This window comes from Dipteris shenzhenensis, chromosome 13 (assembly GCF_047967505.1).
Source record: "Dipteris shenzhenensis isolate YYH24624 ecotype China chromosome 13, Dip_SZ_1.0, whole genome shotgun sequence".
In the NCBI taxonomy this organism is placed as follows: Eukaryota; Viridiplantae; Streptophyta; class Polypodiopsida; order Gleicheniales; family Dipteridaceae; genus Dipteris; species Dipteris shenzhenensis.
This window is the reverse complement of record NC_141608.1, coordinates 20,604,432-20,748,610: the sequence shown is the minus strand read 5'-3', so window position 1 is coordinate 20,748,610 and position 144,179 is coordinate 20,604,432. Positions and strand designations below refer to the sequence as shown.

The 144,179-nt window shown below is 42.0% G+C and overlaps 2 protein-coding genes and 1 pseudogene across 2 annotated transcripts; 2 read left to right on the top strand and 1 right to left on the bottom strand.

Annotated features, from left to right (window-relative positions):
• The first annotated feature begins 22,967 nt into the window (after positions 1–22,967).
• LOC147895150 (cysteine synthase-like) lies at positions 22,968–26,747 on the top strand. The gene is made up of 10 exons (XM_087383719.1): positions 22,968–23,154; positions 23,421–23,530; positions 23,665–23,722; positions 23,825–24,088; positions 24,169–24,306; positions 24,478–24,529; positions 24,644–24,723; positions 25,926–25,985; positions 26,155–26,235; positions 26,390–26,747. Exons 1-10 carry the CDS (start codon positions 23,002–23,004, stop codon positions 26,480–26,482), a joined length of 1,089 nt encoding a protein of 362 aa, XP_087239845.1. The 5' UTR covers positions 22,968–23,001; the 3' UTR covers positions 26,483–26,747.
• Positions 26,748–41,786: 15,039 nt separating this feature from the next.
• On the top strand, positions 41,787–42,380 carry LOC147895149 (uncharacterized; annotated as a pseudogene).
• Positions 42,381–93,058: 50,678 nt separating this feature from the next.
• Positions 93,059–140,018, bottom strand: EMB140 (EMBRYO DEFECTIVE 140). Its single transcript, XM_087383941.1, has 16 exons — positions 139,707–140,018; positions 130,948–131,081; positions 126,729–126,786; positions 126,424–126,639; positions 126,037–126,312; positions 125,457–125,591; positions 125,134–125,259; positions 113,218–113,268; positions 113,006–113,116; positions 112,752–112,897; positions 106,809–106,932; positions 106,579–106,653; positions 105,841–106,272; positions 105,657–105,749; positions 105,390–105,546; positions 93,059–93,683 (listed from the first exon to the last, which is right to left on the bottom strand). Exons 1-16 carry the CDS (start codon positions 139,893–139,895, stop codon positions 93,403–93,405), a joined length of 2,604 nt encoding a protein of 867 aa, XP_087240067.1. The 5' UTR covers positions 139,896–140,018; the 3' UTR covers positions 93,059–93,402.
• Between the last annotated feature and the right edge of the window lie 4,161 nt (positions 140,019–144,179).

Here is a 144,179-nt window from a genome sequence, read left to right as displayed (position 1 = left end):
TCCACTCGCGATATGCCAGGGTGACTGTTGTGTATTTATGTCACCGACTTGTTAGTTGGAGATGCGGTTGGTACACCGACCACGAATAATAGCTCGATGATAGCTATCCTTATCTACTCTAGCTTGTGGCTCAGTTAGTATGCCACCTTAGTTAGTTGAGTTTGGTTTGAGACCCACATATAGGGTTCTTCTATTTTCTTTGTATTAGAGTTCTTTTGGCTTTCACAACTAAGAAGAGGAAAACTGTTTTCAGCCTCCACCTTTGTGTGTGTTCCCCCATTGTGATTGTGAGAAAGCCTCAAGTGAGACTCCTTCCCTCTCTCCCACTATCTTCACATGGTATCAGAGCCTTGTTCATGGTAAGGAGCTCAAGAAAGCAAACCAAATTCGCAGTGTCCTGGTAAGAGGATGAGTGTTGCTTTCCTTTTTCGAGTTTGGGAGCAAATCTCTGCAGGTAGCACAGCCGGAAGTGCAAGAGTGCACTGTCTCAGATTGAGACGCCCTTCACGGTGTGGCGAGAGGGCATTATATGCTGCGGGTGAGGACAAAGCCCATAGTGACTTTATTTTTCTGATTCGAGGTCATTTCGGGGCCCGTTTTGGAGGCGGAAGTTCTCCGTAGGCACTCAGAAAAAGGCCCTGTTTTTGCTGTGCGACCACTGTTCTGCAGGTCGGTGAAAAGTTGCCACAGAAATTGCATCGTATGCCTATGCGCAGAGACATTGGGAGTTGCAGATTCATGCTTGTTGACTGTTGATGCAAAATTGTCACTAGGAAGTGACTGTGTGGTGAAATACCACTTTCGTAAGTTTTGCAGATCTGCCCGTGTGAGGCAAAATCTGTGTTTTTTTGCAGTGACAGAATATTTTGCAGTGTTCTGTAACGGCATCTGATTCTCTTTCACAGTTTGTCACTGAAAAGCTTGACAAGAACAAATTCCAGGCATGGAAGTTTAGAATGACGAATTTCTTGATGGGAAAAGGCTATTGGGATTCATTATAGGAAATGAAGAAGAACCTGTTCTTCCTAATGTTCCCAATCAACAGGAAATGCAGGCATTCAAAGGATGGCATGAGAGAGCCAGGAAAGTTATGTACTGGCTGTCTATCAGTATTTCAGACTCCATGATTGTGCATATTCAGGATTCAAGTACGCCAAAGGTGGCATGGGATACGTTGGCTAAAATGTACAGCACAAATATGCAGGCCAGGAAAATGCAGCTCAAGCTGGAGCTACACAATGTGCAGAGAGAAAGTATGAGCATCAATGACTACACATGAAGGTGAAAAAAATTGCGGATGCACTTGCTTCCATTGGGTCGCCAGTGGATGATGACGATTTAGTTTCTATGACCTTGAATGGTCTAGGAAAGGATTATGCACAGTTCCGGACATCCATTGCCGTCCGTGAAAAATTTCCTGATTTTGAGGAGTTGATTGCTCTTCTAATTTCTGAAGAGCAGAGAAATGGTGGTGCATCTTCTTCAGCAGGAACTTCAAAAGAAGCTGTCTTCTACTCAAATGCTGGCAGAGGTAGAGGCAGAGGTAGAGGAGGCCGATCTGCATAGATGATGCTGCAATTCGAGTTGGTTCAGTTTTTGTATCCATTCTTTGCTTTAAGACTTCAACGCCAAGCCAAATTTCATAGACGACGCTACAAAACTTCAAGGAATAGCAGAATGCCAAGGTAAGTCGTTCTGCGAGGAACTTGAAGTGCTCCGCTACAAATTCGAGCTTGACATCCAAAGCTCGATGACTCAATTGCCAAGTTTTTAGAGTGGTTGAAGGCAGAACACCATGGCATAGACATGGGATCGACAATCATGGCAATGAGGTGATAATAATATATGATAATGGTTTGGATCTAAATCTTAAGATGTGGAGGTAATGTTCTCCATCATTTTGTCAAAGGGTTGCCTACCACCATGGAACAGGAATGGGTAGAAATCAGAATATGTAGCAAATGCAAGAAAACCAGTCCTATGCAGGAGGACATGGTAACTCTAGAGGCAGGGGGAGCCAAAGAGGTCGTGGTGGATGGCAGAGAGGCCAAAATGCAAACAGCAATGTTGAATGCTACTACTGTGGCAAAATGGGGCATATGGCTAAAGACTGCTACAAAAAGCTGAATGGAAAATTGCAGCAAGGCAATTATGCATCCTCTAGTAGACAGGGTGATGACAGAAATGAGCATTTGTTTATGGTGCAGCATATGACAAATTCTATGACAAGTGCAGAAGAAAGCAATGATGTGTGGTATGTTGACTCAGGTGCATCAAACCACGTGACAGGTCATGCTGAATGGATGCAGGATGAAAGGAAAATGGAAAAACCAGGATTTGTGGAGACTGGTGATGATACTGCACATCCTATTGTGCAGATTGGCAAAATTCCTTTGTCTATGCAGGATGGGAAAAAGAAATACTTGTCTCATGTATTTCATGTTCCGAACATCACCAAGAACCTGGTTTCTGTTGGTCAGATGGTTGAGCAGGGCTTGCAGGTCAGATTTAATCCTCATGGATGCTTTGTTGAGGATATGAAAAATAATGGTCGCTTGATAGCAAAAGGAAAGAAGAAGGGCAGGATGTTTACGTTGGATGCGGACATGCCTGAATTGAGTGCAGCAATGTTTGCACATGGGACCGGTGTAGTTGCAGATATTGATATCTGGCACAAACGCATTGGTCATGTTAATATACAGTGACTTAAATCAATGCAAGCCCAAAATATTGTTGCAGGATTGCCTAAATTCAAGGTTGCAGAAATGCACAAGGTCTGTGAAGCCTGTCAATTTGGGAAACAGGCAAGGAAACCTTTTCCTAGGCATGTTCAAGAGAGTAAAAAGCCATTGGAATTAATCCACTCTGATGTGTGGACTACTAAAGCTGCATCTATTGGTGGTTGTCACTATTTTGTCACATTTATTGATGACTTCAGCAGAAAACTTTGGGTGTATTTTATGAAAAAGAAAAGTGAAGTGTTTGGGCACTTCAAAGCTTTCAAAGCTATGGTTGAAAAAGAAACAGGCCTGCAAATAAAATGCCTAAGGTCAGATGGAGGGGGAGAGTACCTCTCAAATGAGTTTGCAAGGTTCTTGCAGGAGCATGGTATAAAGCACCAATATTCATGCAGTCATACCCCACAGCAAAATGGAATTGCAGAAAGGAAAAACAGGCATATTGGAGAGGTATCTCGGGCTATGCTAAATGAAAAAGATCTACCAGATTATTATTGGGCTGAAGCAGTTGCTACAGCAGTTTATATAATGAACAAGACTCCCACTGCAGCAATACATGGCATGACGCCAGAGGAGATGTATACTGGTAGGAAACCAGATATTTCTCATTTGAAAATTTTTGGCTGCATTGCCTATGTCCATGTGCCAGATGAGTTGAGGTCCAAGTTGGATCCAAAAGCTGAGAAGTGCATCTTTATTGGTTATTCTCTGCAGCAGAAAGGGTATAGATGCTATAACCCTTCTACACGTAAGTTCACAGTGAGCAGAGATGTTGTTTTTGATGAGATGAGTAGCTGGTATAAACCAGTGAATGTGATGATTGATGTAGATGCACAAAATGGTAATGCTGCACAGAATTCACAGCAGCAATCACAAAACATCAGTGGACCTGGAGTGTCCTCTAGCAGTGGTTCACATACTTCGCCATGGACAGGCAGATTGAGATCAGGAGAATCTCCTCAAAGCAATGCAGAGAGTGGTATGCAGGTATCACGAAAAGGAAAAGAGAAGGTAGATCAGCCCATGTTTGATGTGAATGCAGGTCACTCTTATGTGGATGGTGAATCCAGTGGCTCAGAGCAGAGCATTGATGATGAGTTGGGTATTCCTTTTGTTGTTACACCTGGAGTAAGGAAGACCAGGGATGTTTTGAGAGCACCTGGAAGTGAGCCTATTTTGCGCAGGTCTACCAGGGTTAGGTATCCTGTGGATAGGCTGAAATATGATGGATTTACAGCCATTCACTATGCCTATATGGTCAAAGTGATACAGGAACCAGAACCCACTTCTTTTGAGCAAGCCCTTCTTTTGAGCAAGCCATGGGAAATGAAAAATGGGAGAAAGCCATGGATGAAGAAATGGATGCCTTGGATGCTAATGCTACATGGGAATTGGTGCCTTTGCCTAAAGGCAAGAATGCAATTGGCTGTAAGTGGGTTTATAAGATCAAGCACAATGCAGATGGTTCTGTGAATAGATACAAGGCAAGATTAGTTGTCAAGGGGTATGCACAAACATATGGCATTGATTATGAAGAAACTTTCAGCTCGGTTGCAAGGATGGCAACCGTAAGAGCAGTCATTGCTATGGCTGCATCAAAGGGATGGTCTTTACATCAAATGGATGTAAAGAATGCCTTCTTGCATGGTGATTTGCAAGAAGAGGTCTTTATGGAGCAGCCAGCAGGTTATGTTCATGCTATTCATCCTGAGTTTGTTTGCAGGTTGAAGAAAGCCTTGTATGGCTTGAAGCAAGCACCTAGAGCATGGTCTGACAAGATAGGACAGTATCTTGTCACTATTGGCTTTCAGATTTCCAAGGCATATTTCTCACTCTATGTGAGAAAAACAGAGAAAGGGATTATGCTGCTTGTCATTTATGTTGATGATCTGATCATCACAGGTGATAGTGATGAAGATATCCTTCATGTGAAAATGCTATTGAAGCAGAAGTTTGAGATGAAGGATTTGGGAGAGCTGCGTTATTTCTTGGGCATTGAGGTGATTAGATCACCAAATGGGATACAGCTCTTGCAGAGGCAGTATGGATTGGACATGCTGTCCAAATATGGGATGACAGGCTGTAAGCCTATTTCAGTTCCTTTGGAGCATAATGTGAAGCTGAGCGCAGATGCAGGTGAGCTTCTGGAAGACCCTACTATGTACAAATGCATAGTAGGAAGTTTGATTTACATGACTATTACCAGGCCAGATTTGAGCTATGCTATTGGGTTGGTAAGTCAGTTTATGCAGGCTCCAAGGAAACCGCATTTGGATGCGGCTAGACGCATACTCAGGTATGTGAAGTCCACATTGCAGTATGGACTATTTTATGAGGCTGGGGTTCAGATACAGTTGCATGGATACACTGATGGTGATTGGGCTGGTAGTATTTCTGATAGACGATCTACCAGTGGATATGTGTTCTCTTTTGGGAGTGCTGCAGTCACTTGGAGTAGCAAGAAATAGCCTACAGTTGCCTTGTCGAGCACAGAGGCTGAGTACAGGGGTGCAGCAATGGCTACATGTGAGGTAGCTTGGTTGCATAAGCTACTCTATGATATGCATCAGTCTAGAGATGGACCAGTTGTGACAACATGAGCAGCATACACTTGGCAAAGAACCCAGTCTTTCATGCTAGAACAAAGCACATTGAGGTGCATTATCACTATGTGCGGGAGAAGGTTTTACTAGGTCTTATTGATCTAGTTTATGTCAGCACAGAGGATCAGGTAGCTGACATATTCATGAAAGCATTGGGCACAGAGAAGCTGCGCAAGTTCAAAGACCTGCTTGGTGTACAGGAATTGGGATTGAGCTCGAGGGGGAGTGTTGAGATATCGAGCTCCACTCGCGATATGCCAGGGTGACTATTGTGTATTTATGTCACCAACTTGTTAGCTGGAGATGCGGTTGGTACACCGCCCACGAATAATAGCTGGATGACAGCTATCCTTATCTATTCTAGCTTGTGGCTCAGTTAGTATGCCACCTTAGTTAGTTGAGTTTGGTTTGAGACCCACATATAGGGTTCTTCTATTTTCTTTGTATTAGAGTTCTTTTGGCTTTCACAACTAAGAAGAGGAAAACTGTTTTCAGCCTCCACCTTTGTGTGTATTCCCCCATTATGACTGTGAGAAAGCCTCAAGTGAGACTCCTTCCCTCTCTCCCACTATCTTCACAAGTTTTTGGTGTGGCTCCCAGTCAGTCATCATCAATTTGAAGTCCCCATATAAATTCTCATTCAACCCATTACACTGAGGGTAGTATGGGGTGATGTACTTATGATTTATATTCAGCTTGCTACATAAGTAATCTGTCACTTCCCCTCTGAATCCATGACCACTATCTGAAAGTAGCTCCAAGGGAATCCCAAATCTGCAGCATATGTGTTCATATATAAAATCAGCAACCCCTTTGCTATCCACTCTCTTCACTGCCTTCACCTCTGCCCATTTTGATAAATACTCCACTGCATACCAACTCATGGCCCTCTTGTATCCAAGGTATTGATCCAAGCCTCTATGGTTGAGACCATCTCCCATTCGAAAGCTCCTGACAGCCATTGCTATAGCCCCCCCTCTCAAGCATCATTCGAGATGGCCTTTCTCTCTCCCTCCTCGTATCCTCGCCTCTTAGCTCGCCATAGCATCCCTCTTCCAGAATCCCCTCCGCCACCTCCTCTTTCCTTCTTCGGTCCTCCCGATTCTCCCTCAAGCTCAGGATCACCTCCCCCTCAATCCTCCAGAAGCCTCTAGCTCCTTTCTTACGTAGACACCTCATGCATGCTTTTTTATTAGAGCCACATCATCACGTGAAATTCACCACTCTCCATTAAAAAATGCATATAGCCTCCAAGGCACATTTTGGACCTCTTGGTCACTCAATTCTCACACATATCAGCATGCACCTTAAGACTTGTATGCACCCATGTACACGCTCATGAAGAGCCCCTTGGCATGGACATTAGAACATATCAAATTCTTGTAACATGCAAGAGCATGTTGACTCAGGAAAATGTAAATTTAAAAAGAAACCTTCATGACTTGGCTTCATAAGACCCCGAAAACATTTCACTTGACCACACACTGGATGCCCTTGCTCTAGAAGTCTGGTACAATCACATTGCTTTCCATCGTCTCCCAGAACCTGTAGAAGTTTCTACCATCTGTACATCAGTGTAGAGTCCTTTTGGGAGTGTCCAGAACTCAATGCCACCACCAACTAACTATATACATAGCTATGCACCTACCCATCAACATGCAACAAGTAAAAAACATATTTACATTTTTGTCCACACACCAGGAATGCAAAAGACATATGTGCTTCTGAAAAGACAATTCTTTTGGACTGGAATAGGTAAGGACGTCCAAGAATATGTATTGAAGTGCCAAAAATGCCAGGTCAATAAGGTTGAATGCCTTAGGATAGGAGGTCTCCTACACCCATTGGAGATTCCATCTGGTGAATGGAAAAGCATCTCCATGGATTTCACTGTGGGGTTACCTCAGACACAGAGGGGGCACAACTCTGTGTGGGTAATTGTGGATCGGTTGACTAAGATGGCTCATTTTATTCCTATCAGTGAAGATGTTAAAACTCTAGAATTAGCTAGGCTATTTGTGGAGCATATCTATAGACTGTATGGGCTACTAGCCGGTATTGTTAGTGATCGGGATAGCAAATTTAACAGCCATTTTTGGAGGGCTGTGTTTAAGAGGTTGGAAACTTCATTGAATGTGAGCATCGTGGATCATCCACAGAGTGATGGTCAAACTGAAAGGGTCAAATTGATCATTGAGGATATGCTTCAAGCATATGTAAGTAAACGGCAAACTAATTGGGAACAGTATTTGCCCATATTAGAGTTTGCATATAACAGTGCCAAACATTTAGCTACAGGTTTTAGTCCATTCATGATGATGTATGGATTTCAACCAAGAGCCCCAATGACAGTGGGACTCGAAAAAGAGAAGGTTCAAGCAGCCAAACACTTTCTTGAGGATATGAATCAAATGCTTAAGTTAGCTAACGACGGTATAAGAAGAGCTCAAGATAGAGCATAAAGTTATGCAAACCCCCACCGTAGAAAGTTGGAGTTTGAACCTGAAAATCTCTGAAGCATTTTTTGCTGTGCGACCACTGCGCGGCTAGTCGGTGGAAAGGTGCCGCAGAAATTGCATCGTATGCCTGTGTGCAGAGATATTGGGAGTTGCAGATTCATGCCTATTGCCTATTGATGCAAAATCGTCACTAGGAAGTGACTGTGTGGTGAAATACCACTTTCGTCAGTTTTGCAGATCTGCCCGTGTGAGGCAAAAGCTGTGTTTTTTGCAGTGACAGAATATTTTGCAGTGTTCTGTAATGGCATCTGATTCTCTTTCACAGATTGTCACTGAAAAGCTTGACAAGAATAACTTCCAGGCATGGAAGTTTAGAATGACGAATTCCTTGATGGGAAAAGGCTATTGGGAATTCATTACAGGAAATGAAGAAAAACCTGTTCTTCCTAATGTTCCCAGTCAACAGGAAATGCAGGCATTCAAAGGATGGCATGAGAGAGCCAGGAAAGTTATGTACTGGCTGTCTATCAGTATTTCAGACTCCATGATTGTGCATATTCAGGATGCAAATACACCAAAGGAGGCATGGGATACTCTGGCAAAAATGTATAGCACAAATACGCAAGCCAGGAAAATGCAACTCAAACAGGAGTTGCACAATGTGCAGAGAGAAAATTTGAGCATAAATGACTACCACATGAAAGTGAAGAAAATTGCAGATGCACTTGCTTCCATTGGGTCGCCAGTGGATGATGATGATTTGGTTTCTGTGACCTTGAATGTGGTCTAGGAAAGGATTATGCACAGTTCCGGACATCCATTGCCGTCCGTGAAAACTTTCCTGATTTTGAGGAGTTGATTGCTCTTCTAATTTCTGAAGAGCAGAGAAATGGGGGTGCATCTTCTTCAGTAGGAACTTCAAAAGAAACTGTCTTCTACTCAAATGCTAGCAGAGGTAGAGGCAGAGGTAGAGGAGGCCGATCTGCAGGCCGTGGTAGAAATCAGAATATGCAGCAAACGCAAGAAAACCAGTCCTATGCAGGAGGACGTGGTAACTCTAGAGGCAGGGGGAGCCAAAGAGGCCGTGGTGGATGGCAGAGAAGCCAAAATGCAAACAGCAATGTTGAATCCTACTATTGTGGCAAAATGGGTCATATGGCTAAAGACTGCTACAAAAAGCAGAATGACATTATGAGTGGAAAATTGCAGCAAGGCAATTATGCATCCTCTAGTAGACAGGGTGATGACAGAAATGAGCATTTGTTTATGGTGCAGCATATGACAAATTCTGTAACAAGTGCAGAAGAAAGCAATGATGTGTGGTATGTTGACTCGGGTGCGTCAAACCACATGACAGGTCACGCTGAATGGATGCAGGATGCAAGAAAAATGGAAAAACCAGGATTTGTGGAGACTGGTGATGATACTGCACATCCTATTGTGCAGATTGGCAAAATTCCTTTGTCTATGCAGGATGGGAAAAAGAAATACTTGTCTGATGTATTTCATGTCCCGAACATCACCAAGAACCTGGTTTCTGTTGGTCAGATGGTTGAGCAGGGCTTGCAGGTCAGATTTAATCCTCATGGATGCTTTGTTGAGGATATGAAAAATAATGGTCGCTTGATAGCAAAAGGAAAGAAGAAGGGCAGGATGTTTACGTTGGATGCAGACATGCCTGAATTGAGTGCAGCAATGTTTGCACATGGGACCGGTGTAGTTGCAGATATTGATATCTGGCACAAATGCATTGGTCATGTTAATATACAGTGACTTAAATCAATGCAAGCCCAAAATATTGTTGCAGGATTGCCAAAATTCAAGGTTGCAGAAATGCACAAGATTTGTGAAGCCTGTCAATTTGGGAAACAGGCAAGGAAACCTTTTCCTAGGCATGTTCAAGAGAGTAAAAAACCATTGGAATTAATCCACTCTGATGTGTGGACTACAAAAGCTGCATCTATTGGAGGCGGTCACTATTTTGTCACATTTATTGATGACTTCAGCAGAAAACTGTGGGTGTATTTTATGAAAAAGAAAAGTGAAGTGTTTGGGCATTTCAAAGCTTTCAAAGCTATGGTTGAAAAAGAAACAAGCCTGCAAATAAAATGCCTAAGGTCAGATGGAGGGGGAGAGTACCTCTCAAATGAGTTTGCAAGGTTCTTGCAGGAGCATGGTATAAAGCACCAATATTCATGCAGTCATACCCCACAGCAAAATGGAATTGCAGAAAGAAAAAACAGGCATATTGGAGAGGTGTCTCGGGCTATGCTAAATGAAAAAGATCTACCAGATTATTATTGGGATGAAGCAGTTGCTACAGCAGTCTATATAATGAACAGGACTCCCACTGCAGCAATACATGGCATGACCACAGAGGAGATGTATACTGGTAGGAAACCAGATATTTCTCATTTGAAGATTTTTGGTTGCATTGCTTATGTCCATGTGCCAGATGAGTTGAGGTCCAAGTTGGATCCAAAAGCTGAGAAGTGCGTCTTCATTGGTTATTCTCTGCAGCAGAAAGGGTATAGATGCTATAACCCTTCTACACGAAAGTTCACAGTGAGCAGAGATGTTGTTTTTGATGAGATGAGCAACTGGTATAAACCAGTAAATGTGATGATTGATGTAGATGCACAAAATGGTAATGCTGCACAGAATGCACAGCAGCAATCACAAAATATCAGTGGACCTGGAGTGTCCTCTACCAGTGGTTCACATACTTCGCCATGGATAGGCAGATTGAGATCAGGAGAATCCCCTCAAAGCAATGCAGATAGTGGTACGCAGGTATCACGAAAAGGAAAAGAGAAGGTAGATCAGCCCATGTTTGATGTGAATGCAGGTCACTCTTATGTGGATGGTGAATCCAGTGGCTCAGAACAGAGCATTGATGATGAGTTTGATATTCCTTCTGTTGTTACACCTGGAGTAAGGAAGACCAGGGATGTTTTGAGAGCACCTGGAAGTGAGCCTATTTTGCACAGGTCTACCAGGGTTAGGTATCCTGTGGATAGGCTGAAATATGATGGATTTACAGCCATTCACTATGCCTATATGGTCAAAGTGATACAGGAACCAGAACCCACTTCTTTTGAGCAAGCCATGGGAAATGAAAAATGGGAGAAAGCCATGGATGAAGAAATGGATGCCTTGGATGCTAATGCTACATGGGAATTGGTGCCTTTGCCTAAAGGCAAGAATGCAATTGGCTGTAAGTGGGTTTATAAGATCAAGCACAATGCAGATGGTTCTGTGAATAGATACAAGGCAAGATTAGTTGTCAAGGGGTATGCACAGACATATGGCATTGATTATGAAGAAACTTTCAGCCCGGTTGCAAGGATGGCAACCGTAAGAGCAGCCATTGCTATGGCTGCATCAAAGGGATGGTCTTTACATCAGATGGATGTAAAGAATGCCTTCTTGCATGGTGATTTGCAAGAAGAGGTCTTTATGGAGTAGCCAGCAGGTTATGTTCATGCTATTCATCCTGAGTTTGTTTGCAGGTTGAAGAAAGCCTTGTATGGCTTGAAGCAAAAGCACCTAGAGCATGGTCTGACAAGATAGGACAGTATCTTGTCACTATTGGCTTTCAGATTTCCAAGGCAGATTTCTCACTCTATGTGAGAAAAACAGAGAAAGGGATTATGCTGCTGGTCATTTATGTTGATGATTTGATCATCACAGGTGATAGTGATGAAGATATCCTTCATGTGAAAATGCTATTGAGGCAGAAGTTTGAGATGAAGGATTTGGGAGAGCTGCGTTATTTCTTGGGCATTGAGGTGATTAGATCACCAAATGGGATACAGCTCTTGCAGAGGCAGTATGGATTGGACATGCTGTCCAAATATGGGATGACAGGCTGTAAGCCTATTTCAGTTCCTTTGGAGCAGAATGTGAAGCTGAGCACAGATGCAGGTGAGCTTCTGGAAGACCCTACTATGTACAGACGCATAGTAGGAAGTTTGATTTACATGACTATTACCAGGCCAGATTTGAGCTACGCTGTTGGGTTGGTAAGTCAGTTTATGCAGGCTCCAAGGAAACCGCATTTGGATGCAGCTAGACGCATACTCAGGTATGTGAAGTCCACATTGCAGTATGGACTATTTTATGAGGCTGGGGTTCAGATACAGTTGCATGGATACACTGATGCTGATTGGGCTGGTAGCATTTCTGATAGACGATCTACCAGTGGATATGTGTTCTCTTTTGGGAGTGCTGCAGTCACTTGGAGCAGCAAGAAACAGCCTACAGTTGCCTTGTCGAGCACAGAGGCTGAGTACAGGGGTGCAGCAATGGCTGCATGTGAGGTAGCTTGGTTGCATAAGCTACTCTATGATATGCATCAGTCTACAGATGGGCCGGTTGTCATTTATTGTGACAACATGAGCAGCATACACTTGGCAAAGAACCCAGTCTTTCATGCTAGAACAAAGCACATTGAGGTGCATTATCACTATGTGCGGGAGAAGGTTTTACTAGGTCTTATTGATCTAGTTTATGTCAGCACAGAGGATCAGGTAGCTGACATATTCACGAAAGCATTGGGCGCAGAGAAGCTGCGCAAGTTCAGAGACCTGCTTGGTGTGCAGGATTTGGGATTGAGCTCGAGGGGGAGTGTTGAGATATCGAGCTCCACTCGAGATATGCCAGGGTGACCGTTGTGTACTTATGTCACCGACTTGTTAGCTGGAGATGCGGTTGGTACACCGCCCACGAATAATAGCTGGATGACAGCTATCCTTATCTACTATAGTTTGTGGCTCAGTTAGTATGCCACCTTACTTAGTTGAGTTTGGTTTGAGACCCACATATAGGGTTCTTCTATTTCTTTGTACTAGACTTCTTTTGGCTTTCACAACTAAGAAGAGGAAAACTGTTTTCAGCCTCCACCTTTGTGTGTATTCCCCCATTGTGATTGTGAGAAAGCCTCAAGTGAGACTCCTTCCCTCTCTCCCACAATCTTCACAATGGTCACGAGCACAATGGGTGCATGATGAGGATGTAGGAAATGTTGATAATTGTGGCTTGTTGAAATGAAATCCAACATTTGGTTCTGAATCGTTCCCTCCATGTTTAACAAAGTATGTCTGAATGGTCCAACACAAAAGTAGATGAGCAAGAAGGTCATGACAGAAATCATAAAATAATGTATTTGCAAGCTACTAGAGCAAGGGAGTTACACACAATAAAGAAACAAAAAACAAGGTGAATGATATTCATATGATTCAAAAGGCCTGCCCAAAATGGAGAAAATCAAAACGAATTCATGCAAAAATATATATATTTTTTAAAGAATTAAGTCCTGTGGAGATGTGGAAACAAATATGGAAGGGAAAAATTTTGAAGGCCAACAATCAATGAAGGCATCTACTTGTTGAGACATCTCAACATTTCCATAATCTGACATCGCTAATAGAGTGCTAGAAAGATGACATCCACCAATGTGCCATAGAGACCAAGAGAAATGGAGTTGCACAGTTCCGTGGATCTAAGAGGGGCTACTTCTTGAGGTATTAGAGTCTTTGGAATCACCTTGCTCCATTTCGTGAACATAAACAAAACATTAGAGGAGCTCTGGATGGAAAACACACAACAATCACTTCCTAGCAGCAACAAAACATGTGGCTATATAATTGATAGAGGCTCGACAAGACTGTATTCATCAGAAGTTAAGAGAGAGAGAGAGAGAGAGAGAGAGAGAGAGAGAGAGAGCACCTGAGAGAGAAATAGCACCTTGCAGCATTCGTGAGAGAGTAGCGGAAATCGAGTCAAACATAGGGAGGGGCAAGAGAGAGAGAGACAAAGAGACAGAGGAGGTAGGAAGAGAGAGACAAAGAGATCCACGTCGTGGAGGTAGTTACATGGCTTTCAAATTTATGTTACTTTCTAAGAAATTTAAATGTTCAAAGATTCTTTACCCTGCTTGTAATAGCATCTACTTAGACATGTGCCAGACAACACTTTTTGTACCACCTTAACATGCTACCACCCCTTGATCTAGGAAGAATGTGAGGATGCTCCAAAAGGAAAAATGCTCAATTTTTTGTGCTCTACAAACTCGTCACATCATGAACACATTTAAGTGCAAGTATTACACACATACTATCCTTGGCAACAAATCCACTTCTTGAACATACATCGACACATTTGAATAAGCACCTAAAACGAACACAAAAAAGGAATTATTTGCTATGTTTTCATCACTTAACAGTCGATCTAGATCTAGATAAGAGAAGTGTAGTTCATCCTTAAAGGAGAGAACTCCAAAGCAGCCAATCGAAGCCATGCCCAAAAATACCCAATTAGTCCCTACGCTCACATGTGGTTTCACATCATTACATTTTCTGAAATTTTACCACCATCAGTTCAATGAGCAGACTTCAAAGTTTTTAGAGGCATTGGCCAATTGATCAACATGAAGATTACACATTTGTTCATTTTTCATATGCATGCCACCATTGTAAAGCCTATTGGCTATTTTTATAGCATTGTGCACTTTATTCAAGCCTCTTGGCTATTCTCGGCATCATTTTCCACAAGCCTTGTAATGGATTGGATTATATATTGCAGTTCTTCTTCACCGACAGTTCAGATTGGCACACAGTGATTTTCACAGACACTCTGAGTACATTTTCTTTCACCATGTCTACCACTAGCAACCTCAATTTGGAGGCATCTACTAAGCTAGACAATTCCAACTATGGCACATGGAAATACCAAATGGAGATCATTCTTGTACTTCAAGACACATGGGAGTATGTCTATACCTAGACCATTGGACGCCACTCCCACCATTGCCCCACCACAGCACAAGCAGCAAGATCTATGCCTATAGCACCAATTCTTGCACTTGCAGTAGATCCTACCGTTGCCTGAGCACAGGCAGAATGAGGCAAGAAAGACAAATGTGCACATCATTTGATCAAGCAAAATGTGCAAGATGTCATGCTTGGACAACTCAACACAGTGAAGACATCAAAAGAAGCATGGGATATGTTTGCAACTCTTTATGAGTCTAAGAACACATCCAGGATTCTCACACTACAAAACCAAATCAACCAAAATGTTAGAGAGAGAGAGAGAGAGAGAGAGAGAGCACCTTGACGGGCTATGCGAGCTTGTGTGTGTGAGATATTTGCCTGAGCATGAATATGCAAGAGAGAAGACAAAAGAGAGAGGAGAGAGAGAGAGAGGAGAGAGAGAGAGAGAGAGAGAGAGAGAGAGTTTGTGGCCGGAAAGGAACGATTCAAAATGGGGTGCACTATCTTTTCCCTCCACTCCTTCCACCTCCCCTCTAGCCTCTCCTCCTTTGCGCGACACATGGTGCTTCTACCAACTCTTTGCACACCATGTGGCACTCTTTTCCATGCAACACATGGCACCCTTTTCCTCCCTCTCTCCTTAATATATAGTAAGAAGAGGCTTCCAAAGCAAATCACTCAATCAAATGGCTACCCAAATAGAATGTCAACATGGAGCCATCAACATAAAATGCGCTAGTCCTTTAGCAACAATGAGTATTCCTACAATAAGATGAATCCAAACAAACAAGGATAAACTCTATTTGGAGACAAAAGAAAAATGTGAACTACTTTGTACCCAATAGATATCAACACTTGGATAGAAGATTATAGTGGGTGTGGATCACAAAAAGATGCATCAAGAAAGTTGAGAATCCCTCGACCCCAACAACACTTGAACTGTTGATAGACCATGCAATCCAAGTGTACCTTCATGACGGTGTGCAGAGCCTACAAACAATGATCCCGTGTCCTTCAAAATGGAACACACATCAAACATCAAATTCAATTACAAATGTTCCTCAACAAAAAGAGCTCCATACCATCTTGGTCAAGATTGGAATACTTATAGCACAAGAAAAGAATGAAGCCTAGGACCAAACCATGAAAAATATATGGTTTCCCAACTATGGCACCAATGAATATAATTTTTTAATAGGATTCTCGCGAATTTTGCAACTTTTAATTTTGGAGCTAAACACATAGGTTATGTCCAACAAGCACATGCAAAAGGTTTTTTTTTTCACTTTAGACACAGTAGATGCACAAACTAAACCCCATTGAAAAAGAGGGGCACCAACATGTCAATCACTTTCAAAAAATCAAGGCACAGTTCTTAGAAGTCCTCAGGTGAATAGGTGTTCATATGAATATCTACTTTAGGCAGCACAAGACACACAATAAGCTCCAAGCACACACTTTCAGAGTCCTTAGGTGACAATAGGAAGTTGATATGAGCACTTGATGCAAATTAGTGCAAAAATAGGTACACTCTTACTGGCATGATCAATACCCAAAATTCACCCATGGGCTCTAAACCTATACGTGCAAGTCCTAAGCCTCATCATCGGCAACCTCATCCTTTTCTCTCTTACAAGCATTCTTGTTGAAAAACAATGAATCGAATTCCAAGGTCCAAGGATACATACATTCTATTTAAATTGAATACAAAAAATAAAAGAGTATGCTTTTGTGAGCCAAATTTGATACCAAACAATCACAAGGCCTCTCATGTGCATCTACATGCCACGTACAAGACAAAGAAGAGAAATGCTAAGCAATATCAAACAGAAAAATTAGGTACACATGGGTATTCAATACCCTCAACATCAAGTACCAAGATTGTATCACATCACTGACCTAAAAATTATTTTTGTGCACTCTACAAGAATAGAGGAACTTTGGAAACACTCAACAACAAAGCAAGAATTACTTTGATGACATCATATCAAAAGAAGATACATCATACCAACCCGGACAACAAAAAAACTCCATGGAAGGAACACAGTTCAAAAATTTCCCACTCAAAGCATCGGATATCCGAGGGCGGGTAATCAAATTGGTCTAGGGGAATGTTCACTCTGTGGCAACAAGAGCCAGAAGTGCAGTCTAGAGCAATGGAGATGAGATCATTGTGTTTAAAGAATAGCGGCAAAGCTCCACTTGTAATATCTTGATCCTAAAAGGTGGTATGATGAATCTTAAAGGATGAGGAAAGCCAAAATCCTCTCTAGAAAAGATCCAATCATACTTGCAGAATTAGGATCTAGAGAGAGAAATACTAAACTAGAGAGAGAAAGACTAAAAGCCTAGGGGGCCCCCCACTTTGTGGAGGGACTCAAAAGGTCCCCCCACTTTGTGGACATACCCATGAGGTTCCCCCACTTTGTGTAGGGACTCATGAGGTTCCCCCACTTTGTGTATAGACCCAAGAGCCCCCCCAAAAAAGTGGAGGGACTCTTGTCCAAGAGGTCCCCTATAAAAGAGGTCTCACCCTAGATGTATCTACGAATTGTGTAGAGACCATGTATAAATATCTCTCAATGTGAAGCTCCAACTATTTGGGGCTTAATGTTCATTGCACTTTGGTGTTCATGTGCTTATTCTCCTTGGGTCCACGCTCCCTCAACACTATGGTATGATAGCATGCTCTAACCTTGCAATCTCCCATCCTGCCCCCTTCTTCTCCTCTTTCTCCATCCCCCTCCTCCTCCTCCTCCTCTCTCTCCTCCTCCACCCTCGATCTTCTCCTTCCTCCCTTGATCCTCCTTCTCAAACCTTTACCCCTTGAAGTCATGAAGGAGACTACCTCTCCACTCCTCAACCCTGGACTCCTCCTAAATCCGGCAACCCTCTCTGAACCCTGGAATCCCTAGTTATCTCTCTCAAACTTATCCCCCTTCTGAACCATGCAACCCCTTTCTAAACCCTTGAACTTTCATGGAGACCATCATTGTGAACAAGCCCTCTTTCTCACCTAAGCACACATGAGAGCTGCTTTCCATGCTTTAGCCTACACCTCTCTCCAAAATACGATCGAGTACCTATGCTACAAGGAGCAATGACATGTCTGGGCATCCTTTGATTTTGCCCTCAGAGTCTCTAGCTCATAAGCCATGGCCTCGTAGGCATATGCAACTGATGCGAAAGCATCGTATGGTCGCTTTGCTATAGTGAAGAGTCTGCCCTTCAAGGTATTCCACATCTCTTGGGATGTCTCGACTAGCTGAATCTTAAACTCCGAAAATTTATATTTGCTAAGGAATATGTCGTGTAGGTGATCAACACCCTCGGTACCTAGACTTGGGGGAGACACTAACAACATCCATAAAGGGTCTTTGTGAGAAAACTAATTCATGGTGTAGGGAATCGGGATGTATTGAACAAAATCTTCAAATGACAAGGAAAATTAAAATTAAATGCAAGATCTTGCCAATATTATTCAAGATTTAAGATATGGTTGCTATGGTTTTTGTATCCAGACACTGGGTACACATGTATCATTCATGAACTAAAATATGAATGGGTTTCGTAATTGTTGGAAATATCAACCATAAGTGTAAAATTATTTGATCAAAGGATTAGAGGGACTGTCAACTCTGTCCACCGCACCATTATCATCCTCCTACATAAAATCAATGCACCCTCCTTACCCACATCCTTGTTTCTTATCCCTATTTGAGGAAGTCATATGAGCTAGAAAAGAAAACAATTTCATGTACATATTGACCATCATACTAATATGGTGTCAGAAGAACAAATGTGTCAGTTGTGTCATCCTAGAATGTGATTAAGTCACTTATAAAAACCCATTGGCATATTCCTTAGAGTTTCTTAAGCACATTAACACAACTCTTTGAACCATACTACAACAAATATATACACTTTGAATTCTTTGAAATGCACTTGCAGTTATTGTATGGTTCCTAGGGATTTCCACCGCATGATTATGTATTGACAATGGTTCTTTTGGGGACTTACCATTTTCTAAGCTGAAAACCCCAATTTTATCTAAAGGCTTTTTAGCACTACTTTCATAATATTTTTCAATGAAATAGGCAAAAACATAAAAGGTTTTAGCCCCTTGAACCAAAACACACCACCTCAAAAACACCCTCGTCCATTCTCGATATTGTAGGAAATGAAACAAACTATCAAACATAACCTCAAAATAACTATAAAAATTTCACATCGTTATTTTATAGTTATAAAAATAACTAAAATCGATGATTTGTAGAATTAAAAATGTTAAATTTCTCATGCTCTATATTGAAAAGTGAAATTTGATCATCCTTTAACCTTAATGATGAATTCCTAAATTTTTCTGGTGGAATAGTAATGGGATTTTCGGCACACAAGACATCATGTTTCGGACTTCTTTAGAGGGACCTTCCCTCTCCCATTGCCTCCAAGAGATCACACCCCCTTGGTTGGAACATATACTATTGGTTGGAATTGGCATTTTTTTGGGAAATTTGCAAGTGGAGAGGTTCTTATAAATGTCATCTTAGAGAACTTATCTTGAGTGTTTTAGCTTGGTAATTAGGCATCATTGTCAACCAGCAATTGTTGCTAAGATTGCCTACCTATTGGTATCTAATGTTCATCGTCAATAAAATAACATATACTATTGTGTAAAATTAAATGCCATAAACCATTAGTATACATATATTATTGGTAAATATTGTTCAGTGGAGGTATAATTTTGAAAAATAAAAAATAAATCCTAAAAAATTAAAATAAAATTTATCGATGGTATATGGCCCTTTATTATCAATACACTTTTAGAACCAATATAACGCCTTTTATTTGTGATATTATTTCTTAAATTGGAGGTATAAGTCCATTTATTAATGGTATAAAGTGGTCATTCAACATCTCTTCCACACAATGCAGGGAATGCAATCCTCGATTTAAGGATTAACTCTCTATTAATCATTACTTTTTCCATGCTTGGGTCAGCACCCATTTGTCTATATTGATCGAGAGAAACAAATTAGTTGTATGATCATTTACTATTGTTTATAAAATTCAAAATTTTTTTACTATCCCCTCTCGAGAGATGTACCACTAAGAAACCATGTGTATCACGTGTGTTCAAGAAGTATTTAAAAAACTCCTTAGCTAAAATTTCACCCCTAAAAAAACAAAGACTCTTTACTTATGAACTAACATGATTTTTTCTAAAATTGAAGTTAAAAATCCCTCCTATTATTGTAACCTTGTTAAAATGTTCCCAAAAGGTGAATTAAAATACCCCTCCTTTTGAATGCACATGGTACACTAAATTTTTTAAGGTGAACCCCCCGAGTATCCCCTACAAGACCAACTCCCATGTTTTTACAAGCTGCTACACTCTCCTGGAATGATATGTTGGCAATTGTCAAGATCAAGTGATGTGTCATGGACAACTTTCTACCTCATCACCTAACTTAATGTACTAAAAGAACACAACTCTCTTGGCATAACTTTCACAAAAAATAATCTTGCAAGCAGTCAAGAATAGTATTAGGGATGCAATAAGTCATCAGGTCACATTACAATACTATAACCAAAGTTCTTGAAGATCCTTCCAATCTAAGAATAGTACCATAAGTCAGCAAGTCATAGTACAATATTGTAACCAAAGTCCTTGAAGATCCTTCAAATGTAAGAATAATAACATAAGTCAACAAGGCATGAACTAATGGTACAATATCTCAACCAAAGTCCTTGAAAATCCATGCCATTCTAAGGAACACTATTTGGTTGAATGTTAGAATAATTGAAAATTTTCATTTTCACTAACACACACACACTCGCACATGCATGCACACACACATGTGCGCGCGTGCGCGCACACACACATACACATTATATGTGTCTCTTCATCTTTCTCCTTGTTTTCGTGTGTGTGCACGCGCATGTGTGTGTGTGTGTGTGTGTGTGTGACACAAACATAGGCACGCACACACACAAAAAGGGGGAGAGAGAGAGAGAGAGAGAGAGAGAGAGAGAGAGAGATTTCGACTAAATTATGCCATCAATATAGATAAGAAGGGAGAAACGTTTAGCAAGATACTTTCAAAGAAAGGTTTACTACACAAAGAATTTTTTGAAAACAACTAGTGTTCATGGCACTAGATGATGATTTATTGCTAATTTAGTATAGAGGATGTAGAGACAAGCAAGAAGGGAGGGGGTGAGAGAGACTCCAACAAAAGCTAAAAATAAGCCACAGCTAAAGATAATTATAGCAAAAGATTCCAAAAGTGTAAAATAAGGAGGAAAGATAGTAAAAAGAAACAGAAAAATTGATGTAGAGACAAGCAAGAAGGGAGGGGGTAAGAGACTCCAACAAAAGCTAAACATAAACTAGCTAAAGATAGTTATAGCAAAAGATTCCAACAGTGTTAAATAAGGAGGAAAGATAGTAAAAAGAAAAAGGAAAATTGAGAGACAGATTGCAATTTTGGAAATCTTTTTTGACCTATTTACGTAAAAGCATCAAAACTCACCATGGCCAATCAATGAACATGAAGATTATTGTAGGAGCTATAAATAAGTTGCCTCGTCATAGCATCGTTGAAAGGGAAGTAGAAAAAAGTCAGTGCTTGGAAAAGTGTGGCCACCATGATATGACATACCCATGGAGATTATGAAGAAACATTCTCATACTTACAAAACAATTAGAAATTGTGGCATTGCATTGAAAAATAACATACTAGAATTTGGAAGCTTGGAGAAGCAATTATAGGAAAGAGGAATGCTTATGACGATTGACATTTAATATATTTTTTACTAGCTATTATTGTAAAAGAGTGGTTCAAATATTTGCTTAGCCTTTCTTTTAAGAATTATATTTTAGGCATTTTAGTCTACAAACTAGTGTTTGTAGAGAAGTTTTACGTTTGTAGATATGGAACCTTCAACTTTCCATCTTGTAGCTTTTTCCTAGAAAGGTAAACCTTCAACTTTCCACCTCATAAGTTTTCAGGTTATAACGCCAAAATACAACTAAAAATGAAAAAAGTTATGGATTTTTAAAATTGGAAAGTCATTAAACTTATTGTACATAGTTTGCTGTTTTTTTGTGAATACTACAAAACTGACAAGATATTTTGACTATAACAACCGATCATGTGCAAGAGAGCAGTCATGCCACGTCCATGGTTTGAAGTCTTTGTGGGGTATCATGATCATGTATCCAAGGTTATCTTGGGAGAACTAGTAAATCTAATTGGAGGAGGGAGCTCACAGCTGTTTGCATTTTTATTCTCTAGCATTGTAGAATGAAATATATTGGTAAAAGAGGTGAATGAAGTTGCTTCAAGCTGACGCCCCTCCTTTTGAGGAGAGGCAATAATTTGGTATGGACAATAAAATAGTTTTTGAAGCAATTTTTGAGATGGGGCATGGTTGACCACTCTCTCACCCTACGCACATGAGCACATAAACACCCTTTGATAGTCTTCTGGCCAAAAACATGCGGCCCACCAAAAATGCTAACGGAAGTCCATTGGATGGGTGATCGGGTGCTTGACCTGTGCTATTGGACTACACACTCAGGCAATGGCAGGATATTGCAAGCAGTGTATCATCTACTGCCACATCCTTGAGTTTCTCACAAAGCAATGTCGTTGCTCGCTTGCAGACGGACGGTACATATGCTGCTACCTTTGAGTTAGGCAACAACACGCATATGCCCTTGATTCAGGTTTCTTTCGATAAGGGACACTGTAGTTGATCCTAACTGAACGCACACATCGTAGTCCTCCCCAATCTCAAGCCCCTCCCCCCTTTATGTATTTCAAGCTCTCCCCTTCCCACGTGAGAGAATAATTAATGCCCCTCCCCCTCCCCCCTTTATTTAATTCAAGCTCTCCCCCTCCCTCTTTATCCCTAACATTTTGCCATAAACCATCTTGCACAACACATATTAATGAATTAATAAATGTTTTTTATCGAATGGGGGCCTATTAAGCTTGATTGGACGAGTTTTGAAAGGTTTTTCTTTCGAACTGTACTGAAATTGAAAGTGCGAACAGCGCCCCCATAGGGGGTGACAAAGATAGATCCGAGAGCTACTCCTAGGGCTTGAACTAGGGACCGGCACATACACACCCACACGTGTGTTTTTTTTTTGACTCACCCACCCAACTCACACACACGATTTGAGGCTGAGGGTCGCCGCCTTGGTAGGTTGGCAGCCCTACGAGTGGGCTGCCCACTTGGTCTAAACAAGATAGAATGCAATAAGGACGGGCAGATATACAAGCACACGGTTTAGGGGCTTGATTTGATGAGGTTTAAAAGGTTGGTGCGGCTGGCCTGATATAGTCAAGGCAAAGGTACAATACAGTCTTCTTGGTGAAATCAAAGGTACACCATGAGGTGATATCAGGCCATGACCAGTGTTCATCGTCGTCTTCAGAATTTGAGTGAAATTCTGCATCCGCCATTGCCCTCCTCCCTTGCAAACCCTATTTCCTCCTCGCCTTGCTCCGCTAACATGGCTCTCCCAGACCTCAACATCAAGATCGCCCGCGATGTCACCCAGGTCCGTCTGCCACCTCTCTGCATTTTTGTTTTATCGCATACCTTCGGAAACCGCAGCGCCATCGGCCCAAAATCGGTATTCGATTGCATCTTCGCAAGTTTGCATGTGGCTGTGATCGAGATAGACCGGTGAAATCGGTCCCTGCTCCCTCACTGCGACAAGAGTCTTGCATGAGTATCAGCTATCCTTTGCATTCATCTGGAATTTTCCCGCGGACATGGATCGTCTTTCGATTCTGTGATCGCAATGGTATCGATGTTGTGCAGCTCATAGGCAAGACTCCCATGGTTTTCCTCAATAAAGTGACGGACGGTTGTCACGCGGAAATCGCAGCCAAGCTCGAAACTATGGAGCCTTGTTGTAGCGTAAAAGACAGGTGCATATCTTCCTTTTCTTCCAAGCAGCTCACACACTAGCATTTCTTAAACGAATCAATTATCCTTGCGAGAGTTTTAGCCTTGGTCAAATTTTAAAATATGATGATGTATGTTCTGTATTAATCGCTTGCAGAATTGGCTTGAGTATGATAGAAGATGCTGAAGCGAAGGGAGCCATCACGCCTGGAAAAGTAAGTTGATAGGCATACACGGCGTTAGGAACGTTTGATTTTATGTCCGGTGAACTTGAAAGCGATTCTGATCAGGAATAAACCCGGGTTTATATCTGGCAGAGTATTCTTGTTGAGCCTACCAGTGGGAACACTGGTATAGGTTTGGCTTTTATTGCTGCATCCAAAGGTTACAAGTTGATTCTTACCATGCCAGCATCTATGAGTCTAGAGCGCCGGGTGTTATTGAGAGCTTTTGGAGCAGAGCTTGTTTTAACAGATCCAGCCAGAGGCATGAAAGGGGCTGTCCAAAAAGCAGAAGAGATATTGGAGAAAACTCCGAACGCTTACATTCTTCAACAGTTTGAAAACCCTGCAAATCCAAAGGTGAACGTGACGTTTTTAGAGTCATGGTCGCATATAGATGGTGTAAATGCAGTTGACTTACAATTGAATGTCCTTTACAGGTACATTTTTTAACTACCGGACCAGAAATCTGGGAAGATACAGCTGGAAAAGTTGACATTCTGGTCTCTGGAATTGGCACAGGTGGAACAGTAACAGGCGTTGGCCGGTTTTTGAGGGGCAAGAATCCCGACGTCAAGGTAAACTTTCTTGCTGTGCTATGGATGAAGTAAAACCTCTTAAATTTCAGTGCATACGCCAGTTTTTTTCTGGACAGATTATCATCGAGAGGCCTCTCTATATGTGCATTATGCGGGTTGGTTGGAAGGATGTGTGTTTTGAATACTTATAACGTTCTTATCTTTGTACAGATTTATGGTGTAGAGCCTACGGAAAGTAATGTCCTGTCTGGAGGGAAGCCAGGTGGAGATCTTGCCGTTAAATATTGAGCTTTGGCAGTAATTGGCGTTGATAGTAATTGACCCAAATACTTTTGAGTCTCACTGAAGACGAACTTCTTGACTGTTTTTTTCAAAGGTCCTCACAAGATTCAAGGCATTGGTGCTGGCTTTATTCCTGGAATTCTGGATGTGAATGTCTTGGATGAGGTCATACAGGTTAGTGCGTATAGTGCAGCTACAACGACTGTTCAAACTTCATTGAAAGACTGTTTTTAAAAATTTCAAACAAAATTTACCTCTTATGTTGGGGATGACAAGGATTGTGGAGTGATTTAGTCTATGATAACCTATTGTGCAAAAGATTCATGTGGTTCTCTCTTCTCATAAGAAAAGTTTGGTTTTGGACCTGAGTAATTTATCTTTAAGTTGTCTATAACTTCTGTCTAGGTGTTTAGCCCTTGATGTCTTTTCAGCAATTGGGGCTAAGGATAGTATGTAAGCATTTGCACACCTGTGTAAACTCTAAATAGATTTCTGAGCTATTTTCTTATCCGTCTGTCTTTTTTTTGGTGCATCTTTTGTGAGTACCCTTTTAGAGATGGTGCACAGACAACTTTTGTTTGTAGATAATCGTACAGAGACCTCACCTGAAGGCTGAATATATAAACCTTAAGCCTTGTTAAAAGAACCATGAACAAGTTGAAAAGGAGGTTTTCATGAGAGGGAGGTTTGGGTGTGAGGTGGAATGGTGACCAGTCATCCATGATTTGGGAGCCTGCTTCTGCAAAACATGGCGACCCTAAGGAACAGTAGAGACTTTCATTAAGGGCAGCAGTCTACTGCTCTGAGCCATCGCGAGCTTTGCAAAATTTATAAGCTTCATCAACAGCCACAACTTGCTGTATGAACCTTCATGAGATGCTGTGGTCTACTGCACGGGCCTGTATGGCCTTCACAAGTTGCTATGTCCTGCTTCTAAAAGTATTTATGACAATCATAAACAAACGATCTCGTTCTCCAAACCGTCATGAGCTTTACAAATCAGTGCAATGTGCTGCTATGGACACATCTTCTCAACTTTCAGGGCCTTCATGACCTTCAGTGTGACCTGCTGCTCTTTGTGAAGGATGATTTCTTCATCAATTTTATCCATGATTCTAAAGACAGCCCATCCAACATAGACATAAAGATACTCTGGTACTCAAAGGTGCATTTAAATTTTATGACGGGATTGAATAGTGAGATTACACACTGTGTCAGATCATTTCGTTCTGTAGCTCCCCCATGAAGGACCATTTATTTTCCAGGTTGTCCAATTTATTGCCACTTCTAGGTGCTTTTGACCTTGTGGAACAGATGTACTGTAGTTATCTGAACTGGGAAACTTCATATTCAGGACTTCAAATATGTGGTTGCAGGTTTCAAGCAATGAAGCAACTGAAATGGCAAAAGAGCTTGCTCTTCGTGAGGGGTTGCTGGTACGTTTTTTTTGGGGTACCTGATGGTTTCCTTGATGTTATTCATGTTTCCCCTTGCAACAACATTGCTTTACATAATTCCATTTATCTTTTTGGCTCTCTTTCCATGATTTTCTTCTCATGTTTTAGTTTGATTGCTAATTTCAAGAAAATGTTTCCTTTGTCACAGGTTGGCATCTCATCGGGAGCAGCTGCAGTTGCTGCTATTCAGGTTGCAAAGAGGCCAGAGAATGCGGGAAAGCTTATTGTGGTAAAAGTTCATGTACCGATCCATCAAGAGATCACCTGAACATTGTGTGTGCATGCACGTGCATGTGTGTTGTGTAGCGCGCGTGCGTGGGTGTGTGTATGCATGTGTGTGTGTTTCGAAATCCAGAATACCTAACACACTGGTTTATTGACAGGTGGTGTTTCCTAGCTTCGGTGAGCGGTATCTTTCGACGGTTCTTTTCCAATCCATACGTGAGGAAGCTGAGAAAATGCAACCAGAAGCTTGAGCACACTTGTCCAAGCGGCCAGCATTTTTATGCATACCTGGCTCCATCATATCATCAAACTGTCTGAAGCTCCATGTATTAAAGCCTATTACAGTATCATTTAGAGGCAATGTTACAGTTACAGTCAGCTCATATGCTAATAATATAGACATGGCTATGGATTTGTAAAGGTGACATATTTTTTGAGAGGTGTTCACTAAATTCCAGAACCCTTGTTTTATTAAATAACTAAGGATGACTTTTAAGATGATTTTAAGTTATCCTTCGGCTTTCTTTGTTCTGGTTGTGTTTTGTTACACAAAGTAGCTGGTCAAACAGTGATGCAAGCAAGTCAAAGATGCAAGGCAGAGTAGCATAAACCAACAACATGTGGAGGTGATCATGGAAAGAAAAACAAAAAGGATACATGAGTGGATTTGATCCTGTTAAATCGTTTTAAGTTTTGGGGAGGATGAATACAGCTTTAAATTTGATAACCTATCCCTCTGACATTTTGGTAGTGCATTTACTACTCTTACTTGGGTGAAAATAAGAAACCAAACCTTTTTTTTGTTTTGAATTGCTTCCTCTTAATAATCTCTGTTTTTGCCCTCCCTTAACGTGCACTGAGCTATCTCTTCAGCTTGTCTTCTTTCAAATTGCCATTGCTCGATATAGTTTGCAACCCTTTTATATTTCTACACCAATCCAATCCATTACTAACTCTTGTGCTCACTTGCATGGCCACCTCATCTAACAGTTTTGATTCCGAGCCCTGATGGGTGGAAGGAATCTCACACAAGCTCTTCTTAAATCTGGGAGTGGCGCTTTTGAAGTTTGGGGCTTGCAAGTGTTAAAAAATATGCATCGTGGGCTTCTACCATATGTGTATTGTCTAGTGGGTTGGTCATACTTAAAAGTTCGGATGTTGGAGAGGATAGTGTACATAAATTCTAGAGAGTTTGGATAGGAGGTTAGGATTAGAAATCTCTCACACAGAGTAGGTTATGCTCTCACAAAGACATCTACCTGTTTGTAATTTCATGATGGGATTTGTTCACAACACAATGGAATTCTCCACATTGCACCTGTTTTTTGAGGAATTGATCATGTAGGCATGAGCTGCCCAAGGCTGGAAAGCTCAAACGTAATGCCTTCACATGCTTAATCGCCTATCCGGAGCACAAACTAGATGACATGCTAATGCACAATTTCTCCCATGCACACACATGCTTCTCCGTAGAGGCGAGCAGATCATGAATGCTAGACTTCAAGAGAGTACAAGTCTATAGAGTGTGGGAGAGAAATTTACTGCCAACATTTGGTGACCACTTTGAGAGACCCAAAAGAGAGGTGAGAGAGTGCATAATAGGTTTTACATGCTCTCCAAGAATAAGGTGTACTTATTGATTGAATTCATGTCCTACTTTCGATGATTTGTACTATTTCTAGTCCAAGAATTAGGTTCTCACAAACTATGCAGTCACTAGCACTTGGACAAAAGAGTGTGAGATCGTAGTTAGAAGAGGATTGCGATATAGGAAAATATTTGAAGAGAGAGCTGAAAGGCTCAACTGGTATACGGTTTTGCCTCAGAGAGATCTTAAATCATGGCCAACATCTTAAATCATGGCCAAGTAGGTATGGAGGACCAAGCGTAGAAAGATAAATTGTCCAAAAACCTTGTGTAGGAGAGCTTCAAAACCAACCAAGTAGATTTTATGACACATACCTCAGCGGACTCTGAGGCACAAGGAGATCCGAGACAACTCGGGTAAGTAGTGGAACATCAGGCTACCCAGTGGAATTAGGAGTGAACCAATCCCAACTGTCTCAAGCCCAAGGAAGCTCAAGATAAGAAGGAAGAGGCAAAATGATCTCCCAAATCCAATAAAGTTTTGAGATATTTATCCTTAGTGGACTAGATAGTCCTAGATTGGATAGGGTTTTTAGGGTTGTAGTTTCTTGTTTTATAGGTGGAACCTTAGGTGTAAGGTGCGGAGCATCCAAAGACCTTTATCCTTACAAGGCTATCAGCTAATATGAGTTGTTGTGTGTTGGCTCTTATCCTTGTTTTACTTTCTCTCCATCTTATCCTTATAGGGAAATGGTTGCAATGTTTAATAGGTGGAACCTTAGGTGTAAGGTGTGGAGCATCCACCTAGCCTTCTCCTTACAAGGCTGTTGGCTATATGAGTTCCTATGTGTTGCCTCTTGCCCATGTGTTACTTTCTTCCTTACAAAGCTCTTCTCTCACGGTCCTATTTCATAATATGGTATGAGAGCCATGCTAGAGCTTGCAATCCTTCCTTCCTATAGTTGTGTGCCTCTTCTTGCTAAATATTCGTGCTTTATGATATACATGCCACTTGTTTCTCAAGGATACTACTACCACTACTATCGTTCATTTTATGTTACCACTACTCCAGGCCAACCCATCCAATGGACTTCCGTTAGCATTTTTGGTGGGCCGCATGTTTTTGGCCAGAAGACTATCAAAGGGTGTTCATGTGCTCATGTGCATAGGGTGAGAGAGTGGTCAACCATACGCCATCTCAAAAATTGCTTAAAAAACTATTTTATTGTCCATACCAAAGTATTGCCTCTCCTCAAAAGGAGGGGCGTCGGCTTGAAGCAACTTCATTCACCTCTTTTACCAATATATTTCATTTTGCAATGCTAGAGAATAAAAATGCAAACAGCTGTGAGCTCCCTCCTCCAATTAGATTTACTAGTTCTCCCAAGATAACCTTGGATACATGATCATGATACCCCACAAAGACTTCAAACCATGGATGTGGCATGACTGCTCTCTTACACATGATCGGTTGTTATAGTCAAAATATCTTGTCAGTTTTGTAGTATTCACAAAAAAACAGCATACTATGTACAATAAGTTTAATGACTTTCCAATTTTAAAAATCCATAACTTTTTTCATTTTTAGTTGTATTTTGGCGTTATAACCTGAAAACTTATGAGGTGGAAAGTTGAAGGTTTACCTTTCTAGGAAAAAGCTACAAGATGGAAAGTTGAAGGTTCCATATCTACAAACGTAAAACTTCTCTACAAACACTAGTTTGTAGACTAAAATGCCTAAAATATAATTCTTAAAAGAAAGGCTAAGCAAATATTTGAACCACTCTTTTACAATAATAGCTAGTAAAAAATATATTAAATGTCAATCGTCATAAGCATTCCTCTTTCCTATAATTGCTTCTCCAAGCTTCCAAATTCTAGTATGTTATTTTTCAATGCAATGCCACAATTTCTAATTGTTTTGTAAGTATGAGAATGTTTCTTCATAATCTCCATGGGTATGTCATATCATGGTGGCCACACTTTTCCAAGCACTAACTTTTTTCTACTTCCCTTTCAACGCTGCTATGATGAGGCAACTTATTTATAGCTCCTACAATAATCTTCATGTTCATTGATTGGCCATGGTGAGTTTTGATGCTTTTACGTAAATAGGTCAAAAAAGATTTCCAAAATTGCAATCTGTCTCTCAATTTTCCTTTTTCTTTTTACTATCTTTCCTCCTTATTTAACACTTTTGGAATCTTTTGCTATAACTATCTTTAGCTAGTTTATTTTTAGCTTTTGTTGGAGTCTCTTACCCTCCCCTTCTTGCTTGTCTCTACATCAATTTTTCTGTTTCTTTTTACTATCTTTCCTCCTTATTTTACACTTTTGGAATCTTTTGCTATAATTATCTTTAGCTGTGGTTTATTTTTAGCTTTTGTTGGAGTCTCTCTCACCCCCTCCCTTCTTGCTTGTCTCTACATCCTCTATACCAAATTAGCAATAAATCATCATCTAGTGCCATGAACACTAGTTGCTTTCAAAAAATTCTTTGTGTAGTAAACCTTTCTTTGAAAGTATCTTGCTAAACCTTTCTCCCTTCTTATCTATATTGATGGCATAATTTAGTCGAAATCTCTCTCTCTCTCTCTCTCTCTCTCTCTCTCTCTCTCTCTCTCTCTCTCTCTCTCTCTCTCCCTCTCTCCCTCCCTCCCTCCCTCCCTCCCTCTCTCTCTCTCTCTCTCTCTCTCTCTCTCTCTCTCTCTCTCTCTCTCTCTCTCTCTCTCTCTCTCTCTCTCTTTTTGTGTGTGTGTGTGCCTATGTTTGTGTCACACACACACACACACACACACATGCACATGCACACACACAGAAACAAGGAGAAAGATGAAGAGACACATATAATGTGTGTGTTTGCATGTGTGTGTGTGTGCGTGCATGCATGCACATGTGTGTGTGCATGCATGTGCGAGTGTGTGTGTGTTAGTGAAAATGAAAATTTTCAATTCTTCTAACATTCAACCAAATAGTGTTCCTTAGAATGGCATGGATTTTCAAGGACTTTGCTTGAGATATTGTACCATTAATTCATGCCTTGTTGACTTATGTTATTATTCTTACATTTGAAGGATCTTCAAGGACTTTGGTTACAATATTGTACTATGACTTGCTGACTTATGGTACTATTCTTAGATTGGAAGGATCTTTAAGGACTTTGGTTATTGTATTGTAATGTGACCTGATGACTTATTGCATCCCTAATACTATTCTTGACTGCTTGCAAGATTATTTTTTGTGAAAGTTATGCCAAGAGAGTTGTGTTCTTTTAGTACATTAAGTTAGGTGATGAGGTAGAAAGTTGTCCATGACACATCACTTGATCTTGACAATTGCCAACATATCATTCCAGGAGAGTGTAGCAGCTTGTAAAAACATGGGAGTTGGTCTTGTAGGGGATACTCGGGGGGTTCACCTTAAAAAATTTAGTGTACCATGTGCATTCAAAAGGAGGGGTATTTTAATTCACCTTTTGGGAACATTTTAACAAGGTTACAATAATAGGAAGGATTTTTAATTTCAATTTTAGAAAAAATCATGTTAGTTCATAAGTAAAGAGTGTTTGTTTTATTAGGGGTGAAATTTTAGCTGAGGGGTTTTTTAAATACTTCTTGAACACACGTGATACACATGGTTTCTTAGTGGTACACCTCTCGAGAGGGGATAGAAAAAATTTTGAATTTTATAAACAATAGTAAATGATCATACAACTAAATTTGTTTCTCTCGATCAATATAGACAAATGGGTGCTGACACAAGCATGGAAAAAGTAATGATTAATAGAGAGTTAATCCTTAAATTGAGGATTGCATTCCCTGCGTTGTGTGGAAGAGATGTTGAATGACCAATTGTTTGGTGCCCAATGTGGATTTATAATTGAATACATATTCAAGTTGGCATATGCAGTAAAAGAGAAGATGTGGTCTTGTGAAAAACGATCCAAATTGTGTTGGAACCATTAGGTTTTTCATACTCACATAATTATGCACTTTTTTGGGGTAATAGTGACAGTAATCATGCAAATACATTGCTAGTCCTAATCATAGCATAAATGGTGAACCAAGATATACATTGCTAGTCCTAATCATAGCATGAATGGTGAGCAAAGATATGCATTGGTGATATACACCAACATACTAATGGTATATTTATACCATTAATAAATTGACTTATACATCTAATTTAAGAAATAATATCACAAATAAAAGGCGTTATATTGGTTCTAAAAGTGTATTGATAATAAAGGGCCATATACCATCGATAAATTTTATTTTAATTTTTTGGGATTTATTTTTTATTTTTCAAAATTATACCTCCACTGAACAATATTTACCAATAATATATGTATACTAATGGTATATGGCATTTAATTTTACACAATAGTATATGTTATTTTATCGACGATGAACATTAGATACCAATAGGTAGGCAATCTTAGCAACAATTGCTAGTTGACAATGATGCCTAATTACCAAGCTAAAACACTCAAGATAAGCTCTCTAAGATGACATTTATAAGAACCTCTCCACTTGCAAATTTCCCAAAAAAATACCAATTCCAACCAATAGTATATGTTCCAACCAAGGGGGTGTGAGCTCTTGGAGGCAATGGGAGAGGGAAGGTCCCTCTAAAGAAGTCCGAAACATGATGTCTTGTGTGCCAAAAATCCCATCCCTATTTCACCAGAAAAATTTAGCAGTTCATCATTAAGGTTAAAGGATGATCAAATTTCACTTTTCAATATAGAGCATGAGAAATTTAACATTTTTAATTCTACAAATCATCGATTTTAGTTATTTTTATAACTAAAAAATAACGATGTGAAATTTTTATAGTTATTTTGAGGTTATGTTTGATAGTTTGTTTCATTTCCTGCAATGTCGAGAATGGACGAGGGTGTTTTTGAGGTGGTGTGTTTTGGTTCAAGGGGCTAAAACCTTTTATGTTTTTGCCTATTTCATTGAAAAATATTATGAAAGTAGTGCTAAAAAGCCTTTAGATAAAATTGGGGTTTTCAGCTTAGAAAATGGTAAATCTCCAACAGAACCATTGTCAATGCATAATCATGCGGTGGAAATCCCTAGGAACCATACAACAACTGCAAGTGCATTTCAAAGAATTCAAAGTGTATATATTTGTTGTAGTATGGTTCAAAGAGTTGTGTTAATGTGCTTAAGAAGCTCTAAGGAATATGCCGATGGGTTTTTATAAGTGACTTAATCACATTCTAGGATGACACAACTAACATGTTTGTTCTTCTGACACCATATTAGTATGATGGTCAATATGTACATGAAATTGTTTTCTTTTCTAGCTCATATGACTTCCTCAAATAGGGATTAGAAACAAGGATGTGGGTAAGGAGGGTGCATTGATTTTATGTAGGAGGATGATAATGGTGCGGTGGACAGAGTTGACAGTCCCTCTAATCCTTTGATCAAATAATTTTACACTTATGGTTGATATTTCCAACAATTATGAAACCCATTCATATTTTAGTTCATGAATGATACATGTGTACCCAGTGTTTGGATACAAAAACCATAGCAACCATATCTTAAATCTTGAATAATATTGGCAAGATCTTGCATTTAATTTTAATTTTCCTTGTCATTTGAAGATTTTGTTCAATACATCCCGATTCCCTACACCATGAATTAGTTTTCTCACAAAGACCCTTTATGGATGTTGTTAGTGTCTTTCCCAAGTCTAGGTACCGAGGGTGTTGATCACCTACACGGCATATTCCTTAGCAAATATGAATTTTCGGAGTTTAAGATTCTTTTCAGCTGGTCGAGACATCCCAGGAGATGTGGAATACCTTGAAGGGCAGACTCTTTACTATAGCAAAGCGACCATACGATGCTTTCGCATCATTTGCATATGCCTACGAGGCCATGGCTTATGAGCTAGAGGCTCTAAGGGCAAAATCAAAGGATGCCCAGACATGTCATTGCTCCTTGTAGCATAGGTACTCGGTCGTATTTTGGAGAGAGGTGTAGGCTGAAGCATGGAGAGTAGCTCTCATGTGTGCTTAGGTGAGAAAGAGGGCTTGTTCACAATGATGGTCTCCATGAAAGTTCAAGGGTTTAGAAAGGGGTTGCATGGTTCAGAAGGGGGATAAGGTTGAGAGAGATAACTAGGGATTCCAGGGTTCAGAGAGGGTTGTCAGATTGAGGAGGAGTCCAGGGTTGAGGAGTGGAGAGGTAGTCTCCTTCATGACTTCAAGGGGTAAAGGTTTGAGAAGGAGGATCAAGGGAGGAAGGAGGAGATCGAGGGTGGAGGAGGAGAGAGAGGAGGAGGAGAAGGGTGTAGGAGGAGGAGGAGGGGGATGGAGAAAGAGGAGAAGAAGGGGGCAGGATGGGAGATTGCAAGGTTAGAGCATGCTATCATACCATAGTGTTGAGGGAGCATGGACCCAAGGAGAATAAGCACATGAACACCAAAGTGCAATGAACACTAAGCCCCAAAGAGTTGGAGCTTCACATTGAGAGATATTTATACATGTTGGTCTCTACACAATACGTAGGTACATCTAGGGTGAGACCTCTTTTATAGGGGACCCCTTGGACAAGAGTCCCTCCACTTTTTTGGGGGGGCTCTTGGGTCTATACACAAAGTGGGGGAACCTCATGAGTCCCTACACAAAGTGGGGGAACCTCATGGGTATGTCCACAAAGTGGGGGGACCTTTTGAGTCCCTCCATAAAGTGGGGGGCCCCCTAGGCTTTTAGTCTTTCTCTCTCTAGTTTAGTATTTCTCTCTCTAGATCCTAATTCTGCAAGTATGATTGGATCTTTTCTAGAGAGGATTTTGGCTTTCCTCATCCTTTAAGATTCATCATACCGCCTTTTAGGATCAAGATATTACAAGTGGAGCTTTGCCGCTATTCTTTAAACACAATGATCTCATCTCCATTGCTCTAGACTGCACTTCTAGCTCTTGTTGCCACTGAGTGAACATTCCCCTAGACCAATTTGATTACCCGCCCTCGGATATCTGATGCTTTGAGTGGGAAATTTTTGAACTGTGTTCCTTCCATGGAGTTTTTTTGTTGTCCGAGTTGGTATGATGTATCTTCTTTTGATATGATGTCATCAAAGTAATTCTTGCCTTGTTGTTGAGTGTTTCCAAAGTTCCTCTATTCTTGTAGAGTGCACAAAAATAATTTGTATGTCAGTGATGTGATACAATCTTGGTACTCAATGTTGAGGGCATTGAATACCCATGTGTACCTAATTTTTCTGCTTGATATTGCTTAGCATTTCTCTTCTTTGTCTTGTACGTGGCATGTAGATGCACATGAGAGGCCTTGTGATTGTTTCATATCAAATTTGGCTAACAAAAGCATACTCTTTTATTTTTTGTATTCAATTTGAATAGAATGTATGTATCCTTGGACATTGGAATTCGATTCATTGTTTTTCAACAAGAATGCTTGTAAGAGAGAAAAGGATGAGGTTGCCGATGATGAGGCTTAGGACTTGTACGTATAGGTTTAGAGCCCATGGGTGAATTTTGGGTATTGATCATGCCAATAAGAGTGTACCTATTTTTGCACTAATTTGCATCAAGTGCTCATATCAACTTCCTATTGTCACCTAAGGACTTTGAAAGTGTGTGCTTGGAGCTTATTATGTGTCTTGTGCTGCCTAAAGCAGATATTCATATGAACACCTATTCACCTAAGGACTTCTAAGAACCGTGCCTTGATTTTTTGAGAGTGATTGACATGTTGGTGCCCCTCTTTTTCAATGGGGTTTAATTTGTGCATCTACTGTGTCTAAAGTGAAAAAAAAAACCTTTTGCGTGTGCTTGTTGGACATAACCTATGTGTTTAGCTCCAAAATTAAAAGTTGCAAAATTCGCGAGAATCCTATTAAAAAATTATATTCATTGGTGCCATGGTTGGGAAACCATATATTTTTCATGGTTTGGTCCTAGGCTTCATTCTTTTCTTGTGCTATAAGTATTCCAATCTTGACCAAGATGGTATGGAGCTCTTTTTGTTGAGGAACATTTGTAATTGAATTTGATGTTTGATGTGTGTTCCATTTTGAAGGACACGGAATCATTGTTTGTAGGCTCTGCACACCGTTATGAAGGTACACTTGGATTGCATGGTCTATCAATAGTTCAAGTGTTGTTGGGGTCGAGGGATTCTCAACTTTCTTGATGCATCTTTTTGTGATCCACACCCACTGTAATCTTCTATCCAAGTGTTGATATCTATTGGGTACAAAGTAGTGCACATTTTTCTTTTGTCTCCAAATAGAGTTTGTCCTTGTTTGTTTGGATTTCATCTGATTGTAGGAATACTCATTGTTGCTAAAGGACTAGTGCATTTTATGTTGATGACTCCATGTTGACATTCTATTTGGGTAGCCATTTGATTGAGTGATTTGCTTTGGAAGCCTCTTCTTACTATATATTAAGGAGAGAGGGAGGAAAAGGGTGCCACGTGTTGCATGGAAAAGAGTGCCACATGGTGTGCAAAGAGGTGGTAGAAGCACCATGTGTCGCACAAAGGAGGAGAGGCTAGAGGGGAGGTGGAAGGAGTGGAGGGAAAAGATAGTGCACCCCATTTCGAATCGTTCCTTTCCCGCCACAAACTCTCTCTCTCTCTCTCTCTCTCTCTCTCTCTCCCTCTCTCTCTCTCTCTCTCCTCTCTCTCTCTCCTCTCTCTTTTGTCTTCTCTCTTGCATATTCATGCTCAGGCAAATATCTCACACACACAAGCTCGCATAGCCCGTCAAGGTGCTCTCTCTCTCTCTCTAACATTTTGGTTGATTTGGTTTTGTAGTGTGAGAATCCTAGATGTGTTCTTAGACTTGTGAAGAGTTGTGAACATATCCCATGCTTCTTTTGATGTCTTCACTGTGTTGAGTTGTCCAAGCATGACATCTTGCACATTTTGCTTGATCAAATGATCTGCACATTTGTCTTTCTTGTCTCATTCTGCCTGTGCTCAGGCAATGGTAGGATCTACTGCAAGTGTAAGAATTGGTGCTACTGGCATAGATCTTGCTGCTTGTGCTGTGGTGGGGCAATGGTGGGAGTGGCATCCAATGGTCTAGGTATAGACATACTCCCATGTGTCTTGAAGTACAAGAATGATCTCCATGTGCCATAGTTGGAATTGTCTAGCTTAGTAGATGCCTCCAAATTGAGGTTGCTAGTGGTAGACATGGTGAAAGAAAATGTACTCAGAGTGTATGTGAAAATAACTGTGTGCCAATCTGAACTGTCAGTGAAGAAGAACTGCAATATATAATCCAATCTATTACAAGGCTTGTGGAAAATGATGCCGAGAATAGCCAAGAGGCTTGAATAAAGTGCACAATGCTATAAAAGTAGCGAATAGGCTTTACAATGGTGGCATGCATATGAAAAATGAACAAATGTGTAATCTTCATGTTGATCAATTGGCCAATGCCTCTAAAAACTTTGAAGTCTGCTCATTGAACTGATGGTGGTCGGGTTTCAGGAAATGTAATGATGTGAAACCACATGTGAGCATAGGGACTATCTGGGTATTTTTGGGCATGGCTTCGATTGGCTGCTTTGGAGTTCTCTCCTTTAAGGATGAACTACACTTCTCTTATATAGATCTAGATCAACTGTTAAGTGATGAAAACATAGCAAATAATTCCTTTTTTGTGTTCGTTTTAGGTGCTTGGTCAAATGTGTCGATGTATGTTCAAGAAGTGGATTTCTTGCCAAGAATAGTATGTGTGTAATACTTGCACTTAAATGTGCTCATGATGTGACGAGTTTGTAGAGCACAAAAAATTGAGCATTTGTCCTTCTGGAGCATCCTCACATTCTTCCTAGATCAAGGGGTGGTAGCATGTTAAGGTGGTACAAAAAGTGTTATCCGGCACATGTCCAAGTAGGTGCTATTACAAGCGGGGTAAAGCACCTTTGGACATTCAAATTTCTTAGAAAGTAACATAAATTTGAAAGCCATGTAACTACCTCCACGACATGGATCTCTTTGTCTCTCTCTTCCTACCTCCTCTGTCTCTCTGTCTCTCTCTCCCTTGCCCCTCCCTATGTTTGACTCTATCTCTGCTACTCTCTCACGGATGCTGCAAGGTGCTTTGAGGTGCTATTTCTCTCTCAGGTGCTCTCTCTCTCTCTCTCTCTCTCTCTCAACTTCTGATGAATATAGTCCTGTCAAGCCTCTATCAATTATATAGCCACATGTTTTGTTGCTGCTAGGAAGTGATTGTTGTGTGTTTTCCATCAAGAGTTCCTGTAATGTTTTGTTTATGTTCACGAAATGGAGTAGGGTGATTCCAAAGACTCTAATACCTCGAGAAGTAGCCCCTCTTAGATCCACGGAACTGTGCAACTCCATTTCTCTTGGTCTCTATGGCACACTGGATGTCATCTTTCTAGCACTCTATTAGCGATGTTAGATCATGGAAATGTTGAGATGTCTCAACAAGTAGATGCCTTCATTGATTGTTGGCCTTAAAAATTTTTCCCTTCCATATTTGTTTCCACATCTCCACAAGATCAATTGCTAGAAAAGTTGCTGCTTCACATCCTTCACTGTGTTCTTTACATTCAAATTGGGAATCTCTTAGTTCTTTAAAATATATATATATTTTTGCATGAATTCGTTTTGATTTTCTCCATTTTGGGCAGGCCTTTTGAATCATATGAATATCATTTACCTTGTTTTTTGTTTCTTTATTGTGTGTAACTCCCTTGCTCTAGTAGCTTACAAATACATTATTTTATGATTTCTGTCATGACCTTCTTGCTTACCTACTTTTGTGTTGGACCATTCAGACATACTTTGTTAAACATGGAGGGAACGATTCAGAACCAAATGTTGGATTTCATTTCAACAAGCCACAATTATCAACATTTCCTACATCCTCATCATGCACCCATTGTGCTCGTGACCTCGCACCATGATAAGGGAATATGAAGCAAAGAGAAAAAGGGAATAACACAAAAAAGCAAAGGTGTAGGAGTCCAGTGTTAGTAATGATGAAAGAAAGAGAAAGAAAGTCTATCATGTTGTGGCACACTTTTTAAATGAACAAACAACTGGAATGGACAGTGTAGCCAAAAAATACATATTAAATAGATTGCTAAATCATCCACCAGCCATGAAAGACACTCAACTCCAAGAAACAAAAGATGAAGCTAATATTCATGTAGCTCTCCTATGTGGTATTCACAATACCCTTGATATGTTGAAGCAACCAAAGTCTTCGGATGAGCTATTTTTTTGGAGGTCTAGTTTGATGATCACGGATGTTTTTATCGAAGCTATGCTTATATATTAATATAAAATCTTGGCAAAAGTTTTCAAGATAATCTTTTCAGTTTCACAATATTGGTAGAATGTAAACTTTTTTATATATTTTCATTTGAATTTTGGAGGAAAAATGTAAATATTGGCGATACTTTAAATTTTTTTGCATAATAGTTTCAAATCCTGGCGAATGTTTCAAACATTTATTTCTATTATGGCATACAAACGTCGATGCTGATATAAAAGTGTAGCTTCTTAACTAAACTAACTTGAAAAAATAATCCATGTTGATGATGTTAGTAAATGATGGGACAAATGGCTCATCTCCCAACCTAAACATTCCAGCAACCTCAAGAATTTTGAATGTTCATAGGAGGAATTTATATGAAGCCAAATCTAGACTGCTTCTAAACAATGATCAAAGTCTCCCCTTATCCACATGCCGACGGCAATCATGTACTAGCACCCCATTACAAAGGAGGTGAAAGAGATGGTGTTCTCCTCTTGGTCAATGCAAACTCATGTCTCACCAGGATGTATGCCACAAATGGATAGGGATAAAGTCACATGTAGTGCACCTTGTTCATCTTCTGGATGTTCCCCAAGTAAGTGTCTTATTAGGATCCTTATCAACATACTACTGACATACTACTTGTTAGTGGTAGTTAGTGTTACATATTCCTTCCCATCATGGCACAAGCTGCTTGAATTGCCACAGATTGCTACTTACTGACATACTACTTGTTAGTGCTAGTTATTGACATACTACTTGTTATTGCTACTTACTGACATACTACTTGTTAGTGTTACATATTCCTTCTCACCGTGGCACATGTTGCTTGAACAACCACATATTGCTTTGTTAGTGCTCGTTGATCCCATCATATTGTTTGATGGTGCCACATACTAGCTAGTGATGATACTAGTTCTTAATAGTACTTGTTAGTGTTGTATACTAGTTCTTGTTAGTGCTTAATAGTGCCACACATTGCTTGTTAAAGCTTGTCAGCACTATGACAACTATTTAGCTCCACACAATGCTTGTTAGTTACTAGATAGTGCTTGTTTATGCCCACATAGTAGTTCTTCTTATTGCTTGATAGTGCCACATATTGCTTGTTAGTGCTTGTCATTACTTTCGTGACATACTATTTAGTTCCACATAGTGCTTGTTAGTGGTGCTTAATAATGCTAGTTGTGCCACATATTGTTTGTTATTGGTACTAAGCTATAGTGCTTATTACTATAGCATGTACCACACAGTGCTTATTAGTGCCCACATAGTGCCTATTCACAGTGTCGCATATTGCTTGTTGTTAGTACTATTTACTTATAGACAGTGGTTTTTAAGGCTTGTTAGTGCCACATAGTAGTTATTGTTAGTTCTTGATAGTGCTATTGCTTCTTAAGGCTTGTTAGTGCCTCTTAGTGCTTGTTAGTGCCATGACACACTATTTAGTTCCTCATAGTTGTTAGTGCTTATTACTACCATGACACACTATTTAGTTCCACATACTACCTATTACTGCTTCTTAGTAAGAGTTAATATTGCTTGATATTTCTTGTTAGTACTAGGGTTAGTGCTTCTTAGTGCTTGTTGATACTGCTTATCATGGCTTATTATTCCTTGTTAATGCTACGTATGCTTGATATTTCTTGTTAGTGCATCTTAGTTCCACTTAGTGCTTAGTAGCACTATTGCTTGTTAGTGCTTTTGGTAGTGCTTCTTAGTGTTAGTTCTTCTTAGTGCCACTTGATATTGTTTGTTAGTGCATCTTACCGATTGTTTGTGCTAGTTAGTGCTTCTGAGTGCTACTTGATATTACTTGTTAGTGCTTGTCAGTGCTTGTTAGTGGTACTTAGTGCTACTTGATATTGCTTGTTGATAATGCTTGTTATTGCGTGTTAGTGCTTCTTAGTGCTACTTGATGTTTCTTCTTAGTGTTAGTGCTTCTTAGTGCCACTTGATATTGCTTGTTAGTGCTTCTTAGTACTATTTGGCATTGCTTGTTAGTGCTTGTCAGTGATTGTTAGTGGTAGTTAGTGGTAGTTATTACTACTTGATAATGCTTGATAGTGCTTGTTATTGCTTCTTAGTGCCTCTTAGTACTACTTGACATTGCGATATTACTTGTTAGTGCCACATTGCTTGTTAGTGTTTTCTAATGCTTGATCATAATCTGACCACATTTATAGTTAAACTTTCTGATGACATTTGATGGTGTAATGTGCAGGTTGAGTTATTTCTTGATTTCAAGAAAAATTATCCAGACATCGTAATCCAACAGTGCTCATTTGAGCATTTAAAACCTTTTTTTGTTCATAAATTAAAGGAAGGATATACATGTTGCTGCATTCAACATGTCCAAATGTCCTTCCTTAAAGAGTCAATCAATTACACGTGGCATCCTACCAATAGTTTGCATGGAGTAGATTGTAAATGCAGATGTAAACTATGTGCAAGTGACAATAATGGATTTGTTTACAATGCTTCTAACCATACATATAGGTTTGTTATATTGTGGTGGGAAAGTGTGTTGTGTTGCATGCCTTCAAGAAGCATGTTCCATCAATTTGAATCCCTCATGGGGAATTGTGCTAGTTGTGGACCACAAAAAATGAAAGCTTGTCCACAAGAGATTGTTGATTCTAAAGGTTTTTGAGGATGCGTCTGTAAATGTTGGTAAGATGGGGAAGACAAAGAGAAGAAAAGTACTTACAATCAAGAAAATGAGTTGCATTGTTTTGTTACAGATGTCTAAGAATCACCTGAAGAAGTTCATCAAGCACAACTTCATATACAAGTGGCAAAGTGATCAATTTAAAGAGTATGTGCAAAGGTTTCCTCAAGATGTAGTTGTGTCTGTGGTGGATTTTGCTGAAAACTACTCATTCAAGGAACAAAATGAGATACAATCCATGCACTGGCATTCAAACCAAGTTAATATACTTGTTCAAATAACATATGCTTGGACAAGAGGTGAGATTCAAAAAGGTATCCATTTCTACATATTTGATGATAAGGTGCATGACACTCTATTTGTTCATCATTGTTTTAATCTACATCATAGTTGGTTGGTGAGACGTGGTTTATCACTAAAAGAGCATTGAGTTTGGTTAGACGGTGCAGCTTCTCAATTTAAAGCGAAGAGGCCTTTTTTCTTTGTCGCAAGGTATCCTTCCATGACTAGCTTGAAGATGACATGTAATAATTTTGGTTCTGGGCATGGAAAGGGTGAGCATCATGGGGTAGGGGCTATTGTGAAGAGATTTGATGCATGAGCAATTGAAGGTAAATTCAGAGAAGCTAACTTGTGTTGTTGATTTAGTGACTTTTCTTCGGGAAAAACTCTTAAATGGAGCTCAAGCCTCCTACCCATCAAAAGAAAGGAATGTAAACAGAGTGTTCTGGCAAGTGAAAGTAGGAGAAGTTAACAGATCTAAAACATGGGATTGTGCTCTTGTTCCAATGGCACGATCGCTACACTCTATCTTTGGATTCTTTGAGCCTAAACCAACATAGCTTAGAACACAAAAGTTGTCATGCTACTGCACTGCTTGCATGCATGATTCCCGGAAAAGATGTTGCAACAAAGCATATGTGACATGTTGGAACTATGAAATTATTATTCCTGGAGAAGACATGGGGGTTGAAGAATACATTTGTGATGATCCTACATAATATGAAGTACATCATGATACACTTTCTGATGCTCTCTATATTGGGAAAATTTTTTATTCTAAATTTTAAAATTTAGATATAGTTCTGATTTTCTGATTTTAGATACTAATAGTGCTAGTATGTGTTAGAGTACTACTACTTGTTAGTGCTCTAATAGTGCTATTGATTGTTACTAGTGCTAGTAGTAAAGCTAGTGCATTTTAGTGCTAGTGCTAGGTAGTGTGTACTAATGCAAGGTAGTGCTATTTAGTGATGTACTTATGCTTGTTATTGTAACACTAATAGAGCTAGAGTTGTGCTAGTACTTGTTAGAATGCTACTGCTTGTTAGTGCTCTACTAGTGCAATTGCTTATTAGTGCTAGTAGTAAAGCTACTGTACGTTAGTGCTAGTGCTAGGCACTGTGTGCTAGTGCAAGGTAGTACTACTTAGAGCTACACTTATGATTGTTAGTGTAGGTCTGATAGTGCTGGTCAGAGCTATGCTAGTACTTGTTAGAGTACTACTACTTGTTAGTGCTCTAATAATGCTACTTCTTTATAGCTACCCTTGCCATGTCATCATTGGTGCTAGCATGGATGGCCTCTACTCTACCCTTTACCCCCTCCCTGATCACTTCACTCCCGTCCCTTTCACCTCACCTTTCTCTGTGATTATATCTTCTCCTCCTCCTTCAGTGGTGACCAAGTCAAACTCACTTCTACCTAGATCCATGGCATTAATACTAGACATATCTACCACATTACTGAGAGCATCACCACCTTGCTAGGCAATTGCCCCTAGCAGGACAGATTGGATTTTTGTGGAATGTTTTTGCCAAAGGAAAAGGTGGTTTTTTGGTTGGAGCCTTAGCTCATGGATCCCATGTTGGATGCCTTCAAGAAGGCGATATCAAAGGTGAAAAGCAGTGGAGCTCATGAAGTTCACGATCATGCAAGGAGTGTTTCACAAAAGGGAGCATAGGCTTGTTATTGAGGCAAGAGCTAAATGAATTCTTGTTATTGCATCAAGACAATGTATCAAACATTGAGAAGCAAAAGGTGTCTTCTAGGGACTAGGTCTCCTTCTTGAAGAAGGGCAAGATATTGACTTCCTTTTAGGAGGAAAGTTTGCTCCTCTTGGAACACCACCTCCTCCTCTTCTTCTCTTTGCTTCTAGCTTGGGGTCTCTTGACACCCTTCCTCCTCTCACATATCTTTCCTTGACTTGGCCTCCTATCACCTATCTAGCTCTATCTCTCCTCACCTCGGCATATCCCCCCTCACTCACCTCAACTTGTCCTTCAACAATATCTCAGTTCCCATCCCTCCCCACAGTTCGGTCTCCTCTTGACTATCACTTGCCTTGACCTTCATCAAATCACTTCCATGGAATCATTCTCTTTACGTTGCCCACTATGTACCTCTATCCAAGCTAAATTTGAGCTATAACAATCTCTCTAGCACCATCCTTATATCTCTCAAATTACTTTCCAATCCTAGCAACCTCTTGAATTTGAGCTACAACAAACCTCTATGGCACCATCCTCACCTCTATCTCATGGTCTTTCCAATCACAACATACACTCCATTTTCATTCCAATATGCTTTTGAGTCCCATCCTTAGAGATCTTAGCCAATTGCTGAAGCTCACAAAACTTAGTCTTTTTGGCATATCCTTCAATGGAACCATTCCTCAACAATTGAGCAGCCTCTTCAATCTCCAAAAACACTTTCTCAATCCAACCCTTTGGGAGCATCCTAGCTCTAGGCTTTCCCATATGATATAGCTTAAACAACTCTGTCTCGATAGAAACACTATGGAAGGCAATATTTCTCCCTAGTTAGCACACCTTCACAACTTGCAAAGCCTTGTGCTCTGTACTAACAATATTAGACTTGCAACATCCATATAGAATTGCATGGCCTAAATATTTTCCCAGATTAGCACACCTTTGCAACTTGTAGAGGCTTTCCCTCTATAGTAACAACTTTCAAAGGCAACATCCCTCTAGAATTTCATGGCCTCTCAAGCCTTGCCTATCAACGAACCTTCTTTCTACTACCATTCTTGAGGAGGTTGATCAAGGTGTAGGGTTTGGCCTTTTGTTCATGAAGGACAAACTTTTTTTCTTGGGTTTGAAAACAATGGGCTCTTGCCTTCACCATCATGCTTGGAGGTTGGCTTCTCCCCCACGTTTGGAATTCAAGATGTATCCAACTTGTGGGAGGCGAGGTAGAGAAGCAATGCCACATAATTCATTGAAGCTTCCTTTGCATGCCCTGTGGCAACCTCCCAGTTCCCCCTCGACTTCAACTCCTCCTACCATGTGGCACAATGCCTCCTTAAGAAATAGAATAAATGTGTGTATGTATAGATATGTATCCCTCTCTCTCTCTCTCTCTCTCTCTCTAAGTGTGTGTAGCATGCACTTGTGTGTGTACATAGGAACACATGGTCTATGTGTTAACAAAACACAAACATAGGCACTCAAACATATGCATCTTAACTCTCTTGCACCACCCCTAGTTGCTCTGTTTCTATGATTAGGGACGTTGGAACCCCCCATGGCTAGCTCTATCTATGTGCACTATTCAGATTGATAATCTAAAAGTAACTCGACCACCTGCCAAACCAATCATTCAATCTATGTCCCATCTAATGTGAAAAATATGCATGCTTCATGTGCTATTTGATTGGATATGCTACTGCAATCTGCTCATGTTCTTGGCTCTCCCCACATGGCAACCATCATGATCCCTTTGATCTAATGGCCATTTAAGCATCGTGTGGCACTTGAGAGGCTTTTGACCATTGGATCCTGTTCATCATGTGGCTCAAAACTAAAGCTCCCTTTTGTTGTCTTTGTGCCAACATTGACTTAGGTAGTACAGAATGTGTGTGTAGAGTAGTAGCAAAGCTCCGCTTGTACTTGCATAAGGCTAGGAATAATCTCTCTTAGGAATCCTCAACATGCAAGTTCTACTTGTAACTCCTACATGTGATTCCTACATGCATGTTCTACATACGAGTTCTACACACAACTCTTACATGCAACATGCAACATGCGAGTTCTACATGCAACTCCTACATGCAACTTCTATATGCAACTTCTACATGTAGAGAGAGAATGTCCTTCAATTCCTATATGTAGAGACAGAAGCTCTCCAATAATCTCTTGTTTCGTCTCAACCTTCCCGGTTATTTCAGACACAGTCTCCAAATGGACTCTTTGGGGCATTGTGTTGAGTTCTACTTTGGTATTCCAATAAACTGTCTTAAGTGTCCATGCTTCCTTGCACTCCACGTCCAAAAGCATGTCCTAACCTTGCAACTCCTCCTCCCCTCTCCTCCAACCTTGCAACCCATCCTCTCCCTCTCCTCCTCCCCCTTCCTCCTCCTTCTGCCTCCTCCCTCCTCCTCCCTCCTCCTCCTCCTCCCTCCTCCTCCCTTCTCCTCCTCCCTCCTCGTCCTCCTCCTTCCTCTCTCTCCTCTCCCCCCATGCTCTTACACCTTCTTCCTCTCCCACTCCTATGCTCCCCCTAAACCCTTAATTCCTCAACCCTTAACCTCCATGATCTACGAGGGAGATGAGTTATCCACCATATACTCTACTCTAAACCTTGGAACCTCCTTCTAACTCTGAACCTCTTCTAAACTCTGGAACCTCTCTCTGAACCTTTGAACCTCCTTCTAAACCCTGAACCTCCCTCTAACCCTTAAACTCCTCCCAAACCATTCAACCCCCAATGAAGGTGAAAGCCTTCATTACCCCAACCATGATGATGCACGTTCTTTTCACACATGCATGCACTAGTTTGCTTACCACACTTAAGCCTATGTCTCTCACCAGAATATGACTCAAGGTCTTAAGCTACACTTATACTACAAATGACAACACCGATATATCTATAGGTGACAAAAAGCCTCGAAACCCTGCATACCGAGAATACCTTGCTCTTCTTATGGAAGCCATGGGAAAGAGCTAACATTTGGCACTGCTACTGGGGAGACTAGCATCTCAAGTGACGAGTAAACATACACAGGTATGTGTGAAAAACAAACTACTACGAACTTTCATGAACATAAGACTCAAGAGCAAGGAGAGTAAAATTTTTTTTCCAACTCTAGGCAAACATAACAACGCCAAGCATCAAGCTTGGGTTACTACCTTAAGAAATTTTCTTTATTTCCTCAAAAGAAGTAGCTTGATAAACAAATCAGGCTAGGTAATGGACACGAATACGTAGAGCTTACAATTTTGATCATTTCGCCTTTTTATTGAAGAGTAATCTGAGCTAACCATGAAAAGTTATGGCTTGGGAAGGGTTTTCTAAACTCTGGAACCTCTCTCTGAACCTTGGTTCCTCCTTCTAAACCCTAAACCTCCCTCTAACCCTTAAACTCCTCCTAAACCATTAAACCCCCAATGAAGGTGAAAACCTTCATTACCCCAACCATGATGATGCACGTTCTTTTTACACATGCATGCACTAGTTTGCTTACCACACTTAAGCCTATGTCTCTCACCGGAATACGACTCAAGGTCTTAAGCTACACTTATACTACAAATGACAACACTGATATATCTGTAGGTGACAAAAAGCCTCAGAATCCTGCATACCGAGAATACCCTACTCTTCTTGTGGAAGCCATGGGAAAGAGCTAACATTTGGTGCTGCTACCAGGGAGACTAGCATCTCAAGTGATGAGTAAACATATGCAGGTATGTGTAAAAAACAAACTACTACGAACTTTCATGAACATAAGACTCAAGAGCAAGGAGAGTAAAAAAAATTTTCCCAACTCTAGCCAAACATAACAACCCCAAGCATCAAGCTTGGGTTACTACCTTAAGAAATTTTCTTTATTTCCTAAAAAGAAGTAGCTTGATAAACAAATCAGGCTAGGTAATGGGCACGAATACGTGGAGCTTACAATTTTGATCATTTCACCTTTTTATTGAAGGGCGATCCAAGCTAACCATGAAAAGTTATGGCTCGGGAAGAGTTTTGGGTTTGTGACCCTAACCCTACCTACACCCATTCCTATAAAAACCCAATCCACCCCCTCATTCTTCTTCTTCACATCTAGCCTCCATCCTCTTCCCCATTCTGAGCCCTACGCAAGACACTCCTTCCTCTTCATTGACCACCACCCTACTCCCATCCTCACACGGTGAGTTATTTCGAGCCCTTCTCATAGCGAGAACCTAGCCATCCACCCACCGTCCATTCACCATCAACAATCCAGTTACATTGAGAAAGACTTGGAGAGTGTTAAGTTGACCATCTCTTCCTCCCTTTGAATTTCCATCAAAGTCTTCCATCTGTCAAGTTTCCTCCACCCCCTTCCCCTTCCACCCCCACCCCCCCACCCCCTCCATCCCCACCCCACCCCCTCCACCCCCCCCCCCCACCTTCACCCCCTCCATTTTACCCCCCTTCACCCCCACCCCCTCCCCCCCCCACACCCTTCAACCCCCCTCCACCACCCCCTCTGCCCCCCCCTCCCCCCTTTATCCCCCCCCCCCCGGGCTCCACCCCCCCCCCCCCTTTTCCCCCCTCTCTGTTTTTCCTCCCCCCCCCCCTTCCCCCCTGCACCACCCTCCTCTCCCTACCGCCCTACTAGCCACTCCTCTCCCTAAGGCCTAATCAAAGGGCCTAAGACCCTTGTTGCAAAAGAAGCCCGACGGCTTGCATAGCACCCGCCAGCAGTAGCACGCCCATTTGGGCGACACAACTTGCCCTTCGCTCGCAACCAGGTGATGATGTTCGCCCCGCCATGCCACTCCCTCCTCATGCCCCGCCTCCAACTTGCCCTCTCGCCACTCCAACCTCCATCTCCTCCCTCCCGTCCTACTCTAGCTGGAACCACCCTAGTCTAGTTCTCTCAATTAGACTTAAAGCATATTCACACCACACTTTAGACCAAGGGACACCCCCACCAAAAAGACCCCGTTTGACCCCTACTTCAACACTTCGTATCTTGCCCAGTTGGGACCCAAACTGGACCTCGATTGAACCACGATTTTACACACGGAAACGCCATGCTATGGGGATTTTTTCCAGCCCATTGTACATCATTTTGGCATCCCTAGAACTTGTTAATTTGTGCCCCCATGTGGGCCTCGTTTCGTACTAATTCGCTCATATCTTTACGCTGTGACCTCCGATTGATGATCTATCTGCATCGACACATTTCCCTACCCACGTGGGACAACCCTAGGCACATTATTAACATGGTGGTCCCTACAACACTAAGAGATCTCTAACCCTCCTAACACAACTACATCAACACCTGCACTTGTGGCAGAGACACCTGTTGCACCTGCATGTAGTTGCACTCTGGCCAATGCCTCTGACACCAACACTTGCCAAATACACATACAACTCTGTTGCAATCATCGTCTCTGATAATCCTCTACCCTAATTCCCCCCTTGAAATTCAAGAAGTCCCTTTGACTCCTCCACGACACAACATGGCCGGGCCCATCGTGATGATGGGAATCTTGACCTCGATGCAGAGGGGAACGATTTCTTTAATCGCAACAATTTTGGCAACAATAATAACAATCAAGCCAAGCATCCCCTGGGCAAACTCAAACTTTCCAAATATAATGGTAGGGGCGATCCAGTCCGATTCCTCCAACATTTTGATGCCGCATGCCGAGCGGGTGGCAATCAATCTAATGAAACCAAGGTCGCCTTGTTCCCCATGGCCTTAACCGATGAAGTGTCAAAATGGTACCTAGACCTCCTAGTGGAAGAAAGAGCCACATGAGACCTACTGCAAACTGAATTCAAGAGGCACTTTCAAATGGAGACTACAAGATGATCCCACTCTCCAACTAAGCAAGCTCAAACAAGGTCACCAAGAAGATGTACACACATAAACCGGCACCCATGCCAGTGTACAGGCAATCGGCACTTGCCCCCAGCTCCAAGGCTGAATCCTATTCCCATTCGGACACGTCCCACAATTACTCAGAAATCCAAATCCATGACCATATCCAAGAGTGTCGAATCCAGCTCCTTAGGTAGTTCCGATACAACAACTGCAAGCCGAGGAAGTAGACACATCATTTGAGTATGAAATTGAGTACCCAGTGTACTATGTAGAAGGTGCAGAAGGTTTAATACCAATTTATGAAAGTCAAGTTCAGCCTAATACATTGAAAAAGTGTGGATTGTACTAGCCTAATCTATCACTTAATGAGCATAAAGATCATGGAGGATCAAACCAAATATGAAAAGCCATGGGGAGAGAGACAAGAAGTATGAAACACTCAATCTATTCCAAATGTGCTATGTTCAACCATACATGATAGGCCTCTTATATAGAGAGTGCCCTTTGAATAGTCAACACTTGTGTGATCCTCTCATCCACATCTCTTCTTGTCGATATCCTCAATCCACATCTCCACATCATGTAGTCCACATCCTAGGGTGGCTACTTTGATTCTTTTCTTAGCACATACCTTAGCCTCTAATTCATGTGCTCATGGCACCACAACTCTCAACACCTCCCCTTGGTGCCATGATCCTTTGGCTACTGCAAGGTGGTTAGATGTGAGTTACAAGATCAAATCCTTCCCTGGATGCTTACATGGCTATTCTCAGGTGGTTAGGTTTGATTTACAAACATGTGGGCTAAAGGTGGATGTGCCTTGATTTTTTATGTGTGGATGCCATGCTTTGTGCTATGGTCATCTCATGCACTTGTGCTTTTGGCATGCTTTTTGCATTCATGCATCACTTTTCCATTTCTTGCAAAGTTCTTACCAATTTATTTCTTTCAATATTAGTAGTGTCTAATTGCATACAATGATTTTGATCTAACAAGCGCGTAGAGCTCGAAAAGGCGATCACTTTTTCTTTTTGGAGCGTGTCCAAATTTTTCTGTATTGAGAGTTACGCCTTGCCGAAGGTTTTGTGAAGAAGAGGAGCCTTGATGATGTGGCACAAGGATTCACATGTAGAAAGAAGCACACCACGTATCTCTGTTTGAACAAATGGTGGATACAAGCTACCTCAAAACTGAGCAAAAATTGTATGGTTCCAAGGATTTACAGCAGGATCAAATGGCTCGACACAAGTTCCATAGCCACCACTAGATTTCATGCATGGCATCCCAGCTACGTGATCATAATAAGCCATAACCCAAGGATGGGTAATAAAATGGATCAGGGAGTATGTTGTCTCTGTGCCAACATGGACTTAGGTAGTACAGAATGTGTGTGTAGAGTAGCGGCAAAGCTCCACTTGTACTTTCATAAGGCTAGGAATAATCTCTCTTAGGAATCCTCAGCATGCAAGTTCTACTTGCAACTTCTACTTGCAACTCCTACATGCAAGTCCTACATGTGATTCCTACATGCATGTTCTACATGCGAGTTCTACATGCAACTCCTATATGCAACATGCAACATGCAAGTTCTACATATAACATGCAACATGCAACTCCTACATGCAACTTGCAACTCCTATATGCAACTTGTATATGCAAGTTCTACATGTAGAGAGAGAATGTCCTACAATTCCTATATGCACAGAGAGAAGCTCTCCAACTTGTATAAATATCCCATAATGGAATTAAGCCTGAACTCTTTGGGACATTGTGTTGAGTTCTATTTTGGTATTCCAAGCAATTGTCTCAAGTGTCCATGCTTCCTTGCAATCCATGTCCAAAAGCATGTCCTAACCTTGCAACTCCTCCTCCCCTCTCCTCTGACCGTGCAACCCATCCTCTCCCTCTCCTTTTCCTCCTTTCACATCTCCTAGCTCCTCCATTCGAGTGCCTCCTACCACATGGCAACTCATAATTAAGAAATAAGACCTAATATTAGATCGAAGAATAGAAGAAAAAAATAGTCTTAAATCTATCCACACCATTCAAACTAAGAGTTTTTAATTGACCCGCCCACACTTCAAATTAATCAGATAATCAATTGTGCATGTAATGGCCCAAAATGGACGTGCTTTGTGCACTATCTAATTGGATACACTGCACAGTCTACCCCCCCTACATGCCACCATAGTTTGCATCTTGCCACATGCAAACCATCATGATCCCTTTGTAAAAAGAGTGGGAGAGAAGGAAGGAGTCTCACTTGCAGCTTTCTCACGGGGAATATACACAAAGATGGAGGCTGAAAATGGTTTTCCTCTTCTTAGTTGTGTAAGCCAAAAGAACTCTAAGTACAAAAGAATAGGTGAACCCTATATGTGGGTCTCAAACCAAACTCAGCTAACTAAGGTGGCATACTAATTGAGCCACTAACTAGAGTACATAAAGATAGATGTCATCCATTTATTATTCATGGGCGTGTACCAACCACATCTGTAGCTAACAACTCAGTGACATAAATGCACAATGGTCACCCAGGCATATCACGATTGGAGCTCGATATCTCAACACTCCCTCTCGAGCTCAATCCCAATTCCTGCACACCAAGTAGGTCTTTAAACTTGTGCAGCTTCTCTGCGCCCAATGCCTTTGTGAATATGTCAGCTACCTGATCCTCTGTGCTAACATAAACTAGATCAATAAAACCTACTAGAACCTTCTCCCACACATAGTGATAATGCACGTCAATGTCCTTCATTCTAGCATGATAGACTGGGTTATTTGCCAAGTGTATACTGCTCATGTTGTCACAATAAATGACAACTGGCCCATCTGTAGACTATGCATATCATAAAGTAGCTTATGCAACCAAGCTACCTCACATGCAGCCATTGCTACACCCTTGTACTCAGCCTCTGTGCTTGACAAGGCAACTGTAGGTTGTTTCTTGCTACTCCAAGATTGCAGCACTCCCAAAAGAGAACACATATCCACTGGTAGATCATCTATCAAAAATACTACCAGCCCAATCAGCATCATTGTATCCATGCAACTGTATCTGAACCCCAATCTCATAAAATAGTCCATACTGCAATGTGGACTTCACATACCTCAGTATGCATCTAGCCACATCCAAATGCGGTTTCGTTGGAGCCTGCATAAACTGACTTACCAAACCAACAACAAAGCTCAAATCTGGCCTGGTAATAGTCATATAAATCAAACTTCCTACTATGCATCTATACATAGTAGGGTCTTCCAGAAGCTCACCTACATCTATGCTCAGCTTCACATTCTGCTCCAAAGGAACTGAAATAGGCTTACAACCTATCATCCCATATTTGGATAGCATGTCCAATCCATACTGCCTCTGCAAGAGCCATATCCCACTTGTGGATCTAATCAACTCAATGCCCAAGAAGTAACACAGCTCTCCCAAATCCTTCATCTCAAACTTTTGCTTCAATAGCATTTTCACATGAAGGATATCTTCATCACTATCACCTGTGATGATCAAATCATCAACATAAATGACAAACAGCATAATACCTTTCTCTGTTTTTCTCACATAAAGTGAGTAATTTGCCTTGGAAATCTGAAAGCCAATAGTGACAAGGTACTGTCCTATCTTGTTAGACCATGCTCTGGGTGCTTACTTCAAGCCATACAAGGCTTTCTTCAACCTACAAACAAACTCAGGATGAACACCATGAACATAACCTGGTGTCTGCTCCACATAGACCTCTTCTTGCAAATCACCATGCAAGAAGGCATTCTTTACATCCATCTAATTTAAAGACCATCCCTTTGATGCAGCCATAGCAATGATTGCTCTTATGGTTGCCATCCTTGCAACCAGACTGAATGTTTCTTCATAATCAATGCCATATGTCTGTGCATACCCATTGATAACTAATCTTGCCTTGTATCTATTCATAGAACCATCTGCATTGTGCTTCACCTTATAAACCACTTGCAGCCAATTGCATTCTTGTCTTTAGGCAAAGGCACCAATTCCCATGTAGCATTTGCTTCCAAGGCATCCATTTCTTCATCCATGGCTTTCTCCCATTTTTCTTTTCCCATGGCTTGCTCAAAAGAAGTGGGTTTTGGTTCATGTATCACTTTGACCATATAGGCATAGTGAATGGTTGTAAATCCATCATATTTCAGCCTATCCATAGGATACCTAGCTCTGGTAGACCTACACAAAATAGGCTCACTACTAGATGCTCTCAAAACATCCCTTGTCTTCCTTACTCCAGGTGTAACAATAGAAGCAATACCCACCTCATCATCAAGGCTCTGTTAAGAGCCACTGGATTTGCCATCCACATAAGAGTGACCTACATTCATATCAACAATGGGCTGATCTACTTTCTCTTTTCCTTTTCGTGATACTTGCATACCACTATCTGCATTGCTTTGAGAAGATCCTCATGATCTCAATTTACCTATGCATGGTGAAGTATGTGAACTGCTAGAGGACACTACATGTCCACTAATATTTTGTGATTGCTGCTGTGAATTCTGCGCATCATTACCATTTTGTGCATCTACATCATCCATCACATTATTGGTTTATACCAGTTTCTCATCTCATCAAAAACAACATCTCTACTCACTATAAACTTACGAGTAGAAGGGTTCTAGCATCTATACCCTTTCTGCTGCATAGAATAACCAATAAAGATGCACTGCTCAGCTTTTGGATCCAACTTGGATCTCAACTCATCTGGCACATGAACATAGGCAATGCAATCAAAAACTTTCAAATGAGAAATATCTGGTTTCCTACCAGTATACCTCTCCTCTGGCGTCATGCCATGTATTGTTGTAGTGGGAGTCCTGTTCATTATGTAGACTACTGTAGCAACTGCTTCAGCCCAATAATAATTTGGCATGTCTTTTTCATTGAGGATGGCACGAGATACCTCTCGAATATGCCTATTTTTCCTTTCTGCAAGTCCATTTTGTTGTGGGGTATGACTGCATGAATATTGCTGCTTTATGCCATGCTCCTGCAAGAAACTTGCAAACTCATTTGAGAGGTACTCTGCCCCTCCATTTGACCTTAGGCATTTTATTTGTAGTCCTGTTTCTTTTTCAACCATAGCTTTAGAAGCTTTGAAATGCCCAAACACTTCATTTTTCTTTTTCATAAATTACACCCAAACTTTTCTACTGTAGTCATCAATAAAAGTGACAAAATAATGACAGCCTCCAAAGGATGTAGCTTTAGTAGTCCACACATCAGAGTGGATTAATTCCAATGGCCTCTTACTCTCTTGAACATGTCTAGGAAATGGTTTCCTTGCTTATTTTTCAAATTGATATGCTTTACATTTCTGCAACCTTGAACTTAGGCAATCCTACAACAATATTTTGGGCCTGCATTAACTTAAGTCTCTGTACAATAACATGACTAATGCGTTTATGCCAGATATCAATATCTGCACCTACACCGGTCCCATGTGCAAACATTGCTATAGTCAATTCAAGCATGTCTACATCCAACGTAAACATCCTGCCCTTCTTCCCTTTTGCTATCAAGTGACTTTTATTTTTCATATCCTCAACAAAGCATCCATGAGGATTAAATCTAACCTGCAAGCCTTGCTCAACCATTTAACCAATAGAAACCAAGTTCTTGTGATATTCGGGACATGAAATACATCAGACAGGTATTCCTTTTTTCCATCCTGCAATCCTTCATCTCAAACTTCTGCTTCAATAGCATTTTCACATGAAGGATATCTTCATTAGTATCACCTGTGATGATCAAATCATCAACATAAATGACAAGCAGCATAATACCTTTCTCTGTTTTTCTCACATAAAGTGAGAAATCTACCTTGGAAATCTGAAAGCCAATAGTGACAAGATACTGTCCTATCTTGTCAGGCCATGCTCTAGGTGCTTGCTTCAATCCATACAAGGCTTTCTTCAACCTGCAAACAAACTCACAATGAATAGCATGAACATATCCTGGTGGCTGCTCCATATAGCCCTCTTCTTGCAAATCACCATGCAAGAAAGCATTCTTTACATCCATCTAATGTAAAGACCATCCCTTTGATGCAACCATAGCAATGACTGCTCTTACAGTTGCCATCCTTGCAACTAGACTGAATGTTTCTTCATAATCAATGCCATATGTCTGTGCATATCCCTTGATAACTAATCTTGCCTTGTATCTGTTGACAGGACCATCTGCATTGTGATTCACCTTATAAACCCACTTGCAGCCAATTGCATTCTTGTCTTTAGGCAAAGGCATCAATTCCCATGTAGCATTTGCTTCCAAGGCATCCATTTCTTCATCCATGGCTTTCTCCCATTTTTCTTTTCCCATGGCTTGCTCAAAAGAAGTGGGTTCTGGTTTTTGTATCGCTTTGACCATATAGGCATAGTGAATGGCTGTAAATCCATCATATTTCAGCCTATCCATAGGATACTTAACTCTGGTAGACCTATGCAAAATACGCTCACTACCAAGTGCTCTCAAAACATCCCTTGTCTTCCTTACTCCAGGTGTAACAATAGAAGGAATACCCAACTCATCATCAAGGCTCTGTTCTGAGCCACTAGATTCACCATCCACATAAGAGTGAGCTGCATTCACATCAACCATGGGCTGATCTACTTTCTCTTTTCCTTTTTGTGATACTTGCATACCACTATCTGCATTGCTTTGAGGAGATCCTCTTGATCTCAATCTGCCTGTCCATGGTGAATTATGTGAACCACTGCTAGAGGACACTACAGGTCCACTAATATTTTGTGATTGCTGCTGTGAATTCTGTGCAGCATTACCATTTTATGCGTCTACATCATCAATCACATTTACTGGTCTATGCCAGTTGCTCATCTCATCAAAAACAACATCTCTACTCACTGTAAACTTACGAGTAGAAGGGTTATAGCATCTACACCCTTTCTGCTGCAGAGAATAGCCAATAAAGATGCACTTCTCAGCTTTTGGATCCAACTTGGATCTCAACTCATTTGGCACATGAACATAGGCAATGCAACCAAAAACTTTCAACTGAGAAATATCTGGTTTCTTACCAGTATACCTCTCCTCTGGCATCATGCCATGTATTGCTATAGTGGGAGTCCTATTCATTATGTAGACTACTGTAGCAATTGCTTCAGCCCAATAATAATCTGGCAGGTCTTTTTCGTTGAGCATGGCACGAGATACCTCTCCAATATGCATGTTTTTCCTTTCTGCAAGTCCATTTTGTTGTGGGGTATGACTGCATGAGTATTGTTGCTTTATGCCATGCTCTGGCAAGAACCTTGCAAACTCATCTGAGAGGTACTCTCCCCCTCCATCTGACCTTAGGCATTTTACTTGCAAGCCTGTTTCTTTTTCAACCATAGCTTTAAAAGCTTTGAAATGCCCAAATACTTCACTTTTCTTTTTCATAAAATACACCCAAACTTTTTTGCTGTAGTCATCAATAAAAGTGACAAAATAATGACAGTCTCCAATAGATGCAGCTTTAGTAGTCCACACATCAGAGTGGATTAATTCCAATGGCCTCTTACTCTCTTGAACATGTCTAGGAAATGGTTTCCTTGCCTGTTTTCCAAATTGACAGGCTTCACATACCTTATGCATTTTTGCAACCTTGAACTTAGGCAATCCTGCAACAATATTTTGGGCCTGCATTAATTTAAGTTGATGTACATTAACATGACCAATGCGTTTATGCCAGATATCAATATCTGCAACTACACTGCCCATGTGCAAACATTGTTGCACTCAATTCAAGCATGTCTGCATCCAATGTAAACATCCTGCCCTTCTTCTTCCCTTTTGCTATTAAGCGACCTTTATTTTTCATATCCTCAACAAAGCATCCATGAGGATTAAATCTGACCTGCAAGCCCTGCTCAACCATTTGACCAATAGAAACTAGGTTCTTGGTGATATTCGGGACATGAAATACATCAAACAAGTATTTCTTTTTTCCATCTTGCATAGACAAAGGAATTTTACCAATCTGCACAATAGGATGTGCAGTATTATCACCAGTCTCCATAAATCATGGTCTTCCCATTTTCCTTGCATCTTGCATCCATTCTGCATGCATGTGGTTTGACACACCTGAGTCAACATACCACACATCATTGCTTTCTTCTGCACTTGTCACAGAATTGGTCATGTGCTGCACCATAAACAAATGCTCATTTCTTTCATCACCCTATCTACTAGAGGATGCATAATTGCCTTGCTACAATCATCTACTTTGGTTTTGTATGGATTGTTCATTTACATATTAGGCCTTTGACATACTATAGTGGTGTGATTTGGCCAATGACATATTTTAGTGTGGTTTGACAGTAATTCAGCGAAGGTAACTTTTTCTTGGGACGCTCATCAATTATGGCCAGTCTATAATATATGTGCCTATTATCGAGTCCTTGGAACTATTTCCTTGATGGAGGATTGATACACAGAATTCCTCAAGCACTAATATTGGTTCCTTTCATATGCAGCACCCATCACCTCAAATGGAGAATTGGCAAAGTGTTTTTCTAGTATTGTTACGATAGCATCTGATGAGACAACACTAATCCCTAGTCTTGGATGAGGTCTTTCTAGCATTGTCTTATATTGCTTTAACAACAGTTTCAACGCAAGATTCAAAGAGAGGATGTTTCTAGTGGCCATCAAGAAATGTTCAGTGTTTTGACAGAATTGCTCTTGTCGATTCCAGCAAATGAGAGGATTATCTAACAAAGATCTTGATGTCAGGTTCCCTACTACCAATGACTGCATCACTTTGGTGATATTTATACTAACATCTAACAATGATAGCATCTACGTGTGGAAGACATTTGTGCGAAGGATGCCTTGTATATAGTCGACCTCGTATGGAACTGAGTATAGCTTTTAAAAAGGCTGAGAGATGCACCCCTTGCAAAACATTTGTGATGCCAAGTCACCATGTGCTTTCTTTGCATGCACATGAAGTAGGATATTGGAGAAGCAATAAGGAGGGACTATATTTGATTCTAGTGCATTCTGGAATTGTGAAAGTTTGTGACTTCTGCTAGCAGTCCAAAGCTCAAACTTTCCACACGAAGCACAAAATTGGAGCTTCTTAATTCGTTGAGAGCAATCATTATTCTAGTTTGCTAGTGTTTGATCTAAAAAGATCCAGTTTCGTATTGATGGTTGTAGTTTACATTTTTTCATTTCAAACATTCTTCGTATAGCAAGGCGACGCCTCTCGATAATCGACTGCCTCATGTTTGAGGTAATTTTATGCATAGCTATCCTATCGATAGGTGCAATCATATGTTAAAGTTTTGGCATTTGTCAAACTAATCGGTACACATTCTAGGTGAAAGGAATATTGCACATGCCTGTGTTAAATTTGAAGAATTCAATAACAATTGCGTGACAAAGTTTGAGAGAAGGAAAGTATCTTCTCTGCTACTGCTGCTGCAACAGTGAGACGATTGGAACTTCGAGGAGAGCAAAACCAGCTCAAGAAACGCAAGGAAACAAAGTGAGATCATCAAACAATAAGAAGGTAACAAAGAACCAGGAATGGAAGATGTGCGTCTGATATATATAGTATAATTATAGTAACCACACATAGTGTGGGCGGGTTGAAGGGCCTGAAGAGGGAAGAAGAGCAAGAGGGAGAGAGTGAGAAAGAGAGAGGACTCCAAATGTGCGGGTGTGAAGTGATGAGCCACACCACAAAACTCATTAGTTTTATTAGGATTAGGTTTTATCCTATGACTGTCTTAAGACAGTCATAGATGTCTTAACTTTAATAAAGGGGTGGCAATGTGCCTTTACCCCAACAACCTCCCACCTAAAGGCCAATGTGCCTAAAGGGGAGAAATGAATAAAAATTACAGCAATATACAATTACTGTATACAGGACCATAAAATAAGAATGGTCTCACCCTAATTCCTGAATCAAGAGGAATGAAGAGCAGAGTGCTCTTTCTCCTCTCTTTCTTCCCCAAACAAAAAATGTACCTATTGTACTTTCGTACTTGCTGTACCTGTGCAAAAGCCAGATCCAAGGAGAAAAGTATCCTCTGACACAGATCCTGAAAAAAAAATGTACCTCCCTGCTACAAAAATCGGAAGCAGCTCCCTGCTCAGTTGAAGGGCCTGTCAGCGTACAGTACGGTAGTCTATACTATATGGCACAGGGCCGTCCGTACAGATGTACGGATGTACGGCCGTACAGATGTACGGCACGCGAAAGGAGCCTGCACCTGCGCCTGCGCGATGCGTTGCCCCCTGCGAAGTGGCGTGCTGCTACGCCGCCCTACCCTGCACGATGCTCCGCCGCCCTGCCTGCTCGATGCGCTGCCGCCCTGCCTACTCGCAGCTGTAGTAGCTAGCAGCTGCTGTTGCAGCTGCTGGCGCTGTTCAGTGCCTCCTGGCCCTGCTGCAGATGCTAGGTTGAGGAGTTCGTTGAGGGGGTGGTTAGGCTAGGGTAGGGTGTGGAGTAGGGAGAGTAGGAGAGGTAGGCTCTGATACCAGTTGAAGGGCCTGAAGAGGGAAGAAGAGCAAGAGGGAGAGAGTGAGAAAGAGAGAGGACTCCAAATGTGTGGGTGTGAAGTGATGAGCCACACCACAAAACTCATTAGTTTTATTAGGATTAGGTTTTATCCTATGACTGTCTTAAGACAGTCATAGATGTCTTAACTTTAATAAAGGGGTGGCAATGTGCCTTTACCCCAACACGGGGAGGCGGCGCGCTTCCTTCCCCAAAGAGTTATAATCCAAGGGAACGGGCCCTTCCTTGGACATCGAGTTTTCAAGCATTGAGAGTAGTAGTGTCTAGTAGCATCACAAAGAGGTAGCATCAATGCACAAGATGTTCATTTTGTACCTGAATGTTAGTCATTTGTCTTGTACTGCATCGCTGGAAAGCGATATCCAAGTTGAATTTAGTACATATATATGGGTATACTTCTGCAAAGCACAAAAAGATACATTGAAAATGGATTGTATATGTAAAGAACAATGTCGTTCTTACTACTTTCAACAAATATTGAATTAGCATGTTAAGAATTTTCCCTTGCAAGTTGCGAAAGATTTCAAATCACATTTACAATTACAGTACTCATATTGAATGCGTTATATGTGGGTAGACAAAATTAGGTAGAATTATTACCACGATGGACTATTTAATATAGAAAATAGTTTAACACAATATCTGTAATGCTTGGCTTGTCATCGTCGACATGCAAGTGTACGTATTTTCCCCTTGATTACATGCAAGGAAAGTCAAAATTTCCTTCGCCATATAGGTGAAGGGCATCAAGATATGACAAAGGAACTTTATCATGACAATTCTACTTTTTCGGTTGACTTTCAAACTTCATTTTCTTCTTCTTCGGAGCTTGCAGATTCTCTTTTTGACTTGTCTCCATTTTCTTCTTGTTTGAGGCTTTGAGCTTGGGTTTATTATTTGAGCTTGTGTGCTAGTTGATGAAGTCATTATTGAATGCTTGGTTCTAGAGGAGCTTACTAACTTGAGAATTCGTACGAGCTTCTACCATTGTGGATGTCCGGTTGAATCAGGAATCCGAAACAACAACGAGAAATTATCTCAAACATTAAAAAGCAAAGCGTTTGTTATGCTAGCAATTTGTTAAAGGAACGGGTAAAGAAATTATGCATGTATTTATAATAAAAGAACGCGTAAAAAATAACACACGAAACTTTTTTATTTTTAAAACCATCATAAATTCAAAAAGAATGGCTTAAGCCTTATATCTAATTAAAAAATAACGTGCAAATCCTCCGTATGGATCTTTGCTTACAGGCTATGATCCTCCTCTGGTGTTTGAACAACACGTACTCCTCCTTTTACCCGGTTTCGTTTCTCCCCCCACTCCTGTTGCACCACTTCCTCCTCCACCACCAGCTGCTGTCACTGCTCCTTACACTTCCACTCCTGCTTTTGCCGCTCCGTTTGCTCCTTACACTTCCACTCCTGCTCCTCCTCCCCCTCCAGCAGCAGCTACCCCCCCTACTTTTGCAACTCCCGCGGCTCCCCCACCCCTTCTGCAGCAGCCAACAGCTTGACGTTGTGCTGCCATGCTACAATTTGGCTTATGCTCAAAACTCCCTTGGCTGGCTCAGAGAGTTGAACGAAAGCGTTAAAGGGAAGGCTATGGGCAGGGTCTAACAAACTACAGCGGAGTAGCGAGAGTTCATCACGAGGGGTGTTAGGAGCTCGCTTCGCCTGATTTTTTTATTGTATAGCGGCCGCCAGGCAGTATTGCACAGGTGTTTCTCTCACAACGGTCATTCCTGCTGGAACGAGCAGCCAGCTCCTACAGCGAGTATCAAGGGAAATCTTGTTGTGCGTGTATGAACTCGAACAGCAGCAAAATCTCGCTACGGGAGTAATCAAATCACAGTGCTGCTATGATACTGCTATGATACTTGCGAAAACAAAACGCTGGCGTAACGCGCATGATCGAAGATGATCGTTTTGAGTTTGCCTGGGAAAAGTTGAACAACCATCTATATGTGGCTGGGGGCCCCGGTCAAGTGAGATGTACTCCGAGCCTTACAAAATTGCGGAGCGGTTTGATCTCATGACTAAAGATTGAGCAATGCTGTCGACTCTTGTAAGGCATCTCCATTAGAGCGATAGTTTGTTAGACTAGAATCAGAGACTCCGGATGGCATTGGAAGTGGTGCAGGGACTAGAATACCTTCACAGCTTAAACAGGGAGGATCCACGAAAACTAACGTTTAAATAGGGAGAGTCAAACCGTGATGCAGCTAAGGAAAGAGGTGTGGCCATAGAGGACTCACTTGGCTTACTCCAAAAAGCTCCCTAGAATCAGATAATATGTAGTGCTTTGTTGCAGATGTCATGCTTAGAGTATTGTGTACTCCAGGGAGATGGGACAAGACATCTATGTAGGAAGGAGAAGACATCTATAAAGAGAAACACTATAAATCTCTACCTTGCACTATTTATGTTTAATATGTGAGAGATATGCTATGAAGCTTTCAAATATACATTTTCATCTTGAAAAGCAAGATGTACATCAACACTATAGATGAAACCACACGGATGAACGAGGGCTCAAGAAAACCAAAAACCTCTTAAGGCTGCCTACCGTAAAGACTTACAAAAGTAAAGACTTACAAAACAAAAGAGGAGGAAGTGGAAGACTGATTTTTGAAAAAATCATTGGGCTGAAAATGGCACATCAGCCTCATTTTTTACCATTGCCCTATACCTTTCCCCCCGTGGCATCTTGGGGCATGTCAAAGAGGTACCACATGTGACTCTCAAGGCTTCCCCTCCATTCCCTCCCCACATGACACGTGGCTTCTCAGCCTCTCAGCCTCCTTTATATATAGTAAGGGCCTTATGTCATGGAAGGGAAATACATAAGAAATAGCTATTTCTGTTATGGTGTGCAAATGCACAATGGAAAATAGAAGGGAAATAGGTGGGAAATAGCACTCCATGCTCTAGACCTCAGGTGCTATTTCCCACACTCTTGAGAACCATTGATGTGACATTTCCTTTATAGCATGTCTCATTTTCCCTTAGATCATTATGTCATGCATCATAGGAAAAACTTCAGAATTAGGCTCTTCCAAATGGAAAAGCATCCAAAATAGCCATCATTATTTTCCCCCCTTTTTCCCCTCCATGACATAAGCTCGTAAGATAAAAAGATATAGAGTAAGAAGAAGAGGGCATCCCCACGTACCTCAGCCTAAGGTCCCAGTCTTCACACAATTTTTCCTTCCCATCAGTTTTTCCTTAAAGAAAGGAGGTAGCACTAACATTAAGAAATCGAAAAGAGATAAGCGTGAACATAGGAGTCAGTGATTTTTGACTTATCACAGCTAAGGAAAACACAAAATCAATCCTTGAATATAAGTAGAGTCGGCATAAAATTTGCAAAGAGATTCATTTATGTGGTTCTCATGTAGATGCCGCATTTGAAGGATTGACAATTTCCAATGTCTATTGAATCATCATGGGAATGTCCTCTATTCCAAGGCAGCATAACTTCTAGAAGAAGCCTCCATTGCCCTCGTCAACAAATTAAATTGCGATGTATCTTGCTTAGTTTAATCTACTCCTGTCGGCCCCCCCATCAACAAATTAACTAATAGGCATGTTTTCTCACTAGGGGGCCCTATTTTTAGTCCAAGGGAGTTTGTCCGTAGATAAGAGATGAGTAATGGTGAGGACCCACATAGAAGAGGTGAATAGGAGAGGACCCAAATAGGTACCCCCAAATACACAGTCTATAGAATGCACATATTAATTAATTAGCTCATGTGGGAGGGGCGAGAGGGGGAGGGAGTTGTTGCATGTAAAATTAAAGTAAGTGCTTCACCACCTGTTGTGCACTACAAATTTGGGGAAAAACCTATCTCGAAATCTTCCACCACCTTCCAGATGCTTCCTTCCACCAACTTTCACGAACTATAAAGGACTGGAGAGGGGGAGAGAGAAAGCAGGGCTACAGGGTAAGGGAAGGGGGAGGAAGAAGGGAGAGAGGAGGGGAGAGAGGGGGTGAGACGAGCGAGTGATCAACAACTAATCTATCCTCGCATAGGTTAATCTATTCCTATTCGACGAGCAGCGAGCAACAAGATAAATTAATTAATAAATTAGGGAGGGTGAGTGAAAAGAAATGCTAACATTAATAATAAAATAACACCCCCCCTAAAACCAGAAGGTAATTCTTTTCACACAAATTCACCACTTAATCAATTGGAGAAGAAGAACACAATCACACCATGAAAACGATAGCAGAATGGGTACAATCTCCCCCCCCTAGATGAGTGGCTCATACTTCCTCATCTAGAGTATTTATGATATTCCATAAAAGCACCAAGGAGCCAAAATTATCCCTCTCATCCAGAAATGAGGGATTTGCTTTACATAGCCATCTTAGGGCCCAAAAATGAATTATGTCCTCCACAAAATTTACTGCTCAAACTTGAATAATAAAACAAATACAAAATTGGCCCATGGCCATTTATAATGCACTGTGCGACACCTCGGTTAGTACCCTCGCACTAACTCCAATTCTCGCTATGAGTTCCATCACCTGTACTCAAGCCGCCAATCACATTAGTTATTAACAATCGATTGAACGAATCACCGAATCAATAGATCCCAACATAACCACGCTCAAAGCACAATAATCAAGCACAACACCAATAACACTAGTGACATCAGTATTAACATGGAATCACCCACAATACCGACCATCTAGCATGGCAAAACACAAGCTAGTCAGGCATCCCCAACTAACCACACAAAGTATCCACTAGGACCCCCGCCGCATCTGGTGCGCTCCTATGGAGTACTTTGTCATAATCTCACTCGACTAAAAAGAATAATGTCTAAAGCAAGGTATATCAGAAATATAATTTCCATAACATGCCTCTTTCTTGGATTGCAACTGACCTCAGTTGCATTTTTTATTATAGGAACTAAGGAGGTCTGGAAAAGTTTGAAAGAACTGCTCAAGCATCCACTGAGCAGCGTCTCTTGGATGGTTCTTAAATTTGAGCAAGTATTTAGTATAGACATTTTCTTTTCGGGTCGAGGTCTATTGATGATCAACAATGCATTCGGGTTCTAGAATTTCTTCTTTACCAACAATCAATGGGGCCTCTTCATAGATAGGATGAATAGATAAAGGTCCTTTGAAGGGCTTTAAGAGGTTGATATGGAAAGCATTATGTATTTTCCAATTATCAGGTAATTCAAGCCTATAAGCTGGATCATTGATTTTCTGAATCACCTTGAATGGTCCATAAAAACGTGGTGACATCTTGATTACTGGCCATTTCTCAACAATCTTCAATCTTCTTTTCTCAATCCGAAGAAGTACATAATCACCTTCTTAAAAAAACATGTGTTTCCGTTTCTTATTAGCTTGTTTTTTGTACTTCTCTTGAGCGATTGCAATGGCTTCTTGGACCTCTTTGAGAATATTTGGATAGTCATGAGTAAATGCATCTGTTGCCTCCACTTTATGGGTCAATCGTGTGATAGGAATAGGTAAAACCTTCCCATAGATAATCTCAAAGGGTGCTCTTCCAGTTGCAGAATGAGGAGTATTATTATAAGCAAACTGTAAGAGATGAATGTATTCGTCCCAAGTCTTTGGTTGACTTCCCGCATAAGCTCTTATCATATCTAGAATAGTACAGTTTGTAACCTCAGTTTGTCCATTTGATTCTGGATGAAAAGCTGATGAGAAGTCTAACTTAGTGCCTAGATTATGAAATAATGCAGTCCAGAAATTACTACAAAACTTCGAATCTCGATCAAACACTATAGACTTGATGATAGCCAGATTTGAGATCTATCTTACTGAAGACGTTGGCCCCTTTCAATTTGTCCAAAAGATCATCAATCCTAGGGACTAGATATTTGTTTTTCACTATGATTTTGTTTAGTGCACGATAGTCTATGCACATTCGATAGGTTCCATTTTTCTTTTCAACTAATACGATAGGTGCTCCATAAGGAGAACTACTGGGTCTTATCAATCCTCTCTCTATCAGTTCCTCTACTTGCTTTTGTATTTCCTTTTGCTCTAGTTGGTTGACTCTATAAGGAGCTTTGCAAGGTGGAGTATTGCCCGGTAAGATTTCTATCCTATGATCTTCAGGTCGAGAACATGGTAGTCCAGGTGGTAAATCCTCTAAGAAACAATCAAAAATTTGAGAAAGAAACTTTTGGTGCATAGGCTTAGTATTTGGCTGAGTAGCCGTTACCGTATTCACCAAAATTAGATATGTCTTCTCACGTTTTCTAATTGCTCTTTTGGCTTGTGTGTGGTTGATCTCAGGTTCCATTGAGCTTTTTAGACATATTTCTTGTTTGTCCTTCTCAATCCACATCTGATCTGAATCATAATCTATCTTAATGATTGTATTGATGCCTCCATGGCATTCCTAAGATGATGTCCACTCCCTGTAGGGGTGTAGGGGTGCCACTAGAAAGTCTCATGTATCCTTGTAGGGTTTGATTGAGATTTCAAGATTCTTGACTTCTCTCGTGCAATTGTTTTTTTTTTTTGTAAAAGCAGCTTTGATTTTATAGTTAGATGGGAAAGACTCTAGGTTTAGCTTTGCTAAGGTTCTTTCCGAAATGAAATCATGTGTACTACCATCGTCATGCAAAATAACAACCTCTTTGCCATTAATGAAACCTTTCATCTTTAGAAGAGCATGACAATTATACTTACCTCCCTCTTGCTTGGCTGCTTCGTCGTCAATCATGTGCACTTTCACCGTCGGGGTCTTCTTTCTTTCAGGACACTCAATGGCTATGTGTCCTAGCTTGTTGCATTTGAAACACCTTATTTCTTTCTTTGGAAAATTCACACCGTTCGGCTTCGAAGAAGAATCTGTCTTCTGTGGGGCAAAACCATTTTTAGATTTAAAGAAGGGCTTTTTATCAAATCTCTTTTTCTTATGGAAGGGTATATGCCATTCCGGGTCTTTTCCTTCTTTTGGGATCCCATTCTTCCTTTCACAATTCATTGCAAGAGAAATTGCTGAGCTCAGTGAGCGAGGATGAAACATGTTAATCTCAGCTCTCAACTTAGACTTTAGACCTGCCACATACTTTCTGCATTGATCTCACTCATTTACTTTCTCTAAGGATTGTAATTGGATCAATGTTTGCCAAAATCTATTAGTATATGTGGAGATCGTTCCCTTATCAAACTACCTGAAAGTATCCCACTATTGTCTAGCTTTTGCTTTGAAATGTGAGGGAAGGAAATCTCTCTTGATGAGCTTTTGAAAAGACTTCCAAGATTTTGGTCACCTTTTACTGTGCTTTTCCACCAAAGTGCAGCACTCTCTACTAGATGATTTGCAGCACATTTAATCTTATCTTTTTCATAGAATTTCTCCCCTGAAAAATAATCATCTAGCTGACTGATCCAAGACAAGACAGTGCGTGCTTCTTTCTTTTCATAAAAATTTTGAAATGAGGAAGCTTTTCTACATATCTTACTCTTCTTCCTCGAATTTTGTGCTCTCAGTATGGCTTTGACTGTCCTGATAATAGTATCATCAATCGTTAGAATCATCGTCGGATGACTCATCATCAGATGAATGTCTCTTCCTTTTCTTACCATTGATTTTCTTTCCCAATCTCTCCTTATGCTCACGCTCATCAGCCAACTGTGCCTGAAGTGCATCTAACTGCTCTTAGAGCATGGGTGGTTGTGGTTGATGTGCCATGATAATTGCAATAAGTTCAAATAAAGCGGAGCAGAGAAAAAATAAAAATACTAAGTGTATGAGAATTAAACGGATGAAAAAGTGCGATTCGAGTGTATGGTAAGAAATGGATGGTGGAAGATACTAAGTGTATGAAATATAAAGCAAAAGAAATCACTTATCTCGCTCTCTAATCGGAGGTGGAAAAACTAGAGTGGGAGATATGTGACCGATGTTGTCGCTCGAAGTCACCTTTGCGCTCGACTGATCTCCAATTAATTGCTCGGTGATTCGTGGTTCCAATCGCCTTCTTGATTGAAGCGTTCAGATTTGGCTATGGTCTTCGCCTTGTCAAGCTCCGATCGCCTTGTTGAATTTTTCTCTTCTTCTCCTTTTTTTTTTAATTTTAAAAAGGGCCTTTGAACCTTTGGGGTCCCTTGCTTTTTTTAGGAAGTCAAGGGAATCCTTTGACTTGGAAAGCATGTGCTTCAATCCTCATAGCTACAAAGGCAAGACTCTCAAATTGTCTTAATAGCTCATTGCAGCGGGCATGCAGATTAAGGAGTAGATTTTTTTGTTGTTCGTGATGGCAAAAGACCTGCTTCACTGTACTTCCATTCAAAATTCGGAGTGCAAGAGTACGTGGGCCAAAAATCTGCAGGCGGCTGCGCGCCTGCTGATGAAGGTGCACAGAGGGAGAGAGACTTCCAAAGTCTCTAAAGGCGGCTGGCTGCTCAATGCTCCACTTCTTTTAATGCAAGGTTACGAAAATGATGCGGGCCAGTAGCTTATGGTCTTGCAAGCAATAATTACGATCGGTGCAACTCCCAGTGCTAGCTGACAAATACTGTAGGTCTGCGATCCGCAGACGGGGTCGCACAATGGGAGAGAGACTACTAAAGTCTCTAAAAGGGCGCTACCAAATTAGTAAAGGCTCGAATAGCCTCTGCACGGCTACATGTTGCTACTAATGAGGCAATGCACAAGGCGCAACAAGGCGCAATCTGAAGAAAGGACGAGCCGTAGGTTCTAGAGGGATGTGGACTATTCACTGTAAGTCGTATGGGCGCACGTATTATGGGGGGGCAGATGGGCTATGATCATGGGCATGCTATCATGCTTAGTGCTGACGGATGGCGTGCTAGCCAAGACATGCTGCTCTGCTCGTGACGACTACTGTATAATGCTAGGCCTAGTAGAATTACACGATCACCAAGGTGGTTTAAATGCTTGCTTATGGGCGTTTGGACTGCATGGCATCATCCCTTGATGCATAGTATTTCTTCCCTCCACGAACTTTGTTTTTCTGCATATATGTCCTGTAGTCCTCTTCAAGACTTCTCTATCACTCTCCTGTCACAAATTTTTCTTTTCTTTTCTCCACAAAAGCATGACCAAAGCTCTGATACCACTTTTCACACAAATTCACCACTTAATCAATTGGAGAAGAAGAACACAATCACACCATGAAAACAATAGTAGAATGGGTACAATCTCCCCCCCCTAAATGAGTGGCTCACGCTTCCTCATCTAGAGTATTTATGATATTCCATAAAAGCACCAAGGAGCAAAATTATCCCTCTCATTCAAAAATGAGGGATTTGCTTTACATAGCCATCTTAGGGCCCAAAAATGAATTATGTCCTCCACAAAATTTATTGCTCAAACTTGCAATAATAAAACAAATACAAAATTGGCCCATGGCCATTTATAATGTGCTGTGTGACACCTCGGTCGGTACCCTTGCACTAACTCCAATTCTCGCTATGAGTTCCATCACCTGTACTCAAGCTGCCAATTACATTAGTTATTAACAATCGATTGAACAAATCACCGAATCAACCGATCCCAACATAACTGCACTCAAAGCACAATAATCAAGCACAACACCAATAACACTAGCGACATCATAATCAATCATCCACAATACTGACCATCTAGCATGGCAAAACACAAGCTAGCCAGGCATCCCCAACTAACCACACAAAGTATCCACTAGGACCCCCATCACGTCCGGTGCGCTCCTTTGGAGGGTAGTAGCAAGCTAAGGGTGTCCACTTTCGGGTGAGTGTGACACTTGCTTGAGTGAAAATACAAAGGTTTTGCTTCGGTCTGCAATACCTCGATCGAGGTATTATCTCTAATGAAAATCACACACGAGGACAACCGAGCCAAGCCGATACCTCGATCGAGGTGCTGGGCTTTTTTCACCGAACCGAGCCTATACCTCGATCGAGGTCTACTGGCATGCCACGTATACATGCCACCTATACCTCGTTCGAGGTATCGTGGCAATCTAGCTATACCTCGATCGAGGTATTGTGGCATGTCCAGCTATACCTCGATCGAGGTATGTGCCATCCGACAGGGCAGTTCACATACCTCGATCGAGGTATGCTGACGGCTGCATGTCGAATACATCAATCGAGACATGTGGCATCCGGCTGCTGCTGACATACCTCGATCGAGGTATCGTGGCAGGTCAATACCTCGATCGAGGTACATGTACCGATGTGTATGGGCATGTCAAAATACCTCGATCGAGGTATCGTGGCATGTCTATACCTCGATCAAGGTATGATGGAGCGATATGTATGTTGCATGTGAAATACCTCGATCGAGGTAGGGAAACCCTAAATTTTCTTATAAAACGAGAGTGACCCCCTCATTCTTCATACCTCGATCGAGCTCCTCCTCATCGACCGATTTCGGATTTGCAGGAGGTCGACGGAATTGCGACAGCAACGGAGAGCGACCGACAGACGACGACAGAGATGGACGGAGCGGGAGAGTCCAGGTAAGGTTTTTTTTATGTAGCATTTTTTTTTGCTAAAATTTATATAAATTTTAGTTTATAGGAATAATTATAAAATATTTCTAAATTCCAAATGCATTTTAAAGTTTTTTTTTTTGAATTGCAACATTTTTTATTTAAAATGTAAAAATGTAAATATTTTGTTTTTTAAAATCATCTTAAAAAAAAAAGAGATTAAAGTTATTTTTTAAATTACAGCTATTTTTATTTAAATAAAAAAACATTTAAATTTTAGTTTATAGGAATAATTATAAAATATTTCTACATTTGAAATGCATTTTAAAGTTTTTTTAAATTATTTTTAGAATTACGTAATTTTTTATTTAAAATGTGAAAATGTAAATATTTTGTTTTTTAAAATCATCTTAAAAAAAAAAGAGATTAAAGTTATTTTTTAAATTAGTGCTATTTTTATTTAAATAAAAAAATGTTTAAATTTTAGTTTATAGGAATAATTATAAAATATTTTTAAATTTGAAATGCATTTTAAAGTTTTTTAAAATTATTTTTGGAATTACGTAATTTTTTATTTAAAATGTGAAAATGTATATATTTTGTTTTTTAAAATCATATTAAAAAAAAAAGAGATTAAAGATATTTTTTAAATTAGTATTATTTTTATTTAACTAAAAAAGCGTTTAAATTTTATTTTTAAAAATGATCTTTAAAAAAAAGAAAATAAGAGTTTAAGGTAGCTTTTATGTTATGTAAGTTATTTAAGTTAGTGAAGTTTTTATTTAAATGTCAAAAAATATATAATTTGTTTTTTTAAATCATCTATTAAAAAAAATTTATAACTGAAGTTTATAAATTACTGAAGTTTTGAATTAAATATAACGTTTAAATTTTGTTTTTAGAAATCATGTATTAAGAAAAAGAAAATAAGAGTTTAAAGTAGCTTTTATATTATTTTAGTTTATAGGAATATGTAATCTAATTATAAAATATGTCAAAATTTCAAATGCATTTTAAAGTTTTTTTAAATAATTTTTTTTAAATTACGTAATTTTTATTTAAAATGTGAAAATGTATATATTTTGTTTTCTAAATTCATCTATTTAAAAAAAGAGAGATTAAAGTAGGCTTTATGTTATTTTTGAAATTGGTGCTATTTTTATTTAAATAAAAAAACGTTTAAATTTTAGTCTTCAAAATCATCTTTTTAAAAAAAAGAAAATAAGAGTTTAAGGCAGCGGTGTGCATTTATCAATCTTTATGTGGAATATTATAGATTATATAGTTGGTTAAGAGTTGTTTCATAATTTAGGTAGAGTAAGTAGGCTGTATAAAACACCACATGGGCATTATGCCTAAAACACCACACCACATGGGCAAAGACCCCAACACTAGAGTGGTTAGATGCATAAGCGTATGGCTAATTGGATCTTCTAAATGCATCAGCACATGGAAAACGCGCATGGAAAACACATACGTAAATGATTGTCCAAAGGTCTCCTCTCTCCCCAGGCATGGGAACCAAGTGATGATCTATAGGAATGGCCACTAGTTGAGGTGGATTGCCCAACCAAAATAGATAATATTGAAAAAGCCTAGTTATTTTCTCAAAGTTCTCGCTTTAAAAGGTCTGTAGTGTCAACCTGCTCTCTTTTTTAATGTGTAGTCCGAGAAATACTAGATGCACCTTGCTTGTGTATCATTCAAAGTAATGTATTAGATATCCTTCTATCTCCTCCATATCTATTGCAAACCCAAGGTAGTAAAGCGTTCAAAGAAGGTCTTATTAACCAAACCTCTCCACTATCTGTCCTTAGTATAGGGGCCATAAGTGGACAATGTGGTCCTTACACCACATGTGGAAAAGTTTCCAAAGAGCGAGAAAGGCATTTTAAAAAATACAATTCTCCTTATTTTGGAAAATAAGTTAATCAAGTATAATAATACTTGCCCCAACCATGTGTATTATCTTGGGGAATAAAATATAGAGATTCTCCTCAATACCATCTCTTAAACCTACAGTCTTGTTAGAATCTGTATAGTTAACAAACACAGATCATAATGAGTCTTCTTACTAGGGTCCTCAAAGTACTGATAAATGCAAAGAAATACAAGGGTTACCAAGAGTGTGTTGCATGTGTGTGTGTATGTGTGTGTGTGTGTGTGTGTGTGAGAGAGAGAGAGAGAGAGATTCCACACACAAAAAGTGTGTGTGTGCTTAGATTTAAAAGTCCTATCAATAATTGAGCCATACAGTTAATTCCATCAATTGGATAAAAAGTAAAAAAAGGAAAACATATAAGGAAAAAATATTTGAGACATCTAAGTTTAAAAATGCAACAACTAGAGTTTGAAAAAATTTTAATCAAAATTAAAAATTTTTAATAATATTGAGTTTGATAAACATAATATTGAGCCACACTATGGCCCATCTGCCGGTAGGTGCATAAGATGATCCCAACGACATCCTACCTCATCAAGGAGTATGTACAAATAGTTTTCATTACATAAATAGATTATAAGTCATATTGAATAGAATATTATTTTCATTACCCAAATAGAATATTAATTTCCATGTGTTTTTTTTGTGCATGCGCTAGCCCAGTGCACAGGTTCTGGCACCACTATTTGTATGCATATAGAGATTCTGAGAGCTGAGATGAGGGCACTGCAGGATGCTAGGGCACCCCTCACTTGGTTGCGAGTCTAGATTCAGTTATTGAGGCTCTGGGTCGATTGGACACAGTTGAGGACATTGTGGATAGCTTTCAGGCACATGCTGAGGCAGAGATCACTGGTCATGGCTTGGATTGGAGAGCCATTCGACAGTTGTTTGAGCGTGAGTCACATCACAGGCAGGCCTTAGAGGATATGTTTTGGGATGGTTACACTGAGGCGATGCGACCACGATCAGGGCTGCCCTTGCATATTTTACGTTGTAGGCACCCCATCATAGCAGCACACATTTATCTGAGATATCTCGCTGCGAATGGTGGTCGATTTCCTCACAACTGTCAGATAGCCAGGTCATTTGCCATGCAGCTATACATTGAATTTGTGCTTGGTCATTGGGTAGACTACCTTAGTACCCATCCAGGATCAGGAGTGGGACATGATAGGATGGGGCGTTAGGAGCGTCAGATTGCAGGTGTTCGGCATCGACGCGAGGCACCAGAGTTATACAGTATCCCTGCACCGGCATTGCGAGCTGTTGGAGGACGGATTAGGGGGGATGTTCATTTAGTGGCATCATCCTTGCACCACATGGTCTCTGCCCTATCGAGATCACTTTCAATTCCACCTCCCCCACCTCGATCATCAATGGAGCCTCCCACATCTACACCACCTCCCACATCTACACCGCCTCAGCACAAGTTGGAGACTCGAGACGCATGGATTGCAGAGTTGGAGGCATTGTTGGCCGAGTCTAGGGATGAGGTCAGTTATTCTGATTATTTTAGTTTATTTTTTTGTAGCGTGTTTTGAACTGAAGTTTTTTGGTTAATTCTCACCATGTACGTGACATGTTTGCATTGCAGGCACATCTATTGCGATAGGATATGGAGTCTCATGTACGACTGTTGGAGGCAGATTTGGAGGAGTAGAGGATTCGGACACGCATAGCATACCATCGTGCAGAGCACTATATTTTGCAGTTGAGACATATTAGTCGTGATCCATCTCGCCATAGGATCGACCCCAGCATGGCCCCATACCCCACTCCTCCTGTAGATGTGCCGACTAGGACACCCATAGATGCAGTAGTCATAGCCAGGCTTCCTACGCCACTTGCATCCTTTGCCACGAGGAGTTTGACACCGTAGGGTGGTTTGGGTGTGGCCACATCGCACATCTCCATTGCATGACCCGCCACATGGTGGCACGATCAGTGTGCCCTGTATGCTTTGATGACATTAATGTGGCCACATATAGAGGACTAGGCATGGATGATCTGTATCCTAGTCATCGTCAGGCCACTGATCCATTCGCCCACGTGGTCTTAACAGAGCACTTCAGGGGGAGGCACAGAGAGCTTTGCTGATGTAGGAGGGTGCTAATACATCTGTGGTTACAGTGTGTGTTCCACGACGCTTCTCATATGGTAATTTCATGCCAGGTGACGAGGCACGAGCAGAGGAGGCATGCCGTATTGAGCGAGAGGCAGAGCTGCAGACATCATTGTAGCAGTGGGTGGAGCAACAGCTTGGGCGGGGCCGAGACCAGCATCTTCTACATGTAGAGACGATTACTCGCACTAGATTTGAGGCACGAGTATTCGCAGATGCATGACTATGGGAGCTGAGATGTGCATACATAGAGGAGGCGAGGGAGGCAAAGATGGCAGCGGTGGCTCATGCAGCATGCCCTCCTCTTCATCAGGATGAGGCTGGCCCATCTCATGTAGGAGATGAGGCTGGCCCATCTGATCCAGCTTTGCCTGAGGGCACACAGCGGACGGTTGGGCAGCGGGCCCTACAGGAGCCACGTCAGAGGATGACTAGAGGATCATATGTGGAGTTATCAGATTTTGATTCAAGATGATTGTTTAGGCTTCACACATTTCTTGTTTAGGGATGCACTTCTACATGATGATGATGATGATGTACACATTCATTTTGGTACTTTCATGATATTGTTCTTACTTTTATGATGTATGAGCATTTTCATACTTTCATGATGTTCTTCACACTTTGTTTATCTCAGTTTATAGTTTGTTCAAATTTAACATAGATATTTAAAATTAGGAGTATGATTTTGAATTTCGAATATCTCAATTCACACATCTAATACATAAGGTATTTAAAAAAGAATGCCATGTGAAGTAATTGTAAACATTAAGCATTGAAAAAGTGTTCAAGTATAAGTTCTCTCTCTCTCTCTCTCTCTCTCTCTCTCTCTCTCTCTCTCTCTCTCTCTCTCTCTCTCTCTTTCTCGTGCTATGAACTTTATCATTTTGAATATCATATTGAGTTTCGTATATATCAATGCTTGCAATTATTACGCTAAACCTAAGAGCCATGCGAAGTTTCATCCCCATGTGTGTATTTAAAATTAAGAGTATGATTTTGAATTTCAGATATCTCAATTCACACATCTAATACATAAGCTATTTTAAAAATAATGCCGTGTGTCGTAATTGTAAACATTAAGCATTGAAAAGGTGCTTGCAAAAATGTACGCATTATACCTTCCACGTGGAGCATACCAAATTAGTTGGAGACCAAATCTTACATGGATGTACGTCTAGGGTAGCCTAAGAGCCGTGTGAAGTTTCATCCCCAACAGGGTTTAGGATTTAGGGTTTAGGGTTTAGGGTTTAGTCATGCTAGTAGGGATTGTAAAAATGTACACATTATACCTTCTACGTGGTGCAAACCAAATCAGTTGGAGACCAAATCTTGTGTGGATGTACATCTAGGGTAGCCTAAGAGCCGTGTGAAGTTTCATCCCCAACAGGGTTTAGGGTTTAGGGTTTAGTCGTGCTAGTAGGGATTGTAAAAATGTACGCATTATACCTTCCACGTGGCGCATACCAAATCAATTGGACACCAAATCTTGCGTGGATGTATGTCTAGGGTAGCCTAAGAGCCGTGTGAAGTTTCATCCCCAACAAGATTTAGGATTTAGGGTTTAGGGTTTAGGGTTTAGGGTTTAGTCGTGCTAGTAGGGATTGTAAAAATGTACGCATTATACCTTCTATGTGGTGCAAACCAAATCAGTTGGAGACCAAATCTTGCGTGGATGTACATCTAGGGTAGACTAAGAGCCGTGTGAAGTTTCATCCCCAACAGGGTTTAGGGTTTAGGGTTTAGTCGTGCTAGTACGGATTGTAAAAATGTATGCATTATACCTTCCACGTGGCGCAAACCAAATCAGTTGGACACCAAATCTTGCATGGATGTATGTCTAGGCTAGCCTAAAGAGTTGTGTGAAGTTTCATCCCCAACAGGGTTCAGGGTTTAGGGCTTAGGGTTTAGGGTTAAGGGTTTAGTCGAGCTAGTAGGGATTGTAAAAATGTATGCATTATACCTTCCACATGGTGCATACCAAATCAGTTGGACACCAAATCTTGCATGGATGTACGTCTAGGGTAGCCTAAGAGCCATGTGAAGTTTCATCCCCAATAAGGTTTAGGGTTTAGGGTTTAGTCGTGCTAGTAGGGATTGTAAAAATGTATGCGTTATACCTTCCTCATGGCGCATACCAAATCAATTGGACACCAAATCTTGCGTGGATGTATGCCTAGGGTGGCCTAAGAGTCGTGTGAAGTTTCATCCCCAACAGATAAGTCCACATGCGTATTTCATTAGTACGTGCGCCATAGCTTTGCTGCAGTCGTGCTAGTAGGGATTGTAAAAATGTATGCATTGTACCTTCCACGTGGCGCATACCAAATCAGTTCGAGACTAAATCTTGCGTGGATGTACGTCTAGGGTAGTCTAAGAGTCGTGTGAAGGTTCATCCCCAACAGATAAGTCCACGTGCATATTTCATTAGTACGTGCGCCATTTTTCATACGTAGTCGTGCTACTAGGGATTGTAAAAATGTACGCATTATACCTTCCACGTGGTGCATACCAAATCAGTTGGACACCAAATCTTGCATGGATGTACGTCTATGGTAGCCTAAGAGCCGTGCAAAGTTTAATATCCAACAGATAAGTCCACATGCATATTTCGTTAGAACGTGTGTCATTTTTCATACGTAGTCGTGCTAGTAGGGATTGTAAAAATGTACGCATTATACCTTCCACGTGGCGCATACCAAATCAGTTCAAGACCAAATCTTTTGTGGATGTATGTCTAGGGTGGCCTAAGAGTCGTGCGAAGTTTCATCCCCAACAGATAAGTCCACACGCATATTTCATTAGTACGTGCACCATAGCTTTGCCACAGTCGTGCTAGTAGGGATTGTAAAAATGTACGCATTGTACCTTCCACGTGGTGCATACCAAATCAGCTCGAGACCAAATCTCACGTGGATGTATGTCTGGGGTGGCCTAAGAGTCGTGCGAAGTTTCATCCCCAACAGATAAGTCCACATGCATATTTCGTTAGTATGTGTGCCATAGCTTTGCCGCAGTCGTGCTAGTAGGGATTGTAAAAATGTAAGCATTATACCTTCCACGTGGTGCATACCAAATCAGTTGGAGACCAAATCTTGCATGGATGTATGTCTAGGGTGACCTAAGAGTCGTGCAAAGTTTTATCCCCAACAGAACTGTCCACATGCGTATTTCGTTAGTACATGCACCATTTTTCATACGTAGTCATGCTAGTAGGGACCAACAGATAAGTCCACACATGTATTTCGTTAGTACGTGCGCAAATTTTCTTAGTCATGTCTTTAAAATGTCCTAAAGCACAAAACAAATTACAACATCACTACTAATAAACAATTTTTTGTTTTACAAACACAACAAATCCCATTGAGAAGACATCGGACATCATGTATAAAATAGAATCTAATACAATGATGTGTATGAACATGTATACAACCATCAGAGTGAAATACAAAATATGAGTTTATGAAAATTACAATGGTACGGTCACACAGTGAGCTTATACATATCGAATACAAAAATGTGTAATCAACTAGTGATACCCAATAAAAATCAATCTGATCAACTGATGATCCCAAAAAATATGATATGTAATGTGCTACTCCGTAGGATCAACTCTCATGCCAATAGTTGCAAGTATGCTCTCATGATCCACCACTGTAAGGTGCCATCGTGGAGTGGACGTCGCCTTGCGAGTGCGAACACGACTCAAAGTAATCTTGATCCCAACAACAAGATGGGAATACATGTATGCCTCCTGATCCGCCATGTACTCCTGGAACTCAATATAGCGACCACGCCTCTGTATCTGCTGAAAATAGTGGCCACCTACGATCATGCTATGAGCATTGAAGTGCATCCCATGCCCATCCACTATATCCTCATTCAGCACACTCTTCAGCATAGAGCATCGCAACAAGTAATAATCCACACCCTCCTCATTGCCCTCCGAAGAAATAACCGTGAAGATATCACCAATACGCAAAATATCTGTAAGCTAGTCATAATCTCTAGAGGAACTGAATCTCGCATCTTGATCATCATGTACCGCCTCCCAAGGCTGGAAGGGAGAAAGCACTCACCGTACCCATGGATCAGCCCATGGTATCATGGAGCACCCTCCCCAATCATCATCAATGCATGCAGAGCAAAAACATGCAAACCGTCGAGAAAAGATCGTGGGGTGAGACTCACCTACGCTCCTGATGGAATGGAAATCAAGAGTGCCAGACACAAAACGACAATCAAAAGGCCTAGACCACGATCAAGACTCCCAGTGTCCACGCACCAAAAATACCGGCTCACCACCCTATCGTCACGTGACTGAAATGAGGAGATAGCACTAGTGGATAAGTGCCGGCTGCACCACCGCACCACATCATGTGCATCCTTGAAGTGATCGGCACCGTGACGCAACTGGTATCGACACAAAGCACGCTTCACGCAAGCACCTGCACCATCGTGCTCTCCCTTACCATGCCCTATCTCGAAGTAGCTCCATGTGATCGGAATGCCTGTCTCACGGTGCCATCTGCAGAACCAATAAAACTGTCTACTGGATTTGAACTGACCAGCACAGTCATCTGACCAGATCCAGCGCCGCTGCCATGTGACACCATGATCCCTCAAGAAACTGTCATGCAAAGTGAAGCAATGCTGCACAAAATGGGCATCATGTGATCGATCATCACTAATGTAGAAGTGATACTCTCGCACAATGATGTGTGAGTCCATGGTGCTATCAATGCCATCCACATGAGCCTGTGCATGATGATAGCTAATGTGCACAAATATAGCAACCTACAATATGGCATTGAAAAAAAATATAACTATTGAAATAATTCAATATAATGAGGCGAGGAAAAAATCAATACTCAATCACACGTCACCTGTTCGGAGAAATAATACTCTGATTGGATCTCATGTTATGGTGCAAAGGTGTAATTCTCCGCAAAGTCCACCACTGAGACAACCACCCCTGTAGGAAATGTCCTCAAACATGCACGAAACTGATGATTCTCCCATTTCGCAGTGTGCGAGTGGCGTATGTAGCGATACAGCTTCCCTCGAAAACTGTCAATGAATACAACATGTGGTGTCTCCTTCCCCACAAGCTGCAACCTCCTCGACTATGCACCACCATCTAATGTCAAGGTACTGTACTCATACTACTGCCAACGAACCATCTACACATCACAAGTATCTAGTGCAACTCGTGGCACTCTAGCAAAGTCACCACACAAAGTACACCTGCCTTCCACACAATCAAGGGAGTGGAATAAAGCATCACCATCTCGTGTACACAATATGGAATGAATGAAGTCGCGAGGGCTAGTAGGAACCACTCCCCTATGACCATCAAGGGAACGGAATACGTCATACATCAATCCAAAATCCACATGGTAGTGACAACAACATGTGTCATGCTCCTGAGAGCATCGCACAAACCATGGCCTGCATCACTCAAATGACCTCTGCCCAATCCTGAACTCCGGGTGTGCCTCTACAAACTAAGTGTACAACTCAGTCTAGGTACACTCCAAAAAACATGCACCATGCTCAATGTACACATCGCATGACACCCTCTTCCGCAATGCCTTCTTGAACACCGGGGATGCTCTGCAATGCTCCTCCCAAAACTGTTGTATGAAGGACCTAGTGGAATCATCCAACAATCGATCGCTGCGAGGTACACGACCACTCGAAGCCCAAAGAGCATCAGTCTCACTATCCTCTAGACTCTGCCTCCTAATCATGCCTGATCGCAATGTGCGCGGTGCAATCTGAAGAAGACATGAAGCGGTATGCACATGGCCTATCATATGAGGTCTACTAATGGCAGCCACAATAGCACGACGTGCTGCTAAGGCAACACTGGAGTTCCTATGCTTAATAGAAGCATAGGAATGTTGAACACTACTAAGGACCTCGCTAGATACAACCCTATCTCTACATGCACCAAGACCAGCAAGCCTCCTACACTCTACCAAGTCAGGGTGATCAATCAGGGACGTGAGAAGAGAAGACTGTGAAGCTGGCATGAGGTCACCAAAAAAATACAGCACAATCTTGCTAGTACGACGACGGATAGTGGACTTTGGCAAGTCACGTCGTGAAGCAACACTGTTGCTGCAAGGTGGGGCAAGGGGATCAATGGGAGATGGTAGGGTGGACGGGAGAAGGGAGGCGCCAAGGGGAACGGGGGGAGGGGGGAGGGTGGAGGGGGAAGAGGTAGAGGTAGAGGCCAAAATATAGGTGGCTAGGGGAAGGGTGGAGGCTAGAGGTAGGGGAGCGAATGAGGATGGGGGGACAATGGAGGTGGGGGTGGGGGTGGGGGTGGAGGTGGAGGTGGAGGTGGGATGTAGAGGTAGAGGTGGAGGTGGATCGATGGTGGCAGCACGAGCTCTAGCTCTAGAGGCTCTCTTGCGCTCAGGAGCCTTTCGCTTGTACTCCTCATCAATGAGATTTGGGGGGGGGTTCCTACATCTTTCACGTCTACTAGCTCTACGGCTTTGAGAACCCATTCTCAATGAAAGTAGGATGGAAGGTGTGACAAAGTGATGAGGAGGCAAGAATGGCTAAGAATGGGTGAAATGAACCAAAACGTGGTGTCTTATAGAGAGCCTCAACTCATCCACTAGATTTCTCTTCATTATTATTGGTGGAGAAGGTGCTACGATTGAAACTAATTGGCTGGAATCCAACGTTAATTTTGAATATTTGCATCGTTTGATTTTATTCCAGTTTTGTACCTTCAAATACCTCGATCGAGGTATGCTATGCCCAAATCATATACCTCGATTGAGGTATTCAATGCCTCACACAGATATAAACCTCGATCGAGGTACCCCTCGGTCATAGCACATACCCCTCGATCATATACCTCGATCGAGGTATTCTATGCCTCACGCAAGTCATATACCTCGATCGAGGCATTCTATGCCTTGCACATCGTGATGTGTATACATGTGGCTGATGTGGCACCATGCATGGTCATGATGTGGCAGTATAGTCTCTTCCATGACGTGGAAAGGTGATGTGGCATTATGAGTTGGCATTCATGAGGTGGTAGATTGACATGGCAAATTGAGGTGGAGGGATTGGTGATGTGGCAAGGTTGATGAGGTATGCCAAGGTGGCAAGGTGTGATGACATGGCTCATGATGTGGAATGATGAGATGGCACATGTGGCAATGTAAGGTGACATGGCAAGGAGTGATGTCACATCTCCTTGATGACATGGCACCATGTGGTCTAACAATGTGGCATGGTTGCAAGGCAAAAATAGATGACTCAGCCTTCCGCATGGGCAGCATGCTCACTCCAAAGGCTTGCCACTAGGGTCGGTGATGCTCCTAGCCTACCTCACCAAGCCTAATATCAAGCCTACCTTGTCTCGGTATTAGGCTTGGGTGGCCCTTTTTCCCCCACAAAAGGGAGATTTCACTCTTGGAGGCCATATCGTACATTTCCCTTACTCAAATTTAACCAAAATTTTTTTCTCTTATCATGCGGAGGACTAAAAATATTGACATTTTTGAAATGTTTGGTCATGTTTGAGAATTACTAGATTTATTTTTAATATTCTTTATTGATCCTCTAAGGAGTAAAAGTAAAAATTAAACTTCAATCTTCCTAAGTCTAACCGTTGGATTTGGGATTTAATGATTCAACCACACACCCTTATGTGCCTACTAACCTTCCACCGAATTGGATTTGCTTAATTATTCAAAATACTAAAAAAATGTGGTGTGCTACTGAATTGCATGTATTTTATGACTTTATTTATTATAAATAATTATTTATAATTAGATAAATCATTCAAAAAATTACCAATAAATCAAGTTAAGCTTAATAATGCAAAGAGACCACTTACAAAGTTTCAATAACATTTAATATAAAATGAGTGAGAAATTTAGAATTTAATATGACACTCTCTGTTCGTGACAAACGTGTGACCACCTTGGAACCATGCCGTGTGACACAAAGAAATTTTTTGTGTGTGCATCAAATTTTTGATCAGACTATACGATTGTGTGCACAATAGCAAGTGTGATGTTGTGTCAGAAGACTTCAAAGACTAGATCCATAGGGAAGTAGGTGAGATTTGCATTTTTGTGTGCTAAAAAGCTTGTTTTTCCACCTCCTAAGGATTGGGGAGTGAACAAAAAGTGGACACCCTTAGCTTGCTACTTCCCCAGAGTACTTTGTCATAGTCTCACTCAACTAAAAATAATAATGTCCAAAGCAAGATATATCAGAAATATAGGATGTATGGGCCAAGCACAAGAGTAGGGTCCTTTGTGAAGAGCAGCTAGCCTCTACATCCTCTCAACCATTGAGAGTTAATGAGGTTCAAAGGGCACAACACGTGGCTAGTAACATAGACAAAGTGCCACACTTGGCATATGTCACAGAGAGGGAGATACAAGTTGGCGAGAAAATTGACTTAGGCACCTATGGCACTATTTTTAAAGTGCGGTTGGTAGGAGTTGCAGGTTTTCCATATCATGTGGAATATGCCAAAAAGAAGTACAAGGTGAGTATTGGAATGCATACATGAGAAGCAAGGAACTCATGCAGATGTTACACCTAGTCCTTCTACGTGTGATTGCAGCAAACCAAGAAGAGCCACTGTGGACCATCACTCCATACTTTAATGGCGGTAGCCTCCTTTAGATTTTGCTAATGGACCAAAGTAGGTTCACATGCTACTTCCACCATGTTCTAAGGGAAGGAGCAAATCTGATGGCCACAATAATCGAGGGAGTCCAAGCTACATTGGAGAAGGAAGATATTACCCGAATATATGTCTTTTGTGATAATCTCCTCCATATCATCCATGCACTTGTAGATGGTTTGGCAATGGTGCACGTTGGAAGGTGGATGCACACAGACCTACACCCGGGCAATATCTTATTGGATTTTGTTGGAAAGTCTAGATGCCGCGAGTAGGCATCATAGATTGGGGGAGGGCCATGGACTTCCCGGAGAGTCAAAAGGCATTCAAGCATTTGAAGAAGAAACCTTTGGAGATAGATGCCGACTTTGCTGCTGCTGAGAGAGTTTGCAGGAAAGAGGAAGAGCATGGGTGGAAAAAATGGCTTGCACCTGAGCTACAAGAAGTAGTGTTAAGAGGCAGACATACATGCCATGCAGATACATATCCATTGTTGGTATGGATAATTGTTGAGGTGATTAAATATTTTGAAGATGCCTGGAGTTACCTTGAGGATGATCATAAAATGCCTCCTTCTCATGTCATTAATGCCATTAAGCATCATGCAAAAGAACAAATGATGCATCGCATTGCCAATCAAAGAAAGCCACCTACACAGACCATTGATATCTTAAAGAGAGTAGAATGTGAGGGAGAATTGGCTATGAGGCCTATGGAAGTGATGAGCCTTGCACTTAGGCTAGCAACATAAGCCACCCTTTTGGTCTTGTAATATTTTTGGAACCCCATGTGTCAAACTTATTGTAATGAAATTCTTATTCAAAAATAAAATTTAATTTGTACCATTTGATGTAAATAAAGATTTCAACATGTACATTTTGTTAAATAAAGTAATTTTGTTATAACTTATTTTGCATAGCATATGTAATGGTTTGCAACTTGCAAGGGATATGTAACATCTTCATCTTGCATCAAGCATATTGCATGTGACATTTGCATCTTGGATCCTACGTCACACATTGGCGCCTCACAAATGTTGAATTTGTTGCATACAAATCTTGCATATTGTCACACACTGAGCATTCATCCGCACTTCACTCTCTACAACAAGCAATAATTTCCTATGAGAATGTCACAAGAAGAGGATACTCCTCCTTTGCCCAGGGAGGAGGAAGGCTTGAGAAGAGCAAGTAGGCATCCATTGATGCAAGAGGAGGCTGAATAGTAGCTCGACATGTCGAGAATCAATGCTTCCAATTCGAGCGGCTATCCAGGATTGCTAGCGCAGCGCCCCAGCATGTGCCAGACACTATTGCATGTACATCTGTGTACGCTCAAGCTAGAGGTCTGTATATTTAATATTTCAATTTTTGCATGCTTCTAATATTAGATGTATCATTACTTAGGTCTTTTGTTAATAATTATCACATATGAACTAGCAGCCAACACCATGGGCATTGGTTTTGCAGGCATGCAATGGAAAGAAGTGAACAAGATTGTCTCGAAACAAGAGCTTTTGGCAGTCTGGCCCTTAGAGGCCGATGAAGAGGAAGCCTCAGAAAGCCAAGTGAGGAGACGTAGAAGAACAATAGAGGGAGGTGGAAGCACCCCAACCCAAGCTTTGGACTAGCACAAGAGATGGAAGATAACAAATTGTCAAGACGAACAGATTTAGTAAAATGCTAGGTAGATATATATCGAGGTATATGGGAAGGCACCACACCATAATGAAGTGGCACAACTCTATGAACATAACCCGGGCATTGGAGGGGACACATGGACCACTAGAGCAACAAGTGGCACAACTCTATGAAGAGAAAACATAGCCCGGTTCGAGCAAGTCCAATGCCTGGAAACCAAAAGACTATAAACTGATATGGAGCTGCAAAATGAGATTATAGATCTACGTGCGTAACTGAAGATCTTGGAGGACCTCAACACACAGTTGTGACAAGAGGACCACGATGCATGTGCAACACTAATCGAAGATGTGAGCATGGAGGCATGGGTAGCTGTTTGTCTGCATATATCTTCACAACCATATGCCATGCAACCCCTTTCCTCCGATAGCCCAAACAATTGTTTGTGCCCAATATGCTAGTGCTTGTTTCATAACTCAATAGCCTATTATGCTCTGGCAGCCACAAATTTCATATTTATTGTCTAGTAGATTACTTGTTGAATAGATCTATTTTTCCACTTTGGAAAGCCCAACTATCAATGGCATTGCACATGGCATTGTGGGCTTAGGACAGCTATGTCTAGGACCATGACTTTCACCTTTTTACAATGTATACATTCTCTATGATGGAAATATATTGCTTTATTTCAAGTTATATGTTTTTTCAAGTTTATATGGTTGCAACTATGAATGAATAAAGTAATAAAGTAATTAAAATTTATAGAATAAAGTAGGTTGCAATTCTAAATCAAAGTGCACAACTAAATGGAAAATCGTTTAGCATTTGCAATTAAAGTTTATTGAACTTACACATGCATTCCATCCGAATTGGCAAACTAGCAATCTTAAAACAATATGTGGGTTTCTATCTCACATTAAAATTCTAAACCTAAATGAAAAATAATTTTCTATTTGCCATTGAAACATAAATTTAAGACTAAAGAATAAAGATTGCCATAAAAATTAAAGAATCATTGGGAAGGGCATAGGTGAACTCAAGTCCTCCCAATTGAAATGAGTGAGGAGAGGCCTATCAATCTCAAGCATTAAAACTACGCAACATTTAGTTAGGTATATCCCAACATTTAGTTAGGTATTTGTAAAAACCCAAGCATTAAAACTATGCAACATTTAGTTAGGTATATCCCAACAATTGAAATACACCTTTGAAAGATCTTTTTTTTTCTTAATGAAAGAAAAAACAATAATCAGGTTCAAACACAAAATTTAGCATGCGAACTTGTATACTTCATCGCATCATCTCCAAAATCCATTAACAAAATTGATATATGTCATTACAATATGTCATGAAATTACAAAGGGACCTATAATCTTTGCAACCGAGGATTTGCAGCAAAAAATGTTGCTCTGATGCCAAGAACGTCATACTACATCGATGTTGAGCCATTTTCGCCTCAAACCCCATCAGCCCAACTTGGTGTTGAGCCATTTGTGGTATCTCTATAAAAGGAGCCCTCCTCTCCCTTGTTCAACATCTCTTCCACCATTGAGCCTCATGCTGCTATAGCTCTAGTCTCTTCAAGCCTCTTCCATGAGCCTTCTCTCTCCCTCTTGTAGATATCCTCTTACATAGACTCTTGAGTCCATATCTCTCTAGTTCATTCTCTTTCTATGAGTAGTCTTGGAGCTCCTGCTCCCTCTTGTATGTTCTTCTCCCTTGTGTTTGTAGTATTTTGAGTTGCATTTAAGTGGAGTCTCACTCTATTGTTAATGAAGGTCACTTCAGGCTCTCTCTCTTGAGTGTCTCTCCCCTTTTTCCATTGCTCTCTCTTCCAAAGTGCTCAAAAGTGTTGTCTATTCGGCCGCTCATTGCGCATACATGGTTTATCCATTTCTCGAGCCACAAAGGGAGCTCTTTCTTCCCTCCTAGGCAACCTCTATGGGACTTTGATCGTTGATGAAGTCTGAGCATGGAGGGAGTATTCTCCCAAGTTGGCATCCAGTAGGAGTAGGTGTTTTTCGTGACCATTTGACCCCTGTTTATATTTTGCTCATAACTTTTTACTCGATGCTCCAATTTTGATGAAACTTATATTAGCGCGAAGCTCTGTTCAAGGAGCATCATTCCATGTTTTGGACTTCTATATCAGATGTTAGACCAAAAAGCTATGACTCTATGTGTGTGACTGTTTCTTTTCCAGACAGTTTTTATCCCTTTCCAATAAAATGCCCATAATGTTTCAACCGCTTCTCCGTTTCTTACAAAATTATATCAAAGTGAAGCCCATTTCAAGATGCATTGGTATGTGTGTTTAAATATTTGATATCAGGTCTCTGCTAGAAGTTATAGGCCTCTATGTCTGATGACAATTTGTTGAGTGTTGTGAGCTACTTGTAAAGGTATCTATGAAGGAGGTGCAATGTTTCCTCGGAACCTACCCATCCGACCCTTGGCCTAAGGAGCATTACAAGTTGGGCATGCACTCCTGACCTTCAATGTATTTTCCAAACATACCAGGTGAAACCGATGGTGACATGAGAGTGCATAGTATCCGGTCATCGTATCAAATCGATCTTGGAATATTGGACATAAAGGCCCATCATTCACAAAGGTGATACACAACGGGGATGGGTGGAGGGCTATCTGGAAGCCAGGCCCACAAAATTGGGATAACACAACCTCCATCTTCAATATGTTGGAGTGCCTCTTGTGCATCTCGCGTTTGTTGAGAATACACAGTGGAGATGCGGCATTGCTTCTCATTGGCATTTTTGAGGTCTTGCCTCTGTCCGGCTTATTGAAGGATTGCATTCAAGCTATCGACTTCAGCAAGTAGGTGCTCATTCTTGAATTGGAAGAGTGAACAACTTGATATATGATGTGTAGATAGGTCAAGGGATAACCTATTTAGGTTGACTAGTAGGTGAATAGGGTAGATCGGTAAGTGAATTGATTTGACTATGAAGAGGTAGACCTACCACATGGCTTGACTACCATATCACAAGTTGGCGTACACATATGAATACCTTGTCATCTAGAACTCAAGAGGCTATACTATATAGACTTCCTTCTATATGTTGGGGACCATTTAGAAATGTTGACTTCACATCCATCTAAAGTATTGGCCATCTCTCATGTGCAACAATTGCACAAGAACTATTTCAATGGTTTCTATTCTTGCATTCAAAGCAAAATGTTTCCTGATCTTTCACTTGAACAAATCCATCGGCTACTAGTCTTGCCTTGTACTTGTCCATGAGCCATTGGACTTGGAAGACCCATTTGGTTCCAATGACCTACCTCTTTTTAAACCATTCCTCCTAGTTTATGCCCCCCCCCTGCTTCATCTAATGTATACGGCTCCTAAATGTACATCAAGTCATAATCTACCAAGTTGTCTTAGTCTTCTCAATTTATGTTCAATTCACCTTTCTATATACCAACACGTACCATTGGAGAAGTCTTGTGGGTCTCCACTGCAAAAATCTAATTGGGTTTACACTTGATCTTTTCCATCCCATGGTACCATAAATTCACAATGGATGACATGGGGTAGACCCATCATTTACATGGTACCACAATGGATGACATGGATTTACCTAGTCACACCCCATGCCAAAGATCGTATAAGCATTGGTACAGTGGAATCCAATCTATTTGGGTTTACACTTGATCTTTTCCATCCCATGGTACCATAAATTCACAATGGATGACATGGAGTAGACCCATCATTTACCGAGGTACTTGATTACACTCCCAAAGTCTCTCATGATTCAATACATCCCGAGTCGTCATGCGCAATGAGCATTTCACTTTTGAGGGGTCCCTTGTTGAGGTAGTTTCATCATACACTTATCTGGGGGTCGTTTTTTTCGAACCCACCCTCATCATGAGACCCACGATGCAGGCATGCCTATGCAGAGGATATGCTTCATTGGCTAGACTTGCGAGACAGTGCTTCTGCTCTCATTTTCAGGATCCGCGGACCAAAGGGTTGCCCTTTGACTCCTTGGTCCACCCTGCAGGGATGTATGGCAGCCCATGTTGGGGGCCAGATTTGTCGGATATTGAGTGGGCCAGGGTGGAGCGGCCCTACAGGTTCTCATGTTATCAATTATGTGAATGAATGATTTGCACTTACATTCACCCATTCTTACACTTTCTTTTGAAATAATACTCTTAAATAGTCGGGATATGACTATGTTGTACTTAGGACTTAGTACCATTTTGCATTTTATTGCATTCTGCATTGGTGTGGATGCTCGTTTAGTAGCTCCACCACCACAGCTCATTGTATTCAGGTTTTTTCGTAGTCTCATAGACCCATCGGTCTTCCAAAGAATTTAATAAATTTTCTTTCTTTCTTTCTTTCTCCAAGGAGTACCAAATCCTTTTTTGTTCATAGGAGCTTGCTTCATTATAGCACTAACATCTCCCATGACAGCAATTTCTGTACTCTCTAATGACGGAGTAAAAAATGTGTGCTTAATCATGGAGGATCTTGATCCTCTCCATGAGGAGATGATGTTGGAGATCCTTAGGGGAGGGTTCTTCCATTACTAGGTTGAGGCCTTAGGTGTACTATGGTAGCGCCTATGTTGTTGATAGAAGGGCAACTTGTCCAAGGCCAAATCCTTGCTATTCTATCTAACCCCTTTTGCAAACAACACTCCTGAGAGGGAAGACAACAAGACCTATATACCTCACAGGCGTACTCCTCATTCCTAATAGTCACAAGTTTCCCCTAGGCTTAAAGCCTAGCAATGGGTCCCAAAGTTAGGGTCTAGACTAGATTGAAAGGGAAAAGGAAGAGTAGGTATGTAAAGGAAGGGTAGGAATGCCGAAAAATGCTAAGCAACAGACCACAAGAGAGAGCATGGGCGAGTGTAGCTGTAACAAAATCCCCTCCCCTCCCCCCAGAGATGCCAAGCAGATGGTGAAGGCCCCAAAATACCGACCCTCCCTAGAGAAGAGTTCACACCCTCTAGAGGTTATGATAATCTTACAACCATTGAAATGTGGCACTATGGGGGTAATTGGGAATGCAACCCAATCTTTTTGGGGCTTTAGGTTTGCAACTTTCAATACATATTGATGAACCTCCACATGAGCTCAGGAACCTCCACAAAGTGAGGACTTCTAATGGACCTCCACGAAAAAAGAGGAACCTAATGCTTGAGGATTTGAAAAGCCAAAATCTGTGGATTAGCCATGAAGATAGGTAACAGTTCTAGATGTCATTCCCAAAAGGGTCACCCATTTGAATAGATTGGGAGTATCTGCTTCTACTTTGATGCACTGGCCTACATCAAGGATTTGGAGCCACTGATGCCTTTAGCTTGATGTTTGATAGATTGGGAGTATTCACCCTCCAAACCCCCCCAGCAAAGTCCACAAGTTCAATTGCCATGACTCAAGCCTCGAGTCATAAGAAGGCCTTGTCACCCACACCACCGCTAGCCACCACTCAAGCTCCCTTGCCCCCCCCTCCCCCCCCCGGGCACCCCCTTCCACAGAGCTGCCATAGTAAGCTACAATGTGCATGATTTCTACCACTCAACTCTTGATACTTTGACCTGAGTTGCAAAGAACCCTAGTCAATGAACAATGAATCGATATTCCCATGCTCTAAGAGCATATGTCCTCTCAAACAACATTCTTAACTGCAAGCCTAAAGATATGATCCTCGACTAGCAGGGGTCGCTAGCAGGGGAGCATTTGGGGGGGATGGGCGGGGGGGGGGGGCATGCTTAGCTAGCTCAGCCTTAAAACCAGACTTTTTTTTACTAGGGTGCCTTATTGTGGGAGTTGTATGGGATGGGGCTGATGGTCCAATATCTCACATTGGGATCATTAATGTGTGTGCTCCATCTTGTTCATAACAAAGACCCTAGGGGTGAGGATACCAAGTGTTCTCCACAACAATTAGGATATGCACCAAGCCTTATCCAGATTTGGATACTTGAGGATACTCTCCCATGGGATGGATAAGGTCATTGCTAAGTGGTTCCATTCAAGGAAGTAGTGTAGAGATCAAGGTGCACAACTTCAACCACCCAGAGTTTGATCTCTCAAAAGGGACATTACCTCCATTTAGAGGCTTAGAGAGGAAGCGCCAAACCCACCGTGGCTAGCTAATCCATATGAGTGTGCTAAATTGGAGCTCCAAAAGGTGGAGGCCAAGACATGTAGAGTATTACTTTCATTCCTCTCGTGCTCAATGGGTCCAAAAGGGGATATGATGACTTGTTAGTTTTAGTTCAATAAAAACCAAGATCTACCATCTAAGGGACGAGATGAATTCACCCATACCCATAAGAGATTCCAAAGATTGCCACATTTATTTGGCATTTCTTCCAAGCAGAGAAGGTCACTCCTCAAGCGATAGCAGTGTCAGAGGCAATCTACTCATGATGAGACATTTGGCTACTCTTCTACGGATGAGCCGATTGGAGGCCCTTTTTGTGCAAAAAGTATTAGGGAGGACTTCGATCATATGCCCACCCATGGTTGGATTTCCTCATCCCCAAAGGTGAGGAAAGGACCAACAATCATGAACAAAGGCTGATCACTCTACTAGATGTGATCTTCAAGATCTTAACTAAGCTCGAGTTCATGACTTCACCCACTCCTTCCAAATATCATCCACAATTCTCAACCCATCTTGTTTAAGAGTTAGAACATCCAAAATATTCACCCACTCCTTCCAAAATATCATCCATGATACTCAACCATGCCCTTCTTTTGGATTTTGAGAAGGCCTATAACAAAGTAGATTTGGCTTCTTGGAAAGAACCACATAGCACTTGAGCTTCTCAGCACAATGGGTGAAAAGGATCTCATCATTGTATGCAAAAGTTTCAACTAGCCTCATTGCAAGACACACAAGACAGTCCTTTTGCCACGAGCATTTTGTGATGTCAAGCTACCGTCTTATTCCTTTTGTAGCAAAACCCTTGGGGTACTCTTCCTTCATTCACAAGAGGCTGGCCTAATTGAGATGTGCACTTCAATAAGCTTTTGGAGTTTCCAAATAATACAGCACTCTCTCTAGAGGGATCAACAAGCACCTTGCAGAGGGTGACACCTTGGATCAACAAGCACCTTGCAGAGGGTGACACCTTGGATTCAACAAACACCATTGCTTGGCTTCTAGAGCCATGATTAGTCAACCTTGTTTCTTATAAACACAAAGGACACTCTTATTTGAGGGGAGCCCCATGGACTCAACTCGAACCATTGGAGAAACGACGAAATACATTGTCCTAGAGAGTGCTTGTCGGAAACCCCTTCAGTGGTATTCTACGGATTGTTGTGACCCTCCCTCTCGATGACACCTAAGTCTGCACCAAAAGACAACATTTGGGAGACGAGGCCAGCATGACCACCTAGAGATGTTTGAGATGCGTGGTGCAATCTAGTGATGGGGGGAAATAAGTTCAATATCTGTCTTGATATCATCTACATCTAGAATGCATGCCATGAGGGAGCAAGGTACAGAGGGCTCTAAGAAGACCACCAAGGGACAACCAAGAGATGGGGATGCTTAGCATGAAAGAACTTTATACGTTTTCACACGACGAGAATCTACGTCTATAGCCCACCACACGGCATATGCTTCCAATGTACCCTAGGCATTGAACTCAAACCTTGCAAAGCAAGCTGCAAGAAAGCTAGCTTTCTCTCAACATGTAAATAAGCAAATGGCCTCAATGTATGAGTTCTTGCTTTACATTCTTTTGTAATTATAGCAAGAAAAAACCATTAATTTATGGACCTACACATTAGATAGGATCAGCATGCAAGATAACTCATTTTCTTAAGAGTGTAACGTTGAAATCTTCTTGAAATTCCATGTTTATGCAGTTTGAAATGTTAACGAAGGGATAATGTCTGCCCAAAATCCTTACCTGAAACATTATCGAAGAGTTGATGTATACCCAAAAATAGTCCCTTAAAAAACCTTTCCTCAAGTTGTACCACATCGGAGTGGATTGACGTGCAATGAACAAAATAAGTTCCACATATTATCACTCACAACATTGATAAATGTTTGCAATAACTAGGCCAACCTTCTGCATCCCCCATATCATGCTTAATTCAGGAAATTTACATCACTAAGATAAGCTCAAAACAGAAAAAAAAAAATCCAGTCGAGCTCATACAACCAATTACATTACTATGTATATTCATTGCCATAAGTCACTAAAAACCTTTTAGTAAAGGCACTGATACAGTCACAGCCGTAGCTTTTCTTAAACTGAGTCTCTCTACCCCACTGCTAAGATGAGGTATAAACAATAACCCCCATCACGAAAGTGGTAGCTTCACATATTTAAAAAACATGCATCTGGCTCCATTCCACTTGGGGGGGTGTGTGTGTGTGTACCTTCAATGTTTCAAAAGCATCTCTCTGAATTCCTTATTTGATTTTGGTATTTCGTCCTGTGCCACCTTATTAGCCTCTCCCCCAATAAACCCCAACGGTCTGACAATAGCCCTCGGTACAGCAAAGGTGTTCTTTCCTAAGAGTTGAACATGACCACCACGACGATGCTGTGCAGACGCAGAACTGAATCTCCCTCCCCGACCCTGAACTCTCTTGGAATCAGTTACACTTCTGTCATTGGGAAATTCTCCTCGCTTTACTTTTGTATCACCATCACGGTATCCTGCAAGAATCCACAGAAACAAACTAGTGTCAGAAAACTTGTAGAAACCCCTTGACAAAGATTAGCTACACAGACCATGTTTCTAAGAATCATGTCAACATTCTGAAATTTCCCAGGAGGTCCCGTGGACAATACACACTGGGAAATTGGCATAGTCATTTTGTGCCTGAGGTGCTGGACAAGTGCACTTGCATAAAGCTGTGAATGAAGCACTTGCTCAAAACATAGGGACTTGCAGATTGGAGTCTCGGATTTTCTAAAACATTTTCAATCCAGACTATTTACACCTCCCAAAAGCAAATGAGGACAACTGCAATGTTCATGAAGCCACATACTTTGGTCTGCAAAAACATGTTTTTTCACATCAGATCGCAGCATCTGCCGTTGACTAAAGTTTCAACGAACACTCTTACACATGAGGCTTGAATCTCAGCACAACAGGACGTTTATCTTCTTGAGTGACACCACCAAGTTTTCAAGCTCCTCGACCCAAGTACAAAAAGTGCCCTTTCTACAGTGAGTGCCGTGTGTAGCTCAACTGGTCGTCATAATTGACAACGGGGTAGGCAGAAGGCAGGCAACCCCGACTGGGCAGAGAGAAGCAGTGTCAGATCGCCAGGTCAACATGACAGCACATAAACAATCGTTGCTATGATCATGTTCATGAAAGATTGACACTAAGAAGTAAAGGACAAGCAGAGAATTCGGACATGCCAATCTGCAGCACGGTTAACACAGGGATGCCCTAATTCCCTCTTATAGGCTCTCACATGAACCACAAGAGGGTATCCCAAATGGCAATGCAACTCCCCCTCTTGCAGGCCCCTCTAGCTTAAAGACACTAGTATACCCATTTCAATTACATCTATAAATCATGTGCAGGTGTTCGAGACTGGTACTCCACCCAGCCATCTGCAGTCAGCACACACATTTCTTTTCGAAAAATACCACCAGCTTGGTGGCTGAAATTCATAGTTGTTACCCTTCCATCGTGATGCCTCATGCATTCTCTAAACTGTGGAAACTTCCATACTAATCCAAGCTACTTGCTAGGCACTAATCCCCATGCATTATTAACCTTTGTCCCTTTTGGGACCTCACATTATACTTAGCAACTCAATTGCCCCTAGGCACATGCCTCAGGCATATGACCAACAAATTAACCCAAATTAATGCACACAGAAGTTCATTAGAGCTTTCAAGTCATCTCATAACCCATCATCAAAGACCTTGACAGACAGCCTTGACCGAAACTACTCCGATACAACATAACTATTTACATATAGATTCATTACCAAAAAAATCCTCTCACGATCCATCCAAGGTCCTAACATTCTTTCGCTCTTCAGGCATCAGCATCCTCAATGATAAAATCTGAGAATACTCTCCACATCTGGTAAACAGATTCCCAAGTAGCCTCAGTTAGAGGAAGACCGTGCCAAGCAATACACCGTACATATCTTCCAGTTGCAAAGTCATTTCTCCCCGGTCTAGGATTCTTGCTGGGTTGCATGCTGTGTTTTCAATTAATGAATCAGTTGGCTGTAAGAATTGTTATAACAAAAGATATATATCTAAATAAATCCAGGAACATGCCCAATCTCATCCTCTAAAAACACTACACGTGCAGTTTCAATCTCGTGATATGTTGAAAACCATAAACTCCATCATGCATGAGCACTTTGCACATGGACAGGAGGGTCCTAGCACAGAAGTTCAACCGGGCTGTGTCACAGCTTCCCACTTGCTTGGAGCACCATCACTACTGTGCCGATACACAAAGTCGGGGATCCTATGGAGACTGGGAACTACCACACACTCATGATTGGCCATACGCTGGCCAAGATTTATGGATCAGTTTTAGAAAGGGAGCTCAGCAGTCATACAGAGGCTCGGGGGCAGAGGGCACTACAACAGGCAGGATTCCGGAGACAGCATTCTACCCTAGATCACATCTTCACTCTGAGGGCTATCATCGAGGAGGAGGACTATGTCATCAGCGCATAGCAATATCTGTATCATGAGATCGGCCAGCAGTGATCCCTCGCCTCCAAGGCGGTCTCTAAGGAAGTGATCTCATCAATGTAAAGCCCAAAAAGGGCTGGTAATAGGGAGCAGCCCTGCTCTACTCCGATCGTACCCTCGACCCAATCTGATAGACCACCTGGGACACGAACTCTGCCTCTGACTGACCCGTATCAGTGTCCTTGGGATCTACATCTCCTATAGTCTCTTGATCATGTAGGATCGTGGGACGGTATCAAAAGCCTTCCGAAAGTCTACAAAGCATGTATAGACCTTCTAGTATCTAGATCTCATATCTCATCCTTAGCAGAGGGGTTGCATAAACATTTGGAGGCCCTGGAGGTGTTTTGCAGAGAGAGAGACCTGACAGTCAACCTTGGGAAGACCAAGATTATGGTCTTCAACACCTCACACGCAGTGGTTCGTCGACTCAGTTTCACCTATCGAGGTGAGTCAATGGAGATAGTGGGGTCCTACACATACTTGGGATCAGTCTTCACAGGACCCCTCTTCACTATGACACATGCAGACCATACACGACTCACATGGGGGCGGAGTTGCTTTGGCACGATTGGAGAGACAGTGCGTCCATGCACACTTTCAGGATCCACCGACGAAGTGCTGGCTCTTCGATACGCTAGTGCAACCGACTACCATGTATGCAACACCCTTCTGGGGGTGTGATCTACCGATAGCTAAGTGAAGGAGATTTGAGCGGCTACAGGTGACCATGGGATCTAGGATGATTCGGAGCAAGCCCTCAGTCCCTCATCAGATAGTACAGGCAGATTTCGCCATGACACCATTACAGACTGATGCCATCTTCCAGACAGGGACTTTCATTCATAGAGTTTGGGACCTAGCCCATTGGAGACTACTGAGGCTGGCCCTAGGGTCATCCAAAATATTAGCTGAGAGCGGGACAGACACATGGTATGCACGTATATCCACATGGTTTGCTAGACACGGGATTCAGATGAACAAGCTCCATCCCTTTCAATACAGTATGGATGCACCTCCTTGAGTCGATCCTACGATATGAAATTAACCGTATCATACAGTTAGATCTCCTCCAGCTCCACACATCTCGGACTTGGGGGGGAGATCAGGAGCTACCCACCAAGACCCAGTTCTACCGCGATCACTTCTTGAGCGACTCGGAGGAGTTCATCATCAGACCCCAATATCTCGAGGACAGAGGAGTCTCACATGCACTGAGGATCGCTATTAGGAAGATGCGGGTTTCATCCCATTAGTTGAGGATTGAGAAAGGTGTTGGAATATGAAGCCAAAGTGAGTCAAAAATGTGTGTTCTAGTGTGAGTTCTAGTCTAGTGTGTCCTATGAATGCCACGTGTCATATTGGGAGTAATCCCATATGCATAGGTGTTCATATGTGTGTGTGTGCTCTTATATAAGAGCTGTACTTGTCTAGTGTCAAATCAATCAAGTATCAAGCTACAAGCTCTTTGGTCTACATGTGAGTACTCTCATTTTTGTTCATTGCTCTAGTCATTTCATTTCCATTTCATTATGTCTCCTTTTGAGTATCAATTCCTCTCTCCCTAGCCTACCCTCTCTCTCTCCCTCTCTTACCATGTTCCTTCATGTGGTATCAGAGCCTCCCTTCCTACCTTCCCCTTCTTGCTCTATCTAGAGGATGAGAGAAGCCCACAAATGGAAGATCCCCTCTCCTCTAAGGTAGAGCCTCCCTTCCCTTAGCCTCGCCATGGTTCCTCGCCATCAAGTACTCCGCAGTCCTCGTTTGTGAGTTCAGCTCACTCCCGCATCAGTTTGTGGTTCTCCCTCAGCATTGGTGGACATTCCTCGTCAATTGGTCGCCAGAAACTTGTTTTGGAGCACTCTAACGCCTGTTTTTTGACCTTTTGAGGTCCGATTTCTACATTTTTTTAAGTTTTGGCACTTCCCAACCATAAACAACCTTGTCCCGCACCTTTTCGAGGGGGAAAATTTTGCTTTTTTTCGTACAATTGTATGGACGTCCTCTGCAGACAGATGTGCGACAGTGCCAGGAGTCGATACAACTTGTCAGAAGGCGATTCCGAGCAGTTTTAGGCTATTTTTTGGCATTTTTTGCTCAGATTTGGACTCCCGTGACCTCCAGCAGTGATTTGAGCTCCCTTGAGCACTTTCGCTCATTGTTTCCTCTTTTGCGCATTCGGTGACTCTCCAATTGGCAAATTGAGAGCCATGACGTGATCTCTCTTGGTAGCTGCTCCTATGGCCTTCATCGACACATCATTCGAGGGCATTCTCGCCTGGTTCTTCACTGACATACCTCTTTGCATTAGGATGTGCACTCTTGTGTGGTAGCTACTTCGGGCACATGGGTTCTCTACCCTTGCTATGCATAAAATGAATGAAATATATCTTTACTACTTTCTTGTTTGAGTCAAGGGTACTCTACCCTAGGTTGTCCCCCAAAATGAATGCAAATAAATCATGCGTGTTGAGTCAAAGGTTCTCTGCCTTGGATAGTCCTCCTAAAAAAATGTATTTTCCTATTTTGTTTTGGTGTGTGGTGCCATGTCTCTCATTAGCCCCTGGAGCCAGGAGGGGATGTACTCTGGGAGCCTTGTATTGGCTTTGATAGGTTTAGAGGGGGATGCATTGTGGGAGCCATGTATTGGCTTTGATAGGTCTATTTGTTTATCAAGCCTGGCAGAGTTCCAAAATGTTGGTGTATTCCTAGACCTATGAGCTGGTCATGTAGCAATGCTATAACGTGAGACTCTGAGCATGTTGAGTCTCAAGCCATGAGAGTGCTTGGATCAACCTCTGAACACGCTCAGACTTTAGCCTCTGAGTTACATAGGGTGCACAGTTTGATGACCGCCATTGTCATGTTCTGTTCTTGGTTCCATTCCAATAGTCCCTCACCTTAGACCGTCATTGTCATGTTCTATTGTTGGTTCCATTCCAGTAGTCTCTCACCTTGCCTTCATGGAGGGGTGTTGGAATATGAAGCCAAAGTAAGTCAAAAATGTGTGTTCTAGTGTGAGTTCTAGTCTAGTGTGTCCTATGGATGCCCCGTGTCATATTGGGAGTTTTCCCATATGCATACATGTTCATATGTGTGTATGTGCTCTTATATAAGAGCTGTACTTGTCTAGTGTCAAATCAATCAAGTATCAAGCTACAAGCTCTTTGGTCTACATGTGAGTACTCTCATTTTTGTTCATTGCTCTAGTCATTTCATTATGTCTCCTTTTGAGTATCACTTCCTCTCTCCCTAGCCTACCCTCTCTCTCTCTCTCTCTCTCTCTCTCTCTCTCTACCATGTTCCTTCAAAAGGGAGAGCAGCACGTATACCCAGAGAGCAGTAGATCTACATGCTATGAACACTGGGAGTGATTAAGACAGAGGAACACTTTCTCTACGCCTGCCCAACAGGTCCCCATGGTCCAAGATGCAACAGGTCCCCATGGTCCAAGATCTTGATGAATCCAAATCAAAAATCCATTTAAAAAATTGTCAATCAGAAGAGTCAAACACGCGATCGCTATTGCCACCAGAAGAATGATGAGCAAGGCCATTTGGCACACAGTTCCGCAAGAAGCTGCAATCCGCGTATGTCGTTGCCAGACCTTTGAGACCCCACCCTCAGCAAAAAAAAATGTCTGCCATATGTCCGCACCTGTAATCCCTTCACTTTTGAGTGTCACCGGTCTGAAGCCAGATTCAAGTCTTCTTCGGCCTCACGAGATGATGAACCGACCCGAAGGCCAACATGGGGATCCCTCTCGTCAAACCTCCCGACAGCCTCCTTTGGCATACACATGCGGTTGGGCGCTTACGCTGAAAGGGGAACTTGAAGCTGCAATTGCTCTTCGGATTGTTCCAACGACTCCATGGATGAGAAAAGGAAGCTTGGTAGGGATGACCACATGGCAGCAAGTCAAGCCTCAGTCAACCAGGCTCTGATACCATTTGAAGGAACATAATTGAGATCATGGTAGAGGCAGAGAGTACATGAGATAGAAGCAATGACAAGTACTTGTATTCATGAATAGAGGGCCATTATATAGGCACCATGTTATATCCAATGTACATCATATGTGATGTCACAACAGAAGCCACCAAGATCCTATAATCAAGCCACCACCTCCATGAATCTCTCAATCATACCTAGATGGGTGACACCTAACTGATGAGTCACCTGACACACCTACCATGGTGCTCACTAGCACACACACCATGTCCTACACAAGCACTAGCACACTGGCGCACACACACCACATGACCATGTCCATAAGTGTGTCCCCTAAACATCAATTTATCCAACACAAACATAGTGGCGAGCCACAGATTTCTATGTTTTTAAGTCAGCCCCAGGACATAGTGGGGTGGAGGAGGAGCTAGCCGATATGTGAGCAATCTGGATTTCTAAGAGAGGGGTGCAGAGGCCACCCGCGACACGGAGAGCAACCAGAGCACCCTCTATTGAGGTCAGCCCTATTACATCTTTCCTCGGAGGAGACCGTCTGAGACGAGGGGTCACTCTGAACATAGCTCAGCCGATTTAGAGATCGAGGAGACCACGTCCCCCTTCGCCACCGCAGCATGAAACAGCCCGATAGACGTAGATCCAAGACATTTTCACCGCTCATAGACGAGCCACCACAGTGCCGGGTTTTGGATTCTGAGTTCTGAGTTCCAGCTCCAGTCTCTTAGCCTACTTCAGATAGCACATGATATGTTTTGTACTTGATTTTGCTTGAGCTATTGAGCTTCTTTCTTTTTTCAGCATAGTACTCAGCAAGGGCCTTAGCGCGCCCTTTGCTCCAGCCCTTTGTGGCTTGTATGATTTCCTTTCCCTTTTGGTGGTTTTGCACTTTGTCCTATAGGCCTACAAGGCCTTCTACGGACATAATATTTCTTTCTTTCTTTCTCTCTCTCATGTCTCTCACACCCACTCCCCTCTCTCTCACCTCCTCTCTTTCTCCCGTATCTCTATCTCTTTCTCCCCTTGTGTCTTGCTCTCTCACTCTATCTCTCTCCTCCCTTTCTCTCTTTATGCCCTCTCTTTGTTGTTCTCTCCCCTTGCATCTTGCTTTCTCAGTTCTCTCCCCGCATCTCTCTTTCACACCCCCCTCTCTATCTCTCGCACCCCCTCTCTTTCTTAGCTCTCTCCCTTCATCCCTCCTTGGTTGGCACCGAGTGAGCTCCCAGTGAAGCTCAACTTCTACAGAGATCATTGTTTGAGCATTTTCGATGAGGGCTTTATTGATCCTCCAGGATATACTTGGATCCATCTCCCCCATTCATTGAGGATATCTATTGGGCAGTTTTGGGTTTCATCACACTGAGAGTGGGCGCGCTGAGGGAGTACCCAGGGAGAGATGGATTTGTACCTTGTGTGATCTACAAGAGATCGAGTTAAAGGAGCATTTCATCTTCAGGTGCCCATTGTACTATGAGATCTGAGGCCGCTACTATTGTCTCTTTAGAAAGAGCTTTGAACTGCCTCTCCCACTTCCTTTCTTATCCAAATCAGAGATGCTTAGTACCCTCATCCATGAGGCAGTTAGGCATCGAGAGCACCTAATGGAAGGTCGACTTAAGCCATACCACACTGTTACAGCGAGTTTGGTGACAATGGACAGTGGACAGAGGCATAATCAGATGCCACGTGGGACCGAGTCTCTTAAACTCACCACTACGGGTACTAATCATGAGGATTAGAGCCAATGTGTTCCGGCCGAGGAATCACATGGGATACTTAAATTACAAAATGGCACATAAAGATAAGTAAGACTAGAATAAGTCCAATCATACATTATTGTCTCTATCCATAAGCATTGGATTTCACTTTTTAGAAACAAGCTTGAAAGCAACGATGCAACGATGGAAAGAGGAGTACATGAGGCTAAATAGGAAAGCTGATCACTTCCTTGTTCTTTGTAATACAATGACAAATGGATTTCACCCCCAAAAAACATGTGTGTGTATGTATATGTATATGTATATAAGGGTGTGTGTGTGTGTGTGTGTGTGTGTGTGTGTGTGTGTGTGTGGGGCTTTTTCAGGCGTTCTCTGCAGCAATCTTTCTTTGATTGCTTGTAGACCCACTACATAGATCATGAGGTCTTTTTGGCATATACTGAAATTTTCAGTTGATGTAATTGTAGCACCTTATTTTGAGGTTGCTAATCATATAATATAACCAATCAAAGATTTCACCCAAAAAAAAAGTGTGTATTTCACTAAAAGAGAATTGTCAGACGCTGTTAAATCCTGTGACAAATGGAAATCTCCAGGTCTCACTGTGGAATTTTTTCTTGCCTTCTGGGATATCCTCAAACCTACTTTGCTGCAAATGGTTAATTCAGCCTCGGAAAATCAGCAAATGCCTATGTCATGGAAAAAAGGACTTGTCAAGCTCCTTCCAAAAAACCAGCTATGTGATTCGCTCACTGATTGGAGACCAATAACCCTCATGCCAGTCATTTATAAGATCATAGCCAAAATGGCTGTTGACCGTATTAAAGGTTATTTGCATGATGGGCTGCATCCTTCGCAATACGGCTTCGTTCCCCTTAGGCATATCACAGCTAATATTGCCAATGCTTACATTGGGATTGGATATGCCAAATACACGCAACAAGATGTTCTGCTCTTACAAGTGGATATTGCAAAAGATTTTGATACAGTTCAATGGGAATTCATCTCGCAAACAATGCAAGCTTTGGAATTTGGAACAAAAATGCAGCAGATTATATTTACTGGCTTTACAGGGACAGCAATGCAGCTTGCATTCTTTCTGGAGATCTCTCTGATGAGTTGTTCGGTCCGTCAGGGATGTCCCCTTAGTGCTTTATTGTATGCCATTGCTACCCATCCTATGCTGCAATATATTGATCATCTCGTGGCTACAGGCTCCCTTCATGGTTTGGAATTGGATCCAAATCACAGCATGGTTGCTCAAGCCTATGCTAATGATTCTTTCTTTACCCCGAAGAATATGCAAAATGATCTTTTTGCTTTGATGCAGGCTCTCTCTGTTTATGGTTTGGCAGCTGGTCTTCATGTAAATTTTCAAAAGTCTAAGCTGCTCCCATTGCATTCTAAAGACTGGCATAGTCTTTTGTGGCCAGGGGAAATCATTCCTCCCACTCAGATTGTTCGTCATCTTGGTTACCCTTTGGGGTGGGGTCTCACTCATCGTCAACAAACTAATTGGGTAATGGTCAAGCTTCGAAAAAAGCTAGAGTATTGGAAATTGGCAACCTGGCCTTTGCATGTTCGGCTTCGGATAGTGCAGTCCATCCTTGTGGCATATATTCAATTTTATTTGCCTTTGATCCTGTTCACCAAGGCAAATCTTGCTTCTTTCATGTCTGCCATTATGGAAATCTTCTAGCGTTCCAAACATGGCAGCTCGCGCTGCTTTCAGTGAATCGACTTTGTTCTCCTAAGATGCATGGTGGTTTGAACATCACAAATATCCAGGTGCACATCCTTGCTCACAGGGGGAAAATGTTGCTGCAATTTCTGCAAGGTGATCAGCCTTGGGCTCTTATGATTAGATCTCTAGTCACACATATCAATATTTCTGCCTTTGGTCACTGGCAAATCAATTACTGGGATTTCTTATTTGCTCACATTGATGGCCCTTTGTCTGGATGCCCTTTGGTCTCCAGTTTGCTTCTTGATTGGAAGCACGTCCTCTCTCATCTGGGATGGCATGGCCAACAGTCTTTGCCGGGTAATTCTTTGCGAGCTGAAAGCTCACTGGTCGACAGTTTTTCAGTCTCCACTGGCTTTACAAGAACCTCGCCATTCCTACTTTGTTTCTTTTAAGGGCATCACTTCTGTTGCTGATGTTATTCATGATGATGCCTCTGTCCTACCTTTTTCTCTGGCAACTACACGGTATGGCTTTGGCTCTCATTATCGTGCTTTGTAGCAACAAATTGCTTATAAGTTATATGCTTTCGCCTTTTGTTCCCCTTTGGAACTTCAGGACAGGTTGGAGGATTGGACTTTAACTTCCCCACGATCCTCTTCTCGCCCTTTGAGGCTATCTCAGATTACGATGCCTGCATTGTACAAAATCCTTTTGCCTCAACCTTGGGTTTCAAAGAAAGGCAATTCTATTTGGCAAATACATCACCCAACCAAGTGGTGGAGAAAGAGATTACAGTAGCTTTGGGCCTACAAAACTCCTCTTCGGCAACAGGTTTTGTTCTAGCGAGTGTTTCTGGACATTTTTCAGAGATTGGCTCGTAGAAACATTGCTCCTACTCATTGCCACAAATGTTTGAGTTCTCAGGAGACTGTGCCTCATTTATTCAAGTTTTGTCCATGCTCTCGGGAGTTCATTGATCTTCTTTAGCAGTGCCTGCGAGCGAGATTCCCGACTATTCCTTTTGGTAAGTCTTTCTAGCTCTTTGGTTTTCATCCACCCAGACCGGAGTTTCATCTTTTCTTTGTTTGGGTTCGCTATTCACTCTGGACTTTATGGACAGATAGGAACTGTAAAGTCTTTGGTAATCCTATATTTTCCTTGTTTGGCTTTTTTAAGCGTTCTCTGCAGCAATCCTTCTTTGATTGCTTGCAGACGCGCTGCATAGATCATGATGTATATCTAGCATACACTAAAATTTTCAGCTGATGTAATTTCGGCTACCTCATTTTGAGGTCGCTACTCTTGTAATATAATCAATCAAAGTTTTCCACTAAAAAATGTAAAAAATGTGTGTGTAAATGTGTGTTTGTGTGTGTGTGTGTGTGTGTGAGTGTACCCTTGGGGATGGGGTCTCACTCGTCATCAACAAACTGATTGGGTGATGGTCAAGCTTCGGAAAAAGCTAGAGTATTGGAAATTGGCAACCTGGCCGTTGCATGTTCGGCTTCAGATAGTGCACTCTATTTTGGTGGCTTATATTCAGTTATATCTGCCATTGATTTTTTTCACTAAGAAGGATTTGTCTTCCTTCATGTCCACCATTATGGAAATTTTCTGGCGGTCAAAGCATGGCAAGAAAAGCTTGCCGATTCTTCCAGTACAGAAATTGTGCTCGCCCAAATTGCATGGAGTGTTGAATATTCTTAATATACATGTGCACATTTTAGCTCATATGATGCTTCAGTTACTTCAAGATAGTCCCTAGCCTTTTTTTTCCTACTACTACATACAATATTACCAATAGTAGTCCTAATCCCAATGATAGTACACATACTATTATTACGACCGTCCTAAGTTCGAAGACCGAGGCCTCGGCGCTCGCCCGCAGGTATCCATTCCTCCTATTATTGGAACAAACAATCAAGAAAACAAACGACAAGAACACAAACCCTCATGTGAAGGTTTTATAGCTAAACACATGTGCAATCTTTTCCAATATCCTTTCATTGCCATCATCACACCTAAGAACGCGTATAGCCATCAAACTGTTACTCAAAATTATAGAAGATCTTCTCACTTCAGTCAAGGGAATGGACATCACATTGAAGTCCATCTCTAAGGAGCACAGTGAGAAATGGTGCAAGACTAAATAACAAAGGCTGTGCCTTTTCATTTATGACGCTCTAATTTTTAAGGCAGATGATGTGCATATGTTGGTTATATACTTCATTTATTCAGTACGTTCCAAAGCTTGAGATAGAGAAAACCATTTAAAACAACAGTTAAAGCAAAGAGTACAGGTAAGCATACCATGGCCTTCAATCCCCTGTCCTGCTGCAGCCTTTTTACGATTCATCGCTGGATCTGACTGCACAACCTTGACCTTGTATCCCTTCAATTTTTGTCGGTTTTTTGAAGTAGCTGCAGTGAGACCTTGCTCATTCTCAAACTCTGCATAGGCAAAGCCCTGTATACCAAAACTTGTAGAAGAAATTATCAGGCATAAATTAGATCATACATTTACCAGTTTCAAACTTCACTATATTCACTGCAAGGAACACAAGCTTCACCACTTACCCTTGATTTCCCAGTTATGCGATCTTTCATGAGTCGAACTTCTTTCAGTCCCCCACATGGAGCAAAAAACTCTCGAAGTTCTTCTTCAGTAACCTGGGGTAAAATTAAAGAGATCCTGATTAACGGTTGAGTAACTGGATGCTATCAGCATTAGGTGGTGACATATACAACAGTCAAGGCCCACCTCAGATCCAAATTGAGACACAAAAGCTGTGCAATCATCTGTGTAAAGAGCCTTCTGTGCCGAGTCCGGCTTTTCATGCTGAGTCTCTTTGTGTTCCTGCCCAGATTCTACATGAGCGGACTCCATGTCCTCAACTTTGTCTTCCTCTGCATTGCCACTCCTCACTCCATCTACTATTTCAGATGTCACAGTTTTAGCTCTCTTTTTTGATTTTTTTTCTGGATGGGCATCAATTTGCTCAAAACTCCGTTTCTTCTTGTCCGTTTTGGCTTGTTTATCATTGACAGATGCAAAGTTATCTTTCTTCCTTGCTTTTCTCCCAGTAGTTGCAGTATCCTGCTTAGCTTCTTTTATATCTCTGGCTGTTGTTGATGCAGATTTTGTATCCTGCTGTTGCTGTAATTGCTTTACTTCAGCCAACCTGGGCGTAATCTGTAAATTGTAACCCATCAGAAACTATGACCTTGACAGAATTTTCTCACACAAAAACGAATGGGAAGTGATGGCCATGTTGTAAAATAAATGTATATGGTATTTCCAGCGTAGATAGCATTCCATGTATATACATGTTTTGAAATGTGATAGATTTTATCCCATCTATGGACCATAGCAAGCACATTGAGGCTCTACACAACTACTCTAAGCCAAGAAAAAGCTAGTGGAAGTCATCAACGAACAAGGAGAGAACAATGAATACCACTCAATCATTTAGAATTGCATTGAAAACTTGTCACACACCTTTGATAACGCACGATCGTAATCTTCCAAAGAACCATACTCCCGTTCAAAGAGCAACCATGCTTCACACAAAACCTGATACCCATACATCTTGTCTTTCAGGGACAAATTGTCTACAACAATGTTTGAGTGTAAGCAATGAGAGCAGAAAATTTTGGGATCCAGCCCTCACGCAGCAACAGTAAGTCTGTAGAAAATCTGAATTGCAGCTTAAACAATGTAATGCATACCTCAGTACCATTCCCTTCAAGTCTTCTGCTGTAGGCTCTCTTGTAGATTGTGCGAACCTCCATGAAATTACCAAGACTAAGCTCCATGGCTATATACCCTTTCCATATTTCAACCATCCACCCACTAGGCATGCCAAAAAGTCCCCATGCTAAGAATTTCCATCATGATTGATCCACTCCATACATCAACAATTCACCCGAAGTGCAAGACAAATCCTTATAAAGTTAAGAGAAGCTATGTGCACATGCTAGACACTACTTGTAGAGATTATGGACAATTTTTAATTCTTGGACTTCGCCTATTAAAATACTATCAAAGAAAACGTCAATGTACACTATGGCAGAAATCCTTTCACACGATGACAAAATTAAACATGTCACACGACATTGTAAGTCAACCAATAATCAGAAAGATCATTTTTTGTTAAAGGATTGAGTTCCTAGTCAAGGTGGCAGAAAATCATGACATATCATCTTTCACGACCATTCACAACATCACTAAGCTTGCTGCATATTTTTTGGGAGAGAGAGAGAGAGAGAGAGAAGATGATGATGAGAAATTTTAATTTCATGGCACAAATCTCAAAGAGAGAGAGAAAGAAAGTAGTTTATTAAAGTCTTCGGAAGACCAATGGGTCTATGAGACTGTGAGAAACCAGATACAAACAAGCTGAAGGGGTGGATAGCATCAACACCCATACTACATGCTACATAGCCATAAGAACATCAATACAAAGTTATAACATAATGTCCATATGACCCTCGCCATCACCACTATCATCATATGTCATCAAAGTGCAAAGCAAAATCCAGCCCAATATCATGAAGGACCCAGCGCCCGGTGGGACAGTGGTAGAATAAAGTCAAAGATGGAGTGTTGTCAGCTATCCATGGGCGCTACTCAGTGTGGTCTCCTTACAGAGGCTCTGTGTCGAACTAGGGCTACGGTGACCCGAATCGGCGGTCGCACCCCAACCTTGAACATGGAAGGGATGTCTCCCAGTGTGATCTACGTGTCCATCCTCTGACAGGTGCTGGCTCAAGGTCCGGTCCATGTCGGAGGCCCACAAGGTGAAAACCTATGCGGTCTAGCTGGAAAAACTCTGTGATCATGCTCTGAGAAGAGTCTACTAGTGCGCCTCGCCCCTATCTCTGTGATGAGTAAGCGCTCTTGATGTCTAATTGCCTCATCGATGAAGGCAGACAAACACCTTTGGTCTAAAAAGGCGAGGAAGCGAGAGAGTAGCCCGAAGCTGTCTCTAAAGAGACAGTAAAAACAGCCTCAGATACTGGACACCTGAAGATAAAATGCTCCCTTGACTCAATCTCCTATAGCTCACATAGAGTGCATATGCAGCTCTCCCTAGGCACTCCCTCAGTTCGCCCAATCTCAATGCAAAGTCGATGTGAAGAAACCCACAACTACCGAATAGAAATCCTCAATGAATGCGGGAGGTAAATTCGAGTATATCCAAGAGGATCGATAAAACCCTAGTCATAAGTACATAGGCACTGATCTTTGTAGAAGCTAAGCTGTGAGAATTGTAACAAGAGAGAGAGAGAGAGAGAGAGAGAGAGAGAGAGATGGGAGATGGGAGTTTTTTACTTCGTAGCAACAATGCCAAGAAGCCAATTTTGGCTTATCCGAAGCGATCCGCAGGGATCGAACACACACACACTTCCAACACAAACCAGAGCCTCATCCACCAAGACCCACGCGGGTTTTATAAAACTTGGTGGGGAAGGATGGCTTATACACACACACGAGAGAGAGAGAGAGAGAGCATGCCTCACACACACCACACTGAGAGGGAGAGAAAGACACAAGAGAACTGCAAGTGATCTCTGGCAAAAGCCCCGCTACACCTGGGGGGAAACTCCGAACAACACGCTGTTCTAGAGTTGAGCACAACCGCTCAGCAACCTCCACAAGGAGCTACACCCTGGTGTGGAATAACTGCTCTACAACCTGCTCCAAAAAGATGCACAACCAGGGCTGGAAGGACTACTAGAGCAAGTGCACTACGGGCTGGAAGTACTCCTCCCGTTGATGGAGAATAAGGGCTGAGGGGGGGCCTATAAATAGCCCCCAGCCCCTCCCTTAAAAACCAACCAGCAAGGGGGCATATAGCCGACTCCCTGCCCTAGATGGCCAACCAGCAAGGAAGGGTAGGCCGACCCACCTCTGCTTTATAAAAGGGCCTGGTGGCTGCCACACTGCCACGCAGCCTCTCCTATGTCTACCCTCACAAGGGGCGGGCACACCCACAACACAAGCCCTCACTCATCCTACCCTAGCCTCACATTGGGCACACACACCCACAAGCAAGACCTTCTCTCTCTAGGTGACATTAGGAGATGCTGACCTCTAACATATGCTTCAGCGGGAGTTCACTCACCTCCAACCAGGTCCGGAATGTATGTAGCTGTAGGAGATCCTTGCCTATGACCTAGTTAACCTCGCAATACCCAAGTGGGAGAAACAGCATGTCAATGCTGTACTGGAAGGGGGAAAGTTTATGCATGTGGAGCCCAAATCTCTCGAACCACCTGCATGTGTGTGCGTACCAGCATGTCTGGTCACCCTCAGCTGCTAGGGCCATAGAGGAGGACAATGCTACCTATGGCAATCTGTGTCTTCCTGAGGTGCAGTCCCTGTACCCCCTGATGCGATAGAGATACGTGATGACCTGGAATGCTGCACAGAGGTGATCCAAACTCGCTCTAAATAATCTAGTGGGGAACCGATGGCTTGATACGAATCATTCAAGACAACATGAGAAAAAAAGTCTATTAACATCCACAGGAGATCAAAGGTCTATGGGACAATAGAACCATCTAGTACATGATACATCAGCTTAGGGAGGGCACACGGCAGCTCCCAAGGAGTGCAGAAAGCAACTCCATTTATTTAGGATACCTAGATTAAATCCTAAAAAGACACATATAATCACCATACATCATTTTAAGGCTGAGAGTCTTTTGGTTTTGATTTAAACTCCCTAATGAGTGCTATTCCTCCACAGTACACTGCCCACTTTCGATCCTTCCTGGCAACCTTAACTTTGGCTAATTGTGTTGCTTTATCCTTCAGCTGAGGTCTTGTGTGTTCCTCAGCTATCCATAACTTGGTTCCTTTCAGGTTGTAAGACTGTCGTATGACTTTGAATCGTAAATCTCACGAATTAAATGCAATGACAGCATGTCCTTTACTCTGACCAATACGGACTGCTCTAGCTTCACCATCTTCATTAGGATTATCAAGCTTATTGTTGTCGCTTATTGTCCAGTCAATGTTAGGCATGGTTGCTTTAACATGTGCTAAGGTATCATCAAATGAGTCGTCCTTGTAGTACCAACCATGTTGAAGTCCCCCAATTCTGATTTTTAATATATTATCTTGCTTAGTTCATGTTCTTGAGGTGATTAGATCACCAAGTGGGATACAGCTCTTGCAGAGGCAGTATGGATTGGACATGCTGTCCAAATATGGGGAGTTGACTAGCAAGAATTCAGTCGAAAAAGCCAAATTGGAACACTTCTGTCGCGAAGGAGTTGGAGATCTTGGGCTCAAATGAAGCGTGCTTTAGAGAGGAATGCGTTGAGCAGCCTTTGGGAGAATTTCATCGCCGGAAAGTGCCCCAAAACTGAGAAAAACCAACCGACCAGCAACAAGGAATGCTCGAAATGCAGCAAAAAGTAGGCGCCCAGCAAGAGGAAGGGTCCAAGAGGCTGAGGGAGTGGAGAGATGCCAAAAGTGTTGCTCAGAAAAATCGACCAGCAGGAAAATTGCTCGGAGCAGCCAAATCTACAAAACACCTTTCAAGAAAAGGGTATCAGTGCATAGGGGAGGCAGAGGGGAAGCCATTGGGACAAACGGAGATTGCAAAGTTCAAGCGAGTGAGGAGCTATGCCAAAATTCGTCATTCAGCTGTGTGAGGGTTGCAAAAGCATGAAGAAATTCCAGTTCTTGGAAAAGAAGCCTCAAAAACACCTGAAATAACCAAACCCATCTAGAAAAGTCAAACCACCTCTTGAATGCTCTAGAGTGGCCTAGAGTGGTTTTAGGAGAGGCCAAACCACCTGGCCCTCTAGGGTGGCTACTGAAGTTGACACATGGCAAGATGACCCTGCCATGTCATCATTTCCATCAAACCACTCTTTAATTCCTTTGAATGCCTTTGGGCCTAGGGATTAATTACACTTATGTGCTAGGTACCATGCCACATTTAAATTCACATTATTAAGCCCACACTTGGACTTTTAAAGCCAAATTTGTCACAGTCTCGTAGCACATTGAAGTAACTAGAATTTCACACCCCCGTGACACTATCTACTCTCCTCATTCCACCCTCCTCGGCGGTAGCAGACGCCACAGTCCCACGACAGAGGAAGGGGGCTGAGTAGCCCCCGCGACATCCTGGAAGAGGCTTGACTGCAGGTGACGACCTGGAGGGCTCCCGCGACGGCCTGGAAGGGACAGGCGACGGTCTAGAGGGCTCCCGTGACAGCTACACGCAACAACAGCATGGCCGGGAGGAGTAGGGGAAAGGTTGGGTGGGCATGGCACGCGGGAGGGGAGGGGAGAGAGAGAGAGAGAGAGAGAGAGAGAGAGAGAGAGAGTTTATTAAAGTGTTTGGAAGACCAAAGGGACTATGAGACTAAAAGAAACCTGGTACAATGATCTAAGGGATGGAGCTACTAAGCAGGCATCAACACCCATGATGAATACAAAAAGAAAAGTCTGAAATCATGATCACGACAGCACCATAGGATGTGAGCTGACAAGGAGTCAACCCTGAGAAAGCGGCACTGCTGTGTAAGGCTGTTGTGATGGCATAAAACCTGTGGTGAGAAAGAGAAAGAAAGATATATTAACGTCCTCAAGAGACCTCATGGATCCATGGGACAAAGCACACACCAAAAAAGATGACTTACAACATCTGGATACACCAGAGGGTCGAGGATGGCATCTCAGCTCGAGGTTATTATAGCACACTTCTAGATTCTAGTACTATGATTTAAAAATGACCTTCATTACATCAGTTTAAGACTGAGGGTTTTTGGGTTTGGATTTAAAGTCCCTAATAAGTGCTTTCCCATATCTGCAAACAGCCCATTCACCTTCCTTGCGAGCTTCCTTCACTTTAACTAATTATGTGGCTTTCACCTTGAGCTGAGAATCTTGGTTCCTCTTAACTTGTTGGTTTGCTTGAGAATTTTGCTTCTTGCTGACTTGTCCTTCAGAACTAATTGGGCTTGTGTCCCTTGTTGGAGGACACCAACCATATCTTTTGAGTCCCATTCAATCTGGGGGATTGCTTCTGTGACATGTTCCAGCTTTTCTGCCATGCTCCCATCCTGCCAGCCCACAAGTAATCCTCCTATGCGTAGAATCCAGCTGTCATTGGCTGAGAGAGAGAGAGAGAGAGAGAGAGAGAGAGAGATGATGATGATGATGATGATGAGCTTCAACATCATGACACAAACCACCGTCTTAGAAGATCCATCAGACAAGATATTGAAGTCACATCCATATATTATTTTCCCATGCAATGGAACACACACAGACACACATTTCTTCTTTTTTTTGTGAAAACCATTTGTATTATATTACAAGAAACTGTGAAACTGTCCCCTAGAAAAGAGGGGACACATAATTACAACATCAGAAGATTTCATTATAGGACAAAAAAGTAGATAACCCACATCCCGTGCATATAGGCAATCAAAGAATGATTGCCCAGAGAAGCACAGAAGAAATGATATTAAGACAGGGCAGGGTCTCCAAAGACTCTATGATTACAGTCCTTCCATAGATTCCATAGTGCCCAAAAACGAACCCAATGAAAGGAAAGATCAAATCACACACACACACACTTAGAGGTTTAGAGAGTGGAAGCTAAAGCACTTCTACTACAAGGTCCCAGGTTACACACACACCTTGCCTTGATGAGATTTTCCCAAACACCACGTGCTGCTATCACATCGTTTGCAAGATGAGCTTCAAGCCGAGCCCAATAAGAATGTAGTCTGAAAGAACGGTCCAGAAATTCTGGAAAGTACGTTGAAAGAAACTGGGCAGCTTGCTGTACAATAACATGAAAACCATTCAGCTATACTAGAGATGCAAAGTTGTCCATTATATTCAGAAAATACCGCATACAAGATAAAGCTGGAATTATGAAATTACTTACATCAAAAGTTTCTCGCAACATTGATAGATAGGATGGCTTTTCTGCAGCATCAGTCAACAAAACTATCCGTCGGCGAATTATATCTGCCCGAGTAAGGTAATGCTCAAGATACTGCCAACAAAAAATATAAGAGCAGCCCAGAACCAAAATAAACAATATAGCTACACATGGAAATTACAGTAGCAATGGAGTAACAGATATGCATTTCTTACCTCCTGGGGGGTTGAAAAGGCAAACCCAGAATGCAATGACTGCTCAAAAACCTGCCAACACACTGGCTAGGTCAAGAAAAACAATGGACTCTCTTCCCTCCCCGCAAAAAGGAAAAAGTACAATAAAATGCTTGTAGAGTGAGATATATGATCAGAATCTAAATAAAGTCATAAAATCAAATCCCCCACCCCTTTCAGTCACATTTTCGAATTGAAGCCGTAGCATAGGATAGGCTGGCATCTAAGCCTTTTCCTCCTTGTCTCAAAGAGGTAGCAACGAGCTTCAGTACCCACTATCAAATATCTTCTTCATAACAGTAGAAATGGTTTCACAGTCATAACTATAGATTCTGTCTAAAGCTGCACATTGGAAATCATTATATCTGGACAGCTAAAGGATCAACTATTACCATGACCTTTCGGTTGATCAAGATATTGCTTACATTCATGAGATAGTTATGGCAGAAACCTAAAATGCTGAGACTTCAAGCATACCTCTGCACCAATCATCCCCTCACATATCCCGTCCTTGTTTTGACCCCCGTCTCCTTTCTCCTCCCCTCTACATCAATTAACCCAATATTCGTACGACCTTCTCCATCCTGTTCCTTGTTCACCAAAAAACAGCTATCTCATTCATGCTGCAATCCCCTTGCTCTGCTTGGTTTCCATCCTGCCCTACCAGAGCTCCGCCTTACCCATCCCATTCCAGCTTACAGGGTTGCATGTCGCTAACCAAAGACTGCATCCTACAAGGCAGGTTCAGGGATGAGGGGAAAATGGTTAGTCCCTTTTCATGCCTGTTCATAAAGCCATTGGCCTTGCCTGAGGTGCGGCATTCCATGGACGGATTGGATCAAGTAACCACTGGCCTGTCAGGTGGGTTTGGCAGCAGTTCTTATGCATATCAAGTGACCACATCAGACCATGAGACTGTTGGAGTTCAGCATATTAAGATGTCCAGACGCTGGGTTTGGTCTTGGGACATGTCAACTATGAAAATTCAGTCAACCTGCCAAAAATCAAGGCAACCCCATCATCATTGGTATAGCTGTACGTACTATCTTGCTGCATATTCAGCTTGCGTTAACACTCATGAGGCTTGGACTATCCCCAATGATATGCCTGATTACCATTCCAAAATTTGGAAATTGGGATGCAAGCAAGCTTGATGGTAACAACTTACCCCTATGGAAGATAAAAACCTGAAGCCACCTGATGGTGAGAATGATATGGCAGATAATGGGCGTAAAGCCTAAAGACCAGAAGGACTCTTCAAGAAAGGTTGAGACACCTGCAGATCCAGCGGCAACTGAGGATTGGTGCTTTGAGATGCAGAGACCTCGCCATCATCATTGGGTACAACACCCTCGCCATCATTATTGAATATGACTGTAGACTCTAACTTGCTTCATATTCAGATTGCACTAAGTTGTAACGACTCATGAGGCTTGGACTATCCTCAAGGATATGTACAAAATCAGCAATGATGCCAGAATTCTTGACCTCGAGACAGAATTGTTTAACATGACGATGGGAGGAAGGGATTCAGTTCTACATCATAAAAGTTAAGCTAGATAGGGACCAGCTCTCAACTGCTGGTCACAGGATGGAATCATCCAGGTGGACAGGCTGCATCTATCACAGATGGAGGAGATGACAGGTATGCCGACAGAGGAGCCTCAAAACACATCAAAGACAAAAGAATGGTTCCAGAATATTGCCAATATAAATTCTTAATCATTCGAGGGTATTGGCAACACACCATTTACAATCAGCACGACTGAGGGTAGGTAATAGCCGCAAGTACATAATCGAGGCTATTGGCAACGTACCATTCAAAATCAGCACGAGTGAGGACATAAATGAGTTATGCATACCTGATTTGTGTAAGAATTTGCTTTTTGTCAGTCAATTGGCTAAAAGCAGGATGAGGGTCATCTTTTATGACAAAGAGGTGCTCCATGAAGTCCAAAAACATGGACAAGATGATTGCTTGTGGCATTGAAAGACTACAAAATTAGTGCAATGCTGATACAAGGAGAACAAGGATGTCAAGACTCTGGCATTAGACGCTTGGGCATACTCTGGAGGAGTTGCCAAAGGTAGGTGTGGTGGATGAACTTCCACAACTCAAAAGCAAACAAAAAGCCTATGAGCGTGCGTCAAGGACAAGCAACATCGGGATCCATTCCCAATGGAGGCCATGGATACGGCCACAAAGCAACTAGAGTTGGTTCATTCAGACGTCTGGGACCATGCCTACGAGATCGCTATCCGAGTCAAAAATCCGCCTTACCTTCATAGTCTCAAGCTTTTGACAGGTTCAAAGAATGAAATGCGAAAGTTAAAAATGAGACCACGAAAGAGATTGAAGACTCTCAAAACAGACCAAAGGGAAGAGCTCACTTAAAGTGAAATTTGATGCATACTGCAAGAAGAAGGGAAACAAACATCAGTTGACGATACAACAGACCACCCAGCAAAATGAGGTGGTGAAGCAAAAGAATAAGACACTTTGTCGAGATCGGTTTGAGCATGCTATCTTCCAAGATCCTTCTAGGCTAAGGCATTCATGATGCATGTCCATATCCTAGCTTGTTTGGTATCATGTGAGTCCTTGTGGCTCCGATAGGTCCTAAAAGATATCAAAGTTTTTCAGGAGGATGCTATGGAGATCTATTGTGACAACCCAAGTTGCATTCATGCTCGAACGAAGGCTGAAGCATAATGAGGTTCACTATCATTTGATGAGGGAGTTGATCCAAGACGAATTAAATGTGTTGATATACTGCCCAACTAAGGAGAATGCCTCTGACTTATTCACCAAGTCTCATCCACAAGAGCAAATGGAGAATCTGATTCAATGGATGGGTGTCAAGTGAGCCCCCATATGAGGGGGCACAGGGGAAGAAGACTAGGGTAGTATTTTGGTAGGCTGTAGACAACCTCTTTGAGGGCTGTTTCAGAGGCTGCAAACAGCAAAGGTAATTTGAGGACCAGATCTTCCCAGATCTGGTTGGCAGTCTGGTCAGTCAGACTAGCAATTAGGCCTGTTCTGGGTGGGCCAATCTCGACCTGCTGGTCAGTCTACTTCTGCCCTCTCCAGTCCTATATGAGGATGGCCATTTGCCCTCCCCACTCATTCCCACTGAATCCATTTGAAGCAGGCACATAGGAGTGAGGAGCAGCCCAATGCCCTCCCTAGACTCAGATTTGTTGTTCCTTTTGGCTGTAGTAATCCAAGCCCGTGCACTTGATGATTGTTGCTCACCTTTGAGCTGTTTATCCCACACCTGTAAATGACTTTTATGCTGAATTATTTTGCCTCCGCTGTAATTTCCAGTTTGGGCTTCATGAAGAACTCGTATTGAGTGAAGATGGAGAAGGTGTCAGAGTGTATTCCATTGGCAAGAGATTGCTACTGCAAGCAGGCTTTATTTCTCTGACAGTTCCATATTTGCAATGAGCAAACAAAAGCACAAATAAATCTCTCAAACGGTGCTCTATATTCAAAATTTAAAAGTTCCTTGCCAAATTATACGCATAGACTAGAGACACATGGGAAGACTAAAAAGCCCTACTTTTCAAGTAACATTGAAACCGAACTGTTTCATTGAGATTTGACTAGATTTTACACGTATTTCAGCCCCCAATCTTCATTTTTTCGGGATGCACCTTCTTTAGTGCTTTCATAGGCGCATTGTGTTGGAGAGCAGGGCCTGTAAGGCCAACCACCCTCAACCATCCAGAAAAAGTATGAGATCTTCCGTGGTCTCCACTCTATATGTGTGCCCTACTCGAGCAAAACAAAATCACTCCTCTGGGTCCCACTGGATGTCTAAGAGAAGTCAACTCTCCCACAACCAAAGGCGTCACCGTGCTCCCGCCAGCTCTGATAGTATTTGTCTGGGTCGATAGTCCAAACCTTGCCCAAGCAGCCCACTATCCTGATCCTCTACCACACTAGCCCATCCAAGACCTCCTCCTCCGACCTATCCCGCTCTGTCTCAACCTACAAGAGGCCCCCTATCCCCACCCTGTAGTATCTACGATGGTAAAAACCCCGTAACTATTGAAGGAATTGAATCCTAAAAGGCACTCCTGTCCTCGAGAAATATCTAGACCAATGATGGGGGGTCCAAGTGGTGCTCAATCCCTCCCGGGAATCGATGCGTCAATCTCTTCCACCCGTATACTTGCCCCCCTCAGATGCGAGAGTGTATGCACCCTGACCTCTGCACCTAGAGGAAGCCTTCTCCAAATCCAAAAGGACCTCGCTGGGTGTCATGTGCACGGATTGGTATCTGACGTGTACTAGGTACACAGAACTAGCTTAGGTTAGCCTAGGGAGGCTTAGAGCTAGGCAGGCTTGATTCTCGGGTTGAGTGGCAAGGGTACGAACTATTTATAGGTCTTCGCTATTTTTGGCGCCGGGGTCCGAGTCTATAAAAGAGGCCCAGGGGGTTCAGTTCTCAGGGTGCAGTTGGGAGCAAGTCTCGTTCCCAGGTGCAAGGTCTGATCCTGGATTGAGTCGCGGACGCGCGCCTGCATCTTCGCGTAGCCCAAGCCCCAATGGCAGATCCAGGGCTTCACAACGCCACCTGGTGGTATGGGGCACCAGGCTGGTTTGGATCTGTTCGCCAGGTTCCAGCATCTCCTTCCGTCAGCATCTTTCGGGACGGTTTTCTTCTGCTCCATTCTCCTCTATACTTCGTTTCAGTCAGTTATTTCTCGCAGTTCGTATTCAAATCAGATTTCAGCCATGTCTGATGCTCCAAATCCCGAGTTCACCATGGGAGAGTAGGACTTGGATTACACTCCTGTGGGAGAGGAGGATCAGGGTCTCTATGACGACCTGATAACCAAAAAGGCCTTCAGTGAATTTACGACTGCTCTTGATGGCAAATTCGAGCAGGTCAATGCTAATCAATCGGGGTTGACACAGCAACTCCAAGGGATACAAGCAACTCTCACACTTCTGGCTAGCACTGTACAGGCACTCACGCATGTGGATGCCATGGCTTCAGTGCTAGGCCCGAATATAACTCCAGATCCTTTTCCGGGTGACCAAAATTCAAGAACAAAGGAGGTAGTTGACACTTGGTTGCACAAGTGGCAGGTACACTTCCAATTCCACCCCTATCCAGATGAGAAAAAGATCCAGCTTGCAGCAGGGTTTATGTCAGGTAAAGCCTTGCTATGGTGGAAAGAACTCCAGCCTAAGCCCGATACTTGGACAGATTTTGAGGGCATCTTCAGGAAGGAGTTCCTGAAGAAGGAGGATGACTACGATATCGTTGGCAAGCTCAAGGCCCTCGATATGTCAAAATTAAACTTGACCTTTGAAGTTTATCTTCAAAGATTTAGGGATCTGCAAACCAGGGCCACTAAAATGGATCCAGTGACCTTGTTAGGTTTCTTCATGGATGGTTTGCCAGACTCCTACAAGTTGCAGATAAAGAACAATAAGTGCACAACGTTGCAAGAGGCCATGACATATGCATGCATATATGATGATACCATGGCCGGTACCAAGGCAACCACAGTTACCGATACGAGTGGAAAGAACAAACGCAAGTTCTTTCAGCATACGACTGGTATTGCGAGACGAAGTCTTAACTCCAGCAAAGAATGGTAAAGCCCGTTTCCTTCGCACTCTGAGGCTCAAGAGAGAAGGACGATGCTTCTATTACGAGGAGCGGGGCCACATAAAGAATGAGTGTCCTAAGCGGAAGAACCAAAAGTTGGTGCTAGGACCGAAGCTCCAGGCAGGTCCACGTACCGCAGCCAAGGGAGCGAACCAAGTCGCGATGACAGGTATTTCAGTAAATGTCATTACCTGCCCACTCTCTTGTAATTGTACTTTCAATACTTCGTTGTTTGGTTCCCATGATCTTTTCCGAGTTTATGGAGAAGTTAGGGACCAACAAGTTCACATTCTCTTTGATCCGGGCAGCTCTCACAATTTTGTTAATTACAAATTTGTGCAGAAGATGGGGCTGTCCACAGTACCTAGCGACCACACCTATGAGGTGCAGCTTCCAGCTGGGAAGCAGTTTTGGGATCGCAAGGTTGAAGCGCTTCCTATCCGGATTCAGGCCTACACGGGAGCTCTTACATGTTATGTTATGCATCTGGAGCATGTAGACTTGTTGATCGGGATAGAGTGGTTTAAAACCCACAATATTCAGATCGGATGGACGGAGCACACGCTTTCTTTTGTAGATAAGGACACCCAATTTTGTATTCAGTGTGATAAAATTCCCCCTTCTCAGGGGCCTATTGTATCTGCGATGCAACTTCGGAATATATTAAACAATTCTCATTATGATGTCTATCAGTGTGTTTTGATTCCACTTTCTTCATTTGTTGTTTCGGTAATTAACAAGAATGAATTAAGTGTGTTTGAACACCGTGAATTGAGAATGTTGTTAGATAATTTTAAGGACGTATTCCCAGCTCAACTGCCGGAAGGTTTACCTCCAGAACGGGCAGTAGATCATCGCATAGACTTAGTCCCAGGGGCTCAACCTATCAGTGTACCACCTTATAAAATGAGCCAGGTGGAGGAGGATGAGTTAGCTCTCCAGCTTCAGGATTACCTGAATATGGGCTATATCCGCCCAAGTAAATCACCTTGGGGTGCACCTGTCCTCTTAAGAAAGAAGAAAGATTCTTCCTGGAGAATGTGTATAGATTATAAACGATTAAATAAAGTCACAATTAAGAACCGCTATCCTTTACCTCGTTCCGATGATTTGATAGACCGTCTGGCCGGAGCGAAGTATTTCACTAAGATTGATTTGCGTACCGGTTATCACCAAATCCGTATCTATGCTAAACACATAGATAGGACCGCATTCCGGACTAGGTATGGTCATTACGAGTTCCTCGTATTACCTTTTGGTTTGACCAATGCTCCTGCTACTTTTCAGCAGATGATGAACGATTTGTTCAGGGATTTTCTGGGCAAATTTGTTGTAGTGTTCTTAGATGACATCTTGGTATATAGTAAAACGCTTGAGGATCACATAGGACACCTTCGGGTTGTCTTAGTTGTTCTAAGACAGCATCAGCTTTATACCAAGATGACTAAATGTGACTTCTTTATGAAGGAGATCATTTACTTAGGACACAAGATTTCTTCTGAAGGTATTAGCATTGATCTGGATCGTATCCAGAAGGTTTTAGAATGGCCTATCCCTCAGACTGTGAAACAACTTCGTTCTTTCCTAGGATTTACGGTATTTCTTCGGAAGTCAGTGCGTGATTATTCACATATCACGGCACCCTTGACCAACATATTGAAAGGTCGTGGACGCAGGTCTACCCAGCCGATCTCTTGGAATGATGCAATGAACAAGGCTTTTGAAACCTTGAAGTTTTCTATCAAGGAAGCACCCGTTCTTGCATTACCCGATCCTACCCGGCCTTATGTTTTAGAGGCCGATGCGAGTGATTATGCGATTGGGGCAGCTCTATTCCAAGAGGGCAGACCTGTAGCTTTCGAGAGTAAGAAGCTAGACGACACTCAGTATCGTTGGCCCACACTCGAGAAGAAACTTTATGCTGTAGTGTATGCTCTTAAGGTTTGGAGACACTACTTGTATGGTTCAAAGTTCCTTGTATTGACTGATCATCAGTCAATTAAGTATGTGTGTGATGGATCAGAATTGAGGGGAAGGAAAGCTAGATGGGCAGAATTAATGCAGGATTTTGATTTCGAAATACGTTATCGTAAGGGTTCGTTGAATAGTGTGGCGGATGCCTTAAGTCGAGTTAAGTTTGTAAATGCTTTGTCATTTACGGAGATATCCTCAGACCTATTTCAATCCTTGAGAGGGCTATACGCAACTGATAGTCATTTCAGTTCTTATTGGCAGAGAGTCCAGGATGGGAGCTCCATGGTTGACCAGGACTCAGGGATTGTGCCACCTAGGATACAGGCGGCGGGAGGTCATTTACGGAGATATCCTCAGACCTATTTCAATCCTTGAGAGGGCTATACGCAACTGATAGTCATTTCAGTTCTTATTGGCAGAGAGTCCAGGATGGGAGCTCCATGGTTGACCAGGACTCAGGGATTGTGCCACCTAGGATACAGGCGGCGGGAGGTCAGTGGATGATTAGGAACGGTTTGCTGTTCCGGAATGAAAAGATTTGTGTGCCTGATGTTCTGGACCTTAAATCCAAGATTCTCTGGGAGTGTCATGATGCTTCTAGTGCGGGACATCCAGGTATACATAGGACCCTGTCTCTTGTGAAGCATACCTTTTATTGGCCTAAGATGCGTGCATTTATTGAGAACTATGTAGTAGATTGCCGAGTTTGTCAGGTTACTAAGGCTGAACGCCTTAGAAGCGCGGGCTTATTACAGCCTTTACAGATTCCAGGTAATAACTGGGAAAGTATTTCCATGGATTTTATTACTGGTTTGCCTCGAACGCGCAAGGGTCATGACTCTATTTGGGTCATAGTCGACCGTTTGACAAAAATGGCTAGATTCTTACCTACAAGAACAACTATTTCAGCTATTCAGCTGGCTCACAAGTTTGTGGACCACTTGTTTAAGCTGTATGGTTTGCCATCTGCCCACAACTGCCTTGTCCTGAAGTGACTAGGCTGCATGCTGCACCTGTTGCTTATCTGCTGGAGAAAGGATAACCTTGACAGCTATGGGATTTGAAGGTGCTGCCATTTGAGCCCTTCTGGCCAGACAAGTGTTACCACCAAGCTTACTTTCTCCAAGGCGTAAGCTAATTAACCCGAAGCTGCTCGGGAGGAAGAAGAGGGGTGGAAAAAGGGGAAAAGAAGAAGGCTTAAAAGACGGTCAAGAAACAAGGGCGGCAGGCAGGAAATGGCATAGGAGGGGAGGAAGAAAACAAAGGGTGGGGGGAGACAAGCCAGTGGTGGAGGAGAGGAGAGTACACGGAGAGGAAAGAGCAAAGACGGAGGGGGTAGAGGCCGGAAGGAAGCAGGGCGGGGGGCAGCGGATGGAGAAGGAGCGGGGTTGGAGGAAAAAGGTGCGGAGGTGGAGGAGAAGGCACAGACAGGGGGCAGAGGGCAGCCGGGGGAGGAGCGGGGGGGAGGACAGATTGCGGGGATGGAGAAGGAGGTGCGGGGGGGCAGGAAGAGGCACGGGAGGGGCAGAAGGAGGCGCGGGAGCGGACGAGGAGGAGGTGCAGGGGGGCAGAAGGAGACGCGGGGGGGCAGGAAGAGGCGCAGGGGAGCGGAACAGCACGATGGGAGGAGTCGTCGCAGCGGGGGGGCGGGCGAGGAGCGGTGAGGGAGGTGGAGGCAGGCTGGAGGGGAAGGAGGGGAGGCTAGGCAGGGAGAAGCAGCTTCGGGAGCAAGGGCAGCAGCTCACACATTTTTTGGCCCTGCGGCTCTGATACCCTGCTGAATCATTGTTTGGAAAAACCTTGTCTGAACAGAATATGCCATCTACCAGGACAGCAAATTCACTATCCACGTGGCAAATGCACAGTGCACAGTTTGCTGAATTAGGGCCCCAAATGCAATAAATGCCCCAATTCAGGTATGAACAGAATATAATAGAGCAGAAATGCAGTTAGAACTGAAAAGCCCTAAATTTGGAGGACTAAAGGTAGAAAAGCCACAAATTGCACCACCTGAGAACCAATTTCGAGGCAAAAGAAAGGGCAAATGAGCTCCAATGAACCTCAGACCTTGTACAGGTGTTCCAGCAGCTGAGGCGACTCCCTAGATGTAATCAAAACAGATTTTGGATCAACAAATCGCTGGATTTTTGGTTCACCCCTCTCAAACTATGGCCTGTATATGGACAGACACTATAGATACATTGATGGCCATCTGGACGCGCATGCAGAGGTCCTCTCAAGCAGCTTCTGCGGAGGGATGCTTTCCTCAGGGAATGGAGGGACTCCCTCGTCTTCTCCGAGTCTTCCACAGGGTTGAGATGACACTTCCAGCCTCAACCTTGGTTATTTTGTACCTCTTCTTGAGGAGTATTTTCTCATGTGCGGCATGATGTATTACCGCCTTGAGCTTGCTCTGGCAGGTTTTATTCATAATTAATGGAAGTCTATTTTGAAAAAAAAAAAACTCGCTGGATATTTAGAAAACTGGCTGCATCACACAACCTTAGCAATCCTGAACCAAATCTTGGAATTTCGCTTCAGTGGCTTATGGCTTACGATTAGGAGGTCATTGCGGTCAGTTGATGTAAGAAATTTGCAATTCTTAGATATTTGAATTTTTGGCTCTCTAGTAGCCTAACACGCGGCATCTAGAGATTGAAACATTTGTCTGCAACAGTTATTTGCAGAGAGGTAGGCCCAACGCTCAAGAGTACATGGCACATGCTCCAAATTTTAGAATGAAATGACAAGATTTTCCCCACAAAATCCATGAAAAGTGCTCTGGTACCAATGTAGCATAGCCAGCCTACAGCCTAGCTAAATCTGCCTTAATCTATAGCTTAGGGAAGCCTAGAGATAGCAGCCAGGAACAAATGAGCAGATCCGCATGTAGTTATGGGAATCAAATACACAATTACCAAGAGTGAAAACCTGGAATCCATGGGGAATCCATGGCTTGTGATGGGCTGCACAAGCAATAGTCTTGTGATGGGCTGCACAAGCAACAGGCTAGGTAGCTATTCGGGTGTGTGGATGAAGCCATCCTCGCTCAAATGAACGAAATGCTCTCAGTAGAGTCGATATCTACATGATATACATTCTGTTTTGGCTGTACGTCTATGTTCTCTTCCAGATCTGAGTTGTCCTCTATTACCATTGTTTAACGCACATAGAGTTAAATTGTGTTCCATTCATATGTCTTCCCTTCTCAGGGTGATTCTATGGGAGTTGGCATTTAGCAAACAACCTCCCTCTATTTTTCTACACATTGAGTGCTTTCATTCTTTAAAGACTGTAATAAGTAGCACCTTTCCCCATAAGGCCTCACCTCATGACTTTTGAAGATTCTCCTCACATGCCCATTCAATTCCAAGATTCGCTTCCTTTCTAACCTACAAGCTTAGCTGGGAAGGTAAGTCTAGATGGTCTCAATGTCTTTGGTGACAGCCAGCTGGCATTGCAAATACACTACTTCCATCCAATGCCAATTACCTGTCTTGATCTCCACTATATACAGTAAATCTCGTAAGCTACAGTTTCATTTATTTTGATGCCACTCAAAAGATTGCCCCCCACTAGCCAAAACATGCAACTGCATTCGCATGCATCCCTTCTTTTCTTCTTGCCTTTTGAAGATGATCTGACCCTAGTCTACCTCACAGATTTTATGTAATAACTTTGAGTCACCCAAAAGATACATGGTAATCCATCACCCATCACTTTATATAATAATGCTGAAGGTTATACATGTCTATTGTTTAATTCATGTGGCTTGTACATACAATATCAGCCAATAATGGAAGGTTTACTGACTCACTCTTGTGATAGAAGATCCCACCCCTGAAAACGTCTCCAATTCTGATATAACTTTACAAGAGCTTACTGGCTGGTTAAGCATGATTTAATTGGAAAGCTTGACCAAAGGGATTGAGGGTTACCAGAAATATTTGAGTCAAAGCTAACTTATACCTTTCGCAAATGTTCATTCCTTAGAAGCCACATGCTGACAAAATCTATCATCGCAGCTCTCTCACATAGGGTCGATATGTGTTCAAGCGCAAACATATTGACAAAACATCCAAGACCAAAACAAAGAGATTGTTCAACAAAAGTGAAAACAAGCCTCACACCCTCAATAGCGGAAGGAGATTAACGAGTATGATCTTAAACAAAGTCACTTTGAATTTTAATCTCCTTCTTTAAGTTTGTCGAGCAAGGTAAAAGAAGATTGTCCAAATGGTTAGATCAAACGGAAGAGATAAAAAAGAAAGAAGGTGCCATGTATAAGTACCTTTCTAATGTCAGTTTCAGATGAATTTGAACGCTCCAAAGCAAGTAAATATTTACTCCACAAAGATTGGACCCACGGACAATTTCGCACAGCTCTAGCATACACAGACAATATGATCGCTGAGACCTGCAAAAACAAGAACAATCAAACCTATTCATCAACATCAACATGAACTCAAAGCAATTTTTATGTCTGGCATCAGGAAAAACTAAACCAATACTTGATCTCAACACTACAATCAAACTGGAATTCATTTCACATTTCAATGCATATTAAGTTCCTTCCCTACAATTGTAGTTCACAATGCTCCAGAGCATCTGCACCTTAAGATTTTTTTCAAGATAATCAATATACTTGAGCCAAAGGTCGTGAGTGATAGGAAACTCTGCAACAGCACGTTCATATAGCACTTGAGCACGAGCTGGATCACCAGTTACCTCCTCCAAAGCAATATATGACTGCATCACAAAGACATGGATGCAGAAAATAACTTATCCCCTGACTTGAAATCCACAAACAAAAGAAGTACTCTCTTGACTTCTAAAACATACCCATGCATAGCATAAAAAGCCTAAATTGGAGGTTGCACATCATGGACTGCAGGCCATGAATCCATATTGACCACTGAATTCAGCATTCCTAAGTTAAAATAGAGTCTTGCATTTCTACCAATTCTCCAAAGGCACAAGCAGACTCAGCAAATGAAAGCTGACATTAAAAAGCAAAGCCTAGCATGAGTGTCAAGGTCGTCTATTACATGTACTCGAATGAGCTAGCAGATTATAATAAAAAAGAATAGTGAAAATACTATCTTCATCAAAACAAGGCAGCATCCATTCTGGAAACCTCCTCATGAGGATTAGAAAATTTTGCTAGGGAAGCTTTTCAAGAACAAAACCTCACCAAAAAAGTCTGCAGTAGTTGAGCATCCTTGGGCTTCTCTTTAGATATCATTTCTTCATAAGGTTCACGTAGACTACACATCTGCACAGACTTTTTGTATGCTGAAGCGACATTAACAGGTAAACCAGCTAGCTCATCTGTCTCATCCCCAATGGGATTGCCTTGCTGAACCTCCCACTCCAAAAAATCCTTCAATGTCCTAGCAGGGTTAGATAATGGAACAGACAGCTGCCTTCGATAAAGGTTTCTAACTAAATCCATCTGTTTTTCCTTCACCTGCAAAGTTACCAGCACTATTCAGGATCTCATTGTGGGAATAAGCAAAGGCTAAAGTCCATCCAACTTGAGAGGCAGCAACCAAACCCTGATCTCACAAGTTGTCCTTACCTCCTGAGTTGCATCGGGCATATGATCTAGCAATTCAGTTTCAAACTGCCGATAACTTGTCCAAATCTTTACCCCCCCTGTAAAATGGAGGCTTGTGGCAGTGAGACTTTTCTCATAAAGAGCCCGCATTTTGGCAATCCCAATGTTCGTGTATTGTGTAACATCTAGATCGTGATGCCGCTTGAATTCCAAATACTCTAACCATAATGGTACAGACTGCAGCAACCAGTACATAAACAATCAGCTGAAGCATCAAAGCAATCAAATAAATAAGAAAGATTTTGGTATCTTGTCAATTGCTGTACCAAATATTCTTGTAGACCTCGTTCATATAGCTTCTCAACAAAAGCAATGTCCTCGTCACTGAAGACAAGACAGCACAGGGAAAACTGACCAAAGTAAGACCACTTGAATGGGTTTTTTAAGGAGTTTCAAAAACATCCTACTCATAAATCCAAGCATTTGGTTAGGGTCAAGCAGCACTTTGCTCCAACGAATCTATTAGACATATCATTTTATTCCACCATTGCTCTCTTATCACCATTCATTACTTATAGCACAAATTATAGAAAAAACTATTGCACCCAGCAAAAATGATTAACCCAAAGCTCATCTTATCAACAAAAAGGTGCCTCTGAATTAGGCACACAGTAGAAAATGAGAAACCTTTGCAGTATATCAGTACTGCACAAAAATAAAACAAAGCCTTACTTTAAGCAGACAACCCAAATTCTCATTTTAGAAGCCGTAGATACCCTTTAACTTTAGACAAATATCATAGAAGGACTGTAGGATCTGGATGTCATTTGCAGAGTGAATTATACAGAAAATGCCTCCACACTGATAATTATCATAAAAATAGAGAACTCAAGTCGTCTATGCAATCTGATAGCACTGCTTGCAGCAGAAAGTGCTGATAGCAGCACACCTAATTCAGTTTTATTAATTATTTACATTGTTTAGCATTAAAGGCATCCACGAATTAGAACAGGAGAAGACAACGGAAAAACTCCAGATACAACTAAGCACTTCGGTTCTCCTGCCCAGTCCTGTCCAGTTTAGTACTGCCTAGGCATTGTAAGCCTCATTGACCAAACCAGACCTCCTTCAGCCATACTGAGAGGGCCTAGATCTCCTATATTTCAGGTAAGAAGCTAGAAGGAACACTTTTGTTGGCCTATTGTCAAAAATCTTTGTAAGAATTTTGCTGACCTGTCACATGCTCTGTGTGGTAAGTCTCCTCTATTTCAGGTAAGAAGCTACAGGGATCACTTTGTTGGCCGATTCTCAAGAGGCTTTGTCAATTTGGTGTCACATGCTCCTTGTATTGGTAGCAGCTGTCTTCTCTCCACACCACTGTGGATTGGCAATACTCCAACTTGCTTTACATACACTCCCATACCAAAACATCCTCGTCAACAATTGTAGCTATGTGAATCTTCTCAATTCATACAGATCACAACATTCCATGTGACCCAACCTTGGGATTCTTCTCTACTTGTCAGCGTTTCTCCTCCTAACCCTATGTCCTCCTCATATGAGCGCTCACAAGTGGGTTCATGACCTCCAATAGGTGATTAGTACCCAACTGGATAGATGTCATGGGCTGTCACCAATTGGTATTCCTCCCAAGAAATAAAGAAGAGTCTTTATCAGATTCACTATGGTCAAAGAAAACTGACTTTGGTTCACTAGAATAAGTTTTACCACTTTTATTTTTGCTTTGCATTGGTAAAAAAGAACTGTGGGGACGCCCACATGGGACTAGGATTAGTCCAAGAACTAGGAGTGCATGACCTTTAATGGGTTAAAGTGTTGGAATTTGTTTGTGAAACGTGCAAAAAGGACCCAAGAGTGGGAAGAAAAGTGTAAAACGCAGGTCCCACGAGGCTCAAAAAGTAAAGACAAGGGGTCGCCTCATTAAAAGGAGGGCCCACAAGATTAAAAGGCGCCTAAAAGCTCCAGAGCACCAGATTTGGAAGGAAAAAGACTAAAAGCTTGGCTTTTTGTAAAAGTATCTTTTAGAAAGCAGGCCCTAGATTTTTGCTAGGCCTAGTCTATAAAAGAAAGGCCCTTGGCCTCCCAGATTCATTCAAGATCATACTCAGACTTATGCTCTTTCATGAGCCAATTGTACAAAGATTATTCTATTGCGATAAAGACCTTCAGGGGGGTCCAGCCCTTATTTCTGGACCCTAGTGTGGTGTTTTGTTTTCTTTCTCTCTCCCAGACCCCTCTTTCTATTGCTGTAATTCACTTCCACTCCTCCCAGGCTGAGTTGCGATTCATTCCAGCATCATATCTTTGACTCTCTGATGCGTACAAGTGCCCAGAAAGAGTGCAGCTGCAGCGATCCAGTTCCCAGCCCTTCTCGAAGATCATTACTTGCTGTGAATAGGGATTCCAGCCCTACCTGGTGCCCAGAGATGCTGCGAATTGACTCCAAAGCACTCAGACCAGCTGCGAATTGATTCCAAGGAGCCTAGCACTGCTGAGATTTGGTCTAAGGGTGCCCAGGATCCTCTACAAGCTATTCCAGGGAGTAGAGCCATATTGTGTTTTGTTCCAGAAGCTGTTTTGTGTATTGCAAACTGCTCAAAAGTGTCATAATAAGTGATTTTATTGCTAAAGTATTTTCAAGTATCTTAAGGTTTGGTTACATGGGCAATGTGGGCTGGCAGGTCTCTACTTGTTGGGAAACAGAGGTGAGTAGAAATGGCTCCTTACCCACATCTACTAACCGTAATTCACCTTCACTGAGCCAAAAGACTAGGAACCGAGCTTCATGCAGCACCCGATCTAGAACTCATCACCCAACCAAAGAGCTCTTCCAGCTCACCCCCAAGCACACAAAGGTCACGGGTAAGGTCCATGGCTTGACCTTGACCAAGTTCACACACACATATATATGTGAGAGTCATTTACAGACAAAACTAAGTTAAAACAGTTAATGTTATATATTCTTAAAAAGCCAAAGGACATTTGGGCCTTTTCAAAAAAATCACTTCTCATGGCCACAATCCATCAACCTAACTAGTTCTTTACTCCTCAGACTTCTCTTCCAAATGGTTCTCTTCAACCTAAGTCCTAGAGCCTTCCACCCTATGCTGATAGCCTCGCCCTCTAGGATCTCCATTATCTATACATAGAAGGTAAGTTTCATCTTTCCTCTTTTGAAAGAATACCGGAGCTCCCCATGCAGACAAGCTTGTTCTAAGAAAGTCTTTCTTCAATAAATCATCTAGCTAAAGTTTTAAATTCCATGTCCTTGTTGTGTAACCTATATGGTGCTCTAACAGGAGGTATTGACCCTGATATTGGCTATATTGCATGATCAGGTGGCATTCCAAAAGTAAACTCGCTCAAAGTTTATTTATGTATTCGAGTTTCTTTCCTTCCTTAGGAGGGGTTTCCTCTAACTCAGAAAAGAAGACAAGTACAAATGGACTCCTTTTCCAGCAACTTTCTTGACTGCCCAACTGAAATTTCTGATACGTGACATACAAATTCATTCCCAGTTATATTCTTTTCTTCTTCTTGTTTATCTCTTACGCTCATAACTCAGATACAATAATCAATCATTGCTCAGACTTTATAAGCCAGTACATCCCAATTGTTACATCATACTTGAGAGTTTTTGAGTCAAAATTCTACATACCAACTTGTCTGCAAACATGCATACAAATCTGGATACATGAGGGAAAACAAAAAATATTAAGTTGAAACCGTCAATGTTTGGCTGCAAGAAACCATTGAAACATATTTCAAATGGCACGTTTATAAAATACATGGAAACTAGACCATGAGTGGACTCTAGCTACATACCAGGAATATGCACCCACGCTAATAAATATCATGAGTGCAATAAGAGTCTCAATCCAATGAGCTCATCTGTTATTAATCCAGAAGGAGGGTACCTAAGAATACAATATTGTTAAAGACTTCAAAACAGAATTACTTGATAAATTACCATCGTCCGAATACTTGAGATACAGTTCTTTTGCCACACTATTGTTGATAGAATCATATTGCTGAGATAAAATGGCTAGCTAAGCCCCTACATTTGGTAGCATCCAATGGTGCAAAGGAACAGCTTCAACAATGCAAGTAATTCTCACTAAGCAGAATGATTCAGTTACATACAGGGATTAGCTCCAGCTTCAACAAGGCAAGTAATTCTCACTAAGCAGAATGCTTCAGTTACATATACAGGGATCAGCTCCAACATATTCCTTCTATTTATTTGATTTCCCGTTTCCTAGGACACATATTATTACAAATTCTTTAGAACAGAACCCATTTGGAAAATTCATATTGTCAATCCTGATGTACCCACATCTTCACTCACAAAATAGAAAAAAAGAAAAAGTTCTTTCCTGATACGAAAGCTCAACAATATACTTTGCAAGCAAGTATAAATCATCTGCTTTGGGTGGCTGTGTCAATTAACTAAGAACCTAGATATGATACAAGGACCATAGTTCCAAAAGTATGTGTTCATACTAAGGTCTTAGTTGGAAGTACCTGGATATGAGATGTGCCTCATCCTCTGTCCATTGCTGCCACATCTCAGGACTGAGGGGGAACAATGCATTCATTGCCTCTCTCGCCAATCGAAGCTCCTCCAACAGGCCACACTTCCTCAAAAAAGTGATGTACTGTCAAAACAGATAAATGGTACCAAGCAGCATGAGCAACTATCCACTGTTATTTCAAGCCCTTGCACATAAAATTACATAAAATCATGTATGCTTGACTTATGCATGCATGACTGATTGCAAAGCACCTTAAAGTTTTGCAATCATATGAAACTGTACACAACCCAAAAGAAAAATTATCGCATGCATATGCGAACAACCTGGCTGTAACCACAAAAACTGATAAAAGACTAGCAGTTACGAAGCCCTCCATGTCACACAGCTACACAGCATGACCCAAGAGCATGGAATGAATAGTTGACTACTATGCATGAGTAACTTCACCTATCTATTGAAAGAAGAATGTATTGCAGCTACTACACAAAGTCAAGCTTTGAAACCAACCCTCATACTTTTTCATCGCTATGTACAATGGAAGTACACCGATGTAGATCCTGATATCATGGCCATCTCTCTCTACTAACCTGGCTATAACCACAAAAACTGATAAAAGACTAGCAGTTACGAAGCCCTCCATGTCACACAGCTACACAGCATGACCCAAGAGCATGGAATGAATAGTTGACTACTATGCATGAGTAACTGCACCTATCTATTGAAAGAAGAATGTATTGCAGCTACTACACAAAGTGAAGCTTTGAAACCAACCCTCATACTTCACTACGTACAATGGAAGTACACCAATGTAGATCCTGATATCATGCACAGCTGTACACCCACTTGGCCATCTCTCTACTAACCTGCCTCCTACATTCTAGTAAGACTACTAGCCTTTACAATGCTCAAGAAACATCTCAGTTTTGCGACCATGTCAAATATGATACCGACTATGTTGATCTACCCAAGAGCCTGTCTCCTACACTGCAGCAAGGCCACTAGCCTCAAGAAGCATCTAGCCTTTTAAATGATAGATGCAGGCATCTCAAGTCACGATGAGATTGAACCACCCAAAAAAAAAACCCTTAATCAGAAAACCACTCATGACTACAACCATAACAAAAATAGACCAAAAATACATTGTTTAAAAACTTTCCAGTCCATCAAGTTTGTCACAATGACTGTATGACAATTGATGAGGAAAAGTACTTATCTGTATAGTTGGAAGGAAAGCTTGACAGTGTATGACTTTCGAATTGTCAAACATGCACTAATTTCAAGGTCTGCAAACTCATGGACCATTGGCCTTGTCTAATTCAAATCTGTAGAGAGACTATCCCCTTCAGATATGTTTTTGTGAAAAGCAGAGGCTATGAAACTTCAACTTCAGCCACGGTGGACAGATCTAGGAAACTCTCTCAGATCACACACAAAGTAGACAGCAGAGAATATATGGAGGAAAATATATCTGTCCACAACTGTGGGAACAATGCTCACATGAGCAGAAAACCTCCATCCTATGCTGGGGTAACACCTACAAAAGTATGTGGCAAAACTGTGGGCTGAAGCAAAGGGCCTTAGCGAGCCCTTTTGCTTCAGCCCACAGGGGCTTATAAGGGTTACTTTTGTGATTGTACTTTGTCTCACAGGCCCGCGAGGCCTCTAGAAGACATTAATACATCTTTCTTTTTTTCTTTCTCTCTTCCTGCGTGCCACTGTTGGCTTCCATGGGATAGAATGAGAGGAGGAAAAGCCCTATATATATGGCGAGGAGGCCAGCCTGCCCCCTCCACCTACTGCTGGCCAACCCAGCAGACTGGAGGGCTGACCTGCCAACCAGATGTGCCAACCTCGAGCCAACCCTAGGTCAAGTTTGACCTGACCAGACTGCTGACTGGTAGTCTGTTCTACTGCCAACATGTACCTCCCTGAACCAGGTCGGTCTGGGGGTACAATGCCTAGATAGGACCTACCGCAATCTACTGTCCGTGCTGCCTGTTGCAGCCTCTCCACGCCATTTCAGCCCTGAGTTGGATTTATTGCCACCTAGTCCTCCTCATACAGGGGGCTCAGAGGTATGACAGTGATCTCTACCACCCCCTCTCATTAACTCACCGTGGGCCTACACCAATGGATCATATGAGGTGCTCCAGCTGGTCTCTGGGAAGAGATTTCATGAGCACATCTAAGAGGCTGTCAGAAGTGAGACAATACATAAGCTCCACGATCTTGCGATGAACAGCTCTTGGATGAAGTGCTAATGGACCTCGATCCTTTGTCCATGCATGAAACATCCAGTTCTTGGAAATCATGATCAACCCCCTATGTGAGCTCCTCCTTGTCACTAGGAGGAAGCCAACTGATTTGTTCCAATTGATCTTGGCCTCTGATTCCCAGCAATAAACGTCTAGTACGTACCTCACCCACTCCAAACTGGCAGCTGTGCCCTTCCACAAATAAAGCCTCAAGGAAATCTCCTCGTCTCAACTCTACCATAGCCTGCCTCATCCCCGCATCTGCTCTACCATAGCCTGCTTCAGCCCCACCATAGAAGGCTTCAGCCCGGCTATCTGTGCAGTCATAGCTCTTGCATCTGCTTCACCATCTACTCCATCATAGCCTGATTCAGGCCCGCCATCTGCTCTTCCATAGCCCTGTTGGGATAAGTATGATCAAGGGCTAACAAGAGAACCTCACAGGGGACCTCTTGCTCAACCCAATGACACTCCCTCGAGGGGGTCTAAGTTGTTGCCTCAAGTAGAAGCACCTCTTGAGCATGAGGTATTCTTGATTTGATACACACAGATATATGGGGTTATGCGCAGACCCGCAGCATCAATGGTTCACTTTACTATTGATTTTCATTGACGACTATAGCAAATATTGTTGGGTCTACTTTTTGAAAGAGAAATCTGAAGTGTTTTCCAGAATTCAAGAATTCAAAGCCATGGTAGAAAACCAGATAAGCAGAAAGATCAAAGTCATGAGATCAAATAGAGGAGGTGAATACATGTCTTCAGCATTCATGAACTTTGCAGAAAGTGTGCATCTAGAGGAGTCACATGTGTGTTGGTGTGTGTTGTAAAGGCACATCAAGTGCTATGATGTGTCTAGTGTGTGACCTAAGTGATGATGTAAGCCAAAGGCCCCCACATGGGAGGTTCCTTTGATTTAGGCTAGTCCCACTGATGTAGGGACTGATTCCCACTGATGTAGGGGCTGATTGACACTTATGTAGGGAAGGTATTACCTTCTCCCCCTTTCTATAAGAGAGAGACCTCTCTCTCACAATCATAATAGAGAACAACATATTGCTTTCATTGTGCTCTCACACCTCTTGCAAGATGCATCTATTCTATCCTACAGGATTCTACACTTGGTATCAGAGCTTTAGGTTCTACTAGCCTAGCATTAGATGCTTTCTCTAGCATAAACTACTAGTTTCTCAAAGCTTCTTCATCTTCTCCATTTTCCTCCTTCTTCCCCAAATCTTTGAGAGCTCTGTTCTCTGCCTACAAACGATCATTGCTCAAACCCTTTGAGCTGTAGACTCCTCACGTACGGGCGAACTTCCAGCTGCAAGCGTTTAAGGAAATTTCGACTGTACGCGCAACGCCAACACTCAAACTCCTCGACGAACTTTCGCGCAATGCCGCCTCTGTGCTTATCCTTTTGCAAATTCCTCTGAGCCCGAGCTTCACGACACTGAAGGCAAGCTGTTGTTGAAATCTAAGCTCATTTGGTCAAGAGATGGAGGCGCAACAGACAAAAAACCAGTCGGTTTTCTCAAGCATCTACAGGGCGACCTGACGCAACATTTCACCCTTTCTTGCTGCTAGCCCTTCTCTGGTATAAGGCCTTTCTTCCTGCATAAAAATCCCCTTGAAAAGAGCTATGAGCTATGAGAATTGCACCCTCCAATCTACTCTGTTCTCTGTTGACAGAATTCTGCATATTTTGGTCAAAAGGTGTTGAGTAATCACTTTAAGGTTGGGGCTTTCATTATTTACTGCAGACTTTCATTGCTTTGATTGTACTTGAGTAGTAGAACTCAATCATGGAGCTCATAAGTGTCCTTATACTTTGCATTTAGAATGATGACTATGTCATTCTCTTTTATGAGTACTTGAACTATAAACATGACTAAACCCAAGCAACAAGAGAAGTTGGATGAAACTAGTTTCCATACTTGGCAAACAAAAGCCAAGTTCATGCTTATGAAAAAGAAGATATGGAATGTTGTGAATGGAAAGAAGTCTACAAAAGAAAAAACTAATTGGTTGATCAAAGACAAGAAGGCTCTTGCTATCGTAGCTTTGGGATTAAGTGGCTCATACATTCACCACATTGATGGAGGGAAGTGCTTCAAATATATCTTGTTCCTTTGCCTACAATTGGAAAAGGGAATGTGTTATTCCATGAAGAACAACAAAGAGAATCAAGCATTTCTTGTGAAGGACTACTTCAACAACAAAGCAAATCTGGCTGAAGGAAGAACTCCATCAGCAAATGAAGAAAATGAAGACTATGCTTTTTAGGCACTCTGTCTTTTGAATTTTTTGTTTATCATCACTTGGTCAAATTTTGAGGTTCTCTGCCTAGAGTAGTACTCCAAAAAGAATATCATATGTTATGTCTTTTGTAAATCACCTCTCGTCACCATATGATGTAGACCATGTGACATGTGTTTTGACTATCCCATTTCTGTGAACCTCACACCCTTGGGAACCCTTGCTAGCATGAGATCCTAGCCATAGATTTATCCTTGACCACCATGAGATGGCATGAGAAACTATAAGACTAGATGTATCCTTGACACTGCAAGAGGCAACCCCTTGAGGGGGGGTATGTTGGGATAAGTATGATCAAGGGCTTGCTCTATGGTGCATGTGTGCATCTAGAGGAGTCACATGTGTGTTTGTGTGTGTTGTAAAGGCACATCAAGTCCTATGATGTGTCTAGTGTGTGACCTAAGTGATGATGTAAGCCAAAGGCCCCCACATGGGAGGTTCCTTTGATTTAGGCCAGTCCCACTGATGTAGGGACTGATTCCCACTGATGTAGGGACTGATTGCCACTTATGTAGGGAAGGTATTACCTTCTCCCCCTTTCTATAAGAGAGAGACCTCTCTCTCATAATCATAATAGAGAACAACATATTGCTTTCATTGTGCTCTCACACCTCTTGCAAGATGCATCTATTCTATCCTACGGGATTCTACAAGCCCTACGTTAGCCTACCATCTGCTCACTCGCCCACCATCACCCTGCTTCCCTGCTCCAGTCCCGCCTTAGCCCTGCTCAATACCCCGCCATCGCCCCGTCTCATACCTGCCATAGCTCTTGCCTCTTTGCTGCAACTGCTCCTCGTTAAAGCCCTTCAGCCTGCTCTTTGCAACGCCTGCTCCAAGTCACCATTCTCGACTGTCAAGCTCCCCTTCAGTGCAGCTGCTCCAGCCTTCCAATCGCCAACCACCCCAGCTCCAACATGGTTGCTCCAGCCAGCCACTTGTTGGCTCTGGTTTCTTGGCACCAGCAGCTCCTTCATACCTCTACATTGTGAATTTCTTGATATCCCAGCCCTCCTGCTCATCGTGCCAAGAAATTGCCACATTGCAGTCTCATAGGCGAATTTTCTTAACGGCCCCCTCATGCGGAAGGGGTCACCTTTGATGCGAAGCTTGATGAGGGTATGGAGGAACCTTTCAGCCCAGCCTGCAGTGCAGGGATGAGTTTGAGTGCCAAATTTGGCACCCAAAGGTCCGAGATCAAGATGGGCACATGTTGGGCTACCACACACACATCAATTGGGAACAATGGGAGCTTTGGCACGGCCTTCCTAAGAAGGGGGAGGAGCGGTTCCAGCACATGTGAGGCTCATGGAGATCAATGCTACCATCCCAGCTTCATGACATGAGGGGCTTAGGGGAGCCCCATATCTAGAGCATCCTCCTCAATGGTTCAACGAGCTCTCTAGGACAAGAGTGCGGTTTAGAGTCCTCTTTAGGGCCATACGTAGTGATCGTTACCCAGGTTTTTACAGCATCAGCAAAGGAGGACAGCTATTTGCTAGAGTCAGATCCAACGAACACAGACCCTCAGGAAGATGATGCCTTGGCCTCTCTCGCACCGTACAAATTCGAGTGGTTGAGCGAGGAGGGAGGTGCTAGGCTATTGATCCCATTCCCCATGGGAAGGAGTACTTCCAATGGCATTTGTGGCTTAGGGAGGCCACCCATTGTTGAGAGAGATCTAGTGGGATCCCAAGGAACGGTTTTGGTGTTCCCAAGTTTGGAGCTCTGACAGGACTGAGAAGATGAAATTATTTTCCTACCCTACTCGAATCAGCAGACCACTTCAATTAGAGCGCCATTGAGTCCATCCATGGAGACTAAAGTCATCACCGAATTTTGGCCCGACCTTGGCGTGGCCTCTAATTGAGGAAGATCTCATATTTATTTTAGCTTTTGGCCCACGGAGGTCTCTGTATTGGTCCTTGGCTGATACAGATGCAAAGGGATGGAACGTGTCATTGTTGCTCAGCAAGTGACCTGGAGATGATAGCACACTACCTGTGGAGCTCACCGTGGCTCAAAAGATTCAGTTGGGCTCTCTTCGGATCCTAGCCAAGGTACGGAGAATCTGTCAATGTTTCATTTGGAAGATAGTCAACAGAGGGGAGGCACGCCTTCTCCACCGAGGCAACATCGCCGGCCTAACTCATTGATAGTGAAGCCTCTCCCTTGACTAGATGGACGCTCGAGCCCTCGCCTGAGGACAACACCTCGGACATGATTGCTAGCATCACTACCCGACATACCTTTGTGGCTCTTTGCAGTCCTATCATGGGAGGGCAAGAGACTCGACTAGTGGCCTCCCTTGTCAGTATTCGGCATGATATCATCTATACCTTGCGGACCATTTGGGAGCAAGGTGCAAAGGATTCTAGGAAGAGAACCGAAAGTTCTGCAACGCTTGGCCTACAAGCATCTTCTTCTTTTTCACACATCGATGTATCGGTTGGTTTATTCCCCCCCCTTTCCGGCTATTTGTTCCTACTTCCGCGATACTCTAGGCAATGAGTTGATTGTTTGAGAAGTGGGTTGCAAGACGCCCAGCACCCTTCATTTCAGCGCTTGCTAGATTTGTATTTCTCAAAGTTTCTAGTAGAAGGTTCTTTTTTGCACAAAAATAGGGGGAAAACAAAAAGAATATAGGCCTCACATTTAGGGGACTTTTCATTGGTGCCCATTTAGGTCCTAAAGGTTTACCAGGAAACAAAAAGAAACGTTTGTCATAGAAAGGGATGATGCCATCTTGTTTATGCATGGACAAAAAGGTCGTTTTCCATGCTTAATGGTAAAGCCAACCCAATGGTCATCCACTGGTGGACTAACTTAATCCAAAATGTGATTTTCAACCATGTTCAAACTTCAGACCCATCAATAAGGGACACTTCTTGACATCCATGCATCCTCATGGTGAAGTTATCAGAGGTTGCACCAATAAAACTTCGCTGAACCTACCGGTATCTCTGACTTTATTTGATATAAGTTTTGCAAACACCTTTTTGCCCCCCTTAGTACTAAAGGCCAATTCACTAATACATAGCAAGGAAATCATTGTCTTAAGCACGTCGTCAGGAAGAGCTTTTACAGCTATCAACACTTAAGATCATACTTTTAAACTAGCTTCAGATTTTGAGATGAAGACTGAGGATTTTGGGAAATTTATTCCAACTTAAAAATGACCAGTTCTTCAAAGCCTTTGAGGCAGTCTTTGGTTAAAGATAGGCCCCTCAAGGGGGACAACTTCCTTTTTTTTTTTAGCACTGCCTCCTTAGAGGGAGTGCTATAGTGAAGGTTGGATTCTCCTTTGTGAATTTCCAGGTGCAGCTATTAGTTTAATCGAGTGAGCTTTTACCTTCAAGCTAAAACTACCTTTTAATACCCCATTCCACCAAAAAATCTGTTACGCTTTTTGCTTTGCCTCTAGAATCACCCGCTTACCAATATGCTAAGTGGCAGCATTGCCCACACACACTCGTGCACTCTTGTTTAAAGAAAGAATTCTTTCTCAATGCCCAATAGTAAATACACAATAGTTGCCTATCATAAAGAGATATCTCTAAAGGATGCAAGGGGCTTATGGTAGTGATGCTGATTCTCGTTAGGACAGCTTTCTAGTCATTACTTGCGCATCAAAAATGATCACATGTATCAAAAAGACAAATTTTGTATCACCGCGCATGCACATGTTGGTACACAATTACATTTGTGTAGATACACATATGCTTATGTATATCTACACACACGTGTGCGCGTGCATGTATGTCGTACGTACACATATCATAAGTATGTCATACGTATATGTATAAGTATGTCATACGTACATATATGGACACATACCTTAAACAACATGGTAATCTCAAAAAGGTCATTCGATTGATATACATACGAATGGCCGAAAAAACTGACAAGAAACTGGACCAATTTGAAATGATAATGATGCACTTCGGCATACCTAAGCTCCCTTTTCACTAAAGCTTTGCTTAGTATGTCAAGTATTCGAAGAGAAGGCTGGAATTTGTAAATTTTACGGCAACAAGAGTTCTGCGACTGTAAACTAAAAAAGGACGTAAACGGCATCTACCCGCATGCCAAGCAACCTACATGCTAGCAGATGATAATGATACCACACCCCAATGCTGCAGCTATAGAAAAAAAGCAGAGAACAGGAGGAAAGCACCTCGACATGCGCTTGATAATTGTACGGGTTTGAAGACAGAGCCGCTTCTAGCTTCTCTAGTAGCTCCTTCTGCCGCGCATCATGGGCATAATGGTCATCGTCAGACAGCAAATCTTCTTCAGAGGAAGAGGAGGGATGCTGGTCGTGCTCCATCCCGAGATCGTTCTGTGCGAGATCATCCTCCTCCATCAGGATGGTCTTCAGTAAGCCAAAAACGCCGAACTTTTGAAGTATCCTTTTGTCATTGTCAATTCTGATAATGCATTAGATACAAATTGTGTGTTTTCAAGAGCAAGAAATTATCATTAGATGTGTTTTGAGAGCAAGAGCACCTCAAGGTGCACTTAATAACCAGTAGCACTCTATCATTCCTTTGGGTCAATTGTGAAAAGGGTGGGTTCAAACCATCCCCCTCGTAAAATGGAATTGGAGGATGGCCGCTAGGTGTGCCCACCCGACTGTCATCAAGCTGCTAATTTATGTCACCAACTTGTGATTGTCATCATGTAGCAGTTCCAACTAGGACAACAGTCCTTCACATCACCTTTTGGAGGATGGTTACCAGTGGTGTGAACCCAACCTAAGTCCCATATATCTTTCAAGACCTATTTATAAAACTCCTTATTTATGAATTCTTCATTATTCAATCTGTAAAACTTTTTCCAAAATCCTTTTAGGCACCCTTTTGTAAGTGAAAATGTTAGAAAAAATAAATTAATATGTCCTTTTGTTGAGCTCATATGATAATCACATATATTATTGAGTGACCCCTGAGTATAACTTTAAGGGATTCTATCATAATATATTGTGTTGAAAGCAATGGTATGAAGTAGGTATAATGCTAGAAACTAGGTTGTGAAAAACTTAATTTCAAAAACTCTTGAAGATTTTGTTACGCATATCTTTATATAGCTCCTTCGAAAATTATAGGAGAATTTTATTAGCTCATGGCTCCTAAGGATGCCCTCTTCTTTAGTCTTTGTGACACTGGTATCAAACATTCTTGGTCCTATTTTGTTCATGAATCTATTGTAATATGAGAGATCTGGGTGGTTGAGGCGACGTCTTCTGTTATTTGGGTGCTAGGAGGCATCTTCTTAAGGTATGCTCCAAAATCAATGCAAGTACAAGCATCAACAATCCAATTAATTGTTCCTAAGGCAAGCCAATATTATAATTTGTTTGCAACATACGTAGCTAGGGACCGGGACATCTTCCAAATTTGGTCCATTGATTCAGTATTTCTCGTGACCTGCAAACAAGGAGCTAAATTTGAACCTTAAGCTCTTTTGGCAAAACAATGCTCTTTAGGCATTTGTTACATTACTCACCTTTCGGACACCCATCTCATTGATTGCAGCCATGTTTGCATTGTTTTTCCTCAAGCCATCTTTAGGAATTAAAAGTAATGCTCACAAATGGTGATAAAAAGTATCACTAGCTTCATATTTTGATCATTTAGACGACTTCCCATTAGAAAGGAAATAGAGACTAGCATGTCTCATTGGCTCAGAGAATTGCTCTATGCTCTCATTCATAGGGAAAGCCTCAAAGTTTGTCCAAATGAAGACTGATTGCGTAGGATGGTGCCTCAAACTATAGATGAATGAAGCAACAAGAGATGATAGCTGATGAGTTGGTCAATGTTTGATGGGCTAAGGAACTAGGGATTCTTAGATATAGCCAAACTTTTATAGGAAGCTTTGTCAAGGCTATAGACTAGCTATACTACTGGCAAACAAATAGAGAGGGGGGGCAGTCGCATTGGACCTTGTTAAATGACTTGCATAAAGAGAATACATAGAAAGTTAAAGCCACCACATACAAGGTCTCAAGAGCCCTTGTAAGACCACTTCATCTCTCTCTCTCTCTCTCTCTCTCTCTCTCTCTCATGGGGGTTAAAGGCCACTGTGCCTTAACCCCAGTTATATACAATACTCAAACACACATATATATGGATGACATAGAAGATGAGGGTGTTATGCACCCACCAAAACTTCTATGGCTCTCTTCTGGCTCTCTCTCTCTCTCACCCTCTTTTGTTCCGCTTCTGTTGAGAGCACTCTCAATTGGTATCAGAGCCTTGGTGGTCTGTCTGATGCTTGTGGGTGTGATCTAGCTGAGCCGGTGTGTGTCCCTGGAGCTTGGAGTTTACTACTGCAGCTTTGTGGGAGGATGGAGCAAGTCTATGGGTGCTTGTTTGAGCTGCCCAAGTGGTATTGGAACCTTGTAGAAGCCTGCAAGTGATTTTTGGAAGTCACTGAGTGGTTTTTTGCAAGCCTGCCATGGTTTTGGGAAAAAAAGATGTTTTTTGACGATTCCCTTGTTCCCTTCGACGACAACTAAGAGTTCAAAATGCTTGTAGAGGCAAAAATTGCTTGTTTTTGGTGTCCATTGCACTTCACGAGTGAAAACCCCTTCATTCTTGGATTTGGGATCATTTTGACTCATTGTCTCTGCTTCAATTTTTTTGCAAGTGTGTTGAAACTCAAGTTTGAAGCAACCATTTGCAGGTCTGTTAGTTCTAGTGGACTCGAGAGGTCCTAAAACTTCTATGTTGCTCATCATTCACACTTTGGTGGTGTTTACAAATAGATCGGTTAGCTAAAACGTTTTTTAATCTGTGTGTTGGACCCGGTGATTGGGACCATGGTTTTTGAAACTCTCTGTTCCATTGCATTCCAGAGGCTTGAAAATCCCTATTTGTCGCTCTTGTGCGATTCCGTGGAGATTTAGAGAAGTTTTGTCTCTCTGATATGTCAAATCAGTTGTTTCTCTGTCAAAAAACCATTCAAAGGTCAAACCTGAGGCTTTTAAGGTTTCATTTACAGGTCAATTGCAAGGGTTGACTCCCTGTTTCCCATTCATTGGTTGGGATTTTGGAGTTCCAGCAAAAGAGAGATATTTGCAGATTGTCTTGTTGAGTCCGATTATGCAGTCACGCCCATGTTTTGAGGCATCTCAAGTCCTATTTTTAGTAGTGGTCATTGTCGTGGGGCTATGATTTTGGGACATACCTTATGCAGATCACTCTAGTTGTGGTCTGAGCCATGTGTGCTCATTCATGGTGTGCATTGGGTTGCAGTAAATGCTTTACAAGCCATTTGGATGCATTGCAATCCTTGTTAGATGCACTGATAAGCTCTGATTGCCTTGTGGCATGCTTTATTGATGGACGTTTAGCACACAGATGCTATTTTATGGTGAGAGACAACTTTGACACATTGTAATTGATGAAGTGATAGTGCTATGCTCTCTTGGATGAGACATTATTGATGCTTATGCCCATGGATGGTGTTTATGCTTGAGGATTTTGGCTCTTATTGGCATTGGGTTTGCCGTTGTTTTGTCATTGCAGGTTGACATTTTCTTTTGGGCCAGATTTGCTCATATGGATGCATAGTATATGCACATGAATCAGTTGCATTTTGATGCTTTGAGCCTTTGAAGTTTGGTGATATTACCTTCCATTGTGGCGTACACATTTGGGTGCACCTGGTATTTCGTGTGATTCTTTCTTGCAGGAACTAACATTTGGGATTTTGCTTTATTTGCATCATGGCATCCTCTTCCATGTCTGAAAAGGAGTTTTTCAGCATTAAAAAGTTTGATGGGACAAGCTTTTCTTTGTGGCAAGAACAGATAAGGGATTTGCTTATTCAAAAGAAATCCTTAGAAGGGATTGCAGCTAAGCCTACAGCTATGTATGAGGATGATTGGAATGAGTTGGATGCATTATCAAAGTCTATTGTTAGACTACATCTTGCAGAGTCAGTTTATTTCACGTAGTAAATGAGCAGACTACAAAAGGTTTGTGGAAGAAATTATGTGCCCTTTATGAGAAGGAAACTGCCTCTGATAAAGTTTATCTCATGAAGAACTTGTTTGAGCTGTAGATGAAGGAAGGGGTTTCCATTGCTTCTCACTTGAATGAATTCAATATTATTTTCAGCCAAATTCAGGCTTAGAAGCTGAATTTTGATGTGGAGAGTAAGGCAATATTCCTCTTGTGTTCATTGCCATCCTCATGGGATACCTTCCGTACAGTTGTCATAGTAACTCTGCACTTGGTGGAGTATTGAAGTTTGATGATGTTGTGGGTAGCTTGTTGGCCGAGGAGATTAGACGGAAGTCTATGGATGGCAACAAGCAAGATGCAGCCTTAAATGTGCAAAGGGGCAAAAGTTCAGGGAAAAGTCCCAAGAAAGAGAGAAGTCTCATAGCAAATCCAGGGCATGGAACATTGAATGTTACCATTGTGGCAAGAAGGGCCACATGAAGAAGGATTGCTATAAGCTGAGAAAAAAAATGCAAATTGGGGTGCAAATAAGAAAGAAGAGAGTCCAAGGGAGGACAAAGGAAAGGTGAAGATCGAGGAGATCAATGTAGTCACTGATGATAGTGACAATGACATTCTCTTCATGTCTAGTCTACCTACTATAGAGTTGCTTACCACTGCAGATGATGCATATT

Coding starts and splice junctions, on each gene's coding strand:
- LOC147895150 (XM_087383719.1), top strand. CDS start 23,002: ATGACCAGTGTTCATCGTCGTCTTCAGAATTTGAGTGAAATTCTGCAT. Junction 23,155..23,420: donor TCGCCCGCGATGTCACCCAG/GTCCGTCTGCCA, acceptor GATGTTGTGCAG/CTCATAGGCAAGACTCCCAT. Junction 25,986..26,154: donor CTCTTCGTGAGGGGTTGCTG/GTACGTTTTTTT, acceptor CCTTTGTCACAG/GTTGGCATCTCATCGGGAGC.
- EMB140 (XM_087383941.1), bottom strand. CDS start 139,895: ATGGAGGAGGATGATCTCGCACAGAACGATCTCGGGATGGAGCACGAC. Junction 113,117..113,217: donor CCTTTTCAACCCCCCAGGAG/GTAAGAAATGCA, acceptor TTTTGTTGGCAG/TATCTTGAGCATTACCTTAC. Junction 105,750..105,840: donor TGTCTCAATTTGGATCTGAG/GTGGGCCTTGAC, acceptor ATTTTACCCCAG/GTTACTGAAGAAGAACTTCG.